The following is a 144,179-nucleotide window of genomic DNA, read 5'->3' as shown; positions in this document are numbered from 1 at the left end:
ACACATTTTTCACCCCGAAACCATTAGGAAACCACACTTTTCACCCCGCAACCACTAGGGAACACATTTTATAAGCCGAAACAACTACAGAACCACATTTTCTGTGGCGGAAACATTACGGAACCACATTTTATACCTCGAAACCATTAGGGAACCACATTTTTCAACACGGAACCACTACGGAACCACATTTTATAAGCCGAAGCCACTACGGAAGCACATTTTCTACGGCGGAACCATTACGGAACCACATTTTTCACCCCGAAACCATTAGGGAACCACATTTTTCACAACGGAACCAGTAGGGAACCCCATTTTATAAGTCGAAACCAATACGGCACCACATTTTCTACGTCGGAACCATTATAGAACTATATTTTTCACCCCGAAACCATTAGGGGACGAGAGGTTTTCACCCTGGAACCACTAGGGAACCACATTTTATAAGTCGAAACCACTACGGACCCACATTTTCTACGTCGGAACCATTACGGAACCACATTTTTCACCACGAAACTATTAGGGAACCACATTTTTCACCCCGGAACAACTAGGGAACCACATTCTATAGGCCGAAACCACTACGGAACCACATTTTCTACGGCAGAACCATTACGGAACAACATTTTTCACCCCGAAACCATTAGGGAACCACATTTTTCACCCCGGAACCACTAGGGAACCACATTTTTCACCACGGAACCAGTATGGAACCACATTTTATAAGCCGAAACCACTACGGAACCACATTTTCTATGGCAGAACCATTACGGAACCACATTTTATACCTCGAAACCATTAGGGAACCACATTTTTCAACCCGGGACCACTAGGGAACCACATTTTATAAGCCGAAACCACTACGGAACCACATTTTCTAAGGCGGAACCATTACGGAACCACATTTTTCACCCCGAAACTATTAGGGAACCACATTTTTCACAACGAAACCAGTAGGGAACCCCATTTTATAAGTCGAAACCAATACGACACCACATTTTCTACGTCGAAACCATTACAGAACTACATTTTTCACCCCGAAACCATTAGGGAACCACAGTTTTCACCCTGGAACCACTAGAGAACCACATTTTATAAGCCGAAACCACTATGGAACCACATTTTCTACGTCGGAACCATTACAGAACCACATTTTTCACCCCGAAACTATTACTGAGCCACCTTTTTCACCCCGGAACCCCGAAGGATGCCCAATTTATAAGTCGAAACCACTACGGAACCACATTTTCTACGTCGGAACCATTACGGAAACACATTTTTCACCCCGAAACCATTAGGGAACCACACTTTTCACCCCGCAACCACTAGGGAACCACATTTTATAAGCCGAAACAACTACGGAACCACATTTTCTATGGCGGAAACATTACGGAACCACATTTTATACCTCGAAACCATTAGGGAACCACATTTTTCAACACGGAACCACTACAGAACCACATTTTATAAGCCGAAACCACTACGGAAGCACATTTTCTACGGCGGAACCATTACGGAACCACATTTTTCACCCCGAAACCACTAGGGAACCACATTTTATAAGCCGAAACCACTACTGGAACCACATTTTCTACGTCGGAACCATTATAGAACCACATTTTTCACCCCGAAACCATTAGGGAACCACATTTTTCAACCCGGGACCACTAGGGAACCACATTCTATAAGCCGAAACCACTACGGAACCACATTTTCTACGACAGAACCATTACGGAACAACATTTTTCACCCCGAAACCATTAGGGAACCATATTTTTCACCCCGCAACCACTAGGGAACCACATTTTATAAGCCGAAACCACTACGGAACCACATTTTCTACGTTGGAACCATTACGGAACCACATTGTTCACCCCGAAACAATTAGGGAACCACATTTTTCACCCCGAAACCACTAGGGAACCACATTTTTCTAGCCCGGAACCACTAGGGAACCACATTTTATAAGCCGAAATCACTACTGGAACCACATTTTCTATGTCAGAACCATTACAGAACCACATTTTTCACCCCGAAACCATTAGGGAACCACATTTTTCACCCGGCACCACTAGGGAACCACATTTTATAAGCCGAAACCACTACGGACCCACATTTTCTATGTCGGAACCATTACGGAACCACATTTTTCACCCCGAAACCATTAGGGAACCACATTTTTCACCCCGGAACAACTAGGGAACCACATTTTATAAGCCGAAACCACTACGGAACCACATTTTCTACGGCGGAACCATTACGGAACCACATTTTTCACCCCGAAACCATTACGGAACCACATTTTTCACCCCGGAACCACTAGGGAACCACATTTTATAAGCCGAAACCACTACGGTACCACATTTTTTATGGCGGAACCATTACGAAACCACATTTTATACCTCGAAACCTCTAGGGAACCACATTTTTCAACCCGGGACCACTAGGGAACCACATTCTATAAGCCGAAACCACTACGGAACCACATTTTCTACGGCAGAACCATTACGGAACAACTTTTTTCACCCCGAAACCATTAGGGAACCACATTTTTCACCCCGCAACCACTAGGGAACCACATTTTATAAGCCGAAACCACTATGGAACCACATTTTCTACGTTGGAACCATTACGGAACCACATTTTTCACCCCGAAACAATTAGGGAACCACATTTTTCACCCCGAAACCACTAGGGAACCACATGTTTCTAGCCCGGAACCACTAGAGAACCACATTTTATAAGCCAAAACCACTACGGAAAAACATTTTCTACCGCAGAACCATTACGGAAACACATTTTATAGGTCGAAACCATTAAAGAACCACATTTTTCACCCCGGAACAACTACGGAACCACATTTTCTGCCATGGAACCACTAGGGAACGACATTTTGTACCTCAGAACCAGTAGGGAACCACATTTTATACCCCGGAACCACTAGGGAACCACATTTTATAGCTCGGAACCACTACGAAACCACAATTTCCACCCCGGAACCACCATTTATACCCCGGAACCACTAGGGAACCACATTTTATACCTCGGAAACACTAGGGAACCAAATTTTATAGCCCGGAACCACTAGGGAACCACATTTTCTACCCTGGAACCACTACGGAACTACATTTTCTACCCCGGAACCACTAGGGAACCACATTTTATACTCTGGAAGCACTACGGAACAACATTTTATACCCCTGAATCAGTAAAGAACCACATTTTATACCCCATAACTACTAGGGAACCAAATTTTATACCTCAAAACCAATACAGAACCACATTTTAAACCCTGGAACCACTATGGAACCACATCTTCAGCGGTAAAAAATGTCTTCGAACCACTAAATAGTGTTTCCAAGGCCTAAGTAATGGTTCCAATAAGTTTTAAACGCTAATGATACGTCTATGATGACTTTTAAAACCACTAAAATACTGTAATAATATATCAAACACTAGTTCGACTATTGGAACTACAATTTTCAGTCTTGGAACCACTATGTAACCTCTCAAAACCACTAAATTGTGGTTCCAAGGCCTACGTAATGGTTCCAATATGTTCCAAACACTAATGATACAGTCCTGATCCCTTTCACAACCAATAAAGTAGTCATACAATATACCAACTACTTGGGAACCATAATTTACAGTAATGAAACCACTATTTAACATCCGAGGAACCACTAAATTGTGGTTCCGAAGCCTAACTATTGGTTCCAAGAGTCCAAGTATACATACGAATCCAATCAGGCTTCTCTCTACACAGAGAGAGAGAGAGAGAGAGAGAGAGAGAGAGAGAGAGAGAGAGAGAGACATGGTAATATCCAAACAAATAAGCTGGTAGACCATGAGAACATGAAAAAACCTCACAAATAACATGAAAAATATGAAAACCCAAGAAATCATGAAAACATGAAAACATGAAAAGAAAAGAATATGTAAACCCTTTTCAACTAGAGGAGAATGGCCATACTTGGAGCTATGATTATCAACCAAGAAGAAATAATGGTGTTTTCTTCCCAAACGACCGGCTGTTATTCAAGTTGGATAGTAGCTCATCAATGGTGGTTTTTCACGTTGGAAGTTCATTTGGGAAGAAGAAAGAAAAAGAGAAGGTGGTAGGTGAAATAGCATAGGGAAATGAGCTTCTCAAAAGGGTGGGAAAAACCAAGGGGTATATATGTCATAAAGGCCTAATTTCGTACCCTGACAGCCCCTTTTCTATAATTTTGAAAACACTACCCTTACTTCACAATATCATGAAAACTTTGCATTATTGTAGCAATTTTCCCTAGAATCTAATTCATGTTCATGGTAACAGAGGAGCAGATCCAAAAAGCTGTGATTGCAAGATTTTTTTTTGGAAAAGTTTGGAAAGGAAAAAATATTTCTAAAATTTCCTACTTTTTTTTACACATAAATAAAGATTACTTGAACCAACCTATTCAATTTTTATGTAGAGGAACCTTCAATTTATGATGATATCCCTCAAAATTAAGCATAATTATATTATTTCACTATAAATCGTGGAAATGAATTTTTTTTCCAAACAATGTTTGGGTGACGATAAATTCGCACCCCCAGTAGGATAATTTGCACCACTCTTAACTTGATTTGACATAAAAAGGCGTTCAAGCTGCAACAATTGACGTTATAAGGGATGCGAATTATCCCACAGGGAGTGTGAATTTATCATCTTCCATTGTCAATTGTTTTTCTTGCAATCCAAACATGGCCTTGAGGTAGAAGAACAAAGGAGCATTGTTGTACTTTCACAACTTGGTAAAGGAATAATAGATGAGGAAAACAAAGAAAAAGTGAAATGAATTTTTATTCGATATAAATTCTATCAAATGAAACTTTGATGGATAACTAATTGATGATGGATGACTAATAAATTCTTTTGATGCAAAATGGACTCAAAACAATTTTTTTGCTTATTATTTTTGGAGTAAAAAAGGGCATAAAATTTGTTTTTAAGTCCATTTTACGTCGAAAGAAACAGAGCCTTAACAACAAAACAGGATTTGCTAGGCAATTTCGCAGAAGCCATTTTGCCACTCGCTTTTTCAGGAGAGAACATCCACCTCGGATGAATCAAATGGAAAAGACAAATTCAGCTACGAGGTGGCTGTTCTCTCCTCAAAAGTGCGCCGCGGAATGGTTTTCTGCAAAATTGTCTAGCAAGTCCCTAAGAAAATGGATTCTTCTGAGGTATGAAATAAAAATTCTAATGACCATCCAATGTCAAGAAGAGTATCCCCTTAAAGCAGGTCACTATTTTCTACAGGGAATTAATGTATAGCAACCTAAAATTAGGAAAGATAACCATGTCAATTTGTCATCTGTTTAAAGGTGTCAATACCAATTGCCTTCATACAGTTGCAACAGTAAGCTCATATGGTTAACCAGAAGTTAGTCGATTCACACAAACAACAGATGAAGAATTAGGAAGGTTTGGTGTTGAAACTAGGATCTTACAGCATGTTTGACAACTGCAAAAAAAAATATTCCGTGGAATATTAGTGTGTCCAGACTGTCCAGTCGTATGAGCCTGGTGTAAACGGTGGAATGAGGGGAGAGTAAAAGCATTTAAAAATAGGGAAAAGAACCCAATTTGAAGCAGCGTATTTTTTTTCCAGTGCTTATAGAAATTTATCATGCTCTCTTCATTTGTCCTCTCAAGTCTCTCGTCCCTCTGCTCCTATTTTACAATTGGGCCAATGAATATTCCATGGAACAATTTACCATGGTTTCAGCACACCCCCTTAATGTCCCATTCATAACTAACATTAATAATGTTATCGGCAAATAAAGGCTTATTTTTGTTGGTATCCCCATACAAGTAGAGTTGTAACCCAAGTTAAAAATAATAATAAAAAATAAATAAAATTGGGCTTTTTGGAAGCAGGGAAAATTTATCTAGAAAAGTTCTCTTCCAAAATTCAAGCATAAATAAAGGTCTTGATTCATACAATTTTACATACTTGATTTCCCTGTTTTATTAGCTAAAATAATTAAGGAAAATGAAAAAAAAAAAAAAAACTAATGAAAATGAAGAAACTTAACTAAATAAAGAATTGATCTCATGTCAAAAACTGTTGCAAGAAACCAAATCAACCCTTAAAAGAGATTTGGTTGTTGTTGGAGTTCTGCACATGAAATCTTGACTACGTGGCGGGTGTCAATAGCACCAGTTTATGAGGCTGCAAGCACAAACAAAACAAACTTAAATCAGTTCATTTATTTATTTTAAAAAAAAAACTGAACCTACACAACAATCACATTCACTTGAAACCACCACCACCACATAAAAGATCAGATGGGCACTTCATATTTTTCCTAAATCCATAGAAAAGATCTATTGTCAACCAAACAACTTGGACAATATCAGATTTCTATTCTTTCCATGAAACAATTGAAATCCTAAACAGCTAACAGCAAGAATTTCTACTAATACAGGATTCCTCATTTCTCCTTATGAGAAGGAATCTAAAACTTCCAATTTTACATACATGGGTTCACTGTTTTATTAGCTAAAACACTTTTTTATGGAAAAAAACAAAGAAAATTAATTAAATAAAGGATTTATATCATGTCAAAAACTGTTACAAGAAAACAAGATCACCCTTAAAAGAGATTTGGTTGCAGTTGGAGTTCCGCACATTAAATCTTGCTATGCGCTCATGCCAGCCAGTTCTTTGGGTGTCGATAGCACCAGTTTTTGAGGCTGCAAGCACAAAAAAAACAAAACAATCTGCATTCAACTCACTTACTAAATAAATAAATACATAAACTGAACCTCCACAAAAATCACATTCAATTAAAACCACCACCACAAAACCAACCACCCAAAAAGGAAAATAAATAAATTGTATTTAAGAAGAGGGATTTGCTAGGGTCCATCACAGAAGGCGTTTCGTGGAACGTACGTTGCATGAGAGAGCAGCCACCTCGTGAATAATGACAAAATCTGTTGGAAGTGAGCCTATGTGGCGGCTCTCTCATGCAACAGACGTTCCACGAAATGCCTATTGCGATGGACCCTAGCAAATCCCTTAAGAAGATTATTAGGAACCTTAGAAATTATTGGATGGATTTCAAGGTTGTCTTAGCACCCACCAGATAGATTGAAACAACAACCAAAACACACATATGAAAAGCAAAGCTTATTGAAATTCAGTGGAAATGACAGAAGTACAATGAGGAGAGCTACTTTAGCATAAAGATATGAATCAACTTTAAAACTCCAGTTAGGTATTTCTACCCACTTCCAAAGAACTGCAGTCGTAGCTTAATCTTCGTAAATGGTATCAATTTTGCAATTTCTGAAGTACGGCAGAGTATGTTTGATTTAAGAGGGGCTTGGGATGTGGGAAAGAGTAACCAGAATCCCAGATTTATCAAATGGTAACAAAAACATCCACAGAGAGGAAAAAAAACGATTATGGGCTTTCAATGAAATTGCACAAAAACCAGTAAGATGACCCCCTATTTTACACACAAAAAAATGTAACTTTTCTACGCTGGTAATTCTAGATATAGAAAAAACTGGGTATAATCTAGTCATTCCAAATGAATTGGACTGTAGCTTAAAAGTATTCTAAAATTTCAAATATAAGCAGTTCTTTAACTAATTCTGAAAGAGCCATGTGACGACATGGACATGTATCCAGGGGTCAAACATGAGGAAAATAAAAAACTGAAAAGCTCATAAATATGTACGGTTATACATATACAATAATAGAGTTGTGGAGAATTATAATGGAGTACACGCTGTATGGAAAAATAAGAAAAGGCGATGGTTTCTGATTGGCTCCACACAGTGGTGTCCACCCATAAGCAACCAAAACAGATGACATTATGTGAGTTGGTCCCACATGGGCCCTGTTGAAGGAAACTAATTAGAGCTAGCTGCACTGTGCAGTTTAGGTCTTTTTTTTTTTTTTTCGGCAGCGGGGCGGGGGGGGAAGTGGGTTGGGGGAGGGGGGATGGTTGTGCAGTTTAGTATATATAAGCATTAGAAAGAAAAATGAAGAAATAGATCAGACCATATAAATAGTACATATATGATACTAACACATAAAATGGAATGGTTTTTCCCTAATATCTACTAAGAACATGTGCCATGCACCAACAACTATTTAGAAATAGAGGGTCATTATTATATTATGCAGCAATAGAAACCTAACAATGAAAAATACGTCACACATGGGCTTATTAAATATTCTTACCGCAGCTAAATCCTTTTCGTGCTTTGGTATAAATGCTGTATCAACTATGCCATTTCTGAAGTCCTGCAATACAATGGGCACAACCAGATGGCAAGGTATTATAAATAGATCGGCAGCTTCAGGAGATTAACGTTTCGACAATTCTGAAATTTATTCATATAAAAAGGGGAATAAATAGATCCCAAAGCCTTATAAAGGTGAGACCAAATCCACACGTAGAAATTTGATAGCTAAATGGTTCGGTTAGCCAAGCTATCTGACAGGGAAAGGCGTTGCCACTGGCACTCTCTCAGTAATTTTACGTCAGCGAGTCATAATTAAGAAAGTTCATAAAAAAGATGAAAATCCCTGTACCTCGATATCAAGGATGAGTTTATGGTATTCAATGGTTGTAGGAATTCCTGCCAAAAGAAGCAATTAAGGTCATATAAACTGACACGTAAGAGGACTATAAATAACGGAATTTACTGGTGGATTGCATTCACTGCTTTCATGGAGTTTATAAATCATTGAAGCTGTCTCTACATTATGAGAGAAATTGATGGTTGCCACTGTTATAGAACCAAAGTAATAAGGTTTGATTGTATTACATATGCTACCTGCCAACGGTGTGCATCAGAAGTTATAGGTGTTACTTATCACAGGTAATTTGAATGTCCTAAATATGCTACTTTCCAACAGTGTGCATCAGAAGTTATAGGAGATACTTATCACAGATAGATTTCATTCTAGCTAAAGATCCAGGGAAAAAAGAGGAGAAATTTGCAAAAATCTTGGAACCCGAAAAAAATAATTAAAAAAATATAGAGGTGAGGATAATCAGAAAACCCAGAAAAGAATAGAAAAGAATAATGGAAATGGCATGCACAGTGCTGGAAGGTGCACAAAATAAGATTTAAAGAAATAAATTGGTGATTGAGGTCAGAGGTTCAATCCCAGCTTACCTATCAAAAAAAAATTAAAAAATAAATAAATTGGTGATACTATACGAGATCATGCATTGTATCAGTTAACCCAAAATATATGTTGTATACTGGTATCAGCCCTTTTTTATGGGTTACGATGATATCTTAAACTATATTATAGCATTAGCCTCCCATTCCAGAACCCTTTAATAGAGCATGCGATGTTTTGACCTATGTAACTTAAGACATATGAGTGTACTAGATAAACAAAGGCACTCGCCAGCTTGACAGATTTCCCAAAATCACCTTCTTGACGTGTATCTAATTAAACACCAATATAGTAAACTGCTAAATATATATAAACAGTGCCAACAATAAGCAAAAGAGAAAATTTCCTAATTCCTGTCAATGGATCGCACAAACATGGATATCTGCTTTAATGGATAAATCCATTAAGCCATTCATATTATATGAAGCAAAATTGGTCCTACAATTAAGTGCCCATCAAATGGCTATTGATCTGAGTATGGTTGTAATCAAGGAATTAGTCACTGACCTGTGATAACAGTGTCATTAAGAGCCCTCTTCATGCGTTCAATTGCTTTATCTCTGGTTGGAGCCCAAACAATTAGCTAGCAGACGATGCATACAAGTTAGTACCATAGCTGGAACCATAGTTTTAAATTTCGTCTGAAATCTGAAATTGTGGATTTCGGTTGGGACTGAAACCGAAATTTGCGCGAAATCCAAAATTTCAGATTTCCCTCAAAATTTGAAATTTCCTAAATTATTAATTAATTATTATTTTTTTACCGGATTTCAGCCAAAATTTCGGTTTCGGTCAAGGCCGAAATTGGGACCGACACCGAAATTTAAATCCATGGCTGGATCCAAGACACAACGTGTTTCATCAAAACCCACTGAACAAAGTGACTCAAGACATCTCAATCGAATACAATGCCACGCATGTGTAAGCAAGTTTGTCATCATGCAACACTCATAACTACAAAAATTCATACCCAAACATAAGTATATACATACAGACATGTATCATGTCTTTGCGGGCACTGTGCACACATATAATCATATGTGTGTGTGTGTGTGTGTGTGTGTGTGTGTGTGTGTGTATATATATATATATATATATATATATATATATATATATATATATATATAGAGAGAGAGAGAGAGAGAGAGAGAGAGAGAGAGAGAGATTCATGTATGCATATTCATCAAAAGACAAGTGCACCTTTCCTAGTAGGGAGTCATAGCTGGGGGGAACCACATAATCAGGATAAACATGACTATCCATTCTCACAAATGGACCTCCTGATGGCAAGTACGCAGTAATCCTCCCTATCATTTAAGTGCATTCAGTTATAAAACAGCTAATTAAGTAAACCTTGTGCATCATAATTATTAATTTTAGAATTTCAAAACTAGCCCAATAATTCAACTAAAACGCAATGATAACAAAGATGGATGCGTACACCACAAAACAGAAGTAAAATAAAACAGAGGCAAAATGTTAAATGCACCCCTCTCCTGCAAGATGACATAAATATGCCCATGGATCAACGGCATTATGAAATTTTAGACCTACTGTACTGATGATCTTCTGACAAGTAGATTTCAGTAGGAAAAAAAGGCAGCAATCAATCTACTAAATGAAATAACTTCACATTAGTCTTCCAATGGAAAAAGGACCAGCGGACAAAAACCAATGGATGAAAATCTGAAGCTGGTTCACGGGGGGAAAGCAATAGAAAGGAACTGAAATAGAAGATAAACTTAACACAAAATGTTATGAACATAGACGATAGTCCTTTTTCTATTTTGTTGATAAATATGGGTACTTAGATGATTGTCGATGGGAATAGCTGATACAATTAATGCTTAAAAGAAAAGAAAAAGAATACTTGATCTTTCACTTTTTATTTTATTTCTGACCATCTCGGTCCACTTTTTAATGAATACTTGATCGTTCAAAAAAAAAGATAAGAAAAAGAAACAAGGAAAGGTAACCAGGCCCTGGACGAAATCCCTTGAAAGCATCTTCTGCATTAATACGGCATTCGATTGAATGTCCTCTGAGCACAATATCTTCCTGCAGATGGTAACAGGTATGAAATCTGATAATCCTAGTCTTTAAGATACCAAGGAGGATTTTGAAAATACCAATCATTACCTGCTTGTACTGGAGCCTTTCTCCAAGTGCCACACGAATTTGTTCCTCAATCAAATCAGTTGAAGAAATCATTTCAGTCACAGGATGCTCCACCTGAATTTAACCAGATATGATATGATTTCTTACTTACAAATTTATGATAGAAAAAAAAAAAGATAACTTCGAAAACTTTTTGTGGGTCCATCCTTGCCTGAATTCTAGTATTCATTTCCATAAAGTAGAAGGAACCTCGTTCATCCAAGAGAAATTCAACCGTTCCAACACCAATGTAACCTATAGACGCAGCCGCTGCAACAGCCGCGTCACCCATAGCTTTTCGCAAGTCTGGGGTTAATACAGGAGAAGGAGCTTCTTCTAGAAGCTTCTGATTTCTCCGCTGTTAAACAAAACCAGAGTCAATATAGTTTTTATGCAATAAACTTACACACTATCTGGAAAAAAGTATTCTGCTTAAAATTAATTTATTAAAAATAGGAATAAAAAAGATTGACAGAGATTAAGCATCACAGAACTTTCTGGCAATTTGTTTCTGCAAATCAAAGTGTTAAGAATCAAGGAGATGTCTTCTCAAATTTTTTTTTTGTTTGAAAAATGACAAATTTATTGAGACTATGAAGATTATGTAGTGGGGACCAGTGGTCCCTAAATTCATTACATAGAATCAACAAGTAAAAAGCCAGGATTATATAACTGAAGGAAAAACCAAGTTAATATTTCAGGACAACCTATCAGATCACCTCCTTTACCCGGACCGCCCAAAAACTATCCTTGAATCATTGAAAAACTATATCTTCTACTATCATGAGAGGCCTAAACTAAGTTTCACAAGGATCTTCCACGATGACTATTCGGCTTTATCAATCTTACCGCAAGCTCCTAATTTTACCTCCTGGATGAATTTCATTGAAGATCCATGTCTGCAACATCATCATTCTAGCACGAATCTTAACCCCTTAATACCCAAAATTAATAAGAGCATTTCCCAAGAGCATCGAGGAAACTTTGGAGAAGGGAGATCGACTCATCGCCTGCAGCTCCCAAGTGCCTTCCCATGAAACCAGGGGATGATCGAGGCGCTATTTTTTCTTCCAAAAAAGGGATGGCCATCTTCCTAGATACATCCCAAACTCTATTCCGATGCAATCTATCCTCTGGCCGATTCCCAGATCTAACAAGGAAGTCATTAGCCACTGCTAGCTCATCAACATAGACCATTCCTCTTATCTTTTGAAGAATCATGTTTAACACCATTCCATGAAAAGGCTCCTCTTCCGACCACCAGGGCAGGAAGACTGTTCTTTTGGATCTTGGTCCATTTACATATTCAGAGAATAACCTTGAGGATTTCCTAAGTTATCCGGACCTTCTAACCATCCTACCCCAAATTTCCTTAAAAGCTTTTAACTAGTAATTCTATCTCTGTTAATCACACCATTTAAACTTGCCATTTACGCTAACCATTCCTTCCGAAAGCCAATACGCCTCCCCAGGCAGGGCTGTTAAATTTTCAGGACTTATGGATAATAGTACACCCCTGGCTCAGATAAACACAAGGCCAATCAGATTCTTTTTAGCAAGCGAATTTAAAAGCTGAATTTTTCCACCCTTCCTAGGTCCCAGAGTCAAACCCATGTCTTCTCAATTTTAAATAAGCTAAAAAATAGCTAAATCAGTAATTGCATATGGCAAAATGTCATTGGATCAACCAGAATAATTCCATATGAATAACAGGAAGAAGCTAACCAACATAAGAAGGACGTAAGGACTTTTGACTTTTTTGCCACATTGATTCATAAAAACACAGGCACGCCCCTCTCGGCTTTTTTGTTTAAAATTTCCCAATTTTTCCTTCTTTTTAGCCGTTCTCACATTTGACTGTTACATGTTTGTTAACATGAGGGCAGTGTAGCTTGTAAAAACAAGTGAGCAATAAATCATTAGACCTATTTAATCATTGCTTAATGGCAAAGTTGTCATAATTTTTGTGGCTTTCTTGTACTTGGCCCCTTACTTTCTATTATCAAAACTGCTGCTAAAAGGTTAAAACCAGAATACCCTTTCAGTTTTGAGTCCTCTCTTCTCTCTTTCTCTCTCTTGGATGAAGGGGATGGAGAGAAGAAATTCTCAAAGAAGTAAACAAAAGAACTTCTAAGAATCTTCGGATCCCCTCTTCTCTAAAAAAGAGAACTTAAATGGTGATCTTAGCAAACACAAATAATTTTAGGACAAATCATATTCCACCCTTATATAACCTAACCAAACCATCTTTTTCAGTAAAGGCCTCATGACACAAACACAAAACTCCACTACCACATCCCATATTTTACCATTCAGAGACCAAAAATGCAACCAAAATCCTGTTCTCTCCAAGTCCAGCGACCAAAACCCTAGCCACAATCATCATTGTCAATTCAAAACTCCTTTCTGCAAAAGAAACACAGGTAAGAGAGCCCTTTGATGGATTTTTGTGATGTCAAACTCACCCCTAAAACCCAATCCCAGCTCCCCTCTTAACTCCAAATGGAAAACTCTTTCACGGGAGCCCACAACCTCTAAGTGATTGGTTACGTCATCATTTGAAACTCAAAATGTTAATTTTCTGTATCTCCTTTGTGATGGAGAAAGGGTTTGAGGAAGGGAAAAGAGAAGGGAGCGTATTTTGACTTCAAAGGCATTTTTTACCACAAAACTTAGTGCCAATTTTGCATGTCTTAATAACTAAGGGTTGTTAAAGTATAAAAGATTAATAACGCCTTTCTAAGCTTTTGGAGAAGCTGGTTAGTTAACATGGTATCAGAGCCAAAGGTCTCGAGTTCAAACCTCCCAGATAGCAAAAATCCACAAGCAATGGTCGGCCCAAAGTGGGACCACATGTGCCACGTGTTTGCCAAGTGGGCCACACGTGCGGGGGAGTGTTAAAGTATAAAAGATTAATAACGCCTTTCTCCAACAGCTTAAGCTGTTGGAGAAGTTGGTTATTTAACAAGGGTAAAATCAGTCCACTGAAAGTTAACTTACTAGTTCACATGGGCTACACTAAGCTCACATCAACAAAACCCTTAATATCTTGATACTCTTATGTGTCGATACACCAGGCATCTTGAAGTCGGCCATGTCTGAGAACTCGTATCCATGTCCAACACTAACCAATTCTCTACATCCAAGTTATTTAGCAAACCATTTAAATCAAGAGGCACTAATAATGCTATGTCAGATCATTCCTTAATGAGTAGCTGCCTCTTTCCAAAAAATCTACAAGTGTTTTTCAGGTATGCATTTGACAGGCAGCCATTGAAGCCCCCAAGAGAGAGAGAGAGAGAGAGAGAGGCAGAGGCAGAGGCAGAGGCAGAGACAGAGAGAGAAACTGAATGCTAGAATCCTAAAAACCTAGTGCAGATTGATCATTCAAGATGACGCAAGACAGGCGATAATAAACAAAAGAATCCCAAACTTGGCACTGATATGTAATGTAAGGAAATACAAACGAGTATCACATGTGTTAAAGTATAAAACATTAAATAGTGCCTTCTCCAACAGCTTAAGTTTTTGGAGTAATTGGTTGTTTCACATGGTATCAGAGCAAAGGCCATGAGTTCAAAACTCTTTGATATTGAAAATCCACATGCAATGGCCAACCCAGATGTGGGGCCACATGTTCCATGTGTAGGCCAACCCTAAAAAGAGGGGCCACACATGAGGGGGAGTGTTAAAGTATATAACATCTTCCCCAACAGCTTAAGCTTTTGGAGTAATTGGTTGTTTCACAACATGCAAACTGCATCTTAAAAACATTTGTCATCGATATCTGAATGCTGCAATCACGCTCTCCAAAGTGAACAACATTTCCGTATTTATCTGCAAGAACCTGTTAAGGCAAATAGGAATTTATAAATCAGATGCTTTCATACTATGATACTAATATTCAGCCATAAATTCTTCAATCACAGTAAACTTGTCAATTGCAACTCTTCATCCTACTCAGTTCGAAAGGTTAGCACAATTATCCAAACTCAAATTGATGCTAAACTAAAAATATCTAAACAAAGAAAACTAGGGTTTGTAATAAATATGCCTGAAAGTCCAATTATAATATTTACCTGAAACTCAATGTGCCTTGGGTTCTTTACATACTTTTCCAAATAAACACCATCATTTCCAAATGCAGCTGCAGCCTCACTCTTTGCTTGCTGTGAAAAGGAGAAATTCTAATTCAGCACATGAATGAGAAAAATATGAGGTTCCCATACTTCGGAACTCTTCAAATAAAATGCATGGTCACTGAGTATTTAACAGTTAACACAACCAAAACCTATCACACTGACAATTAAATCAGAGAAGTAGTATCCACTGCCTAATATAGCCTGACATTAGAATAACTTCAAAAAAAAGTGAAAACAGTACACATCATTAAGAAGAGAGCGTTATCTCAGGTTCTTTCAGTTAATGGCATTAGATTTCATGAGAGGCGTTTCTGCTTTCCAAAATTCCAGCTTTGATGACAAATTTCAATGTCCCCGAACTTTTGACAATTTTTTTTTGGGAAATGATATCGGCACAATCATGCTTTAATAATTGCACAAACTCAGCTTGTGTTTTCCTTTTTAATTGGTTTGAAAGAGCTTTTTGGGAACTGTAATAACCCTTGACAGCTCTTTAAATAATAAAAGACAAGATGGGTCAGTGCAATTATCAAAACATGGTTGTACTGATATCTTTCTTCTTTTTTGAACTACTGAAGCCGATTGGACTGACAATTAAATCAGAGTAATAGGATACAGTCCCAAATATAGCCTGACATTGTAATAACTTCAAAGAAAAAAAGTATGAATCACTTAGAAAAGTGCCTTACCACAAGTTCTTTCAGTTAGTGGAATTAGATTTCATATATGTTCTTTCAGTTAGTGGTATTATATTTCATATGCATCATTTCTGCTTTCCAAACTTATAGCTTTACTAATAGATTTCATTACTTCAATACCCGACAACTTTTTGACAAAAGCTCCTTTTCGAACAAGTGAAGCAAATCTTCATTGGAAAAAAGGAAGAAAGACCCACCAATGTCTAGCAATTTACAAGTGTACAACTCAGGCATATAGTTCGGAGTAATACAATCCACATTGTACTTTCTCAGTCTATCGACTAATGAATTTTCATTGCCTACGCATACATAAATGCACCCCATAGTATAGGTAGATACAATAAACTTAATCTCCTGATATTTGAGGAAAACTCACCAGGGTTGGATTCCCCATTCATCCATCATACTTGTCACAATAACTTGAGTGTTAACCGAAAGTTTAGAGAGAGAGATAAATGAGTTAGGGTAATCTCCCCCTGACTCATATCTTTATACTAAAACATAAAGAAATGTACAAAGTCTTAAATGCCCTTAGGCAAGTTACATATTCCAACACTCCCCCTTAAGCTGGAATGTAGATATCATACATTCCTAGCTTGTTACATATATCACTCAATTTTGACTTATTTAAGGACTTTGTAAACATATCAGCTAATTGGTCCCCTGACCAAGTAAACACAGTGCAAATCTCTCTTTTCTGGATTCTTTGACGGATAAAATGACAATCCACTTCAATATGTTTGGTGCGCTCATGGAAGACTGGATTGTTGGCAATGTATATTGCAGCTTTGTTGTCACAATAAAGCTGCGAAGGAGAAGATGAAATGAAGCCAATTTCAGAAAGAAGTGAACGTAGCCAAATAAGTTTCGTGCTTGTCTGTGCCATTGCCCTGTATTCATGGTTTTAAATTTCGGCCGAAACAAAACGTTTCGGCCGAAATATTTCGGTTTCGGCGAAACGAAATTCACATTGAGTCGGAAAAGTACCAAACTTTGCCGAAACGTTTCGGAAATTTCGGCTGAAACGTTTCGTTTCGGTGAAATTTCATAATTTCGAAAATTTCGGTGAATCGTTTCGGAAATTTCGGTGAAAAGTTTCAGTGAAGTACAAATTTTCACCCGAAATTTCGGTGAAACATTTCGGAAATTTTCGAACTTTCACTGAAATTTTGGAGAAATTTTTACAAGATTTCGTACCGAAACCGAAACGTTTCGGTTTCGCTGATGACCGAAACCGAGATTTAAAACCTTGCCTGTATTCAGCCTCTGCACTGGACTTAACTATAACATCCTGCTTCTTACTCTTCCATGAAACAAGATTGCCACCTACAAATGTACAATACCCAGTGGTGGACCGTCTATCTGCTGGGGATCCAGCCCAATCTGCATCAGAGAAGCCTTCAACTTTCATATGGCCTTGTCTTTTGAACATCAATCCCTTCCCTAGAGCCCCTTTCAAATACTTGAGAATCTGTATCAACACAGCCCAATGAGAAGTATGTGGAGAGCTCATATACTGACTGACAACTCCAACAACATATGAAATATCTGGCCGAGTAACCATGAGATATATAAGTTTACCGACAAGCCTGCGATACCTGCCATGATCCTCCAACAACTCTCATTCTTCTTGAACGAGTTTCACATTAGGATCCATGGGTGCAGAAGCTGGTTTAACTCCAAGATTGCCTGTTTCTTTTAGCAAGTCCAAGACATACTTTCTCTGTGATAGGAACAAGCCTCTAGAAGAACGAGCAACCTCTATCCCCAAGAACTACCTGAGCTGACCCAAATCGTTAGTAGAGAATTCCTTTTGCAAGAAGCTTTTCAAACGCTGTATACCTTGTGAATTGCTCCCTGTGATGATTATGTCATCCACATAAACTATCAACAAGAGACACCCAGCTAAAGAGTGATAACTGAAGACTGAGTGATCCACTGCGCATTGTTTAACGCCAAAGCACATGACTGCTTCACTTAATCTCCCAAACCACGCACGCGGAGATTGTTTGAGGCCATAGAGTGACTTGCGTAGGCGACACACGTAAGAGGAAGTCTCCCCCTAAGCAAGAAACCCAGGTGGTTGCTCCATATACACCTCCTCAGTCAGGTCGCCATGGAGGAAGGCATTCTTCACATCCAGCTGATGAAGGGGCCAGCTATGATTAACAGCAAGAGACAGGAGCACACGTACAGAGGGAATTTTTGCAAGTAGTCAACACCAAAAGTCTGAGTGTATCCTTTCGCGACTAACCGTGCTTTTAAACGCTCGACAGTACCATCAGAGGTATTTGATGGAGAAAACCCACCGACAACCAACAGGACGGGCACCAGGGGGTAGGGAAACCAGATCCCATGTATCATTACTATGAAGAGCGCCCATTTCTAGGTTCATAGCATCATGCCAGCCAGGATGTTCAAGAGCCTCAGCCACTGACTGTGGTAAAGACATAGAAGACAAAGAGGAAACAAAGCTCTGGAAGGTACTGATAAGCGTATCATAAGAAACAAAATTCGAAATAGGATGTGCAATGGAACGGGATCTCGTACGAGATGCAATAGGAAAATCAGAAACAACAGAGGAAGGCGGAAGAGAGATACCTGAGAGCGGGAGAGAGGGATCATCGGCTCAGAAGATGATTGTGGGAGAGGAGGTAGAAGAGACCTATCGGTAACTTGGCGCCGCTGATACTGCTGTATAATTTTAGGTAGAGCTGGCTTCTCCAATGTGGCAGAAGAAGTAGAATATGCAGAAGCTGGCTGCACGGAAACAGGAGATGACAGAAGAGAAGCAGGTAGATCTGGTAAGGGAAGTGAGACCTCGGACTCGAGAGAAGGGGTGAAAGATGCCGCGCCATGTTGGAAGAATGCCTCAGACTCAAAGAACGTAACATCGGCTGAGACAAACCAGCGACGCAGATGAGGGCTATAGTAACGATAGCCTTTCTGCGTACGGGAATACCCCAGAAAGCTCAGACCGGGGATCGAGTTTGTCACGGCCAGGTCCAAGGTGAATAGCAAAACAAACGCATCCAAATAGAAACTGTTCCTTACCAGGAGATAAAATCTCGAAAGAAGAAGCACCCTCTAAGACGGAGGAAGGAAGGCGATTTGTTAAGAAACACGCCGTGAGAAGGGCATCACTCAAGTATGCCTTAGGAACACTCATCTGAAAAAGAAGAGTGCGACCTACTTCAAGCAAATAACGAAGTTTCCTCTCAGCAACACCATTCTGTTGAGAGGTGTACGCACATGAAAAATGATGTAGAATCCCATATTGGAAGAGATAGGATTGAAAGCCATAAGTACCAGAAAAGTATTCTCTAGCATTGTCAGTACGAAGATATTTAATATTGCAATTATATTTATTCTTAATTTCAAAATGAAATGTGCGAAAAGCAAAGAACACGTCAGATCTACTCTTCAGTAAATATAACCAGGTCATGTGTGAGAAGTCATCAATAAACACAATAAAATACCGAAAGCCGATACTAGACGCGACCATAGAGGGTCCCCATACATCAAAATGGACTAATTCAAATGGACTAGACACTCGACTAATGACCCGAGACGGAAACGACACACGACGGTGTTTCCCAAGTTCACAGGACTCGCACTGAAAACTAGAAAAAGGTCCGGGAACCAGAGAAGTCTGCTGCAGCCGCTGAAGTGAAGGATGCCCCAGGCGACAATGCCGCTGAAATGTATCCACAGAGCTATGTAAAACAGCAGGCGGCCGGCAGTCAAGACGATAGAGTCCATCTACCTCACGACCCGTTCCAATCGTCTTCCCAGTTAAGAGATCCTGAAACAAGCAGTAAGATGGAAAAATGAGAAAGAACAGTGAAGAGATTTAGAAATTTGGCTAACTGAAAGTAAACTAAATGGTGATTTGGGTACACATAAAACAGAAGATAAGGTAAGAGCGGGATGAGGGGAGATATGACCAACACCAGTGATAGGTGTAGTGGACCCATAAGCAAGGGTGATAGACTGAGCGGGAGACGAGAAAGAGTAAAGCTGAGAAGAGTTACCAGTCAGGTGGTTGGATGCGCCAGAGTCAATGATCCATGACCCTGAACTAGATAGAAGGGTAGTGGGTGAACTACCTGGCTGGGCGAAACCTGCAGAGGGAGGACGAGAACTGAGCCTCAGACGCTGGAACTCCTCATAATCGGCACGGGATAATGTATAGGTGGAATCCGCTGGTACAGGAACAGAAGCAGAGGGAGCAGAATCTGAAGCAGAAGCAGTAGTAGCACCCATGTGAGCCGAGCGTGCCAGACAAAGCTCGGGAAGCAAGGTATAGCAATGGTCAATATAATGTCCCTCGGGCTAACAGTGAGTGCAAAAAGAACGGCCACCACCAGAACAACCACCACCACGGCCGGCACGGCCACGGCCACCACCAGAGGAGGCTCCACCACGAGGCGGACGAGTACTGTCATCATAGGTCGCGAGAGTAGAACCATCAATAGGAACAGATATCACTGGATTACCAGGAGAGCACTGCTGGACGCGGGAGTAAACCTCAGTAAGGGAAGGAATATCGCCATAACCGATAATCTGCTGACGAAGATGCATGTACTCTGGACCCAAACTCTCAAGGTACTGCACAATACGGATCTGATCCCTCTGATGGGCAGCCTCTGTGAGATCCGTGGTAAGCGGCATGTAAACATCAAGCTGCTGACATAGGCCAACGAAGTGGCTGTAATGGGTGGCAAGAGGGAGATCACCACAGCGGAAACGCACCCACTCAGAATAAGTAGAGCAGATCCTACTAATGTTTGCCACGCCAGAGTAAAGAAGAGTAACCTGATCTCAGATCCGTTTTGCAGTAGGCAGAAGCATCAATGGCCCAGAGACATGAGGGACCATACTCTGCGACAGAAGGGTACAAACAAGAGCATCCTCATGTTCCCATCAATCAAAAGCGGGATCCGTCGTAGGAGGAGGATCACGACGAATGACGTGGGCTTTCCCACGAGCAATAAGATACTTCTCGACGGCTGCTTTCCAAGTAACGTAGTTTGCCCCATCCAACTTAACAGTAGTGATCTATGGGAATGATCCATCCACAGAGAGAGATTATGACGAAGAAGACGCCAAAGAGGGTGTCGGACGAACACCAGGAGCCACTCCTATGGAAGGATTGTCAAGCACCTCCTCCTTAACAACAAGTAAGAAAGAAACAGACAATCCAACCAAGACGAATAACAGTAGATAACTGAATAGGTGGGCAAACTAGGACACGCCAAGAAAGCTAGACACGGCTCCAAGAGTGATGGTCATCGACGAAGCTTAACAAGAGGGAAGCCATAGGGCACAGAGAGGAGCCTCAAAGACAAACAAGAATCAAAGTAGGATAGGAGATGTAGATCTAACACATAGTAAGAGGGAGAAAAGAGTTTTAGGTTTTACCGAGGGATGAAAGGAAGAGGAGGAAAAATGATGTGAGTTGAAAAACTTGGGGTGGGGTGCAAATCCTCATTCATGGAAAAAAAATTCCAGCCAGGAGGTGTGGGTGCCTGCAAGGGGGCGAGCAAAGAGAGGACCAGGGGGTATGCGCAGGAAAAAAAAAGATGGTAGCGGGGAGGGCTGATACCTTCGACTCAGAGGGAACGACTCCTTCTTAAGAGGAAAAAGACAACATACCATTGTGCCCCAGATGAAAGTTTGGCCGGAGTTGGGTTAGGGTTTCACGACAAGAGGGAAGGGGGGTTTCGGCTATGTGAGGGTGGCGGAGAAGGTGGAGGCTGATAGAGAACCCTACGGATCAGAAAACCCTAAGGCTTTGATACCATGTTAACCGAAAGTTTAGAGAGAGAGATAAATGAGTTAGGGTAATCTCCCCCTGACTCATATCTTTATATTAAAACATAAATGAATGTACAAAGTCCTAAATGCCCTTAGGCAAGTTACATATTCCAACATTGAGAAAAGTAGATAACACCGTAGGGCCATTTATATGATGTAAAGCTTTAAGAATTCACAAGTGTCATCATCATATTTCAAAGGGTCCCAACTAATTGCTAAATATATTTCAACCATCAAATTCATCACAGAAGATAACTGAACTTAAAACTGGCCTCTTCCATCTATTTAAGTTGTAGAAGTGCACCGTAATTCAATGTGCATGTTAAATATTCTGCTGTACAAGAAACTTGCTGACTGTTCTTCGAAATTCTGAATTTATAAAGCATGGCCTTGTTGTCGATCCTCTCAGCTCATAACTTTAACACTTCAACAAGGTTTTCGCGAACTTGAACAAGTCAAAGTCAAAAAATTGGAGGCCAGTTTCTAAGTAAAGTTCAGGTTTTGCAACAATAATAAACAGTGCTGACAGCTAGATTTCTAGATACCAAAAAGGGTTGGGATTTCAATTAATTACAATATAATCATGGTTGCATATGGGATGTAAAGCAGATGAAAAAACAAAAGTACAAAACAGATTTATGAAGAAAAGCATGAATCAAATGGAACAGTTGTGAAGATCTATTGAGCCTGTAACTTTAATGTTAAGAAATGAAAGGATTTTCAACCACAGAATACCTGTAACAGCTTCACAAATTCGTCAGGTTCATTAGCTAGACGCATCCCACGTCCTCCACCACCAGCAGTTGCCTTCAAAAAATGAAGATGTAAAGTAAGTAATGACAAATGGTATGGAAAGTAGGAAACATGCTGATGCAGTTTAAAGTTTAGAACCTTAAGTCAAATTGTTGTGACATGCGTTAGTGCACATGTCTAGAATAGTAAAGTCAATAAAGAAGGACCCCATCTCTATGTCAATAGTATACCACATAGAGTTACAAGATATTATTGGTCCCATACCGATCTGGAATCCAATGTATAAGATACGGTTAATTTGCTATGCAGTTCAATGATGTTGACTACCAAATATCATTCTCCACATTAATGAAATGAAATGAAAATAATAACATATTTCCATTTTTTTATCGTTCCGACAATTTCAGTTGAATTTAAGGAATTTCAGTCAAAATTTCGGGGAAATAATGATGTGAAAGGAATTCATGTAGATTTCGTTTCGGTGAGGTTGGAAATGGAAACATTTCGGTTGTTTTAGGGAAATTTAAAACCATGGTTTGCATCAATAACCTTAGGAGTGTATGTATTGTTTGCATCGGTAACAATCACTGAGTCTTTGTTATTTCTTCAACCATAGAAAAGCTAGTAATTCCATTTGCAAGTCTAAAGTCACATCTTCAGTATTTTTAGAAAAAAAAAAGCTTTTAAGATAGATGACGACAAAAAATAGAATCACTGTGATAGGCCATATCCAATGATAAATCAATGCAAGTAAGGAGAAAAGAAATAGTATACCTTGATCATCACAGGAAAACCAATCTCATGAGCAAGCCTGACAGCTTCTTCTGTGGACTGAAAAATTCAATAAAGATAAAGATTAAAAAAAATTCAATAAAGATAAAGATTAAAAAAATCTATTCCCAATTTTGGAATATAAAAAAATATATATATATGCTATTATGTCTATTGTGCAAACTGCATTTGAACAATTACTTGTAACAATCCATCGCTTCCAGGTACAGTTGGGACACCGGCTTTCTTCATTGTTTCCCTGGCGGTAGATTTATCACCCATAATGCGAATACTGTCAGGCTACAAGAACGTAAAATTATGAGTAGTGATTATTGAAAATTATTCAAAATGAATTTCCAATAGAGCACTATTATGCACCGAAATGGAAAATTCTATTCAATCAAAGATCAGAGAATCTGTGAGGGCTATTTAATCAACATCACAATAATTTCCAATAGAGTTTTCAGAATTGTCCAGATCTGTAAAAAAACTACAGTCCTGAACTGTATTCAAATAGTTCAGATCTGTTGCACAGTCCAAGATTTATAATAAGAGTCCTCCCAACCTATCCTATCAATCGTCCAATCTGTCTATACCCCTACCTTGAACTATCTATTTCCTTACCATAAACCCATCCTAATAGACCCAAATCCATTTACTCCTTACCCCTGATTACCATGCTGTGATAAAATCAGCATACTTAGTTGTCTTCCATAGATTATTTATGGAGAATCCAAACCAGGTTTATTGGGAAGCTATGTAGAATTTTGAGGTATGATAATCAAGCAGCTATCTACATTGCCAGGAATCAAGTTTTTCATGAGGATCAAGCACATTGAAGTGGATTGCCATTTCATTAGGGATCTAGTTATGAGTACGAAGATTTATACTCTATTTGTAAAGTCCGAAAATTAGTTGGGTGATAACTTCACCAAGGCTTGCTTGGAGTGTTCTAAGTTGGGGGCATGGGTGATATATATGCTCTATCTTGAGGAGGTGTTAGAATTGTTTATTAAGTAATTAATGTGGTGGTTCCAGTCTACTTTAATATTACTCAAGTGTTATTAGATAATTAAGTGGTACACATGTAGATATCAAAATTTATAAATATAAAAGGTGATGGTCCTCCATGGGAAGTCACAATCTAGTTTCCCTATTCATGATTCCTCCCCTTCGCTCCTCTTCTTTTTTCTTTTCTTCTATTTTCTCTAACCCTGATACCATATTCTAACACATTGCAACCAAGTAAAGGTGTTAAATCGATCTACTTCAACTTTTCATATAAGGTTTAAAAACCCAAAACTTGAAACATAGCAATCAAGCACCAAGTCAAAGTTAACCTGAAATCCTTTTAAGCAATTAATCAAGTTTCTCAGGTAAAATCTTACACTATAGTCTCAGATTTCTTGAGTGTTTGAATACCCGATCTAAATTTTACAGAAACCAAGCTAACCCCTTTTACTCAACTTAAGTCTTGAGTTTCCTGACTGACTTGACTTGACTTGGTGAGATTGTTTTAAATACTCAGTTGTGTTTTTCAACACTTTTTCACAAGAACTACTGCTAGAATTCACATCCCACTTAAGAGCACTTTCATATTCTTCCAACAGAATGGCTAAGTTAAACAATCTCTAGGTTAAATAACGGTCTTCAAGTTGGACCCATCTTACAATGATTCTTTTGCTAACTGACTGGAATATCAGGAAGAAATTAGATAAAGATCTTCATCTTAATAAAGGAATTTCTATATGAAATTGATAGGAATCAGATCAAGACTTATATAGTAGAAGCATGAAAGGGGAAAACAGCCAATTCTGGGACCACAAGGGGCAAAAGTCAATTTCAAGTTTTGTTTGTACGTTCGAAGATGAGATGGAGCCTACTTGGGAGTTAGATGGTGAAAGAAGATTTAATAGAGACACTTGAGTAATTAGGGTATTTGTGTCACTTTATGATACCGTTCGGATTGGCGAAATGCAAACCTTTGGGTTGTAGAGGGAAACAAGAAGTGAAATTCTTGCAAAATGCTTAGAAAAGCTTTTCTTCTTCAACTAAAACTTCCATTACATATCTTTGCTACACTTTAAATAGATTAATACAAGAGTAAAAACGTTCAAGCTAGTCTACTAACTAGTTTAGGGACTTGCAAACTCATAAATAACTTGGTAACTCACAAATGCATTAACTAGCCCTAGCCTACGACTAACAGACACAGTCTACTAAAACAGCCACAACTTTTTAACCACTGCTCCAAATTTCGACCATGAGTACTTGTTGGAAAGATTTCAAAAAGACCTAAAACTTTGTAGTTTACCATTTTCCATAATTCTGTCATTTAATAGCCCAAAATCGTGGTTGAAAAACGATCCAGAAGCTTATAAGAGGAATGCACCTGTATCATTCTCCCCCGGTTGAATGTCAACTCGTCCCTGAGTTGATCGGGTCACTTTCATGATATGGAATAAGATCAAAAATATTAAAAGTAGCTGAAACGCCATAATCTTCGGATGATTGAACTCGAAACAGACCATACGCACGATCTGGAAGTTCGCCAAACTTCCCTTGTTCAAGAAGACTCGTCCTCGAGTTTTGAAGTGTCGAAGAATGCTAATCATCTTAAACTCTTGAGGAACAAATTCTACTACATAATTCCAAAGGCAAAAATAGAATACGTCTCCATTTTGAATATGCTTGAATTCATGAATATACGCTATAGGCTTCGATGTCGGATCGAATAAAAATGGATCAATGTAAATGGATGAAGAAATCGATCTAATATGTTTCCACCCACCTAACTCTTCAATCTCCATCGGTTCACTCAATATGTTGTCCAATCCAATTTATTTGGTGATAAATTCTTGTGATAAATTCATTGATCTGACGTTGAAATTCCTTGTGCTTCTCAGTAGCTTCAACAAATAGAGCACAGGATATGTCATTGTTCTTAGTCTCTTGATCAAATTCGGTCTTGGAAAGAAAGATATTACTCTTCCCCTTGTCAGGTTTGAGACCTCTTTCCAACCTAGAGGGAGCCAAAGTCGCCTTAATTCCATCCTTAACAAAAGAGTAGGTGTTCTTGAAACCATCGTGGACAACTTTGTGATCAAACTCCCAAGGGAGTCCCAAAAGTAAATGACATGCATCACATCACACCAAATTTCATCTTTGTACTTAGTGCCAATGGAGAAAGGAACAAGGCAACGCTTAGAGACCTTTACCTCGTTTCCATGATTAATCCAAGATAAAGTGTAAGGATGAGGATGAGGTTCGGTCTTGAGGTTCAATTTCTCCACCATCACCATTGCGACAATATTTTCACAACTACCCGGGTCGATGATAACATTGGAAACCTTGCCATGAGAAGTACAACGGGTGTGAAAAATATTGTGGCGAAAGCAAACATCTTCCTTACAACGGTCCATATTCATAGACCTTCGAATCACAAGGGCCTCCCCTTGATCACTATAGGTGACCTCCTCTTCATCTTCTTGATGCTCGGTCGTTGGTTCTACATCATCGCCCTCTTGTATTTGACCATTCACAAGAGTGACAACTTTACGATTGGGGCACTCCAATGCGATATGACCATATCCTTGGCATTTAAAACATTGGGGCGACGAAGGATTATACTGTTCATAAGTTGGATTCGCATCACGATTGGGCAGTCGGGAGATGTTACTGGAGGGACAAGATTGAGACATACTCCCCCGGTTAGGAGTAGACTCATGACCTAGATCCTGAGTTCTAAAAGAACCTGTTGGCCCTTAATCTCGCCATAGCCGGTATTGTTTTTCCACTTTGCTTACCATGAAATGAACATCCTTGAAGGACCAATAAGGTTGGAGTTGCACTTTTTCTTTAATGTCATGCTCCAACCCTCCTAGATAACGAGCAATAGTTTGTTCTTCGGGTTCGGCAAATCCACATCGCACCATCATATTGTCGAACTCTTCTGTATATTCATCAACGGAGCGAGTCCCTAGTTGGAATTGGTACATATCCACGAAAGCATCTTGTAGGTAATTTTCCGGCAAATATTTCTTACGAAGCTCTTTCTTCATTTTCTCCCAAGATCTGATTTTTTATTTTTCGGTCTTTTCTCGATGAAGCTTTAATCGTTCCCACTATATTGAGGCATGCCTGTGAAGTTTGATTGCTACGATTTTCACTTTGTGCTCGTCGAAAACTTCTTTGTAATAAAAAATCCGTTCAACAGTAGTAAGCCATTCTATAAATATATTCGGTTGCATCTTTCCTTCAAACTTGGGAACCTCCACCTTAACATCATTGAAACGTTGACGTAAAAAGGGACATTTCGAAGAAGAAACGTCACTCTCTCCTTGGCGTTGGTGTGGCCGAGCGAAAGGGTTGATGTCCGACTCCGATCCATTGCTTTCCTCCACCTCATCTTGAGGCTCTTGAAGAGCTAACCTCTTGGTGAGGGTTTGGACTTGACGCCTCAATTCCGCAATCTTGATATCACGAAGATCCCTCTCTCGATTAGGAGCCTCTGTTTCAATCGAACCTCGGCGACGTCGATTGGCCATTGAGAAACTTGAACTAGCGCAACTTTCTCGTTGGTACGCACTAGCGTAGGATTGCCTCACGATCACCGTCATAAGGTTACACCTAGATGCTCTGATACCACTTTGATACCATTCGGATCGGCGAAATGCAATCATTTGGGTCGTGGAGGGAAACAAGAAGTGAAATTCATGCAAAATGCTTAGAAAAGCTTTTCTTCTTCACCTAAAACTTCCATTACATATCTTTGCTACACTTTAAATAGATTAATACAAGAGTAAAAACATTCAAGCTAGTCTACTAACTAGTTTAGGGACTTCCAAACTCATAAATAACTTGGTAACTCACAAATGCATTAACTAGCCTAGGACTAACAGACACAGTCTACTAAAATAGTCATAACTTTTTAACCACTACTCCAAATTTCGACCATGAGTACTTGTAGTTTACCATTTCCCATGATTCTATCATTTAATAGCCCAAAATCGTGGTTGAAAGACGGTCCAGAAGCTTGAAGCGGGAATGCACCTGCATCACTTTATGTCTTTGTTTTAAATCACTTGAAGTGATTTCATAATAAAAGATGGGGTCCATCAATTTCCATGACATGTTTAAGTGGGGAAAGCCTCGAGTCGTACATTTAGTGTTTGGGTTTTTGTGTAGGAACTTTCTAGAGTTAGGGATTCAAGTTAAAGAGGCTAGCATGTCTTGTGTTTTAGTTGTAGAGAAGTCTCTAGAATCGTGAGAAGAGGTTTATATATTGTAAAGGCCCTTGGGCCATTGAGTTTATGTTGTGAACAAAAGACATAAATTTGAATTTTGAATCCTCCTGGAACTTAGTGTGATGCCGTGAATCCCTTGATCAAACCTAGTGGTGTGAAGCCCTAGGATAACTTGTTGTGATGCCCTAGTGACTATATTCTTCTCCTCTTCCTCTAACAAATGTATTTCTCAATCTTTTCTCTTATTCTCTTTGTTAAATCTCTTCTATTTTTTTGCAATTGTAAGATTTTTAAAGTTCTCGTGATATACTATTTTTTATCATGATCATCATAAAGGTAAGAAATAGACCTTTGAAATCCTAGATTATTTTGTCGGATGGAATTTCCTATTCATCAAATCAGCCCCTTAGTTTTTCCTATTAGTTATGCATCTATCAGTGACCTTGTAAGGACTAAGCTCCAAAAGAGCACCTCTGTGAAGAAGCCTTTGAACTGAATGCATGTATTTGAAAGCATTTAGTATATTTTAATTGCTCCTATCCTTACAATGGAAACATAATAGAAGTATTGAAATCGTAATAGAAATGCATGTAGCAATTCAAAATTAGAAGTTTTCCAGCTGAATTGACAGAGAATTTTGGGCTTCTCAATGGAAGGGATAGAATTGTGGACTAAGTTCCTTGGAATATTAAAGGTCAAAGAAAAAATTTCTTCCTTTTTTTATATGGAATTAAAGGTCAAAGCAAAAAGTTCTTCCTTATTTAGTTATTTTAGAATCCATACTTTTGCTCAAAATATATCAGCTCATATTTTGTGGAACTCTATTGAGCAATCTTTCTTCCTTGAAAAGCTTCAGCCTTTCATTCACCAAAATTTGGAATTCTGCAACTGTAAAAGACATTGTATCAAGCACTAGCTTATCCAACTAGGAAAAAGAAGCATGTAAGACACGGATGCAGCACCATTTAGAGATATATAGGAATCGAAGCAACTAACAATGCTAACATTAACAGTATTGTATGTTAAAAAAATAGAGTCCCAGATGTGAAATCCCAAAAGAAAATAATCCATCCAATGAATTTCTACACCACCGAAACCATAGCATAGTGACGGAACACTAGGCTCCAAATACAATCATCATAGTAAATTTCATAGTCAATAAAGTATTACAAGTAACACAACCAAAATGCATGCACCATTGGTTATAAGCTTAATGAGGCACTCAATAGAATCGGTTATAACCTTGATGAGGCACACAAGAGAATATATGCACACTTAACATGCATGCTCCTCTTGAAGGGCCTAATCATGAATATACTAGTGGTGTACATCATTTCATCTTTTGATATGGAGTACTTACATTGGGCCCAATAAAATTGATTCCATGTTCTCGGCATATATCAACAAAAGTAGCATTCTCAGCTAGGAAACCATATCCAGGATGCAACATCGTACATTCACAGAGTAAGAGGCAATTAGTCCAAACCCAAAAAATGATCAATGAAGTTAGATGCAAATTACCAATACCATTTTAATTGAGGGGATGAACTTCAAAGAGTAGAGAAGACGGGTAGGCAACGTAAGTATCTTATATATGGGCAGCAAAAGTTGCATGTTTAGAACTATAGAGATGAGAGTGCTCATGGTCTATAATGTTATAAAAAGTATTCTTGCACTTATACAGCTAAAATTAAATAATAGATAAAATAAATAGATGTTGCAGTTTTACTGGACCATGTTGCAAATTGTTTATAGGAGCATAGCTCTTGAATCTTGAGATACACGAGGGATTGCATCCTATGCTAATATTCTGAACTGCAACTTTAGTCCCAATGTTCTATGAAGAAATCATCAACAAGGCAAACGAAATAGGGAGGTGAGAGGACAAAAACTGCAGCGTGTTCTTTATGTTTTCCTATTACTTAGATCAACATTTTAAATATATCGTGACATCAATTCCTGATATTTCACAACAAACTTCATCCATGCAATATATGCTCCCGGTTGCAGAATATAATCTTGGCATCTATACAACCTATAAGCTAGAGAAATGCATACTGAAGCCAGAATCTAAGCTCAGTATATAACTGGAGCCTGAAGATTATAAGATATGAAGCAGTAGATGATGAAATCCAAAGTGTAAAGGAATTAAAATATTAATAAGTGAAAAAAAAAAGATCCATCCACATCTCTACAATTTCATAATAATGTGAGATAATGTCCAAGGACCACAACTTTTAGCAGCCCACCCAATAAAGTACTTTAAGTCACCTTCCACCCAAAGTTTTCCTCCTAACCCACGTTTGTATAATCTAATCCGGAGAATATTGCTCTAACCTTAGCCACATTTGAGTAGGTGATGCCAATCAGATCCAAATATGCCGAAAGAATTTCACCTTACTCATATGTAAAAATTATCCCCAGTATCTGTCGTACCAGGATTCCCCAAATCAGACATCAAAGTTAAGCTTGACCACTTGGGGAGCAGAAGGGTCCATCTTTCCTTTCCTTCCCCCCAACCTTCTTCTCTCAATGACTTCTTTCCAACATCAAAAGAAATCTTGAGAAGTCACATCCCAAAATCCTTTTCTAGAGCCAAATCAACCAAAACGATTTTAATTCCAAGCATAATCCCGCTAAATCTCTCCTCTTTATCTTCGAATATGCATTGGTTCCTTTCCAAACAAATAGACCACATAACCACAGTACCCCACTGCTAATGGTTATGCCCATTACTTATAAAATATTGGCCTACCAACAATAGATCACAGTAAAGACCATGATATTTATGCCAACTAGCTCGTCAATGAAACCCAAAAGTAGAAGAAATGAACCTCTGACATTTGATGTCTGTAACTATTTCAATGACAATTGAGAAACCATTAATACCTAATTGCTAAAAAAAAAGGAAAATGAGATCACTTACGACTGGCTACTTGGTGCTTCCCCGATGCAGACAGCCTCATCTGCAAGCCGCACATGAAGGGCATCCTGATCGATTGTTGAGTAAACAGCAACACACGGTATCCCCATCTCATGAGCAGTCCGTATCACGCGCACAGCAATTTCCCCTCTATTTGCGATAAGAATCTTCTCATCCCGACATGTCGCACTGAGTGCTCCTCCAAGTTTCTTGGATTTTTGGCTCACATGAGCAGCGTCTTGCCTAAGAAAACTCACACTATTTCCAGTAACAAAGCTACATTGTGAGTTCTTTATTCCTCTGGCTTGTCCCACGAACAAACCCTTGCAATCAGAAATACCACACAAGTAGGCAAATCAGAAACATAACAAATACAACATCAAGTCAATTAAAGTGCTTAGATACATCTAAATCAGACATTGAACATTGTGAAACCGTATAAATCAGACCCGGTTCAATCAATGAACCAATTAAAAAAGGAGAAGAAAAAAGGCACAGCTTCCACATAATTATACTAGAAAAATGTCAATATCCCCCAAAATTGGATCTTAAATACCTCTAAAAAAATTTCGAACGGTGAACCTAACTACTAAAATAAACATACTGCATGTAATACCCACTATAAAAAAGGCCCACATGTAAATGAAAAAAAAAAAACAATTTGCATATAATCAAAGTGGTAGGCATACCCATATCAAAACCCTCATAAATCTAACAATGGCATTCTTAAGCATATCTAAATCGACTTTGATCGGTGCCCTTAAATTAATTTTTTTTTTTTTAAAGATAAAAAGAATCATCTTGCATGTAATCAAGTTAGCAAAATACTAACAAAAATAAAAAATAAAAATTACTCACGAAAATTCAACGTCCAACCTTCTTAAAGACATCCAAACCGACCTTATGAGTGCTCTTGAAAGTAAAGGGAAAATTAAATAAAGATGCATATTACATGTAATCAATTTTAGCAAAGTTCCTACATTGAAAATAATATGACTCAAACTAAATAATATGTTCCCGTATTTTCTCCTAAATCATTGTTTCCATCTAAATATAGAATTCAACTAAAAATCAATTCCATAAAAACAGTAAACATAGAATTAACAAAAATTAAGAAGTGGGTAATGACTTACAGGAGGCATGCAGACTGATTTGCAGATAAACATGGTCTCCATGTTAGGACTAAAACCCTAAATCCATAAAAAAACAAAGGAAATTCATTTCAGTTCCATAAAAATAAACCCAGTACGGGTGATTGAAGCCACACAAAACTGCACAAGATGGGATCTGAAAAGATGTGAAGAAGTACCTGGAAATGTGAGGGGAAAAATGTGGGGTTTTAAGAAAATTTGGGGAGAAATGGGTTTGGGTTTTGAAAAGGAGAGAAATTGTAAGAGGGTGATGGGAAGAGAATCGATGAAATGGAGAAGAGTTGTAGATTGAATCTTCCCCCAAGACAATTGGAAGCTTAAGCTGGAGTTTGTGTGTTTTTTTCTATTTCCTTGTTTTCTTTCTTTAAGTTGGTGGTCCCCACTATCTAGATAAGGCGGGGTCCTACTTAGACCTGGCAAACGCGACCCATGCCCGCGGGTCGACCCAACCCACCCGCAAATTTGCGGGCACGGGCCACACTCATGATCAGCCTGCATCACGAGTACATCGAACATAAGGCCTTGGGGCCTAATGCAAAGTCCATCGAGTACGAGGCATGACAATGCCACGCACCAATCCGCCAAGCACTAGGGCTTGGTCATCCAAGGAGCAAGATGCCCCATGGACTGATCCGCAAGGTGTACACCTCGCGAGGGCAACCGAAGTCGCCCCGGCACGAACCCATGGAAGACCTAGAGAATGGCCTACCCACGAGACGTACCGCGGTGCAGAGGGGCAAACAGTATAAGTAGCCCCCTGCACCGGTCCGCCGCGCAATGCATGTGGGAACCCAACCCAACATGCACTGTCTTTGGCCCCCATCCTCAACCAAAGAAACTGGAGCATCCCTATGGATAGCTCGCAGTCCGCACCCAAAGCTCCCTTAGGGCACGCCTACGAGTTGAAGTATGATTTCCTACTGTGTGCAACAGACAGATGCACAAGCAAGTCCTCTTGCAACCCATGAGCAAGCCACCAAGGCTCCTGCCCACACCTGCTGGGCCTAACGGGGGAGAAGTCACAAGTCACAGGGTCACCTCCTCCTATAGTGTTTGGCCAACCAACCCCCTTAACCACCAGTGGCGACCAAAGGTGCTATAAACAACGCATTTCCAAGACGCAACGAGACGAGATGAGATGGATTCTAATACCGGTTGTGTCCTGAACTGTTTCCCCGTGACACTCCCCCACCTGATAACGTCGACGCCCTCGTCGACACTGAATGCTCTATGAAGCTCAGTTCCACAATAACAATGACTTCTCAATCTTGAAAGCAGCTGCCACTGGTACTTCGACAATCAGCGTATTCTGACTTCTACTGCATACCACACTGCCACAAGTTCTGCCAATCACTGCAAAAACACGGGTCGGGTCGGGTTAAACCGCGGGCACCCGCGATTTTTTGGATTTTTTTAACATTTTTTATTTTAAAATAGAAAATGAGATCAAGGGCTAAGAGCATCTCACCTTTTGAGCTGGAATAGTACACTTGTGTTTGGAAATCAGCCCTTCTAACAGCATCTCATTTTTGAGGACTCCCAACTTCCAGCAGCTCATGAGCATTACTAATTTACTATGCACATTGCTAATTTACTATGCACGAATACACTCCCTATTTTTCAAAATGGATGATTGGAAGGTACAGCCCACACTATAGGATGATCTAAATCGTTCATTTGATGAGCGATAACGTAAATAGGTTGTGCCCAAAAAATCATTAGCATAGGATGATTCTAACCCTCCGATCTAAAGAGGGACTAACAATATGGAAACTTGTATAGATCGAACGGTTGAGATCGTCCTATGGCAATGATTTTTGGGGCACGATCTATTTATATTTTGGCCCATCAAATGGACGGTTTGGATCATCCTATGGTGTAGGCTGTACCGTCCATTTTGGAAATTAGGGGGTGAATTCATACATAAAAGGGGGTGAATTTATCACCGCCCAAAAAACATTCTGTTTTGGAAAAAGATGCGGGTAACCCGCGGGTCGACCCGACCCACCCGCAATGGGCACGGGTCACCTGGTTGCTGACCCGTAGGAATGCGGGACATTTTGACCAGCAACCCGTACCCGCATGACCCGCGGGTCGACCCGACCCGACCCACCCGTTTGCCAGGTCTAGTCCTACTATCTGCACCAACATGGCAGCAACCGAAAAATTCACCACATGCTATAAAGAAAACACCATTGAAGATGAGGAATCAGGGGAAGAAGGAAATCAATCATCGGAATACTCGACGGTGAAGATGATTCAATAGAATTTGAGGATCCAGAAACAACAAAGATGAATGAAGGAAATCAGCTCAATGGTAAAATATGGAGCGGAGATAACTATCAATTCTTTGAAATAATTCGTTGAAGATTAGTCGGGGAGAGACACAAAGAGTAGATAAAAAGCTCGAAAGAAGAAAGTATCGTGCGTGGGTAACCATCATCTAGTCAATTTGGTCCCAGTTAAGCAAGAGGACAGTGAAGGGCCGGGCCCAGAATTATAGGAATCAAATGTATCGCTCTTCGAAAGTGAACCACGGTGAAGGTTCCAAAGAATAATTGCCTATTCCGCTCCCAAAAATCCCAACATGCTCCCATCAAGTTAGCCGATTATGTAGCTCAAGAGCATTGAAAAGTTAAATCAACCCCCTTTAACGTAAAACATTAGGGGTGTGTGAATAAAGTTTTCATCTGCCGTTAAACACCGTTCACGTGTACAACTCAGACGCCCTAATGTTTTCCGTTAAAAGGGGTCGATTTAAGATATATTGGGGTCGATTTATCACTCCCCTTTATGATAATATTCGTTCAAATTAGACATTATCATATAATTTTCCTCTAAATAGTAGAATCAAGAAACAAATTTTCCCTCAGAAATACTTTTCTTGCAATCCAAAGTCGAAACAGGGCCTAAACTAAAGCTTGAAGGATCCATAATAGGTGGGGTCCAGTGCAATGAGCTGAACTACTGGTTTCTGATTGGTTCAACGGTTCGGATCGCTTACACATACTACACGGGAGCTCAAAAAAGCAACTATTAGAAATAGCCTCAGCAGCTATGCCTTTAGCATTTGTTCTTTTTTGAAGCATTCTTGGTAGGACTATCAATCGGGATGGGATGGGCAAGCTAGAAGCCCGCCCATAATTAAAATGAGAACAAGCCAAACCAAACTTGGTCAAAAGTTGAAGCCCGAATTCTAATTTGGGCTGAGCTTGATCAAGGGTCGTGCAGCCCGTTATAGGCCCGTGCCCGATAATATATTTACTATATAATTTTTCAAGATTTTTTATACCCTTAAAAATCAGTAGATATTAATTAAATAGGTTACTTAAACATTAATATCCTATAGGCTACATTAAATAGGTTTTTTTTTTTCTTTATTTTGCCCCTCTTCAGCCCACTTAACATGATGATCCAAACCGTTGAAGTATGCAAATTGGGCCCCTCTTCAGCCCACTCCATATGAACAGCTTGGATCATCATATCATATAGGCTATATTTTGACCTCAAATTTATTATATGAATAAGACAAAATCTGGCAAAAAATCAATCGGTGTGGCTTTTCTCAAATGCAAAAGCCCAAGTTTAATGGCTTTCTATGAAATTGGCTTTTCTGTGCTTGCCTTGTAGTCTTTTCTCGTGTAGAAAATATGAGGTGATGGGCAAGCCCGAACTCTGCCCGAAGCCCGTTGTATAGACATGGGCTGAGCTTGAGCACCTCAGGCCCGCCCAAGCTCGGCCCCATTGACAGTCCTAATTCTTGGCATAAGATTTCAAAAAGATCACTAGGGTTTTAAGGCTACGGGGGGGGGGGGGGGGGGGGGTTTAGGGTTTTAGGGTTTATGAATTTCACCTTCAAATGATAAAAAAACCATGCCTGTTTCGATTTCTCACACTCCAATCTGCCAAAAATGGAACATTTCCTCTTCAACCTATCGAATTCTCTTCGGAAATTTCATTCCCCGTTATCATCTCCCCACAAAACTCTCTCTTTTTCAAACATTTCCCCCAAATTTCAATCTATCTGTCCATTCCAATCGAAATCACAACACTCTTCGTCGATTTTCAGCTGAAAAAAGCATCCAGAGTTCAGATCACGAATCAATCGAAGCTCGAAAAGCAGTTTCGGAGATTCTGAAAGAATCCGGAGTATCAGAAGAAGAATCTTTGGAAATGGCTTTGAATTCACCCAAATATGTTAAGATGTTGATTGATAGTGTATGTGAATTGGATGAGAGCTCGTTATGGGATTCGTGGAAAATCGAAAAGGAAGATATTGGTAGTCTGTCTTTTAAGGAGAAGGTGTTTTATATGGCTAAGGAGAAAGGGGATAAGGGAATTCTCCCGTTTTTAGAGAGCGTTGGTCTTAATCAATCGTCTTTGATGCACGTTGCACGGTATCTCTCATCAGAGAAACTTGTTGACCTCATTGATAAGGTATTGAGGTTTTTTCATAATCTGTTATTTGTTGTTGTTATTGTTGTTGATGATGTTGCTTATTTATTGCATTTTGGTTTTGGTTTGGTCTGAGTGTTCTCTGTTATGTTTTTTAAGTTTCTTGTTTTCTTATAGTGGAAGTATAAATGATTAAAATAACAGCAACTCTAACAGCTTAAGCTTTTGGAGTAATTGGTTGTTTAACATGGTATCAGAGCTATTTCCTCTTGACTTGGGCTCAAAACTCAACGACTCCTTGATATTAAAAATCCAAGTGTACGGCCAACCCAAAAGAAGGGCTACATGTGCCTTGTGCACAGCCAACCCAAAAAAAGAGGTGCCACACGTGAGGGAGTGTTGAAGTAATAAATGATTTAAAAACACCAACTCTAATAACAACTTAAGCTTTTGTAGCAATTGGTTGTTTGACACTTATTAAATGTATTTTAGTGTTTCTGTGTTCTTTTCTGATTAAATGTGTTTGAGTGTTTTAGTTTCATGTAGGCTTTTTGGGTTTCTAATAATTTCTTGAAATGCCGACCCCAACTAGTTTGGGACAAAGGCTTTGTTGAGTTGTTGAGTTGATTAGTAATTTCTTGAAATGCATATGCCTATTGTTTTGTAAATTCTGCTTTTCTGTTTCTTACTTTTTATTACATTGTATCATATTGAAATGAATGAGCGCTTATAAAATTATAGGGCTGAGTGGTAACGATGTAATTCTTGGAATTCTCTTGCTGGAATTCTTAAGTAGTGGGTACGTTAAGGTGCTGTTTAGATCAAATCTTCTGTTGTGTTTCTTGACTTCTGATGCTCAGAAGCAGCATGTTGAAAGTCAATAGAAATGAACAATTTGGAACTTTGCAAAGTTAATAATGATATTTTTATTAGGTCAATGTTGTGAAGACAGACTTGGAAGTCAATAGAAATGAACAATTTGGAACCATCATATTTGTATTGTATCTTTATTTATTTCATTGGATTCTTGCAATCTTTTGCTCGTATGGGAGAGTTTGGCTGCCGTAGGGGTTTTCAGTTTCTTACATGGTTCCATCGTGGGTAGTGATTCCCCATCACCCGCCCTTCACTCATTTTGATCTTTGGCCGAAGCATTTCAATCTTCTGGACGTTGGCGTCATTCTAAGGACTGTGCAGGACATGATACTGTACAAAAACTTGTAGTATGATCATTGTAACTCTCTTATAATGCAAGGATGTTATGGGTTTTAGCTGAGTGTTTTGTTCATATCATTTTTTTTTTTTGAAAGGTAGCCGCATATATTAATAAAAGAGCCGACCGAGAAGGTCAATTACAAGAAAAAGAAAAGCCAAGAGGCAGAGAACATAACAAGAGACAGAAACATAAAGAAACAAATCAAGGAGGACGCTCATCAAAGAGGGCAAGAGCATCCATTGAAACTCCCTCCCGCGCAAGCCTATCAGCGATATCATTAGCCGATCTACGGACATGACGAAAGACAACAAGAGAGGATCCAATACGATCAGAGATTTCATCGAAAAATCTGTCAAATCTCCAGTGTTTTGTTCATATCCTGCATTTCTTCTTTCCTTATTTACTTTTCAGTCTTATGCACTCTATGTTAAAAAAAAGCCCATGGCACATCTTGGATCCTTTGTATCTTAATAATTATTTAGTTGGGTGATTAGTCCAATTGTTACTATTTTTATTATTTCCTGTTAGTGAGTCCAATTATCATTTGTATTGATAGTGAACTGTACTAGTATGATTTTTAAGTTATGGTATTTGTTTCTATTTTCTGTTTCCCCATTTAATACTTTTTGGTTGATGACCAATCTGAAATGGTGATGGTATGTTACTACCTGAAGATTGTTTGAAGGGTGTAGTTGGTGTATGTAGCCGATTCCAAACTTCTTTCTGTGGAAGTAATGATAGGGCTACCGCTTGAAATGTAGGCTAGTGGTGTAAGCCCTTGGAGATATGTTCTAGCTCATAGGGAGAACATGCTATATTTTGAAAAATCTAACTCCTTTGCATTCAGTTGGCCCATTTACCTATAGTTTACTTATGTGTGCATTTCATCTATAGGTTAAATATGTGAAGGAAATGTTCTTTTCTGGCAGTGATCAGGAGGGGTTTGTTGGCAAGAATGCACGTCGCATGATGATGCACCTATCCATTTTTGCTGATGACGATATCCAACAAACATTATCATTTTTTGAAAAGGTGTAGTTTTTCTTTCTTGTATTTGTCCTTAGGCAGTTAAATGTGTTATTTTCACTGTTACATGGATTCTTCTAAATGGGCGAAGATTCCGCTTTGGACACGTCTCGGATTCCAATACTTCAAGATTCTCTGAGACACTTCTAGATCTCTTTTATCTGTTGTTTCTGAGTACTATCACAACTTTACAATTACCATATGTTTTGAGTTTTACTCATCCTAATATGAAGTTTTTTAAATGGAAATAAAATATTATATCTACTTATCCTATTAAAACATCCAATATATTACTTGTTATAACCATATTATTGTGTAAAAAATAAATTTGATAATTGATTAAAATATTTTGGCGAATCCACGAATTACTATTTTTGAGGTTTGTGGATTCCGACACTCGATACCCATGTCGGATTCTGACACTCGATACATATCTGCACTCATTGAACTGAAAATTTCTTCTTTGTTTTTCCTTGTCATTTGAAATGCATTTTTTAGTTTATTAATCTTTTTTAGCTCGGACGGCATCTTCCTGTTGCAGTTGGAAGCAAGGCGTGGAGGTTTGAACATGTTGGATTCCAAAGATGCCAGTTTTCCTTACCTTATTGAATCATTTCCACGTCTTCTTTTACGGTCCGTTGAATCCCATTTCAAACCTTTGGCGGAATATCTTGAAAGTGTTGGAGTTCCCAAAGGACGCATTAGAATTATAATCTTATCATTTCCTCCCATTGTTTTTTATGATGTTGAGAAAGATATAAAGCCAAGGTTGAAGGCTCTTGGAAAGGTAGTAATAATATTGCTTTATTATGCTTTTATTGTTTGTTCACCCATCTTTGCACTGTCTCACCAATATTGTCATGCACGTGTACCTTAAACTCTTTTATGTTCCATTATGTGACTTCATCTAAAGTTATTCTTTTTGGTTTTAAAGCATCTGTGCCCGTGGTTGTTAGAAATTGAAGTACTTTATTGTATGGCAAAATGCTCTTTTATTGTCGCGACAAATCTTGTACATCTAAATTTATGGAGTTGTTATCTGGAAAAGTTTTCACGCGTTAGGGGTATGTTGAGATGTAGCTTCTTTGACTCCTAAATCATGTAATGGCTAAGGCATATAAGCAAGAGAGATGATTGTTTCCCACATTGAAGGGAAATTTGCTTATTGTTTTCTCTAAGGTTTTAAATTTCTGTTTTTGTTCCGATTTCGGTCGCCACGAAAACAGAAACGTTTCGGTTTCAGTTGGAAATTTTGGTGGAAATCCTGTAAAATCATGAAAATGCATGGAAACATATGTAAATGATGGAGTTTTAAGATGGAACTTCAAGAAATGTAAGAATAAGCACAAATACACACTTAGAAACTATTACATATGCCAGACAACCATCCATAATAGTTTGAAAACATCACACACCTAGTGCCATGCACTATGTCTGATAAATCAGTGCATACCACATTTCACATGTAATTCACACAAACACACACGCACACATTTCACATGCAATTCATTTAAGTATAAATATATAACGCATGCTGATGTAGTATACCACTAATACACATGATTTTTATTTTAGTATGCTTATTAGTTATAGTATCACTTTCTGGAGGATCCACAGTCATTAGTTTGGTTAGGTCATTAGACTATGCAAATGCTGCTCAAATGGGGTATTAACAGCTAAATTTTTCTATTGGTCCTACATGTTGGAGAGTCGGTTTATACACACTCTTAGGCTTGTGGTCTTTCGTAGGCCCTCCTAGAGTCATCTCATTTTGATGTAGAGCAGGACTTGATAGAATTTGTAATAGTGGGTCATTTGACTCATTATTGACAGTGCATTCCCAAAAGACGCACCCCATGTTGCTCTTTTGAAGTTGCGTACTTTATTATGTAAGCATTCCTAAGTTGAAATTGCATGGATCTTCCTTGGGGAATCCTGTGAGAAGTGAGTTGGGTGATGGGAGATGCTACCCCTCACTTAGTTTAGTAAGGCCTAAATTGCAAGGATTGAAATTTAAGCTTTGGTGTCGGTTTTGGCCACTACAGAAACCGAAATTTTTCTGTTTCGGCCAAAATTAGGTAGAAAAAGAAATAAATTTCGGCTTTTTTCGAAATTTTTACCGAAATTTCTGTCTGGAAATTTGAAATTTCCAGCCAAAATTTCTGGGAAAATGTAGAAATTTTGTTTAAAAAAATTAAATTTGGCCGAAATACCAAAATTTCAGCCGAAATCGAAGCTGACATCGACTGTACTTTCGGTGTCGGCTCAGATCGAAATACGAAATTTTGGCCAAAATTTAAAACCCTGCTAAATTGAACAACAATCTTTTCTCGTGGCGAGAACCGAGTGTTCTTTGATGACAAAAGCTATACTCTCAATCAAGTGGATGGAGAATGTAGGAGTGTTGGTGGAATTGTAAGTAATCATTGGGGGAATGTGCGGTTGTTTTATTTCAGTCTGTTTGGAATCAAAGCTTCAAGTAAAGCAGGGATATTAGCATTGAGTCAAAGGTTTGGACTTCTTTTGATCATTTTCTAAGGTGTATGTGGTGGATGATGATTCTTTGATCGTGATAGTATGGGTTGCAAGGGTGTGGGTTGGTGAATCATGTTGAGTAGATTATGTAGAACTTTGTGATTTTGTAGATATTTTACTTATCCATGTTTGTCACATGCCAATTCTTAAGAAAACTTATTCAATCATATATCATTAAGAAGAGAGGTAATTTGCAGGAAATAGATTGTAACGACCCGATTCCGTCAAGTCGCTACGAGCAAAAGAACAACGCAAAAATCATGAAATTTTTTTCTTTTTTTTATATAATCAACAACCGCTACAAAAATCTTTTTCCAAATTAAATAAGTCTACCATAACAAGAGGTCCTTTCAATACTCATACTCCAAATGAAAGGTAAAGTTTTAATCACTAAAGTTCAAACTAAAGAAAGTCCCGACAAAATAAAAATAGAAAATGACGCAAGACGTCATAGCGCAATAATCCATGAAGCGAACTCTCCGATCACACGATCCCTTATCCCATGGTTTCTTCGTTTGCAAACGTTCCGCCATCTAATGCCTCAACCCCTGTGGTGGAGGAAACAACGTTAGAGCAGGGTCTTCCAGAGACCGAGCGGAGTAAAAGGAGCAATATAAAAGGGCATGCAATAATAATTCAGATCCTTAGCAATCACTAGAAGCAATAATAAATAACTGGAGAATAAAACTACGCCATCTATATCAATATAAACAGAAATGAATGACAATAATGAATGATATGTTATGTGTGCATCGAATATGTAAAATGAGACAGCACTTTCCCCAGGTACATTCGGCTTTTCCCCAGATTACTTTTCTGTCAGTTCTTTTCTGACTGTCTCTTTTTTGCCGGTGTCCTTCCCGCACGACTACCCACTACCCCTGTCCAATGGTAGTGACGTTATGGACTCGGATTTCGGTCTCGCATTTAATGCCGAGCCGTTTCGGGGATACTATCCCTTTGGATGGTTTGCCAACGAAAGGCTGTACATGCTTCTCGCGTTGGCCTTTGGACCTTAGGTCCCAGGATGATACCACATTACCACCACACCCTTAATTTTCCCTTCACTCTCCCCCATGTAGGATATGCAATTAGGGATTTTAAGGTACGTTACCTTTGCCTTCTTTTCCTGCATCTTTTCACATAAAGGTTAGAAACAGTTTATTATTTATTTCATTTCAAGTAAACAAGTATAATGAGCTATGCAATTATCACAAAGAAAATAGTATACGTAAGATTACTTTGCATGAAACAAGTTATATTGAAACCATTACAACACAAGGTCTAGTTGTCACCTGCCTTAACTTACGAATGAGGAAGAATGGACGGTTTCTGATAGGTAGTGGAGTGTGATAGTCCTGGAGTCAAGTGATAGAACATAACAGTGTCAATTTTTTGCCTTATGTTTAAGTTTTCAAAAATACGTACAGGTACTACGTTGAGGCCCTATCTTAGGTGAAACCCATGCACATAGACATACCATTGCTGTCTTATCTTTGGACATGAAGGATATATGCCCGGAGAAGACTCTTGCTGCCCTGTTTTTTTTTTTTTTTTGGGCCGCCAGCAAGAAGACACATGAAGGACACTATTGCTGCCCTGTTCTGGGGCGTAAAACTTATGCACAGAAAAGCCTACCACTGCCCTGTTTGAGCGCATGAACTCACACACAGAAACACGACTGCTGCCCTGTTTGAGAGCATAAAACTCACACACAGAAAAACATCATTGCTGCCCTGTTTGAGGGCATAAAACACGCACACAAAAACACATGACTGCTGCCCTGTTTTGAGGGCATAGAACTCACACACAGAAAAACATCATTGCTGCCCTGTTTGAGGGCATAAAACACGCACACAGAAACACATGACTGTTGCCCTGTTTTGAAGGCATAGAACTCACACACAGAAAAACATCATTGCTGCCCTGTTTGAGGGCATAAAACACACACACAAAAACACATGACTGCTGCCCTGTTTTGAGGGCATAAAACTTGCACACAAACATAGAACAATGCTGTCCCATTTTTAGAATATAAAATACGCATATGAATGACGTAGAACCTGTCCAGTTTTAACACACGAAAACATGCATATATCTGACTCTAAATCTTTCCAGTTTTGATACATAAAAACACACATATAACGGTCTTTAAATCTGTCAAATTTTAATATATAATAAAAATGCATATAACTGATCTTAAATCTGTCTAGTTTTGATACGTAAAAACACCTATTAACCGTACACAAATCTGGTCCGTGTTGGGACCAAGGAAACACATGTCAACAGGGTACAAATCTGGTCCGTTTTGGGACCAAGGAAACACTATAAGACAAGGAAAGTAATAAGGGTACTTACTTGGATGGATCTAGGGTATAAGGAGAATCAAGTGTAAAGCTCTTCTTCTTCTTCTTCTTCTTCCTTTTTCTTTTCTTCCTACTGTTATTGTGTGCAAGGAGACTAAGGCAGGGACAAATATAGGCAATATATAAAGGAAGCAAGAGTGGGGTGTGGGTTTCTTTTTTTTTTTTTTTTTGCATGATATGGGGAATCACCTATATTCCTTCCTTTTTGTTTAGCAATAAAGGTAAGTTGCCAAATCTTATAACTACAAGATCTTTTCCATAAAGTAATTTGCTACTAATTAGGGAATTTGAATTTTAAGTGAATCAATCTATCCCACCAAAAGAGTTTAGCAATAAAGGTAAATTGCCTAATCTTATAATTACAAGATCTTTTCTATAAAGTAATTTGCTATTAATTAGGGAATTTGAATTTAAGTGAATCAATCTATCCCACCAAAAGAGTTTAGCAATAAAGGTAAATTGCCTAATCTTATAACTATAAGATCTTTTCTATAAAGTAATTTGCTACTAATTAGGGGATTTGAATTTTAAGTGAATCAATCTATCCCACCAAAAGAGTTTAGCAATAAAGGTAAGTTGCCAAATCTTATAACTACAAGATCTTTTCCACAAAGTAATTTGCTACTAATTAGGGAATTTGAATTTTAAGTGAATCAATCTATCCTACCAAAAGAGGTGTGCAAGATCTCCCTCAAAAGTGGAGATCAAATCTCCAACCTATCTTATTTATCTCCTCCTTTCTTTATATTTTACTGGACTTTCATTTAATGAAGGTAGGTTTCCCCTAATATGACTTACTTTCTTATTTAATATGTTTCAAATGATTTCTTATTCCGCGGAAAACTTAATCCCCAAGCTACCGAAACAAATATAGAATAGATTAACAAGAGCCATTGATCTCTGGACCGATTGATCTAAGTAGATCAAGGATGAATAAGAGATCCTATTTCGGGATCAAGAGTTGGTCTAAAGTGGATCGATGATCTCGATCCTCAATATATGATCTAACGGTCTAAAATTCAAAATTTAAGGAATTGAGAGAAAGTGTCAAAAAGTGGTTGTTACATTCTACCCCCCTTAATTGAATTTCGTCCTCGAAATTCCGCTCTTTCCCATCCCAAGTAACGCAGTGAACTATCAGTTAAGATGGAATTAAAATTAACTACCTACCTTTCAGTTACTGCTACTGTCGTAATCATCATCCTCGTATACGTCCAGTACATTACCGAAGACTGACAATCTGCGACGTTTGCTGGTGACCCCATCTTCTGAATATGGGGGCGTCTGATCGCCGATTGAGTAAGATGACATGTTGATGATTTCTTGTTTTCGATAGGAACAGGTTCCTCCTCAGGATCTTCTTCTGGATCCTCCTCTTCAGGTTCCCCTCCTGCTGGTTCCTATTCTTGTGGCTCTTCCTCTTCAGGTTCTTGTTCTTCTGGTTCTTCCTCGGAGTCAAAGGAAATTTCAATAGGTTCCATTTCATTAGCTGCAATCATTTCTCTCCTTGCAATATCTTCTAACTCATGATCCCTCTGCGTATCCCATAGTCTTGGCTTCAACATACATTTTCTGGTAGTCAGCTTTGTACGTGCCATCCTGAAATTTCAAAATTTTATGACAAGGTTGTCAGAGGTCGCAATATACCATCTCTAAAATATCACCATTCGTAAGGAAAAATCTTCATAATTCAAAATATCTTTGTTTATAAAATCTCGATGTATTATGTTCTCATCATCTTCAAATTTCATAACATACTCATAAATCATCATCAAAAATCTTATAGACACGTAGAAAGCAATCATCAAGTTTTCTTTGTAGCATATCACGTAAAAATAAATCGTCAAAGTTTTCTTTATAGTACGATGATACTTCTAGGTACTTTGTTAATTATCATCCTAATGCATGACAGATTTACAATCATCCATTTTTACTTTGCGAGTCCTAATTATGATTAAAATCGATTCCTTGTGAAATCCATCTAAACTTTTGACTCCCTCGAGTTATCCTCAAAATCTTCCTTTTCAGGTGATCTTAGGCGTAAAAGTTTTAACCCTTCCTTCCGATATTGATCAAAATTTTACCTCTAAGTTCCTTAGCTCCATAGATCATACGCTCTTACTGATCCAAAATTCTGACGTATGATGCACTGCCTTGTAAACGTTACTAACTTTCTAATTTAGGTAGACATTCTACCTTAATGATCCCTTTTTCCCATAATCCAGGCTTTTAACGGAAATTCTAACTAAATATAGTTTTAGATTGTAACAGGGATAATAATTTTAAGAAAACATATAAGTAAATTTTTGACCTTTAGTCGCTCCATCCTGTACCTCAGTGTCATCGTTGACTAGGGCGAAGAAACGCCTCTCAGTTCCTGGCGGTGCGTTCTAATCTTGGGCCAGAGGACGGTACTGATTTCCTCTTCCTTGGTGTTGCTGCGCTGGTTGTTGTTGTGGCGGAGGTGGGCGGTTTTGAATATAAGTCGTTGCCTTAGGGCAGTCCCTCCTCCTGTGATTAGGGTCTCCGCAGTTAAAACATACTGCCATGGTCCTCTAGCATTGCCCAGCGTGGATCTTTCCACAGTGGGGGTACAAGGTCTTTGTTGGTGGACCACCATCTGTTCTCGGCTTTTTTGGTGGAGGTTGTTGACTTCGGTTGTTGACTTCTGCTAGCAATCGACTGAGATCTAGCTACTTGCATAGATTTTTCGCAGTCTTCTGCCACCTCTGCCTTCTCGCATGCCTCGGCCAACGTCCGTGATCCAAGATTAATAATACTCGCCCTGATGGAAGGGCGAAGGCCGTTAATAAATTTTCGGACTCTATCAGATTCAGGTAGCCGGGTGCAAAGCGTGAAAGTTCTCTAAATTTGGCTCCATACTAAGCCACGGACAAGACTCCCTGTTTTAGATCAGCGAATTGTCCCGCCAAATGATCCTTGATGCGCGTAGAAAAGAATTGCTCGTTGAAACGGGATTTGAACTGTCCCCAAGTCCCAGACATGATCGTGGGATAGTTCTGGACTACATTCCTCCACCATACACCCGCCTCTCCCTTCAGCAGGAAGGAGGCAAGACGTATCCTTTGCACGTCGGTGCACTCTATTACAGTAATGATCCCTTCTATTTCTGTAAGCCAATGGTCTGCAGTTAAGGGGTCGCCTGTCCCATTGAACTCGGATGGTTGGTAATCTCGGAACTGACGGTGCACCTGTGAGGCATTGTCACGGGGTCTCGGCTCCTGACGAGTCCCAAGGCTGGCTGCAATAGCCTGAAGAGCAGCTTGATTAGCCTCTTAATTTGCCCTGAGGATTTCAGCCAGTAATTGCAGACCGTCTGGATTATGAGCCGGAGTCGGGCTCTGAGTATTGTTGTTAGGTGCAGGAGCTTGATTAGCATTGCCAGTTCTCTTCCTCCTTGGATACATCTATAAATAACAAAATAACTTGGAATGAGGAGAAAACTATGGGTTAGAATGAAATCTCTTTATTTCTCAACTAAAATTTCGAGGTACCATGAAGTCTCTAATCATGTGCTTACTTACTAAAGTTTTTAGAGTAGTTCTCCTATCTCGTTCGAATTCTCGGTTAACCTTAAAGGTGTGACATCATCTGTCACCTATTAGCTATCTAACCCAAATTAACGACTCAACCCACAAGCACCAGGTTCTCCGTAAACCCGGGCTCTGATACCACAACTGTAACGACCCGATTCCGTCAAGTCGCTACGAGCAAAAGAACAACGCAAAAATCATGGAAAATTTTTCTTTTTTTTTATATAATCAACAACCACGACAAAAATCTTATTCCAAATTAAATAAGTCTACCATAACAAGATGTCCTTTCAATACTCATACTCCAAATGAAAGGTAAAGTTTTAATCACTAAAGTTCAAACTAAAGAAAGTCCCGACAAAATAGAAATAGAAAATGACGCAAGACGTCATAGCGCAATAATCCATGAAGCGAACTCTCCGATCACACGATCCCTTATCCCATGGTTTCTTCGTTTGCAAACGTTCCGCCATCTAACGCCTCAACCCCTGTGGTGGAGGAAACAACGTTCCGCCATCTAACGCCTCCATCTTTACTTTTCATTTGGAGTATGAGTATTGAAAGGACCTCTTGTTATGGTAGACTTATTTAACTTGGAATAAGATTTTTGTCGTGGTTGTTGATTATATATATATAAAAAAAAAATTCCATGATTTTTGCGTTGTTCTTTTGCTCGTAGCGACTTGACGGAATCGGGTCGTTACAGTTGTGGTATCAGAGCCCGGGTTTACGGAGAACCTGGTGTTTGTGGGTTGAGTCGTTAATTTGGGTTAGTTAGCTAATAGGTGACAGATGATATGTCACACCTTTAAGGTTAACCGAGAATTCGAACGAGATAGGAGAACTTGTCTAGAAACTTTAGTAAGTAAGCACATGATTAGAGAATTCATGGTACCTCGAAATTTTAGTTGAGAAATAAAGAGATTTCATTCTAACCCATAGTTTTCTCCTCATTCCAAGTTATTTTTATATTTATAGATGTATCAAAGGAGGAAGAGAACTGGCAATGCTAATCAAACTCCTGCACCTAACAACAATACTCAGAGCCCAACTCCGGCTCATAATCCAGACGGTCTGCAATTACTGGCTGAAATCCTCAGGACATATCAAGAGGTTAATCAAGCTGCTCTTCAGGCTATTGCAGCCAGCCTTGGGACTCGTCAGGAGCTGAGACCCCGTGACAATGCCTCATAGGTCCACCGTCAGTTCCGAGATTACCAACCATCCGAGTTCAATGGAACAGGCGACCCCTTAACTGCAGACCATTGGCTTACAGAAATAGAAGGGATCTTTACTGTAATAGAGTGCACCGACGTGCAAATGATACGTCTTGCCTCCTTCCTGCTGAAGGGAGAGGCATGTGTATGGTGGAGGAATGTAGTCCAGAACTATCCCGCGATCATGTCTGGGACTTGGGGACAGTTCAAATCCCGTTTCAACGAGCAATTCTTTTCTACGCGCATCAAGGATCATTTGGCGGGACAATTCGCTGATCTAAAATAGGGAGTCTTGTCCGTGGCTTAGTATCGAGCCAAATTTAGAGAACTTTCACGCTTTACACTCGGCTACCTGAATCTGATAGAGTCCGAAAATTTATTAACGGCCTTCGCCCTTCTATCAGGGCGAGTATTATTAATCTTGGATCACGGACGTTGGCTGAGGCATGTGAGAAGGCAGAGGTGGCAGAAGACTGCGAAAAAGCTATGCAAGTAGCTAGATCTCAGTCGATTGCTAGCAGAAGTCAACAACCTCCACTCAAAAAGCCGAGAACGGATGGTGGTCCACCATCAAAGACCTTGTGCCCCCACTGTGGAAAGATCCACGCTGGGCAATGCTGGAGGACCATGGTAGTATGTTTTAACTGCGGAGACCCTAATCACAGGAGGAGGGACTGCCTTAAGGTAATGACTTATATTCAGAACCGCCCACCTCCGCCAAACAACAACCAGCGCAGCAACACCAAGGAAGAGGAAATCAGTATCGTCCTCTGGCCCAAGATAAGAACGCACCGCCGGGAACTGAGAGGCGTTTCTTCGCCCTAGTCAACGATGACACTGAGGATGGCACGTACAAAGCTGACTACCAGAAAATGTATGTTGAAGCCGAGGCTATGGGATAGGCAGAGGGATCATGAGTTAGAAGAAATTGCAAGGAGAGAAATGATTGCAGCTAATGAAATGGAACCGATTGAAATTTCCTCTGACTCCGAGGAAGAACCAGAAGAACCTGAAGAGGAAGAGCCACAAGAAGAGGAACCAGCAGGAGGGGAACCTGAAGAGGAGGATCCAGAAGAAGATCCTGAGGAGGAACCTGTTCTTATCGAACAAGAAATCATCAACATATCATCTTACTCAATCGACGATAAGACGCCCCCATATTCCGAAGATGAGGTCACCAGCAAATGTCGCAGATTGTCAGTCTTCGGTAATGTACTGGACGTATACGAGGATGACGATTACGACAGTGGCAGTAACTGAAAGGTAGGTAGTTAATTTTAATTCCATCTTAACTGATAGTTCACTGCGTTACTTGGGATGAGAAAGAGCGGAATTTCGGGGACGAAATTCAAATAAGGGGGGTAGAATGTAACGACCACTTTTTGACACTTTCTCTCAATTCCTTAAATTTTGAATTTTAGACCGTTAGATCGTATATCGAGGATCGAGACCATCGATCCACTTTAGACCAACCCTTGATCCCGAAATAGGATCTCTTATTCATCATTGATCTAATTAGATCAATCGGTCCAGAGATCAATGGCACTTGTTAATCTATTCTATATTTGTTTTGGTAGCTTGGGGATTAAGTTTTCCGCGGAATAAGAAATCATTTGAAACATATTAAATAAGAAAGTAAGTCATATTAGGGGAAACCTACCTTCATTAAATGAAAATCCAGTAAAATATAAAGAAAGGAGGAGATAAATAAGATAGGTTGGAGATTTGATCTCCACTTTTGAGGGAGATCTTGCACACCTCTTTTGGTGGGATAGATTGATTCACTTAAAATTCAAATCCCCTAATTAGTAGCAAATTACTTTATGGAAAAGATCTTGTCGTTATAAGATTTGGCAATTTACCTTTATTGCTAAACTCTTTTGGTGGGATAGATTGATTCACTTAAAATTCAAATCCCCTAATTAGTAGCAAATTACTTTATGGAAAAGATCTTGTAGTTATAAGATTTGGCAACTTACCTTTATTGCTAAACTCTTTTGGTGGGATAGATTGAATCACTTAAAATTCAAATTCCCTAATTAGTAGCAAATTACTTTATGGAAAAGATCTTGTAGTTATAAGATTTGGCAACTTACCTTTATTGCTAAACTCTTTTGGTGGGATAGATTGATTCACTTAAAATTCAAATTCCCTAATTAGTAGCAAATTACTTTATAGAAAAGCTCTTGTAGTTATAAGATTAGGCAATTTACCTTTATTGCTAAACTCTTTTGGTGGGATAGATTGATTCACTTAAAATTCAAATTCCCTAATTAGTAGCGAATTACTTTATGGAAAAGATCTTGTAGTTATAAGATTTGGCAACTTACCTTTATTGCTAAACAAAAAGGAAGGAATATAGGTGATTCCTCATATCATGCAAAAAAAAGAAAAGAAAAAGAAACCCACACCCCACTCTTGCTTCCTTTATATATTGCCTATATTTGTGCTTGCCTTAGTCTCCTTACACACAATAACCGTAGGAAGAAAAGAAAGAAGAAGAAGAAGAAGAAGAGCTTTACACTTGATTCTCCTTATACCCTATATCCATCCAAGTAAGTACCCTTATTACTTTCCTTGTCTTATAGTGTTTTCTTGGTCCCAAAACGGACCAGATTTAACACTGCTTTTGTGTGTTCTTCTTGGTCCCAAAATGGGCCAAATTAAGCGTTATTTTGTGTGTTGTTGTCGGTTCGAAAAAAGGACCAGATTTATACCCTGTTAATGTATGTTCTATAAGTCCCAAAACGGTCCATATTTGTACCCTGTTGACATGTGTTTCCTTGGTCCCAAAACGGACCAGATTTGTGTACGGTTGATAGGTGTTTTTACGTATCAAAATTAGACATATTTAAGATCATTTATATGCATTTTTACTATATATTAAAATTGGACAGATTTAAAGACCGTTATATGTGTGTTTCTATGTATCAAAACTGGAAAGATTTAGAGACAAATATATGCATGTTTTCGTGTGTTAAAACTGGACAGGTTCTACGTCATTCATATGCGTATTTTATATTCTAAAAACGGGACAGCAGCGTTCTATTTTTGTGTGCGTGTTTTATGCCCTCAAACAGGGCAGCAATGATGTTTTTCTGTGTGTGAGTTCTATGCCCTCAAAATAGGGCAGCAGTCATGTGTTTTTGTATGCGTGTTTTATGCCCTCAAACAGGGCAGCAATGATGTTTTTCTGGGTGTGAATTTTATGCCCTCAAACAGGGCAGTAGTAGGCTTTTCTGTGCATAAGTTTTACGCCCCAGAATAGGGCAGCAATAGTGTCCTTCATGTGTCTTCTTACTGGCCGCCCAAAAAAAAAAAACATGGCAGCAAGAGTCTTCTCCGGATATATTCTCTTCTTGTCCAAAGATAAGACAGCAATGGTATGTCTATGTGCATGGGTTTCACCTAAGATAGGGCCTCCACGTAGTACCTGTACGTATTTTTGAAAACTTAAACATAAGGAAAAAAATTGACACTGTTATGTTCTATCACTTGACTCCAGGACTATCACACTCCACTACCTATCAGAAAACGTCCATTCTTCCCCATTCGTAAGTTAAGGCAGGTGACAGCTAGATCTTGTGTTGTAATGGTTTCAATATAACTTGTTTCATGCAAAGTAATCTTACGTATACTATTTTCTTTGTGATAACTGCATAGCTCATTATACTTGTTTACTTGAAATGAAATAAATAATAAACTGTTTCTAACCTTTATGTGAAAGGATGCAGGAAAAGAAGGCAAAGGTAATGTACCTTAAAATCCCTAATTGCATATCCTACATGGGGGAGAGTGAAGGGGAAATTAAGGGTGTGGTGGTAACATCTAGGGACCTAAGGTCAAAAGGCCAACGCGAGAAGCGTGTACAGCCTTTCGTTGGCAAACCATCCAAAGGGATAGTATCCCCGAAACGGCTCGGCATTAAATGCGAGACCGAAATCCGAGTCCATAATGCCACTACCTTTGGACAGGGGTAGTGGGTAGTCGTGCGGCAAGGACACCGGCAAAAAGCAGAAAGTCAGAAAAGAACTGAAAGAAAAGTAAACTGGGGAAAAGCCGGATGTACCTGGGGAAAGTGCCGTCTCATTTTACATATTCGATGCACACATAACATATCATTCATTATTGTCATTCATTTCTGTTTATACTGATATAGATGGCGTAGTTTTATTCTCCAGTCATTTATTATTGCTTCTAGATGATTGCTAAGGATCTGAATTATTATTGCATGCCTTTTTATATTGTTCCTTTTACTCCGCTCGGTCTCTGGAGGACCCTGCTCTAACACTGTTTCCTCCACCACAGGGATTGAGGCGTTAGATGGCAGAGCGTTTGCAAACGAAGAAACCATGGGATAAGGGATCGTGTGATCGGAGAGTTCGCTTAATGGATTATTGCGCTATGACGTCTTGCGTCATTTTCTATTTTTATTTTGTCGGGACTTTCTTTAGTTTGAACTTTAGTGATTAAAACTTTATTTTTCATTTGGAGTATGAGTATTGAAAGGACCTCTTGTTATAGTAGATTTATTTAACTTGGAATAAGATTTTTGTTGTGGTTGTTGATTATATAAAAAAGAAAAAGAAAAAAGGAAACAACGTTACAGCAGGGTCCTCCAGAGACCGAGCGGAGTAAAATGAACAATATAAAAGGGCATGCAATAATAATTTAGATCCTTAGCAATCATCTAGAAGCAATAATATATAACTCGAGAATAAAACTACGCCACCTATATCAGTATAAACAGAAATGAATGACAATAATGAATGATATGTTATGTGTGCATCGAATATGTAAAATGAGACAGCCCTTTCCCCAGGTACATCCTGTTTTTCCCCAGTTTACTTTTCTGTCAATTCTTTTCTGACTGTCTCCTTTTTGCCGGTGTCCTTGCCGCACGACTACATACTACCCCTGTCCAATGGTAGTGGCATTATGGACTAGGATTTCGGTCTCGCATTTAATGCCGAACCGTTTTGGGGATACTATCCCTTTGGATGGTTTGCCAACGAAAGGCTGTACATGCTTCTCGCGTTGGCCTTTGGACCTTAGGTCCCAGGATGATATCACCACACCCTTAATTGGCCCTTCACTCTCCCCCATGTAGGATATGCAATTAGGGATTTTAAGGTACGTTACCTTTGCCTTCTTTTCCTGCATCCTTTCACATAAAGGTTAGAAATAGTTTATTATTTATTTCATTTCAAGTAAATACGTATAATGAGCTATGCAGTTATCACAAAGAAAATAGTATACGTAAGATTACTTTGCATGAAACAAGTTATATTGAAACCATTACAACACAAGGTCTAGCTGTCACCTGGCTTAACTTACGAATGGGGAAGAATGGACGGTTTCTGATAGGTAGTGGAGTGTGATAGTCCTGGAGTCAAGTGATAGAACATAACAGTGTCAATTTTTTTCCTTATGTTTAAGTTTTCAAAAATACGTACAGGTACTACGTTGAGGCCCTATCTTAGGTGAAACCCATGCACATAGACATACCATTGCTGTCTTATCTTTGGACATGAAGGATTTATACCCGGAGAAGACTCTTGCTGCCCTGTTTTTTTTTTTTTTTTTGGGCGGCCAGCAAGAAGACACGTGAAGGACACTATTGCTGCCCTGTTCTGGGGCGTAAAACTTATGCACAGAAAAGCCTACTACTGCCCTGTTTGAGGGCATGAACTCACACACAGAAACACGACTGCTGCCCTGTTTGAGAGCATAAAACTCACACACAGAAAAACATCATTGCTGCCCTGTTTGAGGGCATAAAACAGGCACACAAAAACACATGACTGCTGCCTTGTTTTGAGGGCATAGAACTCACACACAGAAAAACATCATTGCTGCCCTGTTTGAGGGCATAAAACACGCACACAAAAACACATGACTGCTGCCCTGTTTTGAGGGCATAAAACTTGCACACAAACATAGAACAATGCTGTCCCGTTTTTAGAATATAAAATACGCATATGAATGACGTAGAACCTGTCCCCAGTTTTAACACACGAAAACATGCATATATCTGACTCTAAATCTTTCCAGTTTTGATACATAGAAACACACATATAACGGTCTTTAAATCTGTCCAATTTTAATATATAATAAAAATGCGTATAACTGATCTTAAATCTGTCTAGTTTTGATACGTAAAAACACCTATTAACCGTACACAAATCTGGTCTGTGTTGGGACCAAGGAAACACATGTCAACATGGTACAAATCTGGTCCGTTTTGGGACCAAGGAAACACTATAAGACAAGGAAAGTAATAAGGGTACTTACTTAGATGGATCTAGGGTATAAGGAGAATCAAGTGTAAAGCTCTTCTTCTTCTTTCTTTTCTTTGTTTTCTTCCTACTGTTATTGTGTGCAAGGAGACTAAGGCAAGGACAAATATAGGCAATATATAAAGGAAGCAAGAGTGGGGTGTGGGTTTCTTTTTTTTTTTGCATGATATGGGGAATCACCTATATTCCTTCCTTTTTGTTTAGTAATAAGGGTAAGTTGCTAAATCTAATAACTACAAGATCTTTTCCATAAAGTAATTTGCTACTAATTAGGGAATTTGAATTTTAAGTGAATCAATCTATCCCACCAAAAGAGTTTAGCAATAAAGGTAAATTGCCTAATCTTATAACTACAAGATCTTTTCTATAAAGTAACTTGCTACTAATTAGGGAATTTGAATTTTAATTGAATCAATCTATCCCACCAAAAGAGTTTAGCAATAAAGGTAAATTGCCTAATCTTATAACTAAAAGATCTTTTCTATAAAGTAATTTGCTACTAATTAGGGGATTTGAATTTTAAGTGAATCAATCTATCCCACCAAAAGAGTTTAGCAATAAAGGTAAGTTGCCAAATCTTATAACTACAAGATCTTTTCCACAAAGTAATTTGCTACTAATTAGGGAATTTGAATTTTAAGTGAATCAATCTATCCTACCAAAAGAGGTGTGCAAGATCTCCCTCAAAAGTGGAGATCAAATCTCCAACCTATCTTATTTATCTCCTCCTTCTTTATATTTTACTGGACTTTCATTTAATGAAGGTAGGTTTCCCCTAATATGACTTACTTTCTTATTTAATATGTTTCAAATGATTTCTTATTCCGCGGAAAACTTAATCCCCAAGCTACCGAAACAAATATAGAATAGATTAACAAGAGCCATTGATCTCTGGACCGATTGATCTAAGTAGATCAAGGATGAATAAGAGATCCTATTTCGGGATCAACGGTTGGTCTAAAGTGGATCGATGATCTCGATCGTCGATATACGATCTAACGGTCTAAAATTCAAAATTTAAGGAATTGAGAGAAAGTGTCAAAAAGCGGTCGTTACATAGATTCTTTCATTTGCCTCGAAAAAGAAAAATGCATTGACCTTGGTTATAAATTTCGTTTCGTTTCGTCCGAAACGAATGGAACATTTCGTTTCTTTCTGAAATCTAGAACAGAAACGGGGCTTTTTTTGTTTCGTTCTAGATTTCAGTCCGTTTCGGCCGAAATTCGACTGTCTCATCCGAAACCGGGCAAAATTCCCTGTTTCGTCCGAAATACAATTTTTGCCAGAAGTGACAGCTAGTTTTGGTTTTTGACGATTTTATCCTATTTTTTTTTGACCGGTTTGATTTTTTTATAGCCGTTGGAAGGGTATTTTGCGTCTTTTGACATCTACAAGCCCCAACAGTTAATATAAACCCATCTAAGTGTTATTTTCCTACTCACTTCTCCTTCAACCTGCCTTACAACTTTCTTCTACTACTATTCTCTACAATCTTCTACTTAGCATTCTATACTACATTATTTTCACTAAACTACTACTACTACTAAGCATTCTCTAATTCTCCACATCTACTTCATCCAAAGATCCAAATGAAAGGCTTCAAAGTACTACAATTATACCAAAGATTCAAAGTCCAAAGATCCAAAGACAGGGGCAGAGCAAGGAATTTACACTTTGGGGGGGGGGGGGGGGGGGCTATATGTGGCTCCGCCCCTGTCCAAAGATCCAAAGATCCAAAGTTTACTAAGTCCAAGCTTCTACAAAAATCACTTAGATGTTATGATGGATTGGTTGCAGAAGATGACCCTAGTATTTTCATGCTCGAAGATGGAGGTTGGGACAATGTTGAAGAGCCTGCGGACGACGACAACGAGAATCTTGAAGATGTTCCTCCTAGAGATACTGGTAGTGACGACAACGAGGTCTACCACTTGATTGAGTATGATGATCTTGCTTATGAGAGCCTTTAGGAGTATTCAAGAGATGACACAGTTGAGCGATTGAGTAAGCAGATCTGATTTTGAGATGTTGTAACGACCCTGATTTTTGGACATTTTTTTTTTCAAATCCCAAAATCCGAATTGCTTCCACGAAAGAAACGATATAAGTCCAAAGAATATACCAAGTATTTTTTTGAACCTAGAAAGTATAAAGGAATTTAAATGCTATTGATTAAAATCAATCAAACTTTAATCTGTGTACACAAGTTATAATTAAGAACTCTAACATTATTGTAGAATTTAGCAAGAGAGATTAGCATGACTAAAAGGACTAAGGCGGGTCTCCTGTCAAAAAAAGGACTAAGGCGGGCCTCCTTCCGAAACTACAAAGCCGCTCCCTTGACTCTGCTCTCGGTCATTAGGCTTCCCATTAAATCATGTGTCATCCAGTGTCGCAAAACCTGAGATATATATATATGAGAAAAGTGTAGCTACACATACGTGTAGCTAAGTTAGCTACACCAACGGCTTAAAATACAGTGGGCCCCACATTGTTTGGGTGATGCAAACCATTCATTTGATGGGCCCTCATATAGATAGGGTGTGCCCAAAAAATCAGCTCTATAGGATCATCCCAACCCCTACGATTTGTGGAGGCAAAAATGGACGCGTAAAAACCTTCACAAATCTGTCCATTTTTGCCTCCACAGTTTGAAGGGTGGGGATGATCCTATGGAGCTGATTTTTTGGGCACACCCTATCAATGTGAGGGTCTATCAAATGAATGGTTTGGATCACCCAAACAATGTGGGCCCACTGTATTTTAAGCCGTTGGTGTAGCTAAGTTAGCTACATGTATGTGTAGCTTCACTTAACTCTATATATATATATATAAATATATATATATATATATATATATATATATATATATATATATATATAGCAATACTAGATACAATGATCTAGCAGAGTCATTCAGCTACCCCAACAAGTATAGGGATCAATAAAAGAGTGAAGCAGTAACATAGTCTACTGAATAGAGTGACCGTATGGAATAAACATGAATAAAGCTCAATAGGATAAATAAGATAATAAGAATACGAGTGACAAGAAAAGTAAATAAACTGTGTAAAATATGCGCGAAATATGGGATGGCTACCCAAGGTACTCCGGCTCCCCATAGCTTGTTACCTTTGTCTCCACGGACTGCCCACTTCCCCGCCCAAAAATAGTGGCTGCGAGGTCTTGTTACGGCAGACCCTACCGCCTCATTGACTCTTGGTCTTAGAGGATTGCACATCGACAAGGGGTTCCGCTCATCACCCGTGACGTCTAGATATCTGGGGATTAGCTCAATGGCCTCCCATCACCCATCCCATTAACCTTGCTCATGCAATATTTCTTACATTTCATAGGATTAATGGCATATCGATAATTTTCTTTTTTTAAGCAATAGAATCCGCTATCGTACAACAGGTATATCATTACATTTATATAAGAGAACTAATAGGTTTCCAATTATCATATGCTACAAGAATAATAAGTGAATGTGGTGTAACATTTTATCAGGTCTAGGCATGTGACATGTTACCATTGAAAGAAACTACATTATTGCATCTACTTCCCTTATTGAATATCATACAAAGTTTAGGTTTAGCTGTCACCTGCCTTAAACTTACGAAAGAGGGCGAATGGAGAAGTCCCTTCTAGGGAGAGTGAAACAGTCTTGAAGTCAATCATAGAGCGTAACAATGTCAATTTATTTATGTTTAAGTTTTCCTAACACTCACACACTCTCTTCACAAGCAGTCCCGTTTTGGAGGACCACAAAGCACATGCACGGAACACAACTGCTGTTCTATTTGAGCATACAAATGCAAACACATAAACACTAGCTGCTGCCCTGTTTTTGAGCTCACAAATGCACCCATAAGCACTAACTGTTGCCCAGTTTTTGGTTGCACAAATGAAACACATATAAGCACTGGCTGCTGCCCTGTTTTTGGGCGCACAAATGCACACACATAACATTAGCTGCCATCCTGTTTTTGGGTGCGAAAACACACACAGAGATAGTACTATTGGTGTCTAGATTTAGGTGTTCAAATCACGTAACAAATCGACTGAAGTGTTGTCCTGTTTTGGGACCAAACAAACACACACACTAAGCTCAAGAAAACTATGCAGCCCCTACACACAAGAATTTGTGAAGACCATGAAAAGGAGTGTTGCCCAAATAAATTAGGGACTTGTTATACAAAAACTAATTGACACCTATAGCTACCTAGGACTGACGAAAATAGATGATTAAATATACGAAAACAAGTTGTTTTATTCCAATACATAAGACTGTTTTTTTCCAATACATAAGACAGACAACCAAACTGAGGAATATACTAAAATCATTGGTTTTATTATGATACATAGTGCTGACAAGTAAATGGAGAAAAATACTAAAATCATTCAATCTATTATAATACCTAGGGCTGCCAACATTTGGAGGAATGCACTAAAACAATGTGTTTTATTGTAAATACATAGAACTGATAACTAAGTAAAGGAAATTCATGAAAATCATTTGATTGTTTCGAATACATAGAATTGGAATTACGAATGGAGGCATATACGAAAAATCGTTTGTTTCATTCTACATACATAGAGCTGACAAACAATAGAGGAATTTCACGAAAATCATTGGGTGCATGTAAGCACTGATGAAAATCAATTGACGTATATAGGTATTGACGAAAATCATTTTAGTCACATACGCAATGACGGAAATCCTTTACTCATAGATACTGACAAAATTCATTTAGGTTTTATGAAACTGATGGATACACTAAAAATCATTTAGGTTATGTGAAATTGATGAATACACGAAAATCATTTAATATATCTAATATAGATGACTGACAAGGAAATCATTTGATTTACCTTAATAAATAAAACTAACAAGTATTGGGGACATGCACAAAAATCATTTTAATACATCCAACATATGGAACTGACCAAGGAAAAATCATTGGATATCACTTAATATAAGAAACTTACAAAGTATTGGGAATACACAAAATCAATTAATACCTTCAATATATAGATATTACCAAGGAAAAGTTATTGGATTTATCTTATTATAAGGAACTGACAAAGTATTGGAATATACAAAATTATTTAATACATCCAATATATATAAATGTCAAAGGAAAATTATTTGATTTATTTTGATAAATAGTGCTGACAAGGTATTGGAGTAATACATGAAATCATTTAATACATCCCATACATATAAATCATTTGAAATATATAATTCACAGGGTATAGGGGACATCCACGAAAATCATTAAATACATCCAAACTATATGACTGGCGAGGAAAAATAGAGAGGAGTAAAGTGATTTGAGGCACTTGTTTGATGCAAGGTTTTAAATTTCGGTTTCGTTCGGCCACCACCTTCGGGCCGAAATTTTGGCCGAAATCATGTAAAAATATGATTACGATTTTGTTTATTTTTTTAATTTCGATCGAAATTTCTAAAATTTCGGTGTAAATTTCGGTTGAAATTTCGGCTATTTCGCCGGAAATTCCATAAATTTTGGTGTACATTTTTAAAATTTAGGTGGAAATTTTGTAAAAAAGTCCAAAAATGAAATTTCAATAGAAATTTTGGAATTTCGGCGAAATATCAGTAATATTTAGGCGAAATCTTGTAAAGAAACGACTTCATGTGTTTCGTTTCGATTTGTGCCGAAACCGAAATATTTCGGCCAAAACGAAACGTTTTGGCCGAAATTTAAAACCATGGTTTGCTGATGACAAAAGTTAGAGAATGCTATGTCTCCCTTTAGCCTTCCACTCATTTCCCTCTCTCTTTTCTCTTCTCTCTCATTTTTATTTCCCACGATTTTCCCAAAGGGGGTGGACGAATTTTCCCCTTAGAGAAGATCTATAGGTATATATATATAATTTCTCTTTTCCCCACCCCTTAATTGATTATGAGATAGCACAGTCTTTCTATATGGACTAATTGCAGATTTGAAGCATGGAGGGTTTCCTTAAATCAAGGTGCTTGGATGGTAAATAAAAGCTATAATATTTTTACATTTAGGTTTCCCTCCTTAAAAATCTAAAATTTGAAATTCAAAGACCTTTCGTAACCAAGAGATATGCAAGCCAAAACTACCACAAAGAAAAGTCAATTCAAGAGATTTGCAAATCCAAATCAAATCTTATAAGTTGGCAGATTTCCCACATGAGGAAAATTCGTCCAACCTATGTGGAAATGAAACATTTTTCATGGGAAACTTGTTTCTTGGAAAAAGTTTTAATGTGACCACTACTTGATGGGTTTTTAGGATTAAATGAAAGCCTAAAAAGACAAATCCCATATTGGATCTATACCATAATGGTAAATGGGCCATAACTTCATCAAATCACGTCCAAGTTGCGTAATCTTGGGCCCGTTCGGTAGGGAATAAAAAACCCCATCTAATAAGGCCAAAATCAAGTCAAACGGACAAGATTTGATGCCTCAGGATTTGATTACAAATAAAATGACGAAAATATACTCTGTGCCGTCGATTTGCATGCCATCCACTCATGAGTTAGTTAAGGCATGATCAACGCTCGGATGGTACAATCTCGCATCCGAACAAACCTAATTGAGGATCCAAGGGGACAAATGCTTGATCCAACGGTCCTAACGGCTCCAAATCAAGGATCTAGACCATTGAACTTCGATCACAAAATCTACGGTTAAGATTAAGTCAAAATTTACCAACTCTTCCTACCCTTGATGGGGTCGGGCATTACATTTTACTCCCTTAAGAGGAATTTCGTCCCCGAAATTCAACTCCCCAAAACCTCTTAAGTTCAGTTTTTATGATTAAATAAAACTACAAGTTTATCATAACATGCAAGACACTGTACAATCAACAGACTCAAATTAATGAATGTGCTTAGACAAACAAATACTTATTATTTACTTTGAAGCCTCCCTAATAACATCTATTGAGTAGAAAACATTATCACTAGTGATTTTGGCCAAATTCTTAGGCATCAAATCTTGTTCGTTTGACTTGATTTTTGCCTTATTGGATGGGGTTTTCGATTCCCTACCCAACGGGCTCAAGATCACACAAATTGGACGTGATTTTGATGAAGTTATGGCCCATTTACCATTATGGTATAGGTCCAATACGGGATTTGTCTATTTAGGCTTTTATTTAATCCTAAAAATCCATAAATTAGTGGTAATCTTAAAAAAATTTCCAAGAAATAAACTTTCCGTGAAAAATGTTTTCATTTCCTCGTGGGTTTGACGGATTTTCCCCACATGGGGAAAATCTGCCAACTTATAAGATTTGATTTGGATTTGCAAATCTCTTGAGTTGACTTTTCTTTATGGTAGTTCTGGCTTGCGTATCTCTTGGTAAGGAAAGGTCTTCGAATTTCAGATTTTAGATTTTTAAGGAGGGAAACCTAAATGGAAAAAGATTTATTCTATCTTTTACTTTCCAGCCAACCACCTTGATTTAAGGAAATCCTCCATGCTTCAAATATGCAATTATTCTATATGGAAAGACTGTTCTGTCTTATAATCAATTAATGGGTGGGGAAAAGAGCATTTATATATATACCTATAGATCTTCCCTAAGGGGATAATTCGTGCACTCCCTTTGGGAAAATCGTGTGAGCTAAAAATTGAGGGAGAGAAGAGAAAAGAGAGAGAGGGAAATGAGTGGAAGGCTAAAGGGAGACTTAGCATTCTCTAACTTTTGTCATTATCAAACAAGTGCCCTAAATCACTTTATGTTCCTGTCCCTTCTTTCTCGTCAGTCTTATAGTTTGGATGTATTAAATGATTCGTCCATGTCCCTTATACCTTATCGATTATATATTCCAAATGATTTTCCTTTGTCAGTTTTATATGTATGGGATGTATTAACTGATTTCGTGTATTTCCCCCATACCTTGTCAGTACTACTTATCAAAATAAATCAAATGATTTTCCTTTGATAGTTATATATATATATATATATACACACATTAGATGTATTAAATGATTTCGTCTATTCCAATACTTTGTCAGGCCCTTATAATAAGATAAATTCAATGACTTTCCCTTGGTAATTTCTATATATTTGATGTATTGATTGATTTTGTGTATTCCCAATACTTTGTCAGTTCCTTATATTAAATTATATCCAATGATTTTCCTTTGGTCAGTTTCATATGTTGGGTGTATTAAAATGATTTTCGTACATGTCCCCAATACATGTAAGTTTTATTTATTAAGGTAAATCAAATATTTTTCTTATCAATTCTCTATATTAGATGTATTAAACGATTTTCTTGTGTTCATCAATTTCACTTAACTTAAATGATTTTTGGTGTATTCGTTGTACCTATATGAGTAAATGATTTTCGTCAGTGCGTATGTGACTCAGATGATTTTCGTTAGTACCTATATACACCAATTGATTTTCGTCAGTACTTACATGCACCCAATGATATTCATGAAATTCCTCTATTGTTTGTCACCTCTATGTATGTAGAATGAAACAAACGATTTTTCGTATTCCGCCATTCGTAATTCCGATTTTGTGTATTCGAAACAATCAAATGATTTTCATATATTTCTTTTTACTTAGTTATCAGTTCTATGTATTTACAATAAAACCCATGGTTTTAGTGCATTCCTCCATATGTTGTCAGCTCTAGGTATTATCATAGATAGAATGATTTTAGTATATTTCTCAATTTACTTGTTAGCACTGTATGTATTATAATAAAACCAATGACTTTAGTGTATTCCTCCATTTGGTTGTCAGTCTTATATAATGGAATAAAACAACTCGTTTTCGTATATTTAATCATCTATTTTCGTTAGTCCCAGGTAACTATGGGTGTCAATTAGTTTTTGTATAAGTACTCTCTAATTTATTTGGGCAACATCCTTTTTCATTGTTATCACAAATTCTTGTGTAGGGGCTGCATAGTTTTCGTTAGCTTAGTGTTTGTTTGTTTGGTCCCAAAACGAGAGAGCACTTGAGTCGATTTGTTACGCGATTTGAACACCTAAATCTGGATAGCAGTAGTAAGGTCTCTGTGTGTGTCTTCACGCCCAAGTTATGTATGGGCATTTGTGCGCCCAAAAATAGGGCATCAGCTAGTGTTTTTGTGTGTGCATTTGTGAGCCCAAAAACATGGCAATAGCTAGTGTTTATGTGTGTGTGCATTTGTATGCTCAAACAGAGCAGTAGTTGTATTCTGTGCATGTGCTTTGTGGTTCTCCAAAATGGGACTGCTTGTGTAGAGAGTGTGTGAGTGTGTGGAAAACTTAAACCTAAACAAATTGACACTTTACACTCTATAATTGACTTTAGGACTGTTTCACTCCTCTCCCTATCAGGGACCACTCCATTCACCCTCTTTCGTTAGTTAAAGGCATGTGACAGCTAAACCTTAACTTTGTATGGTTTTCAATAAGGGAAGTAGATGCAATAATATAGTTTCTTTGAATGGTAGCATGTCACATGCCTAGACCTGATAAAATGTTACACCGCATTCACTTATTATTCTTGTAGCATATGATAATTGGAAATCTATTAATCTCTTATAGAAATGTAATGCTATACCTATTGTACGATAGCGAATTCTATTGCTTAAAAAAAGAAAATTATTGCTATGCCATTAATCCTCAGAAAAGTAAGAAATATTGCATGAGCAAGGTTAATGGGATTGGTGATGAGAGGCCATTGAGCCAATTCCAATATATTTAGACGTCACGGGTGGTGAGTGCAACCCCTTGTTGATATGGAATCCTCTAAGACCAAGAGTCCATGAAGCGGTAGGGTTTGCCGTTACAAGACCTCACGGCCACTATCTTTGGATAGGGAAGTGTGTAGTCCATCAGGCAAAGGTAACATGCTATGATATGTCTTGCAGTAAAATTAAAATTTTAAGTAATAAAGAGTTTTTTTTACATATTTGGTTCATTTAATTGTTTCTTATATATATTTTTAACAATTCTTGATTTTTTGGATTTTTATATTGTTAACTCTCTCTTGGGCGGCCTAGTGCACGAGGCTCTCGCCATTGTGGGGTCTGGGGAGGACTAGATGTACGCAGCATTACCCCTACTTTGCAGAGAGGTTGTTTTCGTGACTCGAACCCATGACCACCAGGTCACAATTGAGCAACTTTACCGTTGTGCCAAGGCTCGTATTTTTAACTATTAAAAAAAATTTCAGCCGTCGTAGCGCGCCGAAACGAAATGCCAAAATGGAACGCCAAATTGGCCGGAACATCGAAGCATTCCGTTCCAGTAAACAAAATTCATAACTAATGCAATGACTTGTATACAATTAATGCTAATAGGACTAAACTGCGCTTATTGAGGTGTGCCATAATATCGTGTTACATAAATATATCTAATATTCCCCCTCAATCTGAATTGTTCCCTTGAACATGTACAGCTTGTCAATCAGATGTGTATGGTGATCATTGGTGAGACCTTTGATAAGTAAGCTTCTACCTGACCTTTGTCCGAAACAAAGAAGAATAATCTTCTCTCCACTTTTTGAATAACAAACTACTATTCAATCTCTCTGTGTTTCGTCTTGGTGTGGAAGAATGGATTCTGCGATAGTATCTCTTTGATTATCACGGTTTCTACCCCCTTAAGAAAATCCAAGGTTTAAGAAGATCATGAGAGAAAAAGAGATCGATTGGTTACTTAGCATGTGCTTACTGGAATTTCAAATGGCGGCGTTGTTGTCGATGGTGTAATCTAAACAATCGGGAGCACTTGCCTGGAGCTACAACTCCACATCCACGATGGGGGTTAAAGGAAAAAAACAATAAGGTGAATTCAAAGTGGAGATTTGGGGACTGGAATTGTCTATCCAGTAACTACCCCAATTTTAGATGGAGGGAAAGATGTCGAAGGTGCCATCTGACTGTGAAGGGTACTCTCTCGTCTGGTAAGGAAAAAACCAACCCGAACGCCAGATTGGATAATGCTAATAAGGAAGCTGATCGATGGTCTGACTCGGGGACGATCTCTCCTTTGATCGAAGGGGGTATTCCGTCTTTAATCATCTCGGTTAAGGAAGTGGAAACAAGACTGGATACTCTAAAAAATTGCCTCATCGGGAAGAAGAGGAACATTTCAGAATCCCTTGGAGATCTTTGGCAGTGGGCTAAGAAATCATGGAATATCCCTTCTCTCTCCTGGCAGTGGGCTAAGATCTTTGGCAGTGGGCTAAGAAATCCTGGAATATCCCATCTCTCTCCTGCCCATGCGATCTACGAAGAATGAGGTCTTGTTTATGTTTGAGTCGGAGGGGGAAGCTGCCTCGACCCTAGCCAAAGGAAGGGCGGTATGGGATAGTTAAACTGCATTCCCTTTCTATTTGGGGTACAAAGTACGTCCAAGGCGTGGAGGCGATATGGATTAACTTTTATGGCATCCCCCTTCATGTTTGGGCATTATCAACAGTTGAAGCTTTAGGTGGCCTACTTGGTCGAGTTTTGGAAGTTAAAATGGAAGGGGTTCATAAACAATGCATGTCACTCGTATCAGCTAAAGTTCTCGTACAATGGTGGAAGTTATTTCCAACCTCTATTCAGATCCGATCATTGGGCCAATGTTACTCTATCGGAGTCGAAATCCGGAGTAATAGATGGCAGTTGGGTTCCGCTACCGAAAGTCAGAATCCCCAATCTGGATTGCCCCCTCCTCCTCTGGCTTCTAACCCTTCGAAGATCGTTACTCAGACAGCGGAAAGGCCACCGGCGGTGCTGGAGATCTCACAATCGCACTACTCGGATATGGATATGGAGACCGTTGACCCTATGGGGCCTTTGAATTCAATTTTCAAATTTCAGCAGGTCTCTCGCAGGGTACTGCGCCTCCCTCCTTTCTGTCCCTTCCTATGAAATGGGACAGGGCCTCGTCTTGGCATGTCAGTTCTATGCGTCAAAAGCTATTGAAATGTAGACTTGCGAAGTTAAGGAAAGATTTGGGTATTCATTAGGCATGGGACCTCTGGATTACTCAACCAGGATGATATCTGGAACTTAAAAAGACGAAAAGCGCACGGCTAAGGAAACAAGGATTCAGAATGGACATGTATGATTCTGTTAGGGAGGTCACCTTGTGGAAGATTACTCAAGGACATAAGGGCCATCCCCTTGAAATTCACAGCAAAAGGGGCTGAAGCTTTAAAGATAAATAAATCGAGGTCTATTGAAGTCCCATTGCTACCCAATGTAGGTGTTGTAAATGGATGATGGGTGCCCCGAGCTTTAGTTGGCATCAGGATAAATTTCTTACACAATCATTAATGGTTGAACTTTGGGGGGTGGGCCACTTTAACTTTTAGTGCTAAAATAATACTTATCCCTTTTATTGAAGAGCAGGAAGGTGTAATGTTGGACTTGGATTTATAGGAAATGCTTATATAGTACTTTGTAGAGACGTAAGAAATCCAAAGGAGTAGGTTTTGGGCGACTCTTCCTCCCTCTGGGTAATCAAATCAACTTCTAGGAATGGATAATCAAGATAACATGGGTGGTTCCTCCTCTGGCTCGGTAGGGCGGGGCAGACGGTCATTCACGGAGATTATAATCTTAGAAACTATCCTCACGAGAATGGAGTCGATGACTTATGATGAGGAGAAGGCTTTTATTATCGATCCGACCCACAAAGAAATGACCGAAAGCAGTGGAAATTTTTTAAACAAGAAGCCAAGGATTGCCCCTTTACTTTGTACAGTCTTTGTGGGACAGGTGAGGTCAAAGATACCCACTTGCCGTTATTTAAACACCCTTTCTTCAAACTACTGTTAGCTAAAGAAAGGGCGGAGAGGAGAATGATTTGGGAAGCTAACAGGTGGTAGGCATCTGGTTAGTGGAAGAAAGGATTGCTGAAAGAAAAAACCATTCTCGCCTGTGTCGGATGCTGGAGGAACTTCTCATTGACATGCCGGATTTCCAAATCCACCACATCTTGGAGGAGTTGGAGAGGTACTCAGGATAGGTGAGCTGTTTAAAGGTGAGTTGTGGTTGAAGATGCCCGAAAAGAGTGAGGATCCCATAGTTTTTGGGACATTGTTAGGAGTTTACTTCTTGGGGGACTGAAACGTAATTGTGGGGGTTTGGAGGAAGCTTTAGTGGTGTTTATTCACAGCATAGGCAGTTTTTGTCTTAGACACTTTTAATGGTCTAGGAGTATACTCCTGGCTAATCTTTTTTGATGTTATGTAATGCAAGTCGGGACCTCTGTTCCCCAATGTATTTTTCATAGTATTATTGAAATCGTCAATTTAAAAAAAAATCTCTTTGATTATCACAAAAGAATGTAGTATGGGGATCAATGTACATGTGGATCTCTTGTAGAAAATACCTCACACAAGTTAACTCTATAGTGGTTGAAGCCATTGTTCATTATAGCTTCAATGCTAGACCTTACAATTGTGTGAGGCCTTTTGCTACTTTGTGATACTAAGCAAATTTTTTTTTTTTTTGAAAGTTAACAAAATTCTTATCGCCAATAATCTCTAGTTACAGTAAGCGGGGACAAGCTGTCCCCCAAAGTAAAATACAGATTACTGGTAGGGACCCAGGCATGAGCTAAAGAGCCGGCGAGTGATACTAAGCAATTGTTTACTAAAATAAGTTGCTAACCGATAACCAACCTCCTGTTTAGGTCTCCATCCCAGTCTGCATATGGAAACCGCTTGACTTTGACTCCCTTTTTCGTATGAAGTATGTAGGATATGCCATGATCCAAGGTCCCTCTAACATATCTCATGTTCCTTATTGCTGCTTGTAGATGTTCTTCCCTTCCATCATCCATGAATTTGCAAATCTGATCCACTTCATATGTGATGCTCAGCCTTATGAATATATAGAACTGTAGAGTCCCCACCATGCTTCTATAAAAGTGAGGTTTGTTACTGTTGGGGTAAGATTTATCATCCAATCAGAACCCAACATATGGCATCTGGAGACTCTATGACTGGAGAGGGTACAAGGGTAATTTCACCGTGCTTCCGGAAGCCGTAGAAACCTTAGAACTCGCAGTTGCTACAATGGGATAAACTTGGAAACTGATATTCTAGGAAACTCGCCCAATCAGCCAAGGCTCCAGAGAAGGCAAGATTCCTTTATTGCCTAGGACTCTGCTTTATAAAAGGGGGACCAAACTTCGAGGTACGCATTAAATCTAGAATCTCACCTTCGTATTCTTGAGTCCTCAAAGGGCTCTGCTCGTGCTGCTGCCACATCTGACTCAGACATCGGAAATTCCCTCCAAGAGTCCAACTCAGGTCCTCTTTTCGCACTCTTCTGTGTTCGCAGGTCATCTTCCTAGGAGCCAGGTCAGTACAGTCTACTTTCCGAGGTCAAGTCTAGATTTCAGTGGCAACAGATTGGTGCCACCTATGAGAACGAAGAAAAGAAGATCTGAGCATGGCACCAAGGAAGAGTAACTGCAACACCCATCAAGATACACTCTGAGCATGAGGTGTGATCTGCCTTAAGGCACGGTTCTCAAAATTGTCATGCAGCCCAACATCAGCTTACGGACAGCCCAACATCAGCCTCTCACGCAACCCAACATCAGCCTACTAACGGCTGTCTTGCAGCCTCTCATGTGGTTCCACATCAGGAGGCTGTAGCAACGGTAGGGCAGGTCAAGGAGCTAACTAGGCAGGTTGCGAATTTAACCGTCCTAGTAAAAAAGCTGGCAAAGGAAGACGGGAGGCCTTCAAAGCACGGAGACTTAGGGCTGAATCGGGACGAGCAGCATCCATCCGGGAATGCAGACAGCATGTCAGACTCTACCTAGTCTGCACAGCCCAACCATACTATGGAGCTGAGCTCAAAGAATGCCGACGCCCACCAGAAAATCCAGAGATGGATTTGAAGATCGGGGCGATGTTAACGGAGAAGAACACGACAGACGAACGGCACCTAGCAAATGAGCCGCCCTTCACAAAGAAGATCATGACAGCTCCATTACCTTGGGGATTCAAAATGCCCCAGATAGATCAGTACGACGGTACAATAGATCTCGTCGATCACCTTAATACTTTTAAGGCAATGCTGCTGCTGCATGGAGCACCAGATGCCGTCATGTGTTCACTTTCCCTGCCACATTGAAGAAAGCCTCCATAGTCTGGTAATCAAAGCTCCAGTCTAATGTAATTCTGGATGAGTTTGGAAATGGTGGCGTATAAAGCCCAACAATAAGAGACTTGATTATTTATGGGAATTTTGGTTTCCATCAGGATTGTTGTTATTGTGGAAGGATAGAAATAATTGGATATTTAACAATAAAACTAACTCTATTTGTGAAGTTATTAAATGGATTATTAGTGAGGTATCTTAGCGGGCTGCTAAAGGACAATAATTAGAGGGTATATGTACTCATGATATTATGGGAGATTGGATTCATATTAGTGTGGAGTTCTCTCTCTCTCTCTCTCTCTCTTTCTCTCCACAATTCATCTGCTTGATGTTTGGTCGCTCCTGATGTCAAGTGGATTAAGCTGAACTTTGATGGTAGTAGGAAGCTTCTTAACATAATCATTGGTACAGCCGATTTAGTTGGTGTTGGGAGAGTTTTTTCTAACTCTAACTCTGATTGTTCTATCTTATGCTGTCCCTTGTGGGAATTGTGATGCGGCAGAGTAAAAAGTTTGCATAATCTGGAATGGAGTCTGGCTGATTTCACAAATTGATGTTTCCAAGTTGCGGGTTGAAGGCGATGCGCTCAACACCATTTGGTGGCTTCGTATGGACTCTGCTCTCCTCTGTAGATTTAAACTCTTTTTCAGAGAGATATTTTTTGACATTCTGAGGGAGGTGGAGTGTTCCTTCTCCCATATTCATAGGGAAGGCAATTCTCGTCTAGCTAACAATGGAGTTTTCACAACTACTTTGAGGACTTGGCGTGGAATGCCTGTGTTGTAGGTTTTTTTCTTTCTTGTTTCCTTGGTGGGGTTGCATCGCTGCTCCCCCCTTTGCTTGTATAGGCTTCATCCCTCTTTTGTTTTCTTTAACATTAAAAATAAAATAAAATTGTGAAAGACAAAAATACTCTTAGTGAAATACTCCTGACCCTACTTTTAGTTCTAATGAGGATGTATTTTGGGTGCGACGCTTGTGTTCATGTTCTCAAGAAGATATATGGAGGATTTGAGGTTTAGATTTTGTTTGTGCAGACAAGATTATTTTTTATTGTTATTGCTAAGGTTCATGTTGTTTGTCCTTGTTAATGCTTTGAAGTTTAAAGCATATCGTGTATTTAAAAATATCTTGGTTTGTATAATTATCGCCTTGCTATGCTGCTTAGTTCATGTATCATTTTGTAAAAACGGTTCTCATCTGTGGTGAACCCTTTAGAAGAAACCTTTGGTTGTTTTGTTTTGAAGACATTTTATCTGTTTGCTATTATCTGTTGCAATTGATCACATTGCAATGCCCTTCTTTTTCAGGCTGGAGTAGGTGAACAAGATGTTGGTAAGATGCTGATAAAATATCCTTGGATTCTTGCGACAAGCATTCAGGAGAACTATGTGGATATTCTTTCTTTCTTTGATATGCAAAAGGTAACTATCGGACATAACTATGGACATAAATATCTAGGAAACATAGTATTGTGATGGGGAGTGTTGGATAGTATCAATCCTTCCAATAACCAAGCTGTTGAAAACCTGAAATACATGTGTGTAGTGTGTATTGCTCATGTATGCATAGAGGATGCACTTTCAATATTTCTGTTTTTATGGTCCATCACAAGCACATTGGAAAGAAGCTCTCAACCTGGTAGATACTATCGGACATAACTATGAACATAAATATCTAGGAAACATAGTATTGTGATGGGGAATGTTGGATAGTATCAGTTCTTCCAACAACCAAGTTGTTGAAAACCCGAAATACATGTGTGTACGCAAGTATGCATAGAGATGCACGTTCTATATTTCTGTTTTTATGGTCCATCACAAGCACATTGGAAAGAAGCTCTCAGCCTGCTACCTACCTGCCCAAATAATAAGTTTTTTTTTGAATGGCCGAAATTTCATTAAAAATGAAAGACCGAAGTGGTCAAAAGAAGTACAAGAAATAAAGAGAAAAGAAATACAGGGAGAGATGAAAATTGAGAATATGCATGGCCGAAAACAACTCAAGGCGGTAGAAAATTGAACCACTCGATGGCGCCATCAACCGAATTCCATCCCTTGCAAGTCTATCCTCCACCCCTTCAGCCGACCTCCTGATATGGCGGAAAGAGATACTCGAGTTACCCACAATATCTTTAATCTCCTTGAAAATCTCAGCAAATCTCCACGGGAAAATATGGGATCCGCATAACCAGCGGATTACATTGAGGGAATCCCTTTCTATCAGCACTCTGTTTAGATCTTCTCTAGAAACTTAGTACCCTGATGGACTGCCTGTACCCCCCGCTTCACTAGAGTCTGCCACACCAACGGGGCTTGCGAAGGACCATTTCACTAATCCCCCATCATCTCTTAGAACCCCAATAATAAGTTAAGAAAAAAGTAAATAAATGTATCATACTTCCGGAAAAGCCCTTAATTTTCTTTCGTGTAGCAGCTCTTATGTCATTTTGGTCATCCCTGCTGTATCACACTTGGATTTCCACGGAATAGGGTGGTGCTTCTGTCTGCAGTGCATGTGCAGCAATCCATCTTTCATTCAAGGGATCGTGTGAACAGACCGTTAATGTTCTTCGACTGATGGGGCTTGAAGGAATTTAACCAAACCTTATAATGGTCAATTTGTTGATCAAGGCATTTGGCATTGCTGGAAGGCATTTAGAGGCGCTATTACGGAGAGTGACGTTAGTCCTGATGTGGTTACCTATAGGCTATAGCACACTAATAAAGGTGCTTATTAGGGCAAGGAAATTCGACCAGGCTCCAGAAGTTTATAAAGAAGTGGAATCCGATGGATGCATTCTGGACCGAAGAAAGGGAGATGCTGTAAATTGCTTCAATGATCTTCGAGCTGAAGCATGGCCACAAACATAATTGCAATTCAAAGGACTCCCAAGTCCCAACACTCATGTAAGCTATGGCTTTTTATTTCAAATTGGTGACAAACTGGTTAAAGTAAGCTATTCTTCATTGACTGAATGTTGGTCAACTTAACCGTGTCAAGCAAGACTGCTGGTATCATCTGCTCTTGGAATGGATGGGTGGTTGCTTCATTCAGTCTGGAAATGATATCCCAATTCGGAGGTCGCCTTGGATATTGCTTAGTGCCCATGAATATTTGAGTGGGGAACGAATGCCTTAAGAGACATATTGCTTGGCAGTTTTCTTTTGTTACATCTTTAGGCGATTTGGGATGGTAGTATGGGGACGTCTTTTCTCTAGCGATTTATTCTGGTTCCACTCATTAATAAATTAAGGCTACCTCTAAAAAAAGAGTAGATAAATGTACTTATGTATGGATTGGGTATGTATGCAGAACAAATGATTCAAATTTGATCCACACTTTCCGTTTTCGACGCTTATTCTCTAAGCAAGATCATAAATGGAACTCTAGAAACAGATGAGATTTGAAACTCCAGAACAGATGAAATTTGAAACTCCAGAAACAGATGAAAACTAACTAGAAGACCACAATAGGTGGCCATGTTATATACTCCATGCTCTAGTGTAAGTGGAGAGCATGGCACCACATTCTTCTCCCATTGAAGCATTGTTATATGTAATAGCAATTCCTTCACTGAAAGTTCTCCTAGAAAGAGGCGGCGATACTCTAGTGGAGAGGCCGGTACCATCTTTCACTCTTGTGGTAAGATTATTCATATGCGGTAACAATCCTTTGGTGAAAGTGCTTTATGTGAAGACATGGAGTTGAATATAATTTATGCATATGGAAACTTAGATGTTTATGCATATGGTAACTTATATGAACCCTGTTTGCATTTACTTTTCTTATTGATAGCTAAGTTTTAAGTTTAATAATTTTGCGTGTTAGTTTCTTATATTGGAAAATAGCTAAAATGGAATCTAACTTTCGCATTTTACATAGTAATGAATTATCTTGTAGATGCTTCCATACATGAATCTGAAGTAAATTTTTCTCAACAACATCGTATTTACAATGTTGACCGGCGATACTCTAGTGGAGAGGCCGGTACCACCTTTCACTCTTGTGGTAAAATTAGTCATATACGGTAACAATCCTTTGGTGAAAGTGCTTATGTGAAGACAAGGAGTTGAATATAATTTATGCATATGGAAATTTAGATGTTTATACATATGGCAACTTAGATGAACCCTGTTTGCATTTACTTTTCTTATTAATAGCTAATTTTTAAGTTTAATAATTTTGCGTATTAGTTTCTTATATTGGAAAATAGCTAAAATGGAATCTAACTTTTGCATTGTTAAATGTATTGACACCCATGTAGGGGCATTTTCGTCTTTCAAATATATATATATATATATATATATATATATATATATATATATATTACGTATGATGGGGAGAATGTTTAAGGCATTCACTCTCTCCCACATACGATTCTCTCAAACCCTCTCGTTCCCATCTTATTTCTCTTCTAAATCTAACATCTAACATGGTATCAGAGCCATGTAGATGAATCCTATTTCTTCATCTTCAAAATCCTAACCCTAATCTATCTCAACCCAAAGCAAGAATCATACCACTAGACCCAAAATCCTAACTCAACCCTAACCTCCATACCTTGGCGTAAACATCCCTGTAACCCTCCATACCAACCTCTTTTATTGTGCCACAATACCCCTTTCTTTTTATTTTGTGCCGTAATACCCCACTGTAAAACCCAAAGCCGTAATACCCCACGGTAATACCCAGCCGTAATACCCCACGGTAATACCCAAAGCCGTATTACCCACCGTAATACCCCTACCCCATCCGTAATACCAAATACAATTTTTTTGTGTGTGCCGTAACCTAATACCCAGCCGTATATTCCCCAGCCCTCTTGCCGTATAAACCCCCAATCCAATCGTATATCCACACCTCACCCTTCCCATCTCGCATATTGGTGCCTCTCCTCCTCTTACCTCTTACCCCTCTTTCTGTGCCGTGGCCGTATTATTTTCTCCACCCACAACCCTTTTATGCCAATTATTTATTTTTAGGCATCTCATGACTTAATTTGGACAGATTGTTGTTTCTCGGGCGTTTATTATTGATTGGTGGTTTCTTGGGCATAAGTATTTGTGGTTCATGCTGTTATCCATGATCTAAATCAACACCTTAGTTGTTGGTGGTGGTGGATTGATGAGGTTGGATGGTACATCTGTTGCATGTATTGGTGGTGATTGTGTTGGTGCAGTTGTGGTGATTTACTTGTGGATGGGTGGCTACGTGTGTTATGGCCTCTTTTTGGTTGTTTCGTCTTGGAGGTGTTGTGGTGGTTATTGTTGGTGATAGTCTTCTTGTGTTTGTTGGCTGAGGTGTTGTTGCCTCGTGGTGTTTGTTGTTAGTGCTATTGTGGCATTGCAGTAGGTTGTTGAGTGCCTTGTGGAGTTTATTGTTATTTTTCGGTGGTGACTGAGGGTATACTTGTTGGTTGTTCTGGTTGTCAACTATTGTTATGGATTCTGTAGACCCCTTCCGCGGCTCCGCTCACAACTTACTATCCTCAAGGTTGATGAAGGCCGTACTTCATCGTATACTTCTCAGTCTAGCTATTCCCATATTGAGCCTCCCCTTCAGATGACTTCAATAAAACTGGATGGGACAAATTACCCCCCTGTGGAAGATGGCGGTCTACACTTATCTACTTGGCCGTAGGAAAATCAGTTTTCTTGAGTGCTCTCCTCTGATTCGCACTGACTCGTCATATGATCAGTGGCGTGAGGATGATACTGTGGTTCGCTCCTTTCTATGGGGCTGTATGGCACCCCATGTCGCTACGTCCATGATGTATCTGCAGTCATCGAAGAAAATTTGGGAGCGTGTGGCTACGATGTATTCGGGCGTAGATAATCTGACTCGTATCTGTGATCGTTTTTCCGATTGGTTTAGTCTTGAGCGAGGAGACAAACCTGTAGGATCTCACTATAGTTATTACCTTGCACTCTGTCAGGAGCTTGACTTATTGTTGCCCTTTACCAGTTGATCCTGAGGTTCTCAAAAAGCGTCAGGAAGAGATGCGGGTGGTTCGGTTTCTTGATTCTTTGGGCCCTGACTATCCCCAGCTTCGTCAGCAACTGGTTAGTTCCGGTTCGCTTCCCACCCTTGCAGAGGCCTTCTCCCGTGTCCAGCGTATGCGGGTACCGCAGTCTGATGAACCTCTAGTGGATGGATCTGCTCATATTTCATATGGCGAGGGTGATCATGGCGGTGGTGGTGGTTGCTTTGGACGAGGCCGTGATGGTGGTTGGCGTGGATGTGGCCGTGGTGGTGGTCGTGAGTCAGGGGGAGGCAGAGATAGTGGCGGTCGTGGCCGTGGGGGCGGTCATTGCACTCACTGTCGTTTGGATGGCCATACTGTTGATTATTGCTACGATTTACATCCTGAGCTTCGTCCATACAGGCATGCTGCTGATTCTGATGGTATTCCTTCTTCTATGGTTCCACCTGCATCTGAGTCCCTTGTTATCCCACGTGCGGAATATGAGTCGCTTCTCTGTATTCGGGACAAGGGAAAAGAGCCAGTTGCAACGTTTGCCCATAAAGGTAGTCCCTCCTGTTCTCTCTCGTACTTCTTCTGGGACATGGCTCATTGATTCAGGAGCATCTCACCATATGACTGGTAATCTTGCAATCCTGTCTTCTCTCCAACCTTTCGCTTCTATGGGACCTCGTACAGTTACATTGGCAGATGGGACTACACCCCCTGTCTCTAGCATGGGTGCAGTCTCCATCTCGACGGGACTTCAATTGTCTTCCGTTCTTTATGTTCCGTCATTTCCTGTTAACTTGTTATCTGTTCGCCAATTAACAAACTCACTGAACTGTACTGTTTCCTTTTTTTTCTTCCTATTGCGTTTTTCAGGATATGAAGATTGGGACGAGGATTGGAGTGGGTCGTGAGATTGATGGTCTTTACTACCTTGACCAGGCCGGGGCTGGTGTAGCTCTTCATTCCTCCGTGGATGCCTATCAATGGCATTATCGTTTGGGACATCCACCTGTGGATATGCTTAGGAAGTCTTCTTTTATTTCGGAGCCTGTTCCATCTTTTCATTGTGAGTCGTGTGAGTTAGGGAAACACCATCGTGTGTCCTTCCCATCTCGTATTAGTAGTAGAGTGTCTCGTCCATTTGAGCTTATTCATTCTAATGCTTGGGGTCCAGCTAGAACTACTTCATTAAATGGACAGAAATATTTCATTATATTTGTTGATGGGGTATTCGAGGGCCACGTGGTTGTTTTTATTGAAAGATAGATCTCAAGTGTTTAATGCATTTCGTCATTTCTACTTTGAAGCAGTCAATCAGTTTAAATGTTTTATTAATTGTTTACGTACTGATAATGCTAAGGAATATTTCTCTGTATCTAATGGGTTTCATGATTTTCTTTCCTCTCGTGGTATTATTCACCAGTCGTCTTGTGCTCACACATCACAACAGAATAGTGTGGCTGAAAGAAAGCTTCGTTATTTACTTGATATGACTTGTACACTTATGTTTCAGATGAAGGTTCCTAAAATTCATTGGGGTGATGCAGCCCTCACGGCATGCTTCCTAGGTAACCGTCTTCCCTCGTCAACTTGATCTGGGAAAACACCTTTTTCGATCTTGTCCTCTTGGTGATCCATTTCCATTAGTGCGTGTCTTTGGATGTGCGTGCTTTGTCCATAAACTATCTCCAAGACTTGACAAGTTGGAACCAAGGGCAGAAAAGTGCCTCTTCTTAGGTTACTCGTACCCAAAAAGGCTATAAATGTTATAGTCCTCGTTTTAGAAAGATATATGTCTCTGCAGATGTCACGTTCTTTGAGGACCAGCCTTATTTGCCTGCCACAGGTTCTCCATTACCTGCTGATACAACTAGCTTGCCTGTCCCTATTCTGATGGCTCCTCCTCTACTAGCCCCTGTGGCTGTTTCTGATCTACCAACGGGTCCTATGGCTTTTAAGGGTTCGCAAACTTATACTCGGAGACCTCGCCAGGTTGTTCATTCTACAACTGAAGAAGCGTTCAGGTACTTGTTCTCCTACTCTTGATTCACCGATTGCATCCCGTACTTGATCTCGTAGCGTAGCTTATCCTATATCTAATTTTGGTTCTTATGACCATCTCTTACCTTCCTTTCGGTCCTTTGTTTCTAGCATGCCTTTGATTAGTTTGCCTAAGTCTGTTACATATGCTTTGAATCATCCGGGATGGAGAGTTACTATGGATGCTGAGATTGGTGCCCTTCACTCAAGTAAAACGTGGCGGCTGGTTCCTCTTCCTTCTGGTGCACAAACTGTTGGGTGTCATTGGGTCTTTGCCATTAAGTACCTTCTAGATGGGTATATGGAGTGTCTCAAAGCTCGCCTTGTCGCTAAAGGGTACACTCAAATGTTTGGTGTTGATTATCAACAGACGTTTTTGCCAGTTGCTAAGATTCCATCGGTTCGTGTATTGATCTCTGCCAGTTAATCGTGGTTGGCCTTTATATCAACTTGATGTAAAAAATGCCTTTCTTCACGGCGAGCTGTCTGAGGAAGTTTATATGGAGCAACCTCCTGGGTATGTTGCTCAGAGGGAGATGTGCTCGTCAGCATGCCGTCTTCAGAAGGCGAATTATGGACTCAAGCAATCGCTCAGGGCTTGCTTTGGATGATTTAGTGTTGCGGTATTGCATTTTGGGTTAAAGCAATGCGTTGTTGATCATTCTGTGTTCAGTCACAAATCTAGTTCTGGATATATTCTCTTAATAGTGTATGTTGATGACATTGTAATTACAGGGGATGGCAAGTCTCGCATACACAATCTGAAGTCCTTTCTCCAGGGTGAATTTTCTACTAAAGATCTGGGTCAGCTTAGATACTTTCTTGGAATTGAGGTTGCTTGCTCTCGTCATGGTCTCTCATTGTCACAAAGGAAATATGTGTTGGATATTTTAGAGGATACAGGCTCAATGGGGGTGAAACCTGTGACTATCCCCACGAATCCAAATGTTAAACTTCTTCCTGATCAAGGAGAGTTGCTGAATGATTCTGGTCGATATAGAAGATTGGTTGGGAAACTAATCTATTTGACTGTCACCCGTCCAGACATATCATTTGCAGTTGGTATGGTTAGTCGCTTTATGAGTGCTCCACGTACTTCTCACTGGGCCGCTGTCATCTAGATCATCAAATATTTAAAGGGTACGCCAGGTAAAGGTTTGTGCTTTAGAAAATATGGACATGAAAAGGTAGAAGGATTCAGTGATGCGGATTGGGCAAGATCTCCTGCTGACAGGAGATCAACGACATGATATTGCACATTTGTCGGAGGTAATCTGGTGTCGTGGAGAAGTAAAAAGCAAGATGTTGTGTCCAACTCAAGTACAGAAGCCGAATATAGAGCTATGTCATATACGAGTGGAGAGCTAATATGGCTTCGCTCATTCTTATTAGAGATTGGGTTCACGTCGAAGTCTCTGGCACAGTTGTATTGTGACAATAGCGCGGCAATTCATATTGCAACGAATCCTGTGTTCCAAGAACGAACCAATCATATTGAAGTTGATTGTCACTTCATTCGTCATTGAATTCAGAGTGGTGAGATTTGCATAGCGTTTACCTGATCTGCAGATCAACTTGCAAATATGTTTTCCATTTAAAAAAAAAAAAACTTGCAGATATGTTTACCAAACCATTGGGATGTGCAAAATTGAAAGATTCTTGTAACAAGCTTGGAATGTATGATATATACATTCCAGCTTGAGGGGGAGTGTTAAATGTATTGACGCCCATGTAGGGGCATTTTCATCCTTCAAATATATATATATATATATATATATATATATATATATAGAGAGAGAGAGAGAGATAGAGAGAGAGAGAGAGAGAGAGAGAGAGAGAGAGAAAACGGTTCCTACACATATGTGTAGAGAAGTTATCTACACACTAGCTTAAAATACAGTGGGGGCCACATTATTTGGGTGATCCAAACCATTCATTTTTAAGGCCCTCACATAGATAGGGTGTCCACAAAAAATCAGATCCATAGGATCATCCTAACCATTCGAGCTGTGGAGGCAAAAAATGGACTAATTTGTGAAGGTTTAAAGACATCCATTTTACCTCCATAAATTGTAGGGTTGGGATGATCCTATGGATCTGATTTTTTGTAGACACCCTATCTATGTGAGGGCCTTTAAAATGGATGGCTTGGATCACCCAAACAATGTGGGCCCCCACTGTATTTTAAGCTAGTGTGTAGAGAATTCTCTACACATATGTGTAGGAACCGTTTTCTCATACATATATATATATATATATATATATATATATATATATATATGATGGGGAGAATGTTTAAGGCATCACTCTCTCCGACATTCGATTCTCTCAAACCCTCTCTTTCCCATCTTATTTCTCTTCTAAATCTAACATCTAACACGCATTTTACATAGTAATGAAGTATCTTGTAGATGCTTCCATACATGAATCTGAAGTAAATTTTTTTCACCAACATCGTGTTTACAATGTTGACATTACCCCTCTAGTTTTGTCCCTACTACAAAAAGACAATAATAATAGCACAACACTATGTTTCTTGTTAGGTACCAAAAGTGAGTGTTGACCATGCAATCATAAGTTGGCCTCATTTATTGGGATGTTCAACCAGCAAGCTGAAGTCAATGGTGGAACAATTTGCTGAATTAGGTGTAAAAAACAAGAAGCTGGGTCAGGTTATTGCTTCAAGTCCTCAACTGCTACTTCGTAAGCCGCATGAATTTCTCGAGGTTAGTAGTTAGATGCCTTCATATTGTACTTCTTAGATTCTTCTCAGTTCTATCTTTTCTTTCCGAGTAATATGAAATTATTTGCATCATATGTTAAATAAAATGCATAAAATATATGAAATATTAGTTTTGTCCACATGATCCTGGCAATCTTAATAAAGATAAAATCAATGGTTTTTCTTTCCATGCAATATGAAATTATTTGCATCATATGTAAAGTAAAATGGATAAAATATGTGAAATAGTATTTTTGTCTACATCATTCCTGGCAATCTTGATAAAGATACAATTAATGGTTTAGATTTGAGACTTATTCCAGTAATGGAGAGCATGGTTCTCATGGAGTTTGTTTTTTTAACTAAATTAGGAAAATTATTATCTGGCATTATAACAAGGATGCCCATTATTTTAGACAATTAAAGTGATGCTGCCCTTGATTTTCTTTGTTTTTTTTATGGGTAAGCTGGGGTTAGGCAAACCCCTTGATTTTCTTTGTTTTTTTATGGGTAAGCTGGGGTTAGGCAAACCCCTTGATTTTCTTTGTAAACTATCTTATGTGTTACGTATGTGTTTTTGTTTTGTTGACATGTACGGAATGCCACCTGTAATGTATTACTTTTATACATTTGTATGGTAAGTGGTAACCAATATCTGTATCTTTTTATGGTATCTATTGAACAGTTTTCTCAATAATCACATGGTGCGTAGTTCTTGGTTATCTTTTATATGAGGTATTGCTGGGAAATATTTCTTACAGGAAGCTCACAGCCCAAATACTTGTACTTTAAAGTTGTGATATGATGCCTTCAATATGTTACTGTGTACATTTTGGTTCTCTGTGGGCCGTTCTTAAGATTTGCAATACAAGCTGGTTGCATTCCTGTGCTCATATGTGGTCATTTAAGTATTTTACCTATATTCTTTTTTATTCTTATGTTTGCATCACATTCTTCTCTGGAGTGCTGGCCAATGTTCTGTTCAAGTTTTTTCAGCATAGGTGAAGTGCTTGCAGGGTCCATTGACCCACCCCACTCAAATCGAGTCAAAGCAACTCAAAAATTCTCAGCAAGACAATAATTTTTTTTTAAAATGTTTAAAAATTTTGGACATAGGTAAAACCGAGTCAACTTGATTGAGTCAATGATTGATGTGGTCAGTTCTTCATTAACTCAGGTGAGCTATAGGACTTTTTGATAGATTGTTAAGACCAAACTCGGAATTGAAAGAGAACTTCGCCAAGGTTATACTGAGTTGACTTGGGTGAGTTTATGGTGACTCAGGGAGTTTCGAAACAGTATTTCAAATCATGCTGGCGAAAAGGATAGAATTGTTTATGTTTGAGATATATGTTACAATTTAGATGTGTCTTTTATGTGTATTGTGGATATGTTTTGGTCTTTGTGCTATTCAGCTATTCATTTTTTGTGATGTTATTATTCTTCTAACATCAGGTCGTTTCATTTATGGAGCAACTGGGTTTTGATGAGGAAAGCATAGGGAGGATTCTTAGTCGATGCCCAGAAATCTTTGCGGCCAATGTTGAAAACACACTCAAGAAGAAGCTCAAATTCCTTTCTGAGCTTGGCATCTCTGATGATAATCTACCTCGGGTAATCAGGAAATATCCGGAGCTACTTGTATCTGACCCTAACACATTGCTGCCACGGTAAATCTCCAAACGCCCGACCTTTATATTTAATCTCTGTATCCTCAATAAAATAAAATGAAATGAAATTTCTTAGCTTCAGAAGGTGTCAAGGACCTACCTTATTTTTGTGGCCTTGTAGATGATTTTTTCTTCCCCCGAAAAGATGAGCAAAATTGGGTATAGCATATTAACATTTGAGCACAATTCTAAAAAGTTGAAACATTTGCATTCATCACCGATCCATCTACAAAGGTGTATGCATCTAATCTATTAATTTTTTTTCTCTGATTATTAACAATTTACCTGGGCAAAAATCCCAGATACTCTTGTTCTTTTATAAATGGTCTGTTGCGAAACAAGCCTTGCCTCTAGTTTCGAAATAGATGTTTATCTCTTTACTATGTCTTCCATCAGCTTGTCCCAGTGTTTTGAGACCACGGACACTAATATTGGTTTTTCACACCAAAAAATGGATTTCTTTTATGGATTTTTATATGGTGTGTGGCCTATATTTCAGTATTTTTCAAAAAGTACCATGGAAACCTCTATAGATTGGAGGTTTAGGATCTTCCTATGGAAGTGATTTTTGGGCCACAACCTATTTACGCTGTGGCCCAACAAATGGACGGTTTGGATCATCCCATGGAGTTGGCCATACAGAACTTTTTGAAAAATACTGGACTATATAACTACAAACCATATAAAATCTCTCTTTTAAGCTCTATAGATCGGAGGGTTAGGATCATCCTATGGAAGTGATTTTCGGGACACAACCTATTTACGTTGTGGCCCAACAAAAGAACGGTTTGGATCATCCCATGGAGTTGGCCATACAGTACTTTTTGAAAAATACTGGACTATACGACCACAAACCATATAAAAACTCTCTTTTAGGTGAATCCTTTTGTTTTACAGTGTACTTTTTTTTGGGCAGTGATACCCACCCCCCCTTAACAGTTTTCGTTAACTTTTACGAAGGGGTGGAGAAGCAACCGTTAACTCAAAAAGCATAAAAGTTAACAATTTCTGTTATGGGGGGGAGGGGGGGGGGGGGGGGGGGGAATATCACTGCCTTTTTTTTTTGGTAATTCTCCTTGAATCTATATGTGCACTATAGTTTTGGGGCATTGATAAATCGACCCCCATATATCTTAAATCGACCCCTATGTGTCTTTCTCTCTCTAACCCAGAGGAGAGAGAAAGACACATAGGGGGTCGATTTAAGATATATGGGGGTCTATTTATCACTCCCCTAATTTTATTCTTTCATAACATCAGTTGCTTATTTAAAAGGAATTAATAAGAATAATGATATGGTAACTGAGAATGAAACCGAACAAATAACCTCTTCACATGTTAATAACATCTGTTTTTATTTTTTCCTTTTTTTTTCAAAATGGCAAAACTACCTCTCCCGATGCCATGTGGCATGCACCGATTTGTTCGGTTCCACTCTCGGGGGTATCTTCAAGGCGGAACATATATTATTTAATTATATATGTTATTGTTGTTGCTGTTGGTGCTGCTACCCTGGCATTTATCATTTTCACTTTTTTGTGCTTGCAGAATGAGGTACTTATTGAAGATTGGGCTATCTAAGAGGGAGGTGGCCAGCATGGTTAAAAAGTTCTCTCCTTTACTAGGGTACAGCATTGAGGAGGTTTTGAAACCAAAGGTTGAATTCCTTGTATGCACCATGGGTAAACCTGTAAGGGATGTTGTGGAATATCCAAGGTACTTCAGCTATTCCTTGGAGAAGAAGATCAAGCCCAGGTTCTGGGTACTCAAGGGCAGAGATGTAGAGTGCAGCTTGAAAGATATGCTAGGTAAAAATGATGAGGATTTTGCAGCAGACTATATGGGTATTGGGAGAATGCTTGTTCCTCCCATTCCTGGTGGTAATAAGTGAAAATGGGATATGCTCCTGATAGAGTGATAGCTTTTGCTTGTGTATATACAACATTTCTATCTGCTACTGCTATTTTCTGTAAAATTTCATGCAGAGAGAGACATTACAGACAGAAACAAGCTAGGGGTGTAGCTTGGGTCGGGCCGGTCGGGTTGGGTTGAGCTTTTGCTAAGGAAAGGAATTGGAATCAACCCTAACCCTACCCGATTTTATGGCAAAAGCTTAACCCGAATTCCCAAAAATCTTAACAGCTTTTGTTGTGTACATAAAACATTGCTATCTGCTAGTGCTATTTTCTGTAAAATTCCATTCTGAGGGAGACAATACAGACAGAAACAGGGCGAAAAGCAATGGGCGGATAGAAAGAAATCAAAGGGAAATTCCCTTGAGGGGAAAAGCAGAACGAGGATGGATGCAGAATCAAGTCTGGTTTTGCAGTTCTAGTTGTACATTGAATCGAGACCGATGAGCCCTGTTGTTTTCTTTGTTGTTCAGTTGGGTTTTGATGGGTAAGAATTCTTCCTTTAAATGAATGTTTATTATATTCTTCATTTCACATTGCTTTGTTATTTTAGGGCCCCAAGCTGATTTTGAGAACCGATTGTTGATGCCAAATCGATTATTGGATTCAAATTTATATTTAATTTTTATTTGAATAATCAGTTTGGGGCTCACAATCGGTCATCAAAATCCAAAACAAACATGGACTTTCTCAAATGATTGTTTAGTAAAAGTTCCATATAGAAATGCAAAACACAAAGGATCCATTAGGATGCATCTTACGAAGAAGTAGAATGGCAACATTTTCCAAGTAAAAACAAATTCGAAATCTATTTGTATGCTACGAAAGACCCGGAAAAACATGGAATATAATCAGAGGGTCGAAAATTTTCCATTTCCCACTGTTAATTGAATGCCTGGTTGAGAAATTATATGGTGCCCGACCGTCAAGTCCCGTGTGGGTGGTATGTCAAAAGCATCACCCTTGATATTTGATCCAACACAAGCCTCTTAAAAAGTGTGCAACCTTGATATTTGATCCAACAGCGGCCTAAAAACTGGGCAACTGTTGGATCAAATATCAAGGGGGGTACCCCCCACATGGGACTTGATATAAACTCTGTTTGGTTTACATAGCCCTAAATATAAACTTTGGGAAAAAACATTTCAGGGTTGAGAGAGAGAGAGAGAGAGAGAGAGAGAGAGAGACTTCCATTGAATTTCATGTCAAATTAATAGCCCTAAATAAAAATTTCGGAAAAAATATGCTACCCAAGCTGTGAAAAATATGTATTCTACTAATGTTATTAAAAGAACGATGTATCCAAACGCCTTCAAGAAAAATCCTAGAACTAATCAAATTCAACACCCTGAATATAAACTCTAAAAATGTACTACTCAAATTGTGTAAAACAAGTATACTACTGACATTATTTGAAGAAGAAACACTATCAAGCAGTGTACCATTCTCACAGAAACAGTTAAAGGGAGGGATTTTATCCGTTTAAGGGGGGGGGGGGGGGGGGAGATATAATTTCCCTTTGCGAATTTTGGCTTAAGATACACAATGGGTACAAAGGTGACACATAAGTGGGCATGCAATGATTAACCAGGATGCATCCTTGGTATTCTCCTGTTATGTAGATGCTATATTGGCAACCAAACAAGGGGTTTTTGCTGACATGGCACCCAAACGCCAAGCAAAACCCTCTACCCATCCAGGCTTTTGTGCAACCAAACACTAGTGAAGCCAAACACACCCGGATAATCATAGCTCTCATATATGTATCTATATGAATGCATAAGCTGTTCGAATCTCTTTGTGACTATTCTCGTTCTCTAATCTTCAAAACCAAACCAGTTGTTGATTAGATTAAAGGAAATTAAGCAAGAGAAAGATATTTAAACAAAATGGAATAACAGTTTTGCACAGCTGATAACATTTTCATTAACATATAAACCTAATTTATGTACAACCAACCTCCTCATATTCATATATGCCTAATCCTAATGGGGCTTTCATGTACAACCAACCTCATATTCATATATGCCTCATCCTAATGGGGCTTTCATTAGTAGTGAGTCGCCCCACCAAATCTCAACATAAAAAGGGATCTACCGCATTTCTGTTCTGCATGGGATCCAAAAAGGTAAAAAGAGGAGTAGGTGAGGGGCTCTAGAGACACATAATAAGTATAGACAAAACAACAGATGAAGCAGCAAGTAAAGAGACTCAGGGTTGGTTTTCTACAAGGCAACAAGTAAAGAAACATGGGGTTGGTTTGCTATAAGGCAACAAGTAAAGAGACAAGGGTTGGTTAGCTATAAGAAAACACGAGACAAGGGGTTGGTTTGCTATATTTTCTACCAAGACCACATGATGGGACTAGAAGCATTTGGAGGGAGTTGAGGAGTCATACAGTGCTGTTGCCATTGTTGTAAATCTTCTCCTCCCATTTCAGCACTCTCTCTCGCTTCTTGCCTGCTAGCTGTGCTTTCTTCTTCGAGTTCCATTGTTGCGACTTCGTCAGCCTCCATCGGCTCTGAAAGCCCACCTCCCATGCCAATATCATTCGTTCCCCGACTAACTGGAAGTTGAAATGGTGCCCAAGGAACGACAGCTAAGCATCCGTTGCTTTCCACTTTGTCGGAAGCCTCTGTTACGAGATTTGAATTCCCTGACCAGAAAATTTGATCTGAAAGAATTTTCATCAGATCAATTTGTTGCTTTCTGAAATTATGAACTGAAACTGAATAAGCAGTTTACGAATTAAATAAATAAAAGAACAAACTAATGGAAAATTTTGACATTAGGATTTCTGAGCATTGAGTCTTCCGATGACATATAACTATATAAGAGGTTCCACAGTGACTGTTTGGATATATATGACTTTTGATAAACAAACACAACCATTTTAGCAAGTGATTGATTCATTTTTTAATACAGTTTTGCCCTTTTTTACAGTAGGAGTAAGGTTGCATCAAACCTTGACATTAAGATCACAACACAAAGCACCCTGACAGATAAACTCCGGTGTTAAACAGAGTGACGGTAAATGGCTTTCAGCAATTACCTTAAGAACTACAAATAGATCATGAGCATGTTGAATAAGAAGATATGGATAACCAAGAGGGAGGAAAGGGAAAAATTGGAAAAAAAGAATGGAAATCTATGGGCAAGGACATCTAGATCACATTCTACAACTAATCAAGCTTGCAACATTACTCAGGAACACACAGAAGTTGAGATATCCAACAGACGGTAAGGGGAAAAAACAAAGAAAATACAGATAGGAAATGTATGGGTGAGGAATTTATACAATCACATTGTAAAACCATGGGCATGTAGATCTCCAAGGGGCCGTTTGGATATGCAGAATTTAGAATCTTGGATTTCCTCAAAATCCTGGATGAGAGACGGAAGAGTAAGGAGACCGTCTGTCGTTTTCTGATTTCTCACCCTTCTTTCCGTCAGCAAGTGAGTAAGAGATCATTCCAGGTTTTAGAAATATCACGATGGGGGAGAGATTTCTAAAACCTAGATTTCTTACTTAAAATTCAGGATTCTAAAGAGAAGCGAAACATAAGGTCTTCTTCTCGTCTCCCACCCATGATTTTGAGGAAACCCAAGATTCTAAAATCCGAGTATCCAAACGCCTCCCAAAAGTTCTAAAATTTTGTACGGTACATACAAGTGGTTATCTCAGATTTCTTCTCTCTCTTTTCTAAAGTTGCTCCTGATTGCTTGTAAGACACCTATCTTGCAGCATTTAGGTCATAAACAGCACATCTGCTTGTATGAATGTATGCAATTCAGCACGAAGAATGAATGATTCAACCATTCAAATGAAACCACATAAATAGAACCATCACATTTACATTCCACGATAAGCCCAAAACATGGGGGCAAAACTTAAAGTGCATTTTGATACGACTGTTCAAATAGTTTGCATTTCCATTAGGCTTGTGTTTTAGGTTTTAGCATTCATGCAATCTATAACTGCAGTTCCCATACATAAAAAGTTGAAACGAAGATTCCAACAATAAATTTAGAAGTACAGAGGGAAACAACAAACATGGAAATGACATGAAATTGAGAAGCAGTATCAAGACACTTACTCTTAAAACCTGGAAGCAAATCTGTATTAACTCTGAAAGATAAATTTGATGAACTTGAAGATTGCAACAATGGCGTGTTCACTTGCTTGTAAAGAACGAGAGCCTTCTCTTCATTCAAGGAAAGAGAAGGCAATGCCTCTGTCATTGCAGCCGTTAATTGTGGTGTACTGCCTTTGAGGGAGTCTTCTGATAATGATTGACTATAATCCAGAGGGATTACTGGTTCTTCTTCTTCCATTATTGGAGGCAACTCAGCATCCTTATAATACCAAAAAAGGCATAAACCATTTAATGATATGATACAAATTCAAAAGCTCCTGCAAAGAAGAAAATTCATGGGAATCTACATACAAATTTTCTAGCTTTTATAAAAGAACAAAGAGGTAAATGGATTGAAGAACCAGACCAGAAATTGAACCAAAATTCAATCGAAAAAACTTCCATATGGACAAATGAAAGAATTTGTTTGGTTACCTACTCTAGAACGACTTGTAACCTATTGTTGTAGGTTGGACCTAATTTTTTTAGCTCCCCTCAGCACTACTTTCACGGGATCTTCTCTCATCTCTATTTTATTAGGAATAGAAATATACAGCTATTGTTAAATGAAATGTGTGAGTTGTTTTCACAAGTTACTTCACATGGTATCAGAGCTCTCAATGTGGAACTAGGCCTATTATCTTCCTCTCTTTCTCATCTTCCTCTCATTAAATACATGTACGTGCTTTTGCTTCATGGCCAAAGAATCCAGCCCCACTCCGTCTGTCACCAATGTTCCACATGAGTGCATTGATCATGCGTTGCAGAGTAGAGCTACCATTGAGATGGCTTCTGGATATTATCTTCAACTCCCATAAAATCCAGGTACAGTGCTCATTTCCTGTCGTACCTGGGAAAGAGCAATGCAAAATGCTTGCTCCAGGTGAGAAAAAGAAACTTGTTTTTTGTTGACAGGACACTTCCCAAACCTCCTCCTCATAAGCTCTTGCCTGGATGAGGTATAACCAACAATTTAAATGTCAGTTTCGGCCACCACTGAAACCAAAAATTTTCGGTTTCAGCCACAATCATGTAAAACCTTGATAAAAATTTCATTTAAAAAAAAAAATTCCTCCGAAATGTATAAAATTTCAGTGGAAATTTCGGGGTAATTTTTAAAATTTCAGTGGAAATCTTTAACATTTCGCTGGAAATTTTGTAAATAAAGGTAAAAAACGAAATTTCGGTGAAATCCTGTATTTTTCCGATACTATGTACCATTGGTTTTGGTCCAAATCGAAATATTTTGGTTAAAATTTAAAACTATAATCCCGTGGTTGTACCATATATTTTTAACTCTCTAGCCAAAGACCTACAGAGCAATATAGATCTTGAGGACAAGTTTTCTCAAAGGAATGCTGCATGTGTACACCAGTTAAAAAGAGATATTGCTCTTCTTCAAGAGAATCTCTTGGTTTTCTGCGTAGTTTACAAAATTGAAGGCATTATGCAACAAGTTGGGAATCTATTTGACAATTTCTAAATGCACGTGCAGTGCTTCCAAAGTTTGTTTCCATCCATGAGACAGAAAAAGTTCATCAATTTCCGATGGGCTTGATTGATGTTTTTGGCAAAATCTGAACTTGAATCCTATCCACGGATCCTCTTCCCAATGTTAGCAGAGCCTATCCTCTGGTTTGTCAAGAAGATAAGCAGCAGTCATTAGCTCCTAGTATTCTACAAGATCATCAAACATAGAGGTTGCAACACTTGCGGTGAATGGTGGAGCTTTTGTAGGTAAAGAAACCAAATCCAACCGAAGGAAGAATCACTGCAGTCATTGCAATAAAACTGGACACACCAGTGGGTGAGAAGCTAGATGGGATGGTATGGGCCCATCTGAGTTGAGCATGCCTCAGGGTCCTTGACTCACATTGAGGAGGCTGATTAGAGTGGGTGAGAAGCGAGATGGGATGGTCCGGGCACCTTCACAAATAGCTTCACCTGCAACCAGCAATATTTCTTCTACCCTGTGGCACAAGAGGCTTGGAGCCTACAAGATATATCCACGCAGTCAAACACCATCAATGGCGTGAGGCTATGATGCAAGAGGTTGCAGCCCTTGAAAAGAATAGCACTTGGATTTTGGAAGCACTACCACTTGGCAAAAACCTTATTGGGTGCAAGTGGGTCTACAAAATCAAGTGCAACTCAAATGGTGCGGTGAACATCATAAGGGATGCCTAGTGGCCAACGCTACGGAGGGCATTGATTATCATGAAACTTTTGCCCCCTTGCTTAGTTAGACATTGTATACTGTACAATCGTTGTCGCAACTATTTAAAATTGGCCCTTACAATAGCTCGATGTTCATAATGCTTCCCTTCACGGTGATCTACATGAGGTTCATATGAAATTCTCAACCAAGTTTTTTCTTCAGAGGGAGACACATGTATGTCGGCCAGGCAAATTCTTATATGGTCTTAAGCAGGCATCCCACAACATATCTGAGAAATTCACTACTTCCCTCATGCGTGTCGGCTTCCAACAATCAGCTGTGGATTATTCTCTCTTAACACCCAAGGAATGAGTATCACTATGGTTCTCGCATACGTTGACGGTGTTATTGTGACTGGTAATGATCCTCAACATATTCAATTTCTCAAAAAATGTTTAGAAGACTGCTTTCATATTAAAGATCTCGGTAGTCTGAAATATTTTCTTGGGATTGAAGTGGTTCATTTTCCCAAAGGATTTTTTTGTGCCCACAGAAATAAATAGTTAACATCCTTACTGAGACTGGGCTAAAATAGTTAAACTCACTACAGATTCCGGAGATTCTATTCTGGATCCTTCACAATATAGATAACTAGTTGGCCAGGTTAATTTCTTCAGCAATTACTCTGTCAGAGATTACTTATTTTGTTCATATCTTAAGCCAGTTCATGCAAGATCCACGACAAGCTAACTACGATGTTGCTTTATGGGTGCTTAGATATCTCAAATCGTCTCCGAGAAAACGCATTCTTCTTCCCTCAACTAGTGATTAGTCATTACAAGCTTATTGTGATTAAAACTGGGCTAGCTGTCCCATGGCTCGTTTGGCCACTAGTGGTTATTTTACATTACTTGGTTGTTCTTTGATTTCTTGAAAGACCAAAAAGCAATCTACAATACTTGTGAGCTCCTTGACTCAAAGCTGCTCTTCTGATCTTTGAGTTGTTCAATCTCACCCAATGAAACTGTTATGTGACAACCATGGTGCTTTACATATTGCAGCAAAACCGATTTCCATGGAAGAACAAAACACGTTGAGAAAGATTGCACTTAGTTCGTGAACACCTACACTCGATTGCACCTAGTTCGTGAACACCTACACTCTCGAGGCATTGTAACTAAGTTTATTCCAACTACACAACAGCTGGCCGATATATTCACCAAGGCTCTTGGTCAGGAACAATTTCATCATATACTTGGCAAAGTTGTTTTTTTTTTTTTTTGGGGACTGGGGTTAGGCAAGACCCCTACCATAATTTCATAATAAAAGATCAGAGTTACAAACGAGTGTAGCAAGTGCCAATACCATCTTTACAAATCAGATCCATAAGGTCGGGGGGAGGGGGGGGGGTGTGGTGTGGCCATGCTTTGTGAAAGACAATATCTTCACCTTTGGTAGGAGACAGCCTCTTAGAAGTGCCAATACCATCTTTACAAATCAGATCCATAAGGTCGGGGGGAGGGGGGGGGGGGGGGGGGTGGGGCCATGCTTTGTGAAAGACAATATCTTCACCTTTGGTAGGAGACAGCCTCTTAGATAGGTAATCAACAGCACAATTTTCTTCCCTCCAGCTATGAGAAATGGTCCATTCACTTAGGTTGTCAAGGTAGGTTCTGATTTCCTTTAGTGTCGGTTTCATCCTCCAAGGGCATTTGAAATCACCACTACCAATCTTAACTGCAAACATGGAATCTGACTCAATCCAGACCATCAAAAGGTTTTTCTTCTTAGCAAGGATAAGGCCGTGGAGCATGGCCTCAAGTTCAAGCTCATGGATTGGTGCGTCAGGTTTGTTTAAGGAGAACATGGCCTCCATCTCTTCCTCCGGGTTCTTGATTAGGCCCCCAATGCCAGCCCCCATATCCGACAGGGAGGCGTCAGTGTTCATTTTCATTCATCCAGGGTCGGGCTTTTTCCGGCAACATTCCTTTCGTTCCCCATTGTTAAGGAGTTGCTTCACTGTAACTCCACGCTCCAACTTAGGGGGAGTACTATTGAGTAAAGATTTTTTTTGGTTACCTATTCTAGTAGGACTTGTAACCTATTGTTACAGGTTGTAAGACTTTCCTTTTTTTCGTTTCACTACTTTCACAGGATCTTCTGTCATCTTTGTTTTATTGGGAATAGTTGTATATATTTCCTTATTGATGAATGAAACATGTGAGCTATTTTCACAAGAAACTTTCACAAATCTAAAGTGGATTGTAAACTCTTAGGCAAGGTTAAAATTTTAGTTACAAACAATACTAATCAAGAAGAACGCAAAAATGCTTTTTACACATAAAATCCAATAAGTTCATAAAAATCGGGGAAAATAGTTGTCCCACACAAGAGCACTAGTAAATTCATAAACATTCAAGCAATTTCACTCTTACATGTCAGCAGTATTTCCGCCATTAAAAAATCAACGATATAAACTGTAATTGAACTTGATGAAGAAATGCTCATAAAAAAATTTCAACGAAGATCACAACAAGATGATGTTGATCGACTACACCAACGATAAAAGGACAGAAAAAATAAAAATAAAAACAGTCCTCACAAAACCTCATTCCAACAAGCAAAATTTGCAAATAAATTATCAAAATTTTAGGGAAAAAAAAAAGACAAAACAATGACTAAGAGATGAATCATGTCTTTCATAAATCCAGAGACAATTAGCTTCCAACTAAGCGCCGTAAATCAGAGGAATAGATATGCAAATCTGTACAAGGCTACAAGCCGTTTGGATACAAGGATTGAAAAATCCTAAATTTTACAAACCAATACCTAGATTTTATAAGCTAAAACCTGGTTTTTATAAGCTAAAACTTTGATTATACATTTTCAGGATTGTAAAGTCGAGGTTTTAGCTTGTAAAAGCCTAGATTTTATAATCCTGGATTATAGAATCCATGTATCCAAACCCCCATAGTAATCAAAACTTGAGAAAAATAAGAAATAAGCATTCAAGATCTTCTAAGCTAAAACTATGATTGTACATTTTCAGGATTGTAAAATCGTGGTTTTAGCTTATAAAATTGAGGTTTTAGCTTGTAAAAGCCTAGATTTTAAAATCCTGGATTATAGAATCCATGTATCCAAACCCCCACAATAATCAAAACTTGAGAAAAATCAGAAATAAGCATTCAAGATCTTCTAAGCTAAAACTATGATTGTACATTTTCAAGATTGTAAAATTGAGGTTTTAGCTTATAAAATCAAGGTTTTAGCTTTTAAAAACCCTAAATTTTACAATCCTAGATTATAAAATCCATGTATCCAAACGGCACATAGTAATCAACGTTGGAGATTTTGTCAAGAAATCTATCTTTAGGAATTATGTTAATAATAATTAATATAGATCTAATCTATTAAAATAGTGAAAGTAAATTAATCAAGAAAAGGTTAGAAATAGCCTGTTTTAATGGATCGAGGCACGTCAGAAATGAAGCTCTCTTTAGAGTCAAAACGCCCCCGTCTGCACTGGGTTCACCGACGTTTGGCTCCCAAGATTCAACATCCTTCAGGATCTCTTCCGTGCAGGGAATTGATCCCACAAACTCGTCAATCGCCCGTATCGCAAACACAATAAAAGATAAAAGATAAAAGATAAAATATGAAATCAAGAACAGCATGTAGAGGGTTTTAGTTTTTTGGAGAAGAGAGATCACTTGAAGAAAAGGACGTTTCCTTTTTAAGAGATAAGAAAGGGTTGAGAGAGCCGTTGGAGATAATAAAGGAACGAGACGTTTCATACGTTATGCCCCTAAAATCTCTCCCACTCCCTAAATATCTCTTAACTTCCCTAATAAATAGGAAAAGATAAAAGGAAACGATTTATTAATTTTAAATCATCAAAATATCTAACAATCCCCCACATGATTTAAAATTTAAAATTTAAAATAAACACATGCAAGCGCGACTTTACTGTGCAATGGGTGTAGGTGTCTTCCGGACTTGAACCTACACTTAGTGTTAGCAATTTTCCATCTGAAGGAGCCGTAGTGAACTAAGTCTTGAACTAGGTCCTTGAGTTCAGACTTCATCTTACCACTCACACAGTACGAGCAATTACTTGAGTTCTAATCGGTTGGGCCCTTACGGTCATGAGCCCAGATCTTGTTTCATGAACGCCTTTAGGGAGTAGCCCAACGCCTCATAGTAGCGACCTCACTACCACAATCACATAGGTGAGTCCTCCAAGGGTGTTCCGTGACCTATACCCTGCAGAATTCTGCCTTGTACTGATTAAGAGATATACTCAACCTAAATATCGTCACAGTCATGAGCATTATCACCATAGGGATGAGACTAGGAAATACCCCTCAAAATAATTAGTGCTCCTCCTAGAGACCTTACAGTTTCGTTTTTACCCATTGAACCTCCTTCATGGGATCTCCAATTACAGAGGTTGGGTGTCCATTGCAGTGACTAACTTATGGGCTTCAGTCCCATTCCCCTCGATGATATATCACTAGCCTTCACGCTAGTCCGTTTGTTTTGCTTTTAGGCCTTATAAGACCTAAAGCCAATTCTCTTTAAAAGATTAATCAATAGTATCTAAAACACCCTTTCACATTGTGTTGTGTCAATCATACATCAATAATCACCCAAGATATGAGAATGCCAATCAAATAATTACATCTTGATATGCTAAACTATCATGATATTCAACTATTATATTCAAAACATAATATCAAGTGCATGGACATGATAAGAACATCATGTCAAATGCATTGTATAGACACTCTAATCATCTGTCTATATTGTAATTCATCATATACTCATAATGTTCAATCATCAACGGTTCCAAATGCCCCCCACATTCATAAGCATTTATTGAAAAATGATAACTTATTCTACTTGTGCTAATGTGCACCCCCACAGCTTAAGAAAATAAGCATTTCATAAAATAAAAAAAAACAATACAATCTACATATCACGAGTTACTTGCCCAGTAGATAAGTTCACATGCTTTGATATTAATAGAAGAAGCAATGGGGTAAATTATGTGTAAAGCTTGCTAAATCTCTCAGCCTATATACTGGGATACAATTAAAGAAGCGAACTGTGAAAACAGTTTCCAAACAATGCCTCAAATTGTATATATACTAAAATATACCACCAATTTATACAACCATGGTTACACGTTGAATGTGATGCAACCTCAATCTATGTGCAACAATCAACATATGTAACGTATACACGGTTAAGTATGTCAACACCATAAATGGAATCTCCAAGGATCCTAAAACGCCAGTGTATCTCTAGTTCTCTACAGTTGTAGCATGATACCAAAGATAACATAATCACATAAATAGCGATATAGGATGCATAAAGAATTGAAGGTCTTATATGTTGCCTAAAACAAGCAAGTGGAAATTCTACACTTCCAGAAATTTAATATGGCAACTTTTTTCGTTTTAATTAACCTTCATTTTCATCTATCTACTATTGATTTTTTTTGAAATTTTAATAGAGAACATCTTTTTTTTTTTTTCCATTAAACTTCCTTTATAATCCCCCACAATTTCCCTATGCGTCTTCTCTTAAATCTATTGCAGCACAAAGTGCCCAAAGCGATCTAGCAGTTTAATTAAAAATTATAATTTTGAATGACATTTTAAATTAAAATTTACGTGCAAATCAAATTGAATGGCCAATTCCTAAGTCGACGTGGCTCAAAAGGCAAGTCCTATTTTAAGAAAGTTGTTTCAAGGGATTCTTTATCATCCCTAGAATCAAAGGATTACACTTTGGTAATGGTTGAAATTTATGGAGGAAAGAAAGTAACGGCAGAACTAGTGAACTTTCGATTTGGCAACCCAAATCTTGCCAAATCAGCTACAAGATCTCTCCAAAGTCTATATTTGCGGTGCGACCCGGTTAGGCCTAGGATTGGCCTCTAACGAAATGACAAAAATGGCCCTTGCATAGGCAAGATGACATTTAACATGCTCTATGTAACAGGGGTAGACTTGAAAGATAGAAATACCCAACTCTTCCACTTTGTAGGGCTAACAGAACTCTTCTTTTCTTCTATTTTGCGTTAATCCAGGGAGGGCGACTAGAAGAGTAGCGGATAATTAGCTGGCGACCAGAGGAGTAGCGGATAATTAGCTACCAGGATTTCTTAAAGGCAAATGATTTATTCGATTTCCAAAACATCTCTTTTTTCTTCGATCGTTTCGGAGGAACGAAGCTATAAACAAGAGATAATGGTGCCGTATAAAATTATATTTAATCCTTTTTTTTATTTGGAATAGTATATCAGTTACCAATCGATACTTCTATTTCCGTACCTACTACAAGTTCAAGAAAAACAAAACTTACATTCCCTCCATCAACAGATATTCAGATCTAAGAAAAAACATAATAAACCCATTTTCTGAACCACTTGTAAAAAGTAAAAATCTACCGGAGGAGATAATATTCTAAAGTGTGAAGATGAAAGGTGGGTTTTTAATACAAAATTATCTGAGTAGTGGATGAGCCCAATACCAAAACTAGATTCTACATGCCTGAATTACACATTGGCAATGAGAAAAATAACAGAAATAGGAAACCCAATATTTTTAAACAAAACACATAGAAGCCATAAGTAATCAAATTACTTCTAGTTCAGATCTATGTTAAAATTCCCATAATTATTAGCATTAGAAAATTCCTAAGGAGGTTTTGACTCTAAAATTGTTGGAGATTTTGTCAAGAAATCTATCTTTAGGAATTTCTGTTAATATTAATTAATATAGATCTAATCTATCAATATAGTAAAAGTAAATTAATAAAGAAAATGTTAGAAATAACATGTTTTAATGGATCGAGGCACGTCAGAAATGACGCTCTCTTCAGAGTCAAAACGCCCCCGTCTGCACTGGATTCACCGGCGTTTGGCACCCAAGATTCAACATCCTTCAGGATATTTTCCGTGCAGGGAATTGATCCCATGAACTCGTCAATCGCCCGTATCGCAAACACAATAAAAGATAAAAGATAAAATATGAAATCAAGAACAGCATGTAGGGAGTTTTAGTTTTTTGGAGAAGAGAGCTCACTTGAAGAAAATGATGTTTCCTTTCTAAGAGATAAAGAAAGGGTTGAGAGAGCTGTGCCGTTGGAGATAATAAAGGAACGGGACGTTTCATACGTTATGCCCCTAAAATCTCTCCCACTCCCTAAATATCTCTTAACTTCCCTAATAAATAGGAAAAGATAAAAGGAAACAATTTATTAATTTTAAATCATCAAAATATCTAACACTATATTAATTACTATAGATCTAATTTATTATGTTTGCGATACGGGCGATTGACGAGTTCGTGGGATCAATTCCCTGCACAGAAGAGATCCTGAAGGATGTTGAATCTTGGGAGCCAAACGCCGGTGAACCCAGTGCAGACGGAGCCGTTTTGACGCTAAAGAGAGCGTCATTTCTAGCGTGCCTTGATCCATTAAAAAAGGCTATTTCTAACATTTTCTTTATTAATTTACTTTTACTATTTTGATAGATTATATCTATATTAATTAATATTAATAGAAATTTAGATTTCTTGACAAAATTTCCAACAATTTTAGAGTCAAAAATCTCCTTAGGAATTTTTTGATGCTAATAACTCTGAAAATTTTTACATAGATCTGAACTAGAGGTAATTTGATTACTTATGGATTCTATGTGTTTTGTTTAAAAATATTGGGTTTCCTATTTCTGTTATTTTTTCATTGCCAATGTGTAGTTCAGGCATGTAGAATCTAGTTTTGGTATTGGGCTCATCCACTACCCCGATCATTTTGTATTAAAAACCCACATTTCATCTTCACACTTTGGAATATCATCTCCTCTGGTAGATTTTACTTTCTACAAGTGGTTCAGAAAATTGGTTTATTATGTTTCTTCTTTAGATACGAATATCTGTTGATGGAGGGAATGTAAGTTTTGTTTTCCTTGAACTTGTAGTAGGTACGAAAATAGAAGTATCGATTGGTAACTGATATACTATTCCAAAAAAAGGATTAAATATAATTTTATACGGCACCATTATCTCTTGTTTATAGCTTCGTTCCTCCGAAACGATCGAAGAAGAGATGTTTTGGAAATCGAATAAATCATTTGCCTTTAAGAATCCTGGTAGCTAATTATCCGCTACTCCTCTGACCGCCAGCTAATTATCTGCTACTCCTCTAGCCGTCCTCCCTGGATTAACGCAAAATGGAAGAAAAGAAGAGTTTTGTTAGCCCTACAAAGTGGAAGAGTTGGGTATTTCTATCTTCCAAGTCTGCCCCTGTTTCATAGAGCATGTTAAATGCCATCTTGCCTATGCAAAAGCCATTTTTGTCCTTTTGTTAGAGGCCAATCCTAGGCCTAACCGGGTCGCACCGCAAATATAAACTTTGGAGAGATCTTATAGCTGATTTGGCAAGATTTTGGTTGCCAAATCGAAAAGGCACTAGTTTTGCCGTTACTTTCTTTCCTCCATAAATTTTAACCATTACCAGAGTGTAATCCTTTGATTCTAGGGATGATAAAGAATCCCTAGAAATTTTCAAAAATGAAGTGATATGGTATTCTAGGGATATGTAATCCTTTGTAATCTAGGGATATGTAATCCTTTGTAATCCTTTGTATTCTAGGGATATGTAATCCTTTTGATTCTAGAGATGATAAAGAATCCCTTGAAATTTCCAAAAATGAAGTGATATGTAATCCTTTGATTCAAGGGATTCTAGGGATGATAAAGAATCCCGATTGTACATTTTCAGGATTGTAAAATCGTGGTTTTAGCTTATAAAATCGAGGTTTTAGCTTGAAAAAGCCTAGATTTTATAATCCTGGATTATAGAATCCATGTATCCAAACCCCCCCGCAGTAATCAAAACTTGAGAAAAATCCGAAATAAGCATTCAAGATCTTCTAAGCTAAAACTATGATTGTACATTTTCAAGATTGTAAAATTGAGGTTTTAGCTTATAAAATCGAGGTTTTAGCTTTCGAAACCCTAAATTTTACAATCCTGGATTATAAAATCCATGTATCCAAACGGCACATAGTAATCAAAACTTTAGAAAGATCAGAAATAAGCAGTAAACGCATACCAGTCTACGAACCTTCTAAGCTAAAACTTTGATTGTACATTTTCAGGATTGTAAAATCGAGGTTTTAGCTTATAAAATCGAGGTTTTAGCTTCTAAAACCCTAGATTTTACAATCCTGGATTATAAAATCCATGTATCAAAACAGCACTGTAATCAAAACTTGAGAAAAATCAGAAATAAGCATTAAACACAAACCAGTCTACGGATCTTTCTAGCGGGAGAAGAGAGAGAAAAATCGGAGAACTCATCATACACATCTTCTAGATCCTTCCTCTTCATCTTCACCGACAAAAATCCGGTCATCTTACCGGAAAATCGGGCAACTGAGTGCTTGAAACCCTAACGGAATAGGATCTCTGCAAATTTCTAGGGTTTTTTTTTCTTCTCTGAGTAGCTTTTCTTCTCTCTCTATAAATTGTGTTGTCTAGAATCTCAGATGAATAAACGGATAAGACAATCTGCTAAATTGTGTGCGTATGTGGATGTTCTCTCCTGCAAAAACCATTGCGAATAGCATTCAGCGAAATTGCCTAGTAAATTCTGTTATGTTTACATAGAAAAGTAGAGATTTCTCCAGAAGACATACGAGAGATTTGGAAGTTCCCATTTTCTAACGAAATGGGGGGCGAAATATTTTTCACCCGCGCTATTTTACGTGGGGAAGCATGAAATTACCTAAGTACCCCTATCTGGCCGAAAACTGTCAATTTCCAAAGAGCACTCGTTTTGCTTGGTCTCCGTGATTTCTCGTTTTGCCGTCTCGGGGCGACCTTTTTATTGGGCCATGTCATGGATCCTGACAGTCCGATGGACTATCCAAATCCGAAAAAATAACCGATAGAATCTAGACAACAAATAAAAGCCCATGCGACAGTCCGAAGTCCAATATTATTATATTATTTTACAAAAATACCCTTCAATTGTTATAACGTTAGGTATTATTTCAGGGGTATTTTAGTAAAAATAAGCCAAATCTATTTTTCAAGCTATTTCTATTTTTAGTATTTTGTCAGTCATTTGACTCAAGACAGCCTCTTCTTTTCCTTCTCTAGGAGCTGTTTGGAAACGCATATTTTAGAATTCAGGATTTCTTCAAAATTGTAACTAAGAGACAAGAGAAGAAGAGCACCAGCCGTCGTTTTTTACTTGTTTTTTACTTCTAGCCCATCTTTCCATCAGCAAGAGAGTAGCAGATCCTCCCATATTTCCAAGTTTTAGAAATCGCAGGATGCGGGAGAGATTTTTAAAACCTGAATATCTCACTCAAAATCCAACAAACGCTGTCAGGACAACATACAACAGCTCGATCATGAACCCTCTTTTATACTATTTTCAAACTAAAAACCTGGATTCTAAAATCCGTGTACCCAAACGGCCCGTAAGTTTCTAATCCGTTGCGTAGTCGTCGTTGCAACTTGCCCTCACCCTCTTTTGAGAATTTTAACTATGTACACCGTAAGTACTAAGTAGGACATACTAGGACACTCCAATGCACGGTCAGATTTGAAATGGATTGTGAGACATGTGATGTAGGATCCGAACAACACTCCGAATCTGATCCAACCAATAAGGGTAAGTGGATCTGATCCGAAGCGGATCCGTTGACACCTCTAGCCATCGAACTGCGGATTGTAATTATGAGAACCCTACTCAGTTTGAATTTACCAAAACATCCTAAATCCTCCATACATGTTTGAGTCCAGTGACCAATTTTAGGCTCACAATCCGTTTCCAAAATCTAAAACAAACAGGGCCTTGAGATAACCGTATTTATTCAAAACCATGGATGTAACTGTCGAGTCTGCATTGCCACAGTTATATGTATTCTGCTCAAAATAAACCTTGTTGCCCACAATTATATATATTATCCTCAAATTGAAGGTTTCAAGAACTTATTTCCATCTATTGAGTCTCGTGCTTAAGAGTGTTGACGTTCGAGTCCTCTTCAAGGCGTAATATTGAAAATGCTCATTGTATGAGCATTCTCAATAATAGATCTCGGATCTAATCGATATTGATATACCGAGTATCTGTTGATACGAAGTATTCCGTGGAATATCATTGAGAAATAGGAATCAGTGTTATCAAAGGATTTTCTGTGATTATTTCTAGTATGGAATGAGTCAATCATCCACTTTGGTATCTTATTGAACAGAAATGGTGATATTGTTCCTCCATTGATCAAGAATTTGGGTTCTGCTTTTGGCGGCAGCATGCTATTGGGTGGTGGTCCTGCTTATGGGGTCAAATCAATACGTTCTAAGAAGAAATATTTGAACATCAATCTCATCGATATCATTGATCTCATAGGTATCATTCCAAATCCCATCAATCGAATTACTTTTCGTATATTAGCTGATTCGTTTTCTTTTCAAGAAATATTTTTATGAGGAATGCTAGACTCACAGGAGCTCTTGCAAAAAAACAGGAAAAGGGTGCCCTCATTGGTCAAAACCAATTTAGGATGCGCCGAAAATCACGGTCATAACTGCCATAAAGCAGTTTTGACTAATGAGGGCGCCCTTGCCCTTTCCCTTATATTTTGCAAGGGCTCCTGTGAGTCTAACATTCCTCTATTAAAGTTTCCCGCCAATAAATTCTGGAATGCCCCACACCCAATTTATAAACACTCATAACATGGGTGATGCCCACCATTTTGCAACTCTTGTTTTAATATGATAGGGACCAGCATTTTACACCCATCAGTGGGCCTGCTATCTCCACCTATATCTGTGCATAGTGCCCCACACCGAATTTACACAGTCATTGTTGTTTTTTAGCTAAATTCTATCAGATAGAAATATCCAAAAATGGACATGTTGTACGCCATCTTGTTCCATTTGCTGAGTCTCTCTCTCTCTCTCTCGGCTATTTTGGAGCTTAATTTCCTTGAGAACCCATGGTTTGGTCATATTGGCGTGGGTTTTTGAATGGTTCGTGAGAATGCTGTTTTCTATTTGCTAGCACTTGTATGTTTCCAGTTATCAATATTTAGTTTCTCATATTCAATATTTAGTTATCAATATTTAGTTTTCTATTTGCTAGCACTTATATTCAATATTTAGCACTATATGTTTCCACTTATATCATTGATCCGAACTTTCCATATGTTGGGTCCACTGTAGACTCGGCAAAATGTGACCCGTACCCGCGGGTACACCCGGCCGGCCCGTATCAAAATTTGCGGGTACGGGTAGCATTTTTTTAACCCGTTAAAAAATGGCCCGCACTCGTGACCAGCGGGTGGGTCTGGGTTGGGCGCTAGTGCTCGCAGGTTACCCGCAATACTAGGGTTAGGTTTTTTTTCATCATTTTTTTCACTAAACAAATAGACAAGTTATTGATTCATTTTGTTTTCTTCTATTTTCTCTCCTTCCACTCGACTTGAGCATCCACGAAAGCCTAGCCCAACCTCTCGAGAAGGCATTCCCTTTCCGATCGCCGACCACCACCGCTCGCAGACCACCGGCCACCACCTCTCCCACCCTCGCCACCACCATCAGCCACCTCTACTTCTATCATTTAAACCACCAACACAATCATCTTCTTGTACCCATACTGATCAAGACTCTACTTTTCGGATCTGGCACCTGCACCCGGCCTGGTCTGCCAGATCTTAGTGGCTCTACGTCCGGTCGTGCGTGGTATGTTCGCGATTCGTACAAATGGAACACATCGCGTACTATAACCTTCCTTTATTGGGCTGGGCCATTCCATCAAATCTTTGAGAAGGGGCCCAATCTCGTATTTGATGGTAGGCGTGGCGATAGGCACCACCATCTTCAACCTAATTCCGGCAACGACAATGAGATCCGACCATTAAACCTACAAAATCTTACCTACGCATCACCTTCTCTGTTTTGCTGAACCAAAACCCATCTTTACAGACCCATTTCACCATCATCTTCTCCGATTCAAGCCTCTGGTACAGAAATCTCATTTTTGAAGCTAATTTCATCATTGTGGTAAGATCTTGTTGCTGGAGTCTAGGTAATATTTACATTAATTTTCATTACTGGTCAAAAGACCGGTGTATTTATTATCTTGTTTTGGGCTACCCGCGGGTTAACCTAGCCCGCGCGGGTTGGGTACGGGTACATGAAAAACCTACCCGTAGAATCGCGGGTATTTTTACCCATACCCGCGGGTATCGTACCTGTGCGGGTCGTACCCATACCCGCGCGGGTTACCCGTTTGCCGGGTCTAGCCGACTATGAGAAGCTTTCAATATTCAATTCTCATGAGAGGGAGTTAATTTCAGAGACAATAAATTGTAATATAGTTTTAATCAATGATATTTTTAGGAAAATGACATCAGCATACCAACTTTTTGTTATGGGTGCGCTCTAGCTTGTTTTTTCTTTTTTAATTGGCTTGTAAGAGTTTTTTGGGAACCGTAATGACCTTTTGAAAGTTCTTTAAATACTAGATGACAAGATTGGTGAGCGAATATATCAAAACATGGTTTTGTTGATATTATTTCCCTATTTTTATTGTGCTTAATTTATGGAAATTTAGGTGCGATGATGCAGTTGTAACCTTACGCTTGTAATATAAATATTTTGTTGAATCATAAAGTAACTGAAAGGTCACTTCTTAAATTCTTTCATTAGTTCTTATCCAAGGATTTAAATTTCGGTTTCGAAATGCGTTTCGGTCCTCACCGAAACCGAAATTTCAGCGAAATCAATCGAAATAAAATAAAGCAATATTTAGCCGGTACCAAATTTCAACTGAAATTTCGGCTGAAATATTAAATGATCAATAAAAAAAACTAATTTTTTTTAGATATTCCTTAAATTTCGGAGGAAACAAAATTTTCGAAATTTTGTAACCTTTCGACTTTACCCAATTTCGGATTTCGGTCGAAATTTAAAACCTTGGTCTTATCAACTGATCAAGTAGCATGGAGCCACTCCTTTTGGATTGATGAAGCTTGACTCAGAGCTAGAACCTAATTCATTTATTTTCTAAATGCTTTGAATGAATGTAACATGTTAAGTTACCAACTTCTCCAAAAGCTTAAGCTGTTGGAGAAGGGCAGTATCTAATCTTTTATACTTTTAACACTTCCTCTCACGTGTGGCCCACTTGGCAAACATGTGGTCCCACCTTGGGCCGACCATGCATGTGGATTTTTTTTTTTTTTTGACATCTAGAAGGCTTGAACTCGAGTCCTTTGGCTCTGATACCATGTTAAACAATTAACTAGTTACTCCAAAAGCTATTAATTACTCAAAAAGCTTAAGCTGGAGAAGGGCAATATTTAATCTTTTATACTTTTAACACAACACATTATGTTGTGAACTATTTTTGTACTAGAAAAACAAACAATCTTTAGATATGAGTAAATTACTACCGGTATTAACGTTTCACCCTTCAAACCCATTCTGCTACAATAGTAGTTATGGAAATGATACTTAAGGGATGCCAGTAATACACTATACAACTTATGAGCAATCTTAATTGGCTTAATAATAAAAATTTAATATGGATTACTTAACCTAGGTCTAGCGCAAGCTGTCTAACCAAAGAGGAGGCTCTATACAGGCTGAGACGAAACTCAAAGGGCATTACCAAATGGATGACACTCATAACCATAGGGGTTAGTGCACACTTAGATGATTCTCTCTACTATCATGCTATGTTTTCTATACATTGGGAAAAAGCAAGGTCAATAACAAACACCAACCAAAGTTGACATTTCAAAGATATATTTAGGGTGATATGAAGTATGCTTTAAAGATATATTTAGGGGAGTGATTAATCGACCCCCATATATCTTAAATCGGCCCCCTTTGTGTCTTTCTGTCTCCTCTTTCTCTCTGTAACCCAGAGGAGAGAGAAAGACACATAGGGGTGGATTTAAGATATTTGGGGGTCGATTTGTCACTACCCTATATTTAGGGTGATATTAATTATGCGACAATATGAAAAACTCTGACCCGAACCGAACCGAGAAACTATCTTGGGTATGACTAGGTTTATGAATTGTGGGTTTTCCTACAAAAAAAATAAAAATAAAAAATAAAAACCCCAACCTGGCATGGCCCAAGATAGTTTCCCGGGTTAGGTAGGGTTTTGGAAAACTCGATCCGAGTTGCGCAACCCTAGCTCCCACATTGTTATTGGATCAGTGATCATAATATGAATGCTCCCTCCCCACCCCACAAAACTGGTCCCCTATTGGTGGAAATACTGATGTTGGGCTGTTTGGCTTGAAGATAAGAAAGCAAGAATAACACCTCTTTTGGGATTCCACATATCCATTGTTTGGTTTGGCTATGGAAAGCGAACTGAGAAGCCCTTGAAACCCTTTTCTCACTTATTTTGGAGTTGCACAAACCCTAATCTCCCGGGTGAGTTAAACCAGAGTTACATAGGATTCCTATTCATGCTTTCCTCTTGGCACATCAAGCAGCCCAAGATATAGTGCTAACATTAAGGTCCACCTTACTTTACAAGAAATTAAGGACAACCTAACCTTCCTTAATTTCACTTAGCTGCACAAAAGAATTATAGCATTTTAATTAGCTTTGTTGTTACAATCATAATTACGAAGTTCTTCGATTAATTGAAAAATACCCATGTTTTAATCTTCAAAAAATCCGTAATAATTTAAAAAATTCTCCCATTTTTTTAAATTTCACTTGGAGCTCTTATAATAATGATTCATAAATTTATATTCTCTTATATCCTATTGCTCATACTAGGAACCAACATTGTCCTTCATTAGTGATTTAGACTCTCTTAGTTCTACTACTTAATATAAAACAAGAGATTACCCTTTTAGAAAACTTGGTTCAAAGTAGGGATGGGCATGGTTCGGGTTGATACGGTTCTGAGGTATCCCTAGAACCGAACCAATCCTTATCGAACCGAAACAGAACGGATCTTGATCGGGTTGGTTCAGTTCGGTTCTAGGTTTACCCAACCATGGACAGAGAGATCAGAGATGTGGAGATCGAGTGGAGAAGGAGAGGAAATACGACTGGGTTTTCTAGCAGATATAGGGCTTTTCTTTTAAAGATAAAAGGTAGGGAAATGATATTAGCACACCCATGTTTTGTTATCTACACTCCTACTTCTTGTCTTTTAGTATTAACGAGCTGCCAAACGGTTCGGTTCAATTCGGTTATGGGTACCAGGACCTCAAACCCAGAACCGAACCGAAAACCAATGGTTCCCAAATTTGAGACCCAGAACTGAACCACCAATTTCCATAATCGAACCAAACCGAAAACCGAACCAGACCGAACCAAAGAGGCCGGTTTGGTTTTTTGGTTTGGACCCACCCCTAGTTCAAAGCACATATACTATACAAAAGTACATATATTTACAACATAGAAGAAGGGAGAGAAAAAGAAAATAGGCATAAAAATTCACAAATTTCAAGCTCACAATCATATTATTCGACTAATATTCTGATAAGAGAAATGAGAAGGGGAGAGGTGGTGATAGCCATATTTTCTAAGGATTAATTTTCTTTAATTTTTTATATAAAGAGCAGCCACTAACTATAGTGTTATCAGAATAAATCGACTCCTAAATATCTTAAATCGACTCCCCATGTGTCTTTCTCTCTCCTCTTGGTTAGAGAGAGAAATTGGAGAGAGAAAGACACATGGGGAGTCGATTTATCACTCCCCTAATGTCATTGCGAGTTTTTGTTTGGTGTAAGCCCTTGTAGAGTTATAGTTATAGTCCCGTATTTTTCAAAAAGTGCTATACGGCCACACTATAGGATGATCGAAACCATCCATGTGATGGGCCACAACTTAATAGGTTGTGCCCAAAAAATCATTTCTATAGGATGATCCCAAACCCTCCAATCTATAGAGGAACTACATATTATGGAAATCTCTATATATCGGAGGGCTAGGATCATTCCATGGAAATGATTTTTGGGGAACTACCTATTTACGTTGTGGCCCATCACATGGACGGTTTGGATCCTTCCTTGATGTGGTCTGTACAGTACGGACTATAAGTGCCTACCATATAAAACCTAATTGCTTTAACTTAATCCAGGGGTATTTTTGTAGAGAAAAGGGTTCATGCACTCGAGCACAAATAGGCTTATCTGCGCTCGAGCACAGAAACAAGGGGGTGGGGCCATTGGGGGGGTGATCCTAACCATTCATTTGGAAGGCCCCATCATGGATGGGGGGCCTACCAAAAATCACCTCCATTGGATCACCAATGGTTGTCCATTTGTGAGGCAAAAAATGAGCAGATTTGGGGACAAACAGTATTTGTCCATTTTTGGCCCCCTAAATGGACACCCTAAGGTAATCCAATGGAGCTGATTTTTAGTGGACACCCTACCCATGAAAGGGCCCATCAAATGAATGCTTTGGATCCAACCCAAAATGTGGCCCCACCCTGTTCTTGTGCTCGAGTGCAGGAACGAAACAACCTCTTTTTTCCTTGACAAGACAGAATTCTGGTGTTCACTTGCTTTCCTGAGAAAGTAACAAGCTTAGGTGGAAAATGTCAAATAAAGACATGGAAATTGCCAAAAATGATGTGGAAATGTCTCTTTTCTCACAAGTGTGAGAAACCAAATCCCACTATTTTGGTCGGATTTGCTTTTCCGAAAAAACTAGTGAAAAAAGGTGGCAAGCAGTTTTTCGGGAAACCTTTTCCTGCACAGTTCCTGCGCACATGAGTAGGCATGGGAAACCTTTTCCTACACAGTTTCCCTGGATTTCTTTTCCTAATGCCAACATTTTCTTTTACTTTTCCGGGAAAACAAGTGAACAGAGCCTAAACAGGGCGTTATTTTCGTAATAGTGTAATACACAGAAATCTTGTCATTTTCTACGCCTTATATTTTCCCTCTCCTTCCCTTGTTTTGTTAATCTCTCTCTCTCTCTCTCTCTCTCTCTCAAGCTTTTTCATGGCGAGCACCATTAATAAGAAGGTCGAAGAGATACGCCAAATCGTCAAACTCAAGAAAATAATGAAGTGATGGAAGGCTACGAGTCACCCTCGCCGATCCAACTCGGACTCGGACTCGGACTCCTACTCACCTAGTCGCATCCCCGCTGGATCTATCCCTGTCTATGTGGGACCAGAGCAATACCGATTCGTGATTCCGACTCGTTACCTCAATTTCCCCATCTTCATCTCTCTTCTAAAAAAAGCTGAAGAAGAATTCGGGTTTCAATCACGAGGCGGACTCGTTATTCCTTGTGAGGTAGGGTTTTTTAAAGCTGTTTTGAAGATTCTTAAAAGAGACGAGCATAGATTTCGTAATAGAAACCTGGATGAGATGTTGAATCTTTTTACCGAGGTGGGTTTGAGTTCTTGTAAGGAGGAGTCGAGCCCTTACCATGGATTCACGCCATTGTTGCAGAAAGCTAGGGTTTGAGGGTTGGGTCTTTTTTTAGGGCTTGTTGGGATTTTTTAGGTTTAATGAAAGAAAAGGGTTTGTAAAGGGTAATGCAGGAGGGGCTGTTGGGGTTTTCTCAGCAATCCATTGACCCAATTTTGAGGGTTTCAAGTTTTCTAAGCCATCCATGGACCTAATTTTGAGGGTTTCAATGAGATGCTAACTTTTTTTTTGTTCTTTCTTCTCTTTCTAGGGTTTTGAGGTCCATTGTTAACATTTTGAAGATGAAGGTTCTATTGTGGTGATCATAATGAAAATTTCTTACTGACTTGATAAATTGATGTTTTTTCATTATATTTTTTTTTTCTATTTTTTTTAGGAAATTTATACCAGCACAACCATGTTTTGATATTTGCACTTACTCATCTTGTCTTTTATTATTTAAATAGCTGTCAATGGTTATTACAGTTCCCACAAAGCCCTCTTAGACCAATTGAAAAAGAAAAGACAAGGTGGGGTTGTGCATTTATTACCATTATAAAAAAATATGAGTTGGGGGTATTAATCACTAACCTATTTTGTCTTTTCTTTTCTTTTTTAAATGGCTTGATAGGGCTTTTTGGGAACTGTAATAACCTTTAACGGCTCTTTAAATAATGAAAGACAAGATTATTTAGTGCAAATATCAAAACATGGTCATGCTGATATCATTTTCGTTAATATATATTATTATTTCCGTTTTACCGTAAGGAGAGGTGTGAATTTGTGTGTGTATTTTATTGCGATTAAATCATGCACCCCTTTATCTCCTCAGAATTATCTTTTGACTAATTTGCCATCAATCTGTAACAACGGTTTCAATCTTAAAACCTAAAAAATTCCTTACTCCAATCCACTATGTTGAAAAAGATGAAAATACCCTAGTTTAAGGTTTCAATCTTCAAACCTAAAGAATTCCTGATTCCAATCCAATCCAAACGTATACAATATGTACGTAGATGAATGGGTTGGATCACTAAACTAGTTGGTTGCCGGAATTTTTTTGGTTCTTTGGATTTTCATGGAACAAAAAACTTCCTGGGAGATTGGTGGGAAAAAAAAGCTTTCCGGTGGAATACTACCGCTAAAATAAATATCCCATGTTTGGTTGACCGGATTATGGTGGGTAAGGAGTTTAAAAAATGGGAAATGATATAATCACCCCCTTTTCTTCCTCGGACCAGGCCCTTGGATTGTGAAAAGAGTAGTCATAAACATGGTTTTAAATTTAAATTTGGGATCGAAATCTGAAATTTCGGGTTTCGGTCAACCCGGAGACTGAAATTATGGATACCCGAAACGTTACATTATTTCGACCAAAATTTCACTTTTTCTGTCCAACAAAAATCTCGATTTTTGTTAATTATTTAATATTTAATTGAAATTTCATATAGAATAAAATACTAATTTATTGGTTTCGTCGGATTTCAACAGAAATTTCGGTTTTAGTGAGGACCGAAATGCATACCGAAACAGAAATTTGAACCTATTGACATAATTAAATACACTGGAGGGGCTGGCCCAGGGAAGAAAAAGGAGGCGAATAAATCGCTTCACCGAATAAATGATGGGCTAGCTTTGCTGCGGAAATGAAAACCTGGTATTTTAGTAATTTAGCTGCCTGTCCTCGATGTTGCCCGACAGTCTGACCGTAAAGTACGGGCAGTGCTTTTTGAGTTTGGGAGTTGCAGCGATTGTACCACGGCACCGTCCTCGCAGAAAGAAGCCGCGTAAATATATAAAAAACCGTCCGAGATATCATCTCTTTCATATGATATTGCCACCCCCTCTCTATCTGGTAACAAATTCTAGGAAAGCAACGCTAGTGATAATTGCACTACCATGTTTTAGACAGGGGTGCAATTCGGGTCGGGTCGGGTGGGGTTGGGTTGGGTCGGGTTGAGGACAATCCTATTCCAAACTGAAATAGCATTCTCTCAACCCTAATAAGACCCAATCCGATTCCCGGGTTCAGGATGGTCAACCCTAACCCAAACTGCCTGAAAATCAGGTCAGTTTGGGTTCAGGTTTGAGGCAGGTTGGATTTGGGTTCATCTAGGGCCAAAACAGAAAAAAAATAGAAGGAAAAATAATAATCCTATGAAAATCATGGAAAATTAGGATGGAGGTCGGGTAAGATTGCCAAGGCCTCAACCCAAACCTAATCCAAAATTAAATTGGGTTGGCTTTTCCCAACCCTAACCCAACCCAACCCAACCCCAATTTGCCAAAGGTTATTACAGTTCGCAAAAGCCCCTCTCAAGCCAATTAAAAAAGATGACAAGCTGGGTTCGTGCATTTATTACCATTATAAAAAATGCGGGTTAGGAGTATTAATCAATAACCCAGCTTGTCTTTTCTCATTTTTAATTGGCTTGTGAGGGCTTTTTGGGAACTGTATTAACCTTTGACAGCTCTTTAAATAATAAAAGACAAGATGAGTTAGTGCAAATATCAAAACATGGTCATCCTAATATCATTTTCATTAATATATTATTATTTCCTTTTTTTACGTGTGGAGAGGAATTGGGGGTGATTTTGTGCGGATAAATAAATAGGCTAAACTCAGATCCAGTGAATCACAAATCACGCGCCCTTCGATCGCGGCAGAATTATCTTTTGACTAATTTGCCATCAATTTTAAATAAAACAGATCTATCAGTGGACAATTAAAATTACAAACACCTCTTCCAGTTCAATTTTTTTTTTTTTTTTAGCATGGTTCAAATCCTCAAAAATTGGACTAGTCTTGAAAGTGGGTAGAGCAGCGTCAATTTGAAGGAGTGAGTGTGTGTGGACATTCAAACCTAAGTGCCCCCTTACTCCCCCGCGCCCCCTCTAGGTCTCTGGTGTATTTATGACCATTCTTGTAACACTACAAGGGGGTGGCCCGAGAAAGAAAAAGGGGTGACATATCATTTCCCAGACTAAGGCCTGTTTGGATACCTCATGTTTTGTATTTGGATTTGGAATTGAGTTTTGAATACAAAATGAATAGATCTGCCTGGTCATGTTAAGGGAGACAAAGAGTCAAAGGGGTACTTCCTACTGGAGGGAAGAGGTTGAGGAGCAAAGTGGGTGATGGAAACTGCTAGATCTGTGGATTTGCAATTACTTATTTTCACAGCATATTTGGAAATCTAATTTTTCTCACTGTCAGTCGCTAATTTGGAAATCAAAGGATTTAATCTAGATCCAAATCACAACACAAAAAGTAGACCTGGCAAACGGGTAACCCGCGCGGGTACGGGTACGACCCGTGCGGGTACGGACCCAATGGGTACGGGTAAAAAATACCCGCGATTCTGCAGGTAGCCATTTCATGTACCCATACCCCACCCAGGCGGGTACGGGTCAACCCGCGGGTCACCCGCAAATCCCGCAAATATATATTGTAATAATCCTCTGATTTGAGCGTATCTGTTTTCCGGTAATTGTCATAACTTTTTATATTTGATTAGTATTTTTTTTTTGTAATTTTATAACTTTATAACCCTTTCTAGGTAATTTTTCATTTAAAACTTTATAAACTTTAGCTATTTTACTTTTTCTGTAATCATTACTTCTTTTTTTTTTTGTTCGTAATCGTTACTTTTTTTTTTGTTCGCTAGCAACATTTGCCATTGCGCAACTTTGCACCCAGATGGCCACATGCTGAGAAGTTACCATCGGAGAAGTTTGGTAGCAAATTATTATAAAATAAAAAACCAGAAGGAAATGTTATCAACACTCTGTTTTCTTATAGCGCACTCTCACTTTATTAAAAGTATGGTATGGCCAACACCATAAGATGATCCAAACCGTCCATTAGATGGGCCATAGCCTAAATAGGTTATGCTACAAAAATCATTTCCATAGGATGATCCTAACCCTCCAATCTGAATGTTAGAGGGTTGATCCTAACCCTCTATAGATCGGAGGGTTAGAATCAACCAATGGAAATAATTTTGGGGCATAACCTATTTAGGCTATGGCCAATCTAATGGACGGTTTGGATAATCCTATGGTGCCGGCCATACCGTACTTTTTATAAAGTGAGGAGTTCCCTCGTAAAAAACACTAAAACAGTAGTGCTGATAACATTCTCAACAAAAATAAAAAAATACGGTAAAAATGCGGGTGACCGCGGGTTGACCCGACCTGACCCGTGTTTTTGCGGGTTGGGTCACCCGCGGGTTAGATTTTGACGGGTCACTAAACTTAGACCCGTGCCCGCAAATTTGCGGGCGGGTCGGGTCGACCCGCGGGCACGGGTCGCCTTTTGCCAGGTCTAACAAAAAGGACTGCAAATGGGAGAAATCCAAATCAAAATCTTCTCGGCATCCAAACGGGCCCTAAAGTCAAAGTCAAAGAGTTGGCACAAAATTGTTCTACTGCTAAAATAGATATGGCTATATCTGAATTCGAATGCAATATACACTATTCGAATTCGGATTCGGATTCGAATTTGACGGATATTTAATATCTATTACCGAATTCGTATCCGTCGGATATTTTTCGAATTCGGATATTATCCGTATCCGTTTATCCGGTAAATTCGAACATTTTATTGCAATACTTTATCTTTCTTCTCCTTCTTACTCTTCGAATAAATTTTCTAAACCCTAAAACCAGACCTCTACCTTCTCTTCATAAAATTAACTCTCAAACCCCAAAATATAAGAGATCCTCTTCTTCATTTTAAAACAAAGGCAGAGAGAGGCGGTGGGGATGGATGATGGTGTTGGTAGTGGTCTTTGGGTTTTTTTTTATGTATATGATGGAATGGGTTTGGGCTATTTTGAACAGGGGAAGTGGGAGTGCTGATTGTGAAAGATGAAGAGAAATGGGGATGGAGATGGGGATTGGGTTAGAGATGGAGGTGACTGGCGGTGATGTAGGTGGCTGTGAGAAGGTGGAGAGGGGCGGCGGTGGATTTTGGTGGGATTTGAGGCACCAAGGAATGCCGAAGATGGTGTCTCAACCTCCTCCTTTCTCCTCTCTCTTGCTTCTCCTTGCAAACCTTAGAAGTCCCCTCTTTTAATTGCATTTTGGGTTTTTATATAACCCTAAGTTGGAAAATTGATCTGAGCCGTCCATTTACCATCAATGACTATGTCCTTTTTGCTCTAGAATTCTCTAGAAACTATGACATCTTCTTTCAATCATCATCATCCATTTGTCTCTTTCATCCTACAGCCCACATTTGTTGCTTCATAAAGAAGCCATGTCAAACTCCAAGAATGCCCTTAAAATGAGAGATTACTTCATTTCCTATGCAAAACACTTTTTGGTTTTTGTTTTTTTCTAAAAAGAAAATTCACTTTTCTTTTAGAAACAAAAGATAGTGTGTCATTACTAAAAATAAATATTAATGATATTATTAATAATAAATAAAAAGGATTTACTTCTCGGATTCGGATGTTAAACGGATCAGATATATCATTTACCAAATTCGCATCCGCTAAGAGCCGGATATCTCATAAACGAATTCGGATAATATCCGCTTGAAACGGATCCGGATAATATTCGCTTTAAACGGATTCGGATGCGGACGGTAATCGAATTTTCGAATATCCATTTACACCCCTACCCATGGTTGGTACTGTAGCTGAATTAGTCAAGTCTAGTCATGGGTTCAATCCCAGCTTATCCTAAAAAATAAAATAAAGAAGACCGATGAAATACATCCCAAACAAAAAAAAACTCCATTCCTAACGCAGGGGCATATATGCGATTCAAGGGGCAAAGAAATATGAGCAGCAGATGGATCAATTGAAGAGCAACAGATGGCTCTTGGAGTAACAGATGGCTCTTTTGAGAGATATTTCCTTCGTCAACAAAGGCAACAACTTTAAGAGGCAACCAAATTTTATTCATAAAAGCTTGAAGAAAAGTTACAAGTTGCCTATATTTATAGGCTTGTATGAACATTCCTACATCTACTCTAAGTAGGAAACGAAAAAAACACAAAGAATCCTATAAATTCTCTACAATTCGTTTACCCATAAAATTCCTAAAAATCCTCTCACTAAATCTATATAAAAGTGAAACTATTAACTAATTCATTTTCTTGGACGTCATATCTAAAGAAAATTGCTAAAATTACTTACAGTAAATCTTAAATAAAATCAGACTAAAATGGGACTCTCTTGAAGAGTAGTAATCAACGTGGATCGTTGATTTGAGCGTCGCATAATATCTTCTGATTAGAGGGATTCTGACGGTCCGATCAAGTTTCTAATGATCTTGACCGTTGATCTCTTGATGTTGCGAGATGCACCAGCATCAATTCCCATCAACCCTGAGGAAAAAAATCACTAATTTAGAAAGTTGAAGAGAAAAAGACTTCTAAAGATCAAGCTCAAACAAAACAACCATCAATCCAGATTTTCAAATCAAAATTCAAGACAAACATATACTAGTCTAAATTCTGAAATGTGACATGTGACCATGCTCTTATCCCCGTATTTAAATGAAATAAACAAACTCCAAATGATAGAAGCCAAGGCAACAAAAAGGGATGAAAGAAAAGGAAGAAAATGACCCATATGGAATTAAGCCAATGCTATTATGAAAAGTTTCATTACACATGAGAAATGATAAAAGGAAAGAAAATGACCCAAAAGGAATTAAGACTGTTATCATGAAAAGCTTCATTACACATGAGATCATCAGTAAACTTGTGACTTCTTCTATGACCTGTCTGAATGAACAAACCAAATGGGTAGGCGAGTTTGCATACCTGCGAATAAACACTAGAAATAAACAACCCAACAGGTGTAGCACTATGATTAAAAAAAAGGCCACTGATATTGGCACTACTATGTTTTAATAATTGCACAAAGTTAGCTTGTCTTTTTATTTATAATTTGTTTATTCCAGATTTTTTTTGGAACTGTAAGTCTGTAATAACCTTTTAAAGCTGCTTAAATAATAAAAGACAAGATTAGTTAGTGCAATTGTAAAAACAATGTAGTGGCAATATCATTAGCCGAAAAAATAACAAGTGGTAGGCAAGTTGACATACCTACTCATTTAATCAGCACTAGAAATAAAACCCAACAAAAAAGAACAATCATCATTACCTGCAGTTTGCAAGATATTTTAATTGAACGACATCATCAGGGCTAAATAAGACTGAACCTAACTCATGGTTTCAATGAATAAAATGAATTAAATTGATTATTAAACGTACTAATAATGATGACATATTTATAGCAACAATAGAAATTCTAAAAACAACTCAAGAATTTACCACTAAATAAGCTCAATTAATCTAAACTCAACCATGAAATTTCATTATTTTGAATCACAGAAACCCATTCAATGAACTTGACTAGTTGTCTGGATTTAGATTAAAAAAAATGCTAAACCAAGCCTAATAATAATGAACCAGTAATAAGATGAAAGAAGAAGAGAAACAAAACAAATCGCAAAAGAAAAGAATATAATGAAAAAGCATCAATTTATTAAGTCAACAAGAAAATTTCAGTACTTCAAGATTATCATCAGTACATTCATCTTCAAGATGCTCACAATAGACCTCAAAACCCTAGAGGGAGAGGGAAAAACAAAAGAGAACAACAAAAAAAGTTAGCATCTCATTGAAACCCTAAAAATTGCCCCCATGGATGGCTAGACAAAACCCCAGCACCCCCATGCATTACTCTTTACAAACCCTTATCCTTAATTAAACCTAAAATGAGAATACAAAAAATACAAGCCCCAAAAAATCACAACAAACCCTAAACCCTCAAACCCTTATCCTTCATTAAACCAGAAACCCTGAACCCTCAAACCCTTATTCTTCATTAAACCTAAAATGAGAATACAAAAAATACAAAAGAATACAAAAAACCCAAAAAATACAAAACCCAAAAAATCCCAAGACTAAAAAAGACGCAGACCTCAAACCCTAGCTTTCTGCAAAAGGGGCATGAATCCATGGCAAGGGCTCGACGACTCCTTACAAGAACTAACACCCATCTTGGTAAAAATCTTCAAAATCTCATCCAACTCCAACGTACCAAATCTACGCTCACCTCTTTCTAGAATCTTCAAAAGCCCTTTGAAAAACCCTACTCACAAGGAAGAACGAGTCCGCCTTGGAACTGAAACCCAAATTCCTCTTCCGTTTGCTTTAGAAGGGAGTTGAAGATGGGGAGGTTTAGGTAAAGAGTCGGAATCACGAATCGGAGTCATTCTGGTCCCACATAGACGGGGAGAAACTCAGCGGAGATGCAACTCGGCGAGTCGGAGTTGGATCGGCCACGGTGACTCGTAGTTTTCCATCTCTTCATTATTTACTTGAGTTCGATGATTTTGCGGAGCTTTTCGACTTTGCTGTTAATGGCACTCGCCATGAAAAAGCTTCAGATAGAGAGCAGAGAAGAAAAGGAATAGAAATTGTAAACAATATCTCTGTGTATTACGAAAATGAAAATAGTGTTCCTGCACGGCTGCTCAGATAGCTTATCTGAGTAGCTGCTTCAAAAACTCATGTGGCCCACAATTTTGGGCTGATCCAAAGCATTCATTTGAAAGGCCCTTCCATGGATAGGGTGTGTACCAAAAATCAGCCCTACTGGATCATCCTAACCTAATCAAAGGTGGAGGGGAAAATGGACAGACACCGTTTTGGACCATTTTTTCCCTCCACAAATGGCAGGGTTAGGATGATCCTAAAGGGCTCATTTTTGGTACACACCCTATCCATGGAAGGCCCTTCCAAATGAATGCTTTGGATCACCCCAAAAATGTGGGGCCACATGAGTTTTTGAAGCAGCTGCTCAGATAAACTATCTGAGCAGCCCAGGAACACTTTTCTCTACGAAAATACCCTCTCCTAGAAATTGGAAACAAGATTTATGTGTATTTACGGAAGGGCGCTAATATCCCCCCATGACGAAGCCCTAACGTGAAACGTTAAGGTAACGTACACAAAAGGTTTCCTTTTATTTTTTACCGGCTAAAGCGGTCCCTCTCTCACTCTCTCAATTTTCCCTGATAACATCTCAAGTTAGGGTTTTAGAATGGAAGGGCGGGAAAACGAGAAGAGAAGAAACTGCTGGAAAGAACCCAACGAGTATCCAAAAACGTTAAGGTGAGCCTCTCTCTTTCTCTCTCTAGCTATTTGGAAGCCCAATGGTTCCCACCTTGGCATTCCCATCTTCTTTTGATGATTCCAATACACAAGTGATTTTATATCACTAATGTGTTTGATTGTCTAAGTTGTAGATCATGATTGTATAAAGACAAGATTGCTTGGATTGAAGCCAAGAAGCTCTCATTGGACCACATTCGGAAGGCCAAAGACATCAGAGATCCAAGACGCATGAAGACTTGAAGCATCGCAATTGAAGATCAAAGTCATTTTAGAATGTAAAGATCCAATCTTAGTTTAGATTTAAAGAGGCTTAAATAAGTATCCACACACCCCTAAATGTTAAGAGATTGTCCTTATGGTGTTCCAACACTTTGGAACCCTCATAACAATCCCAACTTGGTGTAGAATTGGAAGCCCAAATGAATAAATAAACAGAATTGAAAATCTGCTGGAAATAGGCTTCTCGGAACTCCGAGAGAATTCTCGGAGCTCCGAGAGATTCCTCGGAGCTCCGAGCTCGGAACTCCGAGAGATTCCTCGGAGCTCCGAGATTTGGTCCAGTAACATTTTCCAACTTCTGTTTGTATTCCTGAAACTCTGAGAGAAATTCTCGGAACTCCGAGAAAATATCTCGGAACTCCGAGACCACTATTTCGGGAAGAAATTATAGCCGTTGGGGAATTTGTCAGATTTACCACTATGCCCCTCAAACGGTCATATTTGGTTTTTCTATATATATGGGTATTCTAAACTTCCAAATTATCAATTCTAACACTCTAAAAACCTATTGGAATATCCTAAGAGTGAATCAAGCTTGTTTATGCCTCTCATCCTCTAGAATTAGGATTTGGATCATTAGGCTCAAAATTTGTACATCTTCTACAAACCTTGTAAACCCTTGTGAGGGATTTTTTGTTCTTTCTTTCTTTATCAAGACGATTGTATTCGGGCGAGTGTTCGGAGAAACGGAGCCCACTCTCCGTGGTGAGGATTGCCACCAAGGTTAAAGGCAATTGGAATTGTAATCGGCACCGATCTTCGCCGAAGTTAAGAAGATCAAATAGTGAAGCCATCAACGGGTTTTGTTGGTGGAGTGGAATAGGCCTCGCGTTGGAGGACCGAACCACTTTAAATCTCGGGTGCACTCTCTCTCATCTCTTGCTTTATATTTGCATTGCACTTATGATTTAACTTGTGTGCTTAATTTTCATTTTTGATCTCTTAATCTTCAAATTTGGGTTAGAGTTTTCTAAAGCTTAAAACTTGTTAGGAACCTAAATTTTCCCTCATCATAAGTTGCCGTTAGAATAGTACTCGGGCCTACCCTTGAAATTTCACTATTAATCTCATTCTCTTCTCTGTTAACCTCTCTTCTCTGTTAACTTCTCTTCTCTTTCTCTTCATTTATCTTTTTCTCTATAATTTATTTCAATTAGGTTACTGTTTTAGAACTTCAAATTCGTCAAAGAAACAGTAGAAATTGATTCAGAAACGTTGTTTATATGATATATTTGGATTTGTTGATGTCCTAAATGTTGTGATCTTGCATTTCATAATGGAACTCTCTCTGATTTTTTAGTTTGAGGATTTCTTTTTTCACTTTCTTTCATTTTTAGGATTTTTTAGTTTAGATCTCTATTTTTTCCTGCTTATTCGAGTTCTTGTAGTCTTTCGGAAGCCCTAGCGTTCGCTTTTTCTGTCGCTTTAAACTGTTGCCATTTGAGATGTTGATATTTACACTAGTTTTCTACTGTGAGCAAGCCTTTTTTTCCCCTCTTCAAAGGTTTGTCTACTCCTCATTGTTTCCTCCTTTCTTATTTCTCTAATTTCTTAGTTAAAGCACGGTATTTCTGAAAAAATGGGGGTTTTTGAAAATCCCACGAGTCCCAAAAACGGGAGACTTTGCGAAGCACATCCAAAATGAGAGATTTGTACGTGCTTTGCAAACCCTAGAAAACCCATACAAATCTCTTAAACCGTAGAACTTAAGCATCTGTTTGGAATGAACCCATATAAATCTCTAAAACCCTAGAACTTGAACATCTGTTTGGAATGAACCCAAAAGAATTTATTTATTTTTATCTGTACCAAATCTCTGAATTTTGCTTTATTCGAAGAAAAAAATCTCGTTACAGGTCGAACTTATTTTGCAAAAGACTAGAATAATCGATCCTGTTTTCCTTCTTTCTACTTGATTGGATTTTCAGAAACCCCCATTTTTCGCAAAAGCCCTCAGCTCATCTCCTAATTTCTCCCCTATCAGAAAATTTTGAAAAATAATGTCACAGTCAACCCCAGACCGATTCTTCCAATTCAACATGTGGACAATGATCTAACAATTCAATTTCTTGGCTTCATCTTGCATAGCTTCCTTTGGAAGTGAAACATGAAAATCCACATGATTTCTCTTTATTTTCGCCTCATATTGGCATCATAGATAAGTTGTATGCTTGTTTGGATAATACTATGTAACCGGATTTTTGTAGTTAGTGATTTACCATCCAAGATTTGGATATATTGTATGATTGTTTGGATAATACTATCTGACTGGAGTTTTTGTAGTTAGTGATCTACCATCTTAGGGTTTTTTTTCCAATCTTAGGGTTTTGTTTTTTTCCCATCTTAGAGTTTTTTTCTCTCTCCATATTTTGGTTCTACATTTTATTTATTCCCATCTTAGGGTTTTGTTTTTTTCTCCATATGTAACTCCCGTATTTGCTCATGTTATTCTTCCTCGTGATAGATTGGTTGATTTGTTCACAATATTTTTTTGAAAGGAATTCCTTTTGATTTGTTCAAAATTATATTCTAACATTTTTGTAACTCATGACAGGTTATAAAGTTCTGCAACACTCATGGACATCCAAAGTCAAGAAGAATGCCTTGAAAGTAAAATGCTTCCATCGCCAATTACACACTTTCAAAGTTGAGAAGAGCTTCTTGAGCATGTTAGTAGCTTTGCAAGGTCCCAAGGATACATGATAACTATTACGAATTCGGAAAGAGACATGATAGTTATCCTTAAGTGTGATAGGGGAGGTGTTTACAAGGATACTCGTAAGGTCACCACAAATCATCGTAAGAAGAAAATATGCTCACGTCTTACAAATTGTCCATTTAGAATTGATGGTAAAAGGAAGTGTTGTGGTTCATGGATATTGAAGATAAAAAATCTAGAACACAATCATAAAGCTTCAAAAGATATATCGGTCATCCCTCTAGTCGTCATCTTTCAAAGGAAGAGGTCTTGCGGATTAAAGAAATGACTATTTCTGGTATACAACCGCGTCAAGTGCTTACTTCTCTTAAGCAAAGCAACCCACAAATTTTAGCCATATCAAGAGATGTCTACAATTGCATAGGAAAGATTCGTAGAGAGATCCTTGCATATCGCACCCCAATAAAAGCTTTATCAGATGAACTTGCTGATGGGGGATTCTGTTATAATGTTAAATATGATGGAGATGACCGTTTGACACATCTATTCTTCGCTCACCCTAAGTCGGTAGCATTAAACATGAGCTATTCTACTATTTTTGTAATGGATTGCACTTATAAGACTAATAAGTACAAGATGCCATTACTTGATGTTGTCTGAGTGACAAGCTTTAACTCTTCTTTTATTCATGCTTTGCAGTTTTACAGAAAGAGGTTCAATGACATGTTGGACAATGTTTCTAAACCAGTAGTAATCATAATTGATAGAGAGTTAGCTTTAATGAATGCCATACATGTAGTCTTTCCAAGGGCCATGAACCTTTTGTGTGTATGGCATATTGAGAAGAATATTTTATCAAAATGCAAATGTCATTTTGAAAGTGGAGACGATTGGGATGGATTCTTTTCTAGTTGGACTGCTTTGATATAATCAACAACTGAAATGTCATATCACAAAGCTTCGCAAGATTTCCAAAATGAGTTTAAAGACAAGAGGGTTGCTTTTAATTACATCTCCAATACCTGACTTCCTTTTAAAGAACGCTTCATAAAGGCATGGACAGAGAAGAATCTTCACTTTGGGAATCGTGTTACATCAAGGGCAGAAGGTGCGCATTCCAAGCTTAAAATATACTTGCAACTTTCAACGGGTGACTTTTATTTGGTTAAAAACAAAATATGCCTCGCAGTTGAAAACCAATTTGAGGAAATCAAGACCAAGCTTTCCGCTGAAAAGATTAAGGTTCCTTGTGACTTTCGTATCCCCTTTTTTGATAAACTTGTTAATCGCGTATCAGTTTTTGCATTAAGAGAGCTTTTCAAGCAATATGAATTGGCTACAAGTAGTCCACATTTGTCTACATGCATGAATCACTTTACTTCAACTATGGGAGTTCCTTGCGCGTGCAAGATAAGATTTTTGTTGGACGAGGGCAAGGTCTTGCATCTAGGTGATATTCATTCACAATGGAGGATAGATGATTGAACATATGATAATATTGGAACTGTGAATAATAATCAAGAAAAAATGTAAAAGGTACTTGATGACTTGCAGGAGCAATATGCAAAATGGCCTTCTTCTCAACAAGAAGTTGTGTTGAACCAGCTTTCTCATTTAGCAGGTACTTCGATGCCTATTCTTCGTGAGCCTATCATTCAAAATCCTAGAGGTCGTCCATCAACATCCAAGAATAAAAAATCAATGAGCAGCACAACAAGAGAACCTTTAGAATTTGGGATTGTAGAAGCCACAAGAAAGTGTAGCATATGCAATGGCATTGGGCACAATAGACGAACATGCCCACAACAAGATGCGGCCAACATGTCAACATCTCAGTTTTCTCCCCACAATGCTCTTGATTTTGGTGGTGAAATTGACATTTCAGATTTATATCGTAGCTTTTGGTGGTGAAATTGACATTTGAGATTTATATAATAGCTTTTGGTAGAGTTAGGAAAACACACTATTGATTGTGGAAGATACAACTTTTTGCAGGTATAGAATGAAAGTGAGACGTTTTGATACAACTTTTTGTTATACAATGGTCTTTATGATGTTTCCAACTACCACAATCGCGTTAATAGTGAAAGGTAATAATACATTATTGTTAGGGGTAAAATCGGTATACACGGTACCAACCCTCAAATCCATCCTTCACCGCTCGACTAGATCACGTCAACCTCCACAAGCAACACTCATTAACGAATCACGCCCATAAGATTACGCCTTCATACGGTAACGAAACTCAGGAGAAGTCAAACACAATCGCGGGAATCTCGCCATTTTGCGACCAATCCGGACTACCGTTACACGTAAGGCATAATATTCAAATTCAAAACATCCCACCCAGGCCACCGTCCAAGATCTCCGCCTAGAATCGTCGAAAATCATATCTCCAGGATCTTATTCTCCATCCATCACGCTCCACGTAGGCTAAATTAAAGGCCTAATTGATGCCTCCAAGATTGTGGGTCTCCTCGAGCAAAGGCATGCAGTCAATTCACCTTCTCCTTCTTTGGTCTGGTAACTTAACTTGGCCTTCCCCCATTCATCGTCCATTGTTTGTGATTGCCTATTTCTGACTTGAGTGTCGAAGTGGCCATCTGGAGCCACAACTCCGGGCCCACTGACGCTTCTTCTGTGAGCGCAAAATTCCAGGTTCTGCCAAGCTAGTTCGTGCAATCAGATTTTGGGCGTCGTCCTGCCGATTTTCGAAACCTCATTTGAAGTGGGAAAATAAAAACCTCTCCCATTTTCAAAAAGTCATGCGGAAAATTAGGCTGCTCATAATTATGAAAACGGTCAACAACCGGTGAAAAAACGTGCTTCGTTATGAGTCGTCTCGTCAAGAATCCATACCTATCAAATGACGTGACCCACCGATTCCCGACAAAAACTCTTCATCTTCAGAGAGTCGGCACCGGTCCACCGCTTGAAAAATTTAGCTACTTCCTTAACCCTTACAAAGGGACAAGAAAGTAGGGGGCGGTATGTTAGGGGTAAAATCGGTATACATGGTACCGACCCTCAAATCCATCCTTCACCGCTCAACTAGATCACGTCAACCTCCACAAGCAACACTCATTAACGAATCACGCTCATAAGATTACACCTTCATACGGTAACTGTGGACCCCGATCCGAGAGAGGTGGTGAGGGACGTGCCCCCACGCGCAGTCTTAGGATCATCCACGTGAATGGAGAGCTCTACCAAGGAACTCTCGAAAGAAGTGCCCCTCACAGCATGAGTGACGATACAAAGGTGAGATACCTCTCGATTCGGGGGCTAGCCCAGATTCGAGGCGTACCTTAAACAAAGAAGAGTCGCCATCCAAGGAAGTGGGCCAAGGATCCCATACTATGCTCTGTTGCAACGGATAACCAGAGATTGTAAAAAGAGGGTTCGTGCCTGGTTACGAATTTGGAAGGTCCGAAGAGCACCTCGTCCGCCCAAGTGCAAACACCTGGTCTCTTATGCCATTTATTTATTGATTTTGAAGAGTTTTGGGCGAAAGTCATATGAAATGGGAACGAATATCTCCGAGAAGACGTCTATCTAATCATGCGTGTCTCGGAGATGAATAATAAGCACACATAAAAGAAATGAAAGAAGTGTCGCCTAAGAATAACTAGGTTATGAGTTTCATACCTAATTGGTGTCTGAGTTCTGGTGTGCAAACACATGCATGCTACAGCTAAAGGTATAGGATATGTACATGAAAGTAAGAAAACACAGCAAAACACACAACACAATTCAATTCTATACATGACTGGACAAAATGAGTCCTAACTCTAATGCGACCTGACTCGGACCAAGATGGCCGTCCATCCCAGCTGCTCTACGTATCCCGGCCTCGGGAAGAATCGGAGTCAACGTAGTTCGATGCCCTATTCTAAACTATTATGCCTAACCAACTAGAACCACTATCTTATACTCGATCCACTAGACTCGACTGATTTTTTAAAGCTTTTTTGTACGATCACTTAAGTTCATGTGAATTGTAATTTTTAAGACTCTCTATATGCCCTAACTAATGCAAGTTGATTAGCCTTAAGCTAATGCAGGTGGGCCCTACATCCTATGTGTAACCAGGCTGTGCATCCTAAAGAAAACCATGGGCTGACTATATGCTTCCTAGTCTAGCCATCGGTTCGACTAAATGTCTAACCAATCGACTCGAGGCCTCCTAACTCTAGGGACACTCACACGACAGGACACACCACATCAATACAAATCAGGACAGACTCCTAACTTTAAAACATCCCATATATCTAGGACAGAATCCTAACTCTAGGGATCTTTTTGAAAAAAGGTTTTTGAAGAATTTTTGTATTTTTGGAATGTTCGAAATGTTTTTGTTTTTAAAGGTTTGGCTGGACTTGGGATATGAATCCCAAGCTGCACTACGTACCTCGTGGAAGAGGATCAAGCCAACGTAGTTCGGAATAGATTTTCCTAACTACTCTGAATGACTCAAGGCTTTTGAGATTTTTTTGGTTTTTCAAGTGTTTTTGAATTTTCAAGTATTTTTGAAATGTTTTTGATGTTTTTGAGTTTTTGACTCAAGAGGACATAATCATATCATCATAAGGGGAGGACAGACTCCTGATATCCCGCAAAGGTTGGACAGCATCCTATGCTTTGCGAGGGAATGAACAGAATAACAACTCTGCAAGGGTTGGACGGCATCCTATACCTTGCAGGAGCGGATAAAATCACATGATTTGGTGAGAGGTTGGAAAGGATCCTAACCCCTATGATGATAGGACAGACTCCTGAAAGAATTACTAACTCTCTAAGGACAGACTCCTATGCTAAAGAACTGACTCTCAAACAAATGACTCTAAAAGAGGTGCTAATGAGACATGGCATGTCTCCTAGGGATGGACTCGCTAATGAGACAAAGCTTGTCTCTAAAGGATAGAACAACACATGAGACATAGCCTGTCTCCTCAAAGAGGATGACTTCTTTGCATGAGACATAGCCTGTCTCCCTAAAGGGTTTGATTTTTCTGTTGAGATACAGCTTGTCTCTCTAAAAGGTTTGATTTTTATGAGACACAGCTTGTCTCCTAAAAGAGGTTTGATTTTTCTGAGACACAGCTTATCTCCTAAAAGAAGGCTCTAGATGACTCTTTCATCGCCCTTGCAATGAAATGGGGACCTAAGATTTAAGGAATATACATCTAAAAGACTGGGCAAGTCTTTTAAATGAAAGAGGGGAGTGCTACTTGGACTGAGCAAGTCCCCTAAGGATGGGCTTGGGCTAGCGCTTTCATCGCCCCTGCGATGAATGGATTTAATCTGATGGACTTAAACTAATCTTTATAAAAGACAAAAGGAAGAGGGATACTATATGGACCAAGTAGGTCTTCCTAAAAGATGGGCTTGGGATAGCTCCTTCATCGCCCGGAAAAGAAGTAAGTACTTTATAGCATATGACATAACCTCTCCTTCCAACAATGCTTTTGGAATAATTTTTTTATAACGTCAAGGATAACTTTCAATTCAGAAGATCTCGAAACCACAACATTTGACTTGGCACCCCGCGGTCTTTTATTCTCTTTGCTCTCAAAATATATTCAAAAATTTTCTTGGCATGGTCTAATGCTCCAAAGAAACATTTCTTTGCAAAAAATTTCTTCGGCAAGTCTACTGCTTCCTCAGCTGATGAAATCATCTCTCCATTATGTCCTTTTCCCTTTTATCTAATGATCTTATCAGAGAATAATTCTACAAAGACACTTCTTCTTTAGTGATGTCAGAATGCTAGACTCATGGCCTAATGAAAATAACCAACCCTGTGTGAATAATTACACCAAGAATGACCAATGTGCATGGCTAAGCAAAGCAATTCACCTAACAATAAAATACTAACTAAATATCCTCCTATTATTCAAGCCCCTTTTTTTTTCTACAAAACATAACATCTGAAGTAACAAGCAAGAATAACTATTCAATCTCACTGGTCTATCTCTTGCTTCTTAAAAAAATGCATAAGAAAAATCAACTATAAACAGAAACATATATATCCTTTTTGGCATTCCAAAATCATTTGAATCACTGAACCAACTTACTAACTTAAGAAAACCAAGTCACACGGTCGAATATCACTGAACTTCTCTGGAATGAAGACTAGAGAAACAAACTTTTATTACTGGAAGTAAATAACTGAAATTACTGAAATATGCACTAGTAAATTGGATTTTTGAGAGAATAAAAATTATGACTGATCAACATTCAATGCATGGACAAAGAAGCATTTAAGGAGTCTAGGGATTATAATATATGAGATCAAAAAGTCGTTCTAATATAGGAACTGAACCTTTATCTATAAGAATTTTGACTATATGCCTGAAATAAACATGTATGGACAACAAAGACTATTTTAGCACATTTAATTAATAAATTGGAAAACTAATGCAGTCATTGCCCCTTCTTCTTTTTCTTTTTTTTTTATACTCCTACCAGCCCTGCTCAAAGTTCACCACCAAATGACCATCAAAACATTTGAAACCTCTAAACCTGATTGAAACAGAGAAAGGTTGATTTCACATCACTTTCTAAACTAGGTGGTGCAAATGAAAGAAGTCTAAAGATATTGGAATAACGTTATCTTATTAATATATTGAATCCAAGCCATTTCACTAACATCCACTAAACCATTGTAGCCCAGTCCTCTTACTTTATACCAGTAGCATCCCTATTACATCATTACCATTTAGCAGTACATGCAAAATCTTTACAAAAATTAAACATCAGGACATGCAATCAACCTTGCTGTTGCTACATTTCCTTGAATTACAATCAAAACAAAAAGATCAACCCAAATTCTACTATTATACTCTCCAAGTGATTAACTTCCACAAACATCAAGAATAAAAAAAATTAATAATAAATTCAAGATAGACAATCATTACATTCTCTTATATTAGATTTGAGATTGCAGAAATTGTTTATCATCAGTTAAGAAAAAGAAAACCGATTCAAGTACCAAAATCAAAGAATCCAAGCTTCTTTTGAAGATAAAATCAGTAGAACCATTACAAACATCATTTTATCTTGAGCCCTTAAAGACAACAAAATAAAATAAATAATAAAAAAAAAATCAAGAATAAGAAAGAGCACTTACCTTCACTATTGGTGAAACAGGGCTTCCAGCAAAATCTTTGTATGAAATTATTCAAAGCCGGGCTATTTTGAGCACTCTTTTCCTCTTCGCGATTTTCTCTTTTCAATTCAAGCTCGAGATCCTAAATGCCTAAATTGCAGAGGTGATGAAATTCAATGAGATGATCGGATCTGAGCTTCTTCTTTCTTTTTTTTTAATGGAAACAATTGCAGGTGATGTTCGAAATGAAGAAGATAATTTCTAGATTTGTTAAGGATCCCCCGAAGTTACAGAAATCGCTGGATTCCGATGAAAATCGACAGATCTGATGAAGATAAGCTTGGAATCGATGAAATTGAAGTAAAACAAAATCCCAGCATGGAAGAGGAATAGATCTAAGATCTGAAGGAAGTAGAAGGGAAATATCAACCACAAATCTATCATAAGAGAAAAAGGAGAACTCAGACAAAATTTCAGCCGGAAATTTGACCGGAATCCGGTAGAAATCAGCCGGAGAAGATAGAATAGGTTAGGGTTTCGGATTTTGGGGAATCGATGGATTTTCTCCTCTTTATCTCTCTGTGAAATTTCTCATATCTCTCTCCTTCTCTCTCAGCGAAAATGATTTTTTCTTTTTTTCATTTCTTGCTTCGGACCGGAGAAGAAGGAGAAAACCGGCCGAAAAATAAGGATCTTGATCAGAATCCTTGGATCTCGCGGAGTTGAGCCATAGAAGATGATGAGAAAGTTGGATCTGATATCGGAGAAAACCAGATCTGATGTGAAAGATGATCAAGGTAAGGTTCTTAAAGAGCAAATTAAAGCTTGATGAAGATAGAAAAGGAAGAACAAGATCAAAGGAGAAGACTAATAGCTGAAGAAAACAGACAATGACCGGATCTCCGGTGATTTCACCAGAAAAAGTGATCGGAGAAGAAACCCTAACTTTCCCTTTTCGGCTCTTTCTCTCTCTCGCTTAGATTTTTCCAGAAATGAGATCTCTCCTCCTCCTTTTCTCAGATCTGGAAAAATGAGAAAAACCACGATCTGGAATTGAGAAAAACCCCTCTCCCTCTTCTCTGCGAAATTTGTTTTTTTATTACAAATTTTTTTATATATATATAAAAGGATGGGGTTGATATTGGCACTACCCCCTTTGCTTGGCGCGCGATTTTGCGCAATTTTTTGATAAGCGCGCGACACAATCGTGTCCCATTCGGATAAAAAATCACACCATTCCAGAATAAATTTGCCCCCCTCTCAGGATAAACACACCCCCCCTTTTCTATTTTACACTATGGTCCTCTCTCAACCCGTTCGCTAGGCAAACGCGCTCGGATTCTGACAAAATTTTGCAGGGACCTAGATGAGATCCTAAGCTAGCCTAGGGTGGAGTTTGGGGTGCTAACTCATTGATTTGGTTGGGTTTTTGTTCAAACACGGGAGGTTCAGGGTACGGTCAAAATGGGGTGTCTACAGTAACGAACCTCAGGAGAAGTCAAACACGATCGCGGGAAGCTCGCCATTATGCGACCAATCCGGACTACCGTTACACGAAAGGCACAATATTCAAATTCAAAACATCTCGCTCAGGCCACCGTCCAAGATCTCCGCCTAGAATCGTCGGAAAACATATCTCCACGATCTTATTCTCCATCCATCACGCTCCACGTAGACTAAATTAAAGGCGTAATTGATGTCTCCAAGATCATGGGTCTCCTCCCCTATAAAGAGGGGTCTACACACTCAAGCAAAGGCATTCAGTCAATTCTCCGTCTCCTTCTTTGGTCTGGTAACTTAACTTGGCCCTCCCACATTCATCGTCCATTGTCTGTGATTGCCTATTTTTGACTTGAGTGTCGAAGTAGCCGTCCGGAGCCAGAACTCCTGGCCCACTGATGCTTTTTCTGTGAGCGCAGGATTTCAGGTTCTCCAAGCTAGTTCGTGCAGTCAGATTTTGGGCGTCATCAATTATCATGAACTTTTAATGAGTTCTTTATTTTCTATTCTTCACAAGACATTGATTTATTTCTCTTTAATTATTTTGAAGGAACATCATTATTTTTTGGTATTAGTTAATGATACTTAATTTGAGCATCTTGGGAGTCTTTTTTAATAGAATGGAAAGCAAGTACTTTAACATTCCTGCTAGAAAATTTGAAGCATGATGGGAATGGATGGCAGGGATGATGCATTAGGCTTCCATTTTGGGTTTCTTGTCCATTTATACTGGAACAAATCATCAATAGAATTGTAATGGTTCTTTTTGTTTGAGATAGGGATGTTCCTTGTGCAATTGAAATTTCTTTCCTTTTAGATGCTCTAATATGATTATCTCAGATACATTTGCTGAAAGTTATCACAACCAAACAAGCTCAAGTCGATCATGGTTATGTGTTGTAAATTTTGGTTTTTTTGTAACTGTTTGGCATATCAATATGTTTTCCTCTTTTATAGTTATGTGTTGCTGGTGTATATAGTATACACACATTTAAAGCTTAAAAAATTGTACGCAGGGCTGAAGTGGTGAATATAGTTCTATCCTTCCTCTAGAGCTTGTCCCAAGTCGATCAAACCATGTTTCTTGAAGTAAGAATTATCCCTGACATATATCAGATTGTTATTTGTGCATGTGTCCATACAAGCCGAATATGACTTGATCACAAAAAAAAAGCTGAATATTGTAGACACCCTATTTTGACCTGACCCAATTTCCTGAATTTGAATAAAAATCCTAGAACCGAACAAAGTTCCTGAGTACCCGAGTCCTGAAATCAATTTTTGAACCCTGGAATTGAGCCCTGACTAAAAGTCTAAGAGCCAAACCCAAGTGCGAAGAAAACCCGAATGATTACTTACCCATTATGCCCATTCTTGGGTGCAAAATTCCCAAGAGATTGCTAATGTTCCCAAGGGGCTCCTGCAAATTTTTAGATAAGATGGGTGAAAAATCGAAAAAAAAAAATACAAGCCGGGTTGGTACAAATATCAAAGCATGGTGGTGTTGATATCATTTTCTTTTGCTTAAATCAGCAGGCGGTGAAGTATCGAACACGTGTGCGCCAATATCAATCCCTTGTGTTAAAAGAGAAATGATACATTTGTCCCTTCTCCTTGTCCGGGCCACCCCATGTAGAATAAAGAGTAGTAATAAATATACTAGGAGGGGCTGTCCTGTACAAAGAAAAGGGGGCGAGAATATCGTTTTCTTTATCATCTATTTTTGCCCTGGCCACCCCATAGAGTAAGAAAGAGTAGTCATCAATTACACTAGGGGTGGCTGTCCAAGAAGGAAATGGGGAGCCGAATATATCATTTAACCTTTGGGTATGTTTTACCTGGCCGCCCCCTCCTTGTGCAAAGAGTTAGTTATAAATACACTCGAATGGGCTGTCCAAGGGAGGTTTGGGGGGAGGCCGAATATAGCATTTCCCTTACATAAGAAGGGATCGGTTAGGGTTTCTGAAAAGGGAGGGTTTTCTTCATTTGGTGGTCCCAACAGAGAGAGCCTCAATGGCAGCCAAGAGAGACCTGGGCAGCCACCTCTCCAACTCCTCCTTGGGTTTTCATTGCCGCAATTACCCTCCACCTTCGCCTCATCCTCTCATCCCAACCACCATCTTCTACCTCCAACTAGCCTTAGGTCTACTCCCTCATTGTTAGATTTGGATCCAACCCTTCATCTTCTCCGGCCATCCCGCCGGAATCCGGCCACCCTTTCCCCTGCAAATCAAACCCCAATACCTCATTTTACCAATAGCAAACCCATTTCCCCATCTCAAATTTATTAATTTCTAGGTGGTGGCGAGAAAGGCATTCATTAGGTTTTCTTGAAAGGAATTGAGAGAAAAGGGGAAAGAGCTTGTGAGAGGAATCTAGGGCTTTCCATTTTCCATTTTTTATCAGAGAAGAGAGAAATAGAGAGGAGGATTTTCCATCTTGAAAAAGCTAAAAACAAAAATCGAAGAGAAAGAGAGGAGGAGGTTGCGGCTGCAACTCAACCACCACCATCACATACTCCGGACACCTCCTAAATCCGCCCACCATCTTCTTCCAATTTTACTTCTATCCCAAACCCACTTAATTTCTCTCCTATTAGCAGCCATTAAAACCCCCTCCATCAGCCCTTGCCACCATCAAATCCGACAAACCCACCATTTCCGCCGGCCACTTCGCCTTCTCCGGCAAACATCTCCGAGCTCCGATTGTTTCACCTCAGCCCTCTATAATCCCAATCCCATCAAACCCTCTTCTACCTCCATTTCTATCTCTTATCCACCATCATTTTTACTCATCAAACCCATCTCAACCATCCTACCCTGTTTTTAACTCTATCAACCACTCCAACTTCAACTAATCACTAACCCCCTAACCCTCATTGGAACCCCCTCAACAGACTCCATTTTAATTCACCATCTGTGTAGCACCATCTTCACTGCAAATGATCCTCCTTGAACACTTGAAAGCGGAGTCGGCATAAGAGCGTGGAGAAGGCATTCGGCAACTGCAATCCTTCATCCATCTCAGGTAATACTTTCTTCTTATCCAATTTTTAGACATTAAGATTTTCTAATCCCGATAATTGCAGAAAATCTGATTGTTTTAGTCATTTTCTTTAGCAATTTGGTTTAGCATGCTTATCTTTTGGATAAGCTAATAAACCCATGTTTTAGAAATTACGCGAGGTTGCCCTGCACTACTTATCAGGAGAAGATAGAAATGGATTCTATTCTAGTTTCTATTTGGGTGTATATCTGGGTAGCAAGGAGGCATGTCTAATCCTTAGTTTTAACTTTTAATTGTATCTTGATTTCCCTTGGGCTCTTGATGTGTATTCTTGCGGACAACTGTTGCCTCATTTTACAACCCCGGATTTATCTTCTCGGCTTTTGATCGGTTGTCTAGCAAATACTGCCAAATGATGCCAGCAATTCTCCTCAAGCCATATCAAAAGACCCCGAAAGGGAGTGTGATTTGATCTCTTATATCCAGATTGTCTTATCTGAATAAAGGGTATTTATCCATTGTTTAATGGATACATGATGTTCCTTATTATCTTGTCTTTCAACCTGTCAATTCTAATCATTCTTCATAGTTACACATGCCCTGCGACTTTGATTATTCGATCCTAATAGTTGTCTAAATTGGTCATTCAATTGGAATGCTTGCGTCGTCACAATTTCTATGTCCCGGGAAGGTGAGATGGAATGGTAATTGTTAATGAGTAGGCTGAGAATCAAAATGGGGTGTATAAGATTATTTTTCCCTCCTGATGTCTTACAAAAACTTGGGTAAAGAGCGAGGAGTACTGTTATCATCATGATGTGTTTGGGCGAATACTTGGGCTTCACTTCTGACTCTTAGAGTCTCCTGTTGTCTTCAGAATTCTCATTGGAGTTAGGATTGGTTTCTAGCGCTTGATATCTCCTTCATTTTTTTCTTGGATCTTCCTCTTGTGCCAGGCTATGACGGACGACAACCTCTTGAGCCAACCCTTGGTTCTTCATGTCAATCTCTTATCCCATTGCTTCTTATAGGGCTTAGGGGTTTTCCTTTCTTTGAAGGCCTCACTTCTTATAAGGGAGTTCTTTCACTTCCAAGATTGTTTTTCGTGTGTTCCTTGGGATCCTTTTCGAGTTTCAGAGTTCCATCAATCTTGAGAACGCTTTGTCGGGTTCAGCGACGACGTAACGTTTCTTGAGCCAATCTCTTCACTTTCTGCCTTAGAGTTTTCGTAGGTAAAGGGATTCACTCCTCTTAGAGTGTTTAGCTAGTTAGGACCATTCCTTAGTGACTGATTGTTTAATAGTTCTTCTTATAGGGTTTTTGTCTGTTCATTTTGTTTAGAAGTTTGCCCTTAGGGTTAGAAGCTTTTCATCTCTCGTTTGTTTAGGATTTTTCCTCGCAGGTTAGATATCGTCTCATTTGGAGATTGATTATGGCTCGTTAGTTTCGTTTTCATCTCTTTGAGATTGTTTACTCGTATCAGAATTTTAGTTCCCTCGTTTGTTTTCTTTCCCCCTAGGCTTTAAGGATCCTGCTTCCCTCTTTAATACCCTACCGTGATATGGTGGGTATAGAGGCTCTTCTATCGGATCCCCTTAAGCTGAAAGGGTGTTAGCGCGCTTTTAAGCGCCAAAAATATAAAAATATTTCAGCACTTCAAAAAAGATTTGAGTCATTAGGAGAGTAGTTAGGAGAAGCTGTTTTTGAACTACATTGGCTTGATCATCTTTCATGAACTACGTAGTGCAGCTTGGGATCTTTATCACAAGTCCAGCCAAACTTTTTTGTAAATAACATTTTAAATCTTTTTGAATAAATAACTTTAAAACCTTGTTTTCAAAAAGCTCTTCCTCTAGAGTTAGGAATTTGTTCTAGATAGAGAGTTTTAGAGTTAGGAGTTTGTCCTTGATTTGTTGTGTGCTTGTTGCGCGTTTGTTTTGTGTTTGTGTTAGAGTTAGGAGTTTGTTCTAGCTAGGAGCGCCTTCGTCCGGTCAGTTGGCGATGTGACTGATGACTAGGTCTTGGATATGTTAGTGATTCTATTGTTTTCTTTATGACACACAGCCTAGTTACACATAGGTTGTAGGAACCACCTGCATTAGCTTAGGGGTAACCTGCATTTAGTTAGGGCATATAGGGCGTCCTAAAATCCACAATCCACTGAAATTTAAATAATCGCACAAGAAGCTGTAATAATTAGTCCGGTCTTTTAGATCGAGTCTAGGATATAGGTCTAGGTGTCTTAGGCATCCTAGCTTAGAATAGGTGCGAAGAACTACGTTGCTCTGATTCTCGTGGAGGCGGGGATACGTAGGCTTCTTTGGATGAATATCAGACCATCCAAGGACTCGGGCTAAATCATTTAGAGTTTAGGATTTTTCTTGATTGTATTTTATGTGATATCGAGTTATATTGTATGTTTTGTTGTGTTTTCTTACTTTCTTGTATGTACCTTATACCTTTAGCTGTAGTGTGTATGTGTTTGTCCACCAGAACTTAGACACCAATTAGACATGTCACTCATAACCTAGCCGTGCTTAGAAGACACTTATCTTTTACTTTATTCTGTTTGTGCTTATTATTTCATCCCCGAGTCATGCATGATTAGGTAGACGTTCACTCGGGGATATTTGTTCTCATTTCACATGATTCTAGCCCAAAACTCTTCGAAGTTAAATAAATGGCATAAGAGACCAAGTGTTCGCACTAGGGCGATGATGAGCACATTTATGTGTGAATTGTAGGTAGGAAACACTTGCATTTTTCTCATTTAAAGCGGTACTACTAAGGTATTTTGCTTGTTTTTGGTGTTTCAAGGTGATTTCTAAATTCTCACAGAAAATGGAGTTAAAGAGATGAAATTCCAAAGAAAAAATCAAGTGTGAGAACAAATACAAGAACACCACCTTTGTGACCCATTTGAAGGGTGTACACCACCTTTGTGACCCATTTGAAGGGTGTATGGGTTGGCTGTTGATGGGTTGTTATGGTTAGTGGTGGATTCCTCGATTCGGTTTGCCAAATGGGCTTCATGTTCAAAATAAAATTTCAAAGTCTTTTATCCTCATTCGGTCATGCAAGGGGCCCTTCTAATGGAAACGACATTTTGGGGTGCAACTTGATGCAACCTTCCATTCTGTTGAGGGTACATGATATGCTAGTTTGTGTTTAAAGTGAAGGGGTACAACCAGCCAATGAAAATGCTATTTTTGGATGCAACTTTTGTAGCCCATTCATTGGGTGGTTTGGATTATCCTATATGAGGGGTTTAGAGGTGAAACTAATTTATTTTTGTGGCTCAACAATTGGACAGTAACGATCATCCTATGTAGTTGATTTTTGGGGCCACAATTAGTTCACATTTTTGGCCCATTAAATGGACAGGTTTATTAAGCGTAGAGGAGTTACATTGTGGCTTATCCATTGGACGGTTCAGATCATCCTATAGGGGTACAATCGATTGACGGTATGGATGATCTTATAGGAATGATTTGGGGTTGTAACATATTTATAAATTGGCCCATTAGATTGGATGGTTCAGATTATCGTATGGAAATGATTTTGGAATACCCAACCAATCCAATTTGTATTGATGGCCATCTAATGGACGGTTAGATCATCCTATGAAGTGGGACCCATTTGGGAATTAACAATTGCATGCAATTTATTTGAACAAGAAGCCCACGTTCCACCTTGAAGGAAACAGTAGTTTCCAAGTTTTTTTTTGTGCTAGCACATGCATACTTACGTGGGACCCACTTGGACATGGGTAAAAAAATAGCACGCATGTAGCCCATGTTTTTGGATTTGTAAAAAATAATTTGCAATTTTCTACATGCAATGGTGGGACCCACGTGTGGCTTTCTTTCATGCAAAGCAAAACAGCCTACGAATTTGGATTTTTTTGAAAATATAATAATGCATGTACATGTGGGACCCACCTTGGTTTCTAAAGGCATGTCCACTTTCCATTTTTTTTTTTAAAGCACCGACCACCATTAAATTGGTAATTGGCAATTTTCGAAAAGCAGCCCACGTCCAGGTATAGCTTGGTTTCCCTTTTTTGTGTTTTATATATGATATAAAGTGGGACCCACTAAAGTGAAGAAGAGAAAGAAGTTGCCAAAACTCATTCTTACGTAAGAGGAGGAAGAAAAGTCAACAAAAGTTGCTTAAAATTACCAAGAGGGAGTACCAAGTTGCTGAAATTGTGAAGAAAGAAAGGAGGAAGTTTTCCATTATCAACAAATACTCAGAGTTACAAAATTGCCAACTACAGGTGGTGATTTCCAAAAATACAAAAATATGCCAAGATTGTGTCTTTCCTTGGAGATGAAAATAGAAGGAAAAGAAAGCTACATATTTGAGAAAAGAAGACATTATTTTCTCTCTTTTCTTCCTCTCTACAACTCTTTACACTCTTGCTCTCTCTATCCTTTTACTTATTCTCTCTTTTCTCTCTACCACTCTCAAGCTCTTTCTTTTAGGTTTTCTTGTTTTTTCTTGCTTATTTTCAAGTTCTTTTCAACTCTTAATTCAAGGCATCATCATCCACCATTCAAACTCAAGGTGACATTAAAGCTTGAAGGAGGAAGATTCAACCAAAGATTGGAGGAGAAAAAGAATAAGTTCTTTTTATTTTTGTTATTTATTTTCAAGTTCAAGTTGATGTACTTTTGTTTCAATTCAAATTAGTGAAGAGTTTATTTTTCTTTCAGTTTTCTTTTCAAGTAATTATATATGACACTCTTTCTCCCATCTATCTCTTTTATTTTTGTTTTTCTTCATTTCTTCATGAATAACTAAATCCTAATTACTTAGGGTTTAGTTGAAGCCATGGGGAAGGAGAAATATTTATAATTAAATTAATCTACTCAATTGAAAAATTGTGTAGGATTTTGTGTTTGAAAAATCCCAATCATTCATGCCATTGGCTTTCCCCTTTCGTATGAATGATTATTGATTAACAAATATAAAGTTCTATATAATCAATGTAAATTGGAGAGTGGATTTGATTAATTACTTATAAGGAATGACATTTCTTTGATCTTATTCCTTATTGACTAGTTAATCGAATTTTCAACCCAATTCAAGAGTTGTTTTAATTAATCAATTTAATCCAAACCCATGGTGGATTCTAAGCCCAAGTAATCTTTTATATTGAATTAAGGTTTTTACACTATTTCAAATTACTTTTGTAATTTTCCAATTTACTTAAGCCCTTAGAATTTAGTTTTCTAATTAAATTAAATAAGTAGTTAATAGAGATCATTAAAATTTGGTACACTTTGCCTAAATTAGGATTTTAAATCAAAAAGATCTTAGTTGAATTTGATTATTAGATTGAATAGAATATATGCCTATATATAGTGTTGGCTCCGAGGTCTAAGTCCACGGAAATCCTGAGTCCATTCCAGGCAACATTATATCATAGCTAGTATTCTAATCGGTAAAAGAATAGGATTGACAACTAGATTTCTCATCCCTGAGTTCGACCCGTATTTACACGATCCGTGCACTTGCGGTTATTTAATTTCTCAATCAGGCGAATTGGGGGTGCTCTTCGCACCTTCTCCATTCGTAACCAGGCACGGACCTTTAGTATCTCTGGTTATCCATTGCAAACAGATCATTTGTTTTTGGTTCCATGGCGTATCCATGGATGGCGACTCTGAGTTTATTTTAGGTACATCTTGGTTCGAGAATTTATCCTTGGATCAAGATGTATCTATCTCTTTCATTTCGTATCGCTACTCATGCTATGCTGTGAGGGTGGCAACCGCTTCGAGAGTTCCTTGGCAGAGCTCTCCTTCACATTGTGAAGATATGTGAGGATTGCAGGGGGATCTCTCGTCCCTCGGCACCTGTCCTCTTGGATCGAGGTCCATAAATATGAAGTTAATAGACATGATCCAAACCATAAGTGGGGCCTAGGCCTTAATGTTACTGTACATGATCCAAACCATCCATTTGATGGGCCTCAATGTAAATAGGTTGTGCCCCAAAAACCATTTCCTATGAAGTGGGTGAGTACCTTTTGAAAAATAGTTGCACGCAACATATAAAATCTGATAATATCTAGATTGTGTGTGTGAGAGAGAGAGAGATGCAACATATAAAATCTCATAATATCTAGATTTTGTCTGTGTCAGAGAGAGAGAGAGAGAGAGAGAGAGAGAGAGAGAGAGATGGATGGATGAGGGGGAGTTATAGGGCTGGCAATTTCACTCGGAAAGCGGGGATCCGCCCCGCCCTGCTTGGGGAGGGGATTCCCCTATTTGAGCGGGGAAGGGGAAGGGAATTTAAAAAATTCCACGGTGCGGGGTCGGGGAGGGGAAGGGGATGGAGTTGGCCCCGCCCCGCCCCCCGCCCTCATTAATGCCTTAGTGTTTTTTTTTTGGGAAAACTACTAGAAACCCCTTGGACCGAAACATATCTACAAGATTCCCCCAAAATTTTCATAATTATCATTGGTACAGTTTTGTCCCTGAAATAGCTTTTTATATTTTCTTTTACCCATAACTCATTGGGCATTGGCCCTCATTATATTAGTATATTACCATTAGAAATCCCTAAAATCTCTCCACCGAACCCATCACTGAAAGGAAACATTAAATCGTTTGAAAATCTCCCGCCCTCAAATAAAGGCAACATCTCTCTGATGAGTGATGAGATTTTATATGGTGTACGCTCGTATAGTCCATTATTTTTCAAAAAGTAATGTATGGGCTACGGCATAGGATGATCCAAACCGTCCATTTGATAGGCCACAATTTAAAAGTACTTTACAGGCCACACCATAGATCATCCAAACCATCCATTTGATGGGCCACAACGTAAATAGATTGTGGCACAAAAATCATTTCCATAGGATGATTGCAACCCTCCGATCTATAGAAGGTACCATAATATGCAATTCCTCTATAGATCAGAAGGTTGGGATTATCATATGGAAATGATTTTTGGGCCACAACCTATTTACGTTGTGGCCCATCAAATGGACAGTTTGGATCTTCCCACAGTGTGCCCATCAAGTGGAAGGTTTGGATCATCCTATGCCTATGGTAGTATGGTGTGCCCATCAAATGGATGGTTTGGATCTTCCTATGATGTGGCATGTACAGTACTTTTTGGCAAGTGGGATTGGGAATTAGGGATCTGCTAGGGACTATCGAAGGATGCGGGGCGAGGAAGGGGAGGGGATGGGGATTAGATATTCCCCGCGGCGAGGGGAGGGGGATTCTCCACCATCCCAGTGGGGAGGGGAGGGGAAGGGGGAAAATTCCCAACAGGAGGGAAGGGGTAGGGGACCCCAACATCCGGCCCCGACCCGCCTCGTTGCTAGCCCTAGGGACTTACTAAAAATCCCTATAATATAGGAAATTTAGATGAGAAAAGCTACAGTGTGGAGGAAGAAATCCTGAATTTTAGGGAGGCAAATTTACAAATAATTGCAAAACTAACCTATGGACTTGAAAAAATCCCCAATTTTAAGGGGCGACTTTAAGAAAAAACGGTCCATGACCTATCGATTTTGAAAATTTCAGAATTTCAGGGGGCAAATTGCCCCTCTTGACCCCCCTTGGATTCGCTGATGGATGATTGCAACCCTCCAATCTACAAAGGTTTCCATAACTTGAGGTGCAACCTATTTAGGTTGTGGGCCATCGAATGGATGGTTTGGATCATCCTATGGTGGGGCCTACCTGCTCACAGATTTAAAACAAATTAATTGTTGGGGCCACCAACCGTTAATGCATGTTGGAGAGAGACCGGATTTCAGTAGCGTTGTATCAGTAAAAAATGAAGGAAAAATTGTCAATTGGTGACACAAAAATGACAAAAAAGTGGATGTGGTGACACCTTTTTGAAAGCTTGTGAACGGAGGTTAAAACACCTTTTTCTGACATGGCCTTTTACCCAAATGCCCCTCATGGCAAAAAGAACACATTAGAGTAGATTTCTCTCTCTCTCTCTCTCTCTCTCTTACTTTTCACCTACCAACATTTACCACCAACCTCTTGCAGATTTCTCCATTAACACTTGAAACCCACGAAGTGTAAGTGAAGGTCAGTAGCTTATCTACTCTCTTAGGATTTGTGCTTCCATTAATGCGTTTGAACCCTGTCTTTAGTGTGTGATAATAACCATGTTTGTATTGTATTTGATAACCCTGTCTTTATTGTGATTGATAACCCTATCTTATAACCCTTTTAAAATGGTGAGTTAGGGCTTGTGCTTCTATTATCTCTGAAATTGTTCTTATAGAGTTGCTACAAGTGAATTGAATCAATTCTAGAGTTGGTACCCTGCTAATAAAGTTGGTACTAGTGTTTGATGACCCGAATATAGATGGTTTATGTAAACCCTTTTGTAAATGAATCACAATTTTTTGCACTTTATAATCTCTTATTTGCTGTTGGTAAATCCCATATATTAACCTGATAAACCTGTTTTGACACTTGATACACCTCGGAGAGGCTTGGTAACCCCATTGGAGGGGGTTGAAAAGCCCTTGTACATTCTTGGTAATTCCCCTTTTACTTACTTGGTAATCCCTTTAGTTACTTGAAAACCCCCTTGCGTAGAGAGTTGAAAACCCCTAATTGACTACTTGAAACCTCCCTTAGGGACCTGATAATCTCCTTAGAACACCTTCTGTATTGACTTGCAAACCCCCATTGAGGTAGTGAAACCCCCGTTTAGAGTCCATAACCCCATTTATGAACTTGGTAACTCATTTTGTACACTTGAATAGCTCTCAAGGAGAGATGAGAAGGCCCTTTAGCAACAACTTCATAACCCCTTTCAGAGGCTTGATAAACTCTATTTAAAACCCATGTTTACAATTTTAGAAAAATGTCTGAAACAATGGTTTCTCTTCTTTTACACTTTGATGGAGATTTGAAGGACGATGTTTCTTGGGAATATGTCGGGGGGAAGAAGACATTGTTATCGGTCAGCCGCGGAATCAATTTCAACGAATGTGAAACTCCAATCCAAAGAAGAATTGGTGTTACAGAAAGGCAGGTTTCACTATCGATAAAATGTCGATATGTTGTCGATCCATATATAGTCACCTTAATTGACGTCGATGACGATGATGTCCTCCAAACAATGTTGAGGATGTTTGATAGATACATGTACAATTCTGTGATGATATACATAACGAAGAGCATAATTGACAATGGTATTAATTCTTTGAATTCGTCAATGTTTCCCCCAAACAATATTTGTACTAGTAGACCCTCTCTTAATCGTAGCATTCCTTCTACTTCAATTATGTCCCAAAAAAGTCCATGTTTTGAAGTGGACTTGCAAAAAGACTACGAAAGTGAATTTGATGGGAGATATGTAAGTGAAGAGATGGGAGGTGCTCCAGCAGAACCCGACGTAAGGTATTTTAGTTATTTGGCAATCTTTCAAGACTTCCATATTTCAATTTATGAATTAATCATATGGATTAAACTGATTATATTTATATATTGCCGAACTATGCAGGTCTCAAATTGACTTAAATGAAACATTGGCAAGTGGTTTATATGCCAACCATATTACTGGAGGTATCGATGACTTTCAAAATGTGGGAGATGTTAAAGTGGACTTCAGTGATGTTTTTGAAGATGATTTCTATGTGAGGGGTTTAGATTTAGAAGAAAAAAGAAATGATGATGATAATGACGATGGTAGTGATGATGATTACGATAATGATGATGATGAGGAGGAGGATAACGATCATGGAAAGATCGGTGTTAGTCCATGCGCTCAGCCTATCAGTGCGGATTCTTCTATCAGAGGGGGTTCTTAACGGGTTCCAACTAACAGTAGTCGACCAATGGAAGCAGATGGGATGTTTGTTGGGGCCCATGATGTAGATGCTAATAATCTTCAGTTTGAGCAGTTAACGGTTGGGGCAATATTTTCTAATATGCAACACTTCAAGAAGGTTGTGAAAGAGTATGCTATTCGACAGAGGTTTATTTTCGTGAGGTCAAAGTCAACACCGAAGAAGTATGCCGTTCGATGCATGGTAGAGGGTTGCAAATCGCGTATAATGGGTACTAATCATATGACATGTGTGATAGTGAAGTTGTTTGTCCATGGCCATACGTGTACAACTCAATTAAAGGGCAATGATCATCCTCTTGTCACAGCAGCTTGGGTTACTCAGACATGTTTACGTCTTCGCCCAGATGATGTGAGGACGAGGATCGTACGAGAATATATCAAGATGCATTAAGGTATAAGTATAAGCTATTGGAAAGCGTACAACGAGATGAACATCATACTTGAGATTAAGTGTGGGAATGTGGAGGACTCTTATCGAATATTGCCTGCACTTGCAGTTCAGATGATGAGAAGAAATCCCGGCACCTATATGCGTGTTTTCAGAGCGAGACCAAAGATGGGAGTCTTCACAATGGAAACTTCCTTTTCCAATTCAAACTCATACTTTTCTATATAAACACACACACACACACAACCCTAGAGGAGACATGCAAAAATGTCCCACCTTGCTCTCCTCTTGAAAAAACGTCCCACTTTTTGTGCAGTTCTTGATCATCTTCCATATTGGTTCTTCTTCAAAGTGCCATTGAATTTCTTCTTCTCCTCTTCGACATACATCATATCGGATTATTTTCAACGATCTTCGAATTTTCTATTGCGTATACAATGTGTGTCAAAGCGTATATCTTGAATTTACACACCTTAGAGATAAGGAAACCGATCGACGGTTATTTCATGTAATCTAGGAATTAGAAAGCATGTTAGGTTAGATTTTGAGTTTTCTTTGAATTCATGATGCATATGGATGCG

General features: G+C 38.7%; 3 protein-coding genes and 1 pseudogene across 4 annotated transcripts; 2 read left to right on the top strand and 2 right to left on the bottom strand.

Moving 5' to 3' along the window:
* Positions 1-5,907: 5,907 nt before the first annotated feature.
* Positions 5,908-33,186, bottom strand: LOC143855872 (biotin carboxylase 1, chloroplastic-like). The gene is made up of 18 exons (XM_077365926.1): positions 33,008-33,186; positions 32,832-32,888; positions 31,702-32,021; positions 30,136-30,232; positions 23,731-23,829; positions 23,533-23,589; positions 22,741-22,812; positions 15,425-15,514; positions 15,136-15,192; positions 11,518-11,706; positions 11,328-11,420; positions 11,165-11,246; positions 10,389-10,495; positions 9,696-9,771; positions 8,589-8,635; positions 8,235-8,297; positions 6,629-6,730; positions 5,908-6,206 (listed from the first exon to the last, which is right to left on the bottom strand). Exons 2-17 carry the CDS (start codon positions 32,871-32,873, stop codon positions 6,677-6,679), a joined length of 1,545 nt encoding a protein of 514 aa, XP_077222041.1. The 5' UTR covers positions 32,874-32,888; positions 33,008-33,186; the 3' UTR covers positions 5,908-6,206; positions 6,629-6,676.
* Positions 33,187-36,673: 3,487 nt separating this feature from the next.
* Positions 36,674-85,445, top strand: LOC143856178 (Mitochondrial transcription termination factor family protein). 2 transcript variants are annotated; one of them, XM_077366291.1, is made up of 7 exons: positions 36,674-37,286; positions 39,355-39,492; positions 40,028-40,273; positions 71,905-72,018; positions 81,155-81,337; positions 82,789-83,003; positions 84,552-85,445. In XM_077366291.1, exons 1-7 carry the CDS (start codon positions 36,723-36,725, stop codon positions 84,892-84,894), a joined length of 1,803 nt encoding a protein of 600 aa, XP_077222406.1. In that variant the 5' UTR covers positions 36,674-36,722; the 3' UTR covers positions 84,895-85,445. The 2 variants fall into 2 exon arrangements, with proteins under 2 accessions (XP_077222406.1, XP_077222407.1); XM_077366292.1 differs by lacking the exon at positions 39,355-39,492.
* A 1,332-nt stretch (positions 85,446-86,777) lies between these two features.
* LOC143856547 (uncharacterized) lies at positions 86,778-100,802 on the bottom strand. The gene is made up of 3 exons (XM_077366801.1): positions 100,538-100,802; positions 89,014-89,272; positions 86,778-87,590 (listed from the first exon to the last, which is right to left on the bottom strand). The coding sequence occupies exons 1-3, from the start codon at positions 100,643-100,645 to the stop codon at positions 87,259-87,261; spliced, it is 699 nt and encodes a 232-aa protein (XP_077222916.1). The 5' UTR covers positions 100,646-100,802; the 3' UTR covers positions 86,778-87,258.
* An 8,442-nt stretch (positions 100,803-109,244) lies between these two features.
* LOC143855681 (protein SMALL AUXIN UP-REGULATED RNA 51 pseudogene) lies at positions 109,245-109,718 on the top strand (annotated as a pseudogene).
* Positions 109,719-144,179: the final 34,461 nt, after the last annotated feature.

The sequence above is a fragment of the Tasmannia lanceolata genome, unplaced genomic scaffold (genome assembly GCF_043159265.1).
Source record: "Tasmannia lanceolata isolate RefF3 unplaced genomic scaffold, GAP_Taslan_0.1 ptg000023l, whole genome shotgun sequence".
Lineage (NCBI taxonomy): Eukaryota > Viridiplantae > Streptophyta > Magnoliopsida > Canellales > Winteraceae > Tasmannia > Tasmannia lanceolata.
The sequence above is the reverse complement of the archived record's forward strand: the minus strand, read 5'-3'. Positions and strand labels throughout refer to the sequence as shown.

Excerpts from the sequence above, each read along its gene's own strand:
- LOC143855872 (XM_077365926.1), bottom strand. The coding sequence starts at position 32,873 with ATGGAGACCATGTTTATCTGCAAATCAGTCTGCATGCCTCCT. Across the intron at positions 32,022-32,831 it reads AATCAGTCTGCATGCCTCCT|GGTTTGTTCGTGGGACAAGC; the intron begins GTAAGTCATTAC and ends TCTGATTGCAAG. Across the intron at positions 23,590-23,730 it reads GAAGCGATGGATTGTTACAA|TCCACAGAAGAAGCTGTCAG; the intron begins GTAATTGTTCAA and ends TGAATTTTTCAG.
- LOC143856178 (XM_077366291.1), top strand. The coding sequence starts at position 36,723 with ATGCCTGTTTCGATTTCTCACACTCCAATCTGCCAAAAATGGAACATT. Across the intron at positions 37,287-39,354 it reads TTGTTGACCTCATTGATAAG|GTTAAATATGTGAAGGAAAT; the intron begins GTATTGAGGTTT and ends TTTCATCTATAG. Across the intron at positions 72,019-81,154 it reads CTTTCTTTGATATGCAAAAG|GTACCAAAAGTGAGTGTTGA; the intron begins GTAACTATCGGA and ends GTTTCTTGTTAG.
- LOC143856547 (XM_077366801.1), bottom strand. The coding sequence starts at position 100,645 with ATGACCGGATTTTTGTCGGTGAAGATGAAGAGGAAGGATCTAGAAGAT. Across the intron at positions 89,273-100,537 it reads CTAGAAAGATCCGTAGACTG|GATGCTGAGTTGCCTCCAAT; the intron begins GTTTGTGTTTAA and ends TGGTATTATAAG. Across the intron at positions 87,591-89,013 it reads TTTGCTTCCAGGTTTTAAGA|ATCAAATTTTCTGGTCAGGG; the intron begins GTAAGTGTCTTG and ends AAATTCTTTCAG.